This window comes from Prunus avium, chromosome 2 (genome assembly GCF_965620075.1).
Source record: "Prunus avium chromosome 2, drPruAviu1.hap1.1, whole genome shotgun sequence".
Lineage (NCBI taxonomy): Eukaryota > Viridiplantae > Streptophyta > Magnoliopsida > Rosales > Rosaceae > Prunus > Prunus avium.
The window spans coordinates 5,035,779-5,177,591 of record NC_142285.1 but is presented as its reverse complement, the minus strand read 5'-3'; the positions used below and the strand labels follow the sequence as shown (position 1 = coordinate 5,177,591).

Genomic DNA, 141,813 nt, shown 5'->3' with positions numbered 1-141,813 from the left:
ATTTTGAGGTTTTCTTGGTGAACTATTAGTACCTATTTGTTCCAAAGAATAAGATCTATAGTTGGTGTAATTTTGATGTTTTCTTGATAAACCAGTAATCTTCTTGTTAATTGGTTTCTATTAGGTATCAGGGCCATCTTCTAGCTAAAGAATTGGTTGCAAGAGGTTTGCAAACCACGCTGATCACTGATTCAGCAGTTTTTGCCATGATATCCAGAGTGAACATGGTAGGACGCGTTCTTAGTATTTTCTTTTTCCATATGGAAATCTGCATCCCTGTTCCAGCTTCATATTGAATTTTGTAATGTTATAGGTTATAGTTGGCGCTCATGCTGTCATGGCCAACGGTGGTGTTATAGCACCTGTTGGATTGAATATGGTTGCACTTGCAGCGCAGAGGCATGCCGTCCCTTTTGTTGTACTTGCCGGCAGTCATAAGGTAACTTAATACAATAACTGTTGTAGTTGCCTTGGTGATTATCATTCATAAATTGGTGGTTCTTTTTCTTTTACTTTGGGCTGGGGAATAAAAATATAACTTATATTCACAATGCACGTAAAGGGGCACAAGTCAAGTACACAATAGAAGGCTACTATAGAAAAAATAAGTGGAAACTATAAAAATGTATACTTGTATCACTAAAACTTCAAGACATGGAGCAGAAGAAGTGGGTTCCATCATTTAAAATTTTACGAATGGATAACATAAACATTTTATGTGAGGATGCTAGACAACTAAAACACATAAAAAGAGAGGAAAGGGAAGGTTACAAAGGCTTGAACTCCAGCTGCATTAGAAGGAATCATTTAACTGCAAGTAATCCACCTGTGGAAATGATCGAGTATTGCCTAAGAAGTGCCCTCAGAATTGTTGGAGGCAAAGCCAAGACACCCAAAACGGGGAATTTTTTCAAACCAAAGCTCCCGAGCTACCTGAGAATGAAGCAAAATACAAATTATTGACTTGTAAGTAGTGTTTAAATTGTTGACTAATGCACTGAGATGAAGGTTCACATTTCGGGTTTTGCGAGCCCACCAACACTGATACAGGGTTGGAAGGTATACCTGTCCACCCTGTCTCAATGTCTCTGAGATGTCAGTAAATTGTGGTATCAATGGAAATCTGAGGCTCCCCGATAAGCCACAAAAATTTCTAGTGATATATTGGTTGTATATTGCCGAATCCAAGAAAAGGATAAAATTGTGAATAAATTCTTGATAGGATTCAACTCATCTGAGCAAGATAGACTTAGTTAACCAAATGACTGTGTTAATGCAGTCTGGAACTATGGAATCTTGTAATTCCAGTGCAGAGTATCTTGAATAATTCACTTTTCCCTATATTCCTGGCATCCTCGCATGATTCAGCAAGGCATACTGATACATATGGTAGCATCAGAGAGTTATTTTTCTACGGTCAGCTATATTGAGGTTTAGTTATTAAATTTTCGAAGTCTTTTTTTTTTTTTGACTTGTTTAGACTAGTTTGGGGATCAGGTCCTATGGGATTCTGTAAGCAGAGTTGGTGTTAACTGGACTGAATCATTGAACTGGGCGTAATATTATCTGTAGCTTATTTATTGGATGTTGTCTTAAATGCTTTCTTTATTCAAAATCTTTTGGTGGTGGTTTACATGACAGTTGTGCCCTTTGTATCCTCACAATCATTGAACTGGGCGTAATATTATCTGTAGATTATTTATTGGATGTTGTCTTAAATGCTTTCTTTATTCAAAATCTTTCGGTGGTGGTTTACATGACAGTTGTGCCCTTTGTATCCCCACAATCCTGAAGTGTTGCTGAATGAGTTAAGATCCCCTTCTGAGCTGCTGGATTTTGGAGAATTCTCCGATTGCATGGATTTTGGAAGTGGCACTGCTTCCCCGCTCCTTCATGTTGTCAATCCTACATTTGATTATGTGCCACCAAAGCTTGTCAGTTTATTTATCACTGATACGTAAGTCAACTAATTTCGGACCAAATGGATTTGAATGAATGAAAGATTAAAGTTTTCACCTTTTGATTTCTTTTCTCAGTATTTTGCACTTATTTAGTTTTCTATTTCCCAATTTTCTAGCTAGTTTGTCAATTACAATTGTTATTCCTTCACAGAGGAGGGCATAATCCGTCATACATGTACCGGCTCATCGCAGATTATTATTCTGCTGATGATTTAGTGGTCCAACGAAGACCTGCTATAGGAAGTTGAATTCAGCTCCCGCATGTTTATCCTATTATTGGGGTAAGTTTTGAGATTAATTTTAGTCTAACGACCATTGCTTAGTACTTTGCACTGATATGTCTTGACTCCATCTTTGTCATGGTCTGCTTTGATTTTCATGGGCCAAGAATCAAGTAAAATACCATCATATTTTATCATTGAATTTTCGTTAAAAAATGATAATTCAATAAGGAGACTAACAGAGAATTTTTGCTACTGAACTGAACTTGTATAATAGATCATATACACAAAATTTCAGTTAAGGATGATCACTCTGAGGAATAGTTAACCCAAATTTAATGAATGATTTAAACCTTATAGGTAAATGCTAATGTAGACCAAGCGAAACTTTTTTTTTTCTAGATTTAAACTCCAACTAATATATGTGAAATGATAAGTCTTCAACTAATATATGTGAAATGATAAGTCTTCAACTAATATATGTGGAATGATAAGTCTTCAAATTTAAATGAAACACAGCTAACAAGCCTAATATGAGGAACCAGATCTAGTTTTGTTTTTGTATTTTTTTTGTCTCTTATGGGTTGAGAGGAAAATGATGTAATTAAATTTGGACAGTTTTCTCTTGATCCCAGGATTTAAGGTGGCGTTGGTGTGCTTCAAGAACTCTTTAGTACTGTTGTCCATGTAATTATTGTAATCCTGATCTGTAGTTTGAACCAACATTTTCGCTGTACTCAACTTTCAGGTAGTACAGAAAGCTATAATGGTAATGGATGGATGAAGAGAACATCAAAATAAACAGTAGTTTTATGGAACCATGAAGACCGTTATCGTGCTAGAAGAGTCCTTGGACAAAAATTGCAGTTCGGGGGAGTAGCAGTATGAATCCGGGACAGAACCATCTACAAAGATTAGACCCAATTTTGTGTATGCGGTCATTTAGGAAACTTAGAGCTGTATTCTACATAAGTGAATAGAAGGTGATTTTTGTGATTGTGGAAAGACAAATAGGCAGGCATTGTGTTGCATGACAAGATATTGTTGTATTCCATGTAGCTGATCTTGTTCCAAATTGTTTCTGCCGTACCTGCTTTTGGTTAATAGATGAGCTGAATTTTACTAGAGTTGCAGAAATCCTTTTTTTTTTTTTTTTTAATTTAAAAAAAGGGAAAAACTTGAGTAAGGGATTTTTCACCATCCATAATAAGGATGATTAAATAACAGATGAGTAAGATCTTTCACCATCTAATCTAACATCTATTTCAATGTTTTGAGTTACACATGCTTTTAGAACCTGTGCTATTCCAATATCCAGTCAACTGCATCAGTCATTCTTAGGTTTTCTATTAGTAATTTAGAATGGTTCAATATTATACGCAAAACTTAAGATCATTCTATTGCTACAAATTTCACCCACAATTCTCTTTTCGTTAATGCCATCTTGGCTATGACCACTTGAGGTAGGAAATAAAATTGAAAATTATTACAATACTTGAAATACATACAACATAGTCCATTTCATCTAAAGAATGTCTAAAGTACAATTTTACAAGTGCCCAGTGTGATGAACAAGACATCACTGGTGCTCTACATCAAACCAGAAAAAGATCGATGTCCGGGCATAAATTACTCGAACTCGCTGCAATGTCAAGTTTCCACTAGTCAGAACAGCCTTGGCACCTCCTTCAATTCGAGTTCGAAATACGGAAACACCGTCCTTAGAACATTTCACGGAGGAAGGTAATACCGTCTGGGCACTAGCAGTGCTCACAATAGGGCACGAAAGATGGTCCAGGGGATTTGACTCGCATTGAAGCACACACCCCTCTATTGTCAGCCTTCCATTTCTATGAAGCAAGCAACAACCAAGCTCTGCCTTCACAGTCAAGTTCGCCAATTTGCAGGTGGACAGCAACTCCAATGCACTGCTCAAACAAAATGAACAGTGCATACCAAACTTTTTGCCAATGATAATAATAAAAAAATAATAAAAATACTGGTCATACTTTCAGGAGCACTTCCATACTGCTACGGTAACAATAAAAAAGAACCACCCCCAATGATTCATTAATTTTTTTTTATAAATAAAAAAGATGATAAAAAATAAAAATAAAAAAGCCCTTTCAATTGGTTGGTTCATATGGAAGCTGATTCACCTTCAACGTTGAAACTAATAGTCAAGTAGGAAGACCAACATGAGGACCTCCCACAATGCGGAAGTGGCATGTATGTATAGTAAACTCAAGGCAAGATGATTTTGTACTCAGCTCCCTAGAGAGAATTGATAGTGCATCCAACCAATACGCTCCAACATCGTCCAACATAAAAATTACAGACTCCACATATTAACTACATCAGAACCCATGTGTATGGGACAAGACCTTAAGCTCAAATACACTCTTTGGCTGTTGTTTTGTGGAAATAAAGGATAGAAAATAAATAGAAGGAAAATCATATTTTTTACACATTTCTTTGATATTAAATATTAACCTCTTCAAAGTAAATTTGTATATTGTATAGAAAATATAGGAAATGGAACCAGATTTCAATTTAGAACACAGAGTCAACATTTTAAAACATTTGTGAATGGCAACCTCTAGGGCTATCAGTACTTTATGATAATTAAGAAAGCAAAAGTTTTGAAAAATAAACAGAAAAAACCATCATTTTTAATTAATATTCTTGCCTTATACAAAACCATCATAGAGAAGGCAATCTCAAACAAATTGAAAAACAGAACGAGTGAACAGATTACCAACAAATTTTTACAGGAAATAAAATTTCTATCCTCCAATATTTGTGTGTAAAAAGAACTCCGTCAAAACAACCACAATTTTAATTTTGTCCAGTAAAATCTAACAGCATGGAAGTGGCTCCTAGAAAGATTTGAGAGAGAAATCTCAGACAACCATCACACGAAAAGAAAAGTAAAACATAACCTAAAATGTACAAACCTGTCCGAAGCTCGAGAACAAAAGAGTGTTGTTTCATCAGGTAGCTCACCTCCACCAATCTGAACAAAGTAACTTGAGATAGAAAATGGAGAAAAAATTGGAAGAATACTACAAAGGTTTTATTTTTGGAATGAAACTATTAAAAAGAAAAGAAAAACAAAGTGATATTGGTAGGCAGACTACCAAAAGATCTACAACAAGAAAGTAGAGATATCTGTGCAATTCCAAAGAGTCTGTTGAAATGCAGTTGTAATTTTGGCAATGTTGATTCACTTAACCGAACTTAGTTAACAATCTAACTTGTTTGACAGTGGTCTGGCCATAAATTTCACTAAAACCATGTTGGAAATGTGATGAGCCCATCCTATTTCGTGGGACTTCTCACTTGACTTCTCCTAGATATTTTGGAGAGCAGATTTTACATTCATAAAAAATATCTAGGAGAAGTGAGAATATAAGTCTCACAAAATATCATCCGCCCATCACATTCCTAACATATAATTCCTTCCTTTATGGAAATTAGAATTTGAAAATCAAAATCCAACGGAGAAATGAGGCTTCACTTGATAAACAACCATACGTGCTATTAGAATTCCTTAAAAAAAAAAAAATAGTAGCAAGTAGGGCACACAACTAACACTTATTGGGAAAAGGTTTAACTCACTAGGGAGAGATAGAAATATACAATTAACAAGAAAGCTTCATTTCAAGCAGCTGGATTTGGCTTAAAGTTCAATTGCCTCCTTGAAACTAGATTACAAATGGATTCTTGTACAGGAAAAAACGTGTCACTCAAACTATGTTCAATTACCTTGGGCTAGCACATTTATATTTCATGCACAACTAGACTTCATTTTCAAAATACTTATTACCATGTCGGTTAAAGATATCCTTGTAAAACTGATTGTACCATATATATGATTATACCCAAGTGAACCTGATGTAGTACAGCCCGTAGGTATTAGATTAAGCACTTAAACAATAGAACATAGAAGAATATAAGAGACCGAGGAGAAGAAATATAGATCGAAAAGACAAGATAAAGGGCAGAAACAGTAGAACAAAGAAGAATATCGGGGATCGAGGAGAAGAAATATAGATCGAAGGGACGAAATCAGAGAGTTCTAGGAAAAGGTTTACTCAACATTCAAATCTGAATTTTAAACAACTACAAGGGGGTATTTATAGCAAACTAAAACCTAGACATAATAGGATAAAAATCCCTTGCTTAAAGGGAAATCCTAACCCAAATAAAATAGGAAACTTAAAACTAGAAATCTGGAAATCTGGAAAAGTAGAAATCCTACTAGAATTGGGAAAACTAGAGAATCTAGGAAACTAATAAATTTAGGTCATATGCGTCCTGCATCAGAACCAGAAAGTGTAAGCTATCGATGTCCTCCATCAAATAGTGAAATAATGGACTTAAAAGTACCATTCCCACTATGAAAAATAAAGACATATAAAGGTATAGTAATCCTTTGTCATACATAGGTACCTACAGTACTTAGACAAATTACCCTTCATCCAGTAGAATGGCTTCAAAAGCACAAACACATAATGCAAGCATGCCAAACTGTCTTAATTGGCATTTCTAAATGCAGAACTTCGAGACATACCAGGCAAAGTCGCTTTTTTATTTGAATATTAGAAGCAAGATGCCTTCCTCCTGCTGCAATTAGAATGGTGTCACCAGGCCTGTAAGGAAAAAAAATGAACAATTTATATAACAGCCCAACAAAGGAAAAAATTTATACAGACATATTAAACATTCCAAACCTTGCAGCAGCAACAGCGGTCTCAATGTCGGGGAAAACTCCAGGCTCCTCCAAACGATCTTTGACAGATCGTTCAACTCGTAGCCACAAGCGAGGGTGACATGCCAAGAAAAGCCATCTGTGGCAAACGAGGGCGGTGTTATACCGATCTGCAAACTCAATAGCAATTTGAGACAGAAATTGCAGAAATTTATTTACCTACATGCATTTGAACTATCAATATCTATTAGGAAAACTTGATACAACAGTAATGAGACGACTTTAGGCAGTCATAACACCCATTTTAGTGCCTACCAAAATATCTACAGGAAAAACAGACAAAAGTTTAGGACACATAACAATGCTCAGGCATTCCCTGGTCCCTTCTTCCCTGACCTTACTAAACTTGGCTCCCCTCTCACCCTGGTTAACCAAAAATCACATCTTTTCAACAATTATATTCCTTTTCTTATAAGACAAAGTATGTAGTCCTATTTTGCAGACTTATTATCTATGCTAAATACCCATTTTCACGTCCACAATTCACTATTTTAAATATGTAAAAAATATAATTAAGAATTTTGCTAGAAAAGTCAAAACACGGGGCCAACAGTATTACTATCAAAACTTCATCAACACCAACATTTCCAATCTTCCAAAGACTTACAAGTATAAAGTATGTAACTTGACAAGTATATCATTTCTTATGGATTTCAGGTACCCAAAAAAAAAAAACCCAATAAAAACAAAGCAATTAAGCAATGAAAATTAGCAAAATATGGACCCCAAAGCAAAACCCTAAAGCAAAAATCGACACAAAAATATTAATAAAACAAGCAATTGAACAAAACCCCAAGTACTGGAATGGTTCAAGGACTCATGGATACAATTAAATATTGGGCCTTTGCATAGAAATTTGTTTCTTTGTTAAAGAGAAAAGAAGAAAAGAGGTCAACCTGGGATGGGAGGGAGGAAGCTAAAGATGTGCATAAGACACCCATCATCAAGATTATTTATAAGACACGAAGATGACTTTGATGAGCTGCTGCTGCTGCTTCTTCTCTTCCACTTCGTCTGCTTTATTTTATCTTCCTCCACCTCCATAGCCTCTCCCTCACCCCTCTCCCTAGTGTACTGGTGGTGCCGAAGAGATCTGCTCGGAATTTTAAGATTGTGGCTACCAGCCTACGACTAACCGCCACACTTACACATATACCCTCACACGTGCCATTGTGTTTGGGTTTGGGTTGACTCTTGACAGGTGTATTCTTATTTTATGATTTTTCTTAGAAAGAAAATTACATAAATCATGAAAATGAAAAATCTTGAGCAAGAAGAGGGGTCAGCCAACTAGGCTCCTCTTCAATTCATCTTACATAATTTGTTTTGTGCAACTTAATGCATTGGCGGTGCATTCTTATTCCTATATATGTTGAAAGCATTTTTCTAGACTTACAAAATAAATAAATAAAATCTTTTTTTATATAGTGTCCGTCTTAAAATTTTAAAAGCCGAGACGAAAACAAAAACTTACTACATAATATATAAAGTCACACTTTAATCACAAAGAAAAAGGTTTATTATTTAGTAAATAAGTATTAAAATTGCAAATCACAAACATCAATCGGTGAAACTTTCTCTCTAACCTTCTCTCTAATCACAAACAAAAAAGGAAAAAAAAGATTAAAACATAACTCTATATAAATGCGTTCAAGTGATTTGTATGCTTAAGATAGTATTCACACTGCAACAAACTGAAGTAAAAGAAATGAAAAGTTATCTACATTTATTTCAACGAACACAAAAATGGAATCTACCACAAAATTCAACCATTGCATTACATATCAAAAGAAGTGAAAAGAAAAGTGCTCATAAATATATTAAATGAGGGAGAGAGCTTTGATTTGGGGGAGGAGAGTTTGACAAAGAATATGTTAAACTCTTTTTTTTTTGGTTTAAAAAAGCTTTAGTGCTTTGGTCCCATCCCATAAAATGAGGCCATTTGGAATTCAGGTAATTTGATAACCCTAACCTCTACACCCTAACCTTCACAAAGAAAGAAAGAAAACAATTCAAAGTGCAAGAACAATGAATTTGAAAACAATGTTCTCAAAAATGTTGGCCAAACAAAAAGTTCTCAAAATTGAAGAAGCCAAAAAGTCGGAGAGAGAAGGTTCATAAAAAAATAATTAAAAAAGAAAAGGGTCGTAGAGGGAAAAGGCCAAAAACCATAGCTCAGAAAAGGACGCGTGTCAACAAAATCAAGGGAGTAACGTACCACATTCCGTACATACGCACGCCTCTCTCCGCCCGTACGACGCTCTCATATTCCCTCCAAACGTCTCACACACACACTCTTTCGCGCGCAGAGAGAGAGAGAGAGAGAGAAAGAGAAATAGAAATAGAAACTGAATGGCTACCGTCAACGAGAACGCCGTCGTTTCGGGCTGCGATGGAGGACGACGACCGGGATGTATAACGAGCCATGTGGTGGAGGGGAGCATGGAGAGCTACAGATTCTACCTGTCTCGTCGTACGGCCATGGAGATGCTGAGTGACCGAGGCTGCGACGTCTCTGACTCGGACCTCTCTCTCTCACTCACTGAGTTCCACTCCCAGTTCGGCCCCAACCCGGACCTCCAGCAGCTCAGTATCTGCGTCTCTCTGCGCTCTACTCCCTCCAAGAAGGTATGTTTTATGTTTGGTTGCCGAGAAAAAAACAGAGGGGAAAGGAAAACAAAATGCAAAACAGAAAATGTTTTCCTGGGAAAAATGACACCTTTTCTTCAAAGTTCCAACCTTTTTTGTTCGCAGACAAAAGAAGTCCTACTTTTTGGATGTATTTTTCCTCCGTATCTGCGTCTCTCTCTCTCTCGGCTCCAGTCCCTCCAAGAAAGTACCTTTCTGAGTTTTGTGCTTGGTTGGTTGCCGAGTAAAACAGAGGAGGAGGAAAATAATGCCAAGCAGAAAATGTTTTCCTGGAAAAAATGACACCTTTTTTTCCTCAAAGTTCCTGCCTTTTTTGTTCACAAAGATAAAAGTTTCTACTTTTGATGTTATTGTCTATTTTCTGAAGTTTTAAGAGGATATAGTCTTAGTCTATATTTGAGCAATTGTGTATGTTGTTTAGTATTTAAACTCTGTGCATAAAAAACGGAAACTGTTATAATCGACAAGTAAGTTTACCAGATTATGTAAAACCTATATTTGAGCAATTGTGTATATTGCTTAGTATTTAAACTCTGTCGTGCGTGGGAAAGGGTCTAGTAAAATGCTCTTTAAAAATGTTAACTTTAGGAGCAGAGATGAAATGAATGAGGAAAATTTCTGAAACAAAAGAACAATGCTTCATGCAGTGAAAAGTTTTGATTTTTGATTGACTTTTTCTTTTTGTTTTGTTTTTTTGTTTTTATAAATAATGTTGGAAATTACAAACTGGCAAGGTCCAAATGAAAATGTTCTTCAAAACCAGAAGTGATATGGTTGAAATGACATGTAATTATTTGATGTTTTTCTCTGTTCCTGTGTAAACCTCCATGCTTTTTTTGGGTTCCAGCATTAGTGATGCAACTGAATGTTGAGTTTCTTTGCAGATTGTTGTCATCTTTTGTGGAACTGAGGAAATAAGGAAACAGACTATGTGTGGCATCTACGCTGGCCTCCCGAACAAAGCAAATATACACCGGCTGATTCTTGTCCTGCAAAGTAAAATGAACTCCTATGCTCGGAAAGAACTGGAGAAGTATCCCTTTAAAGTTGAGACTTTCCATGTAAGTTACCTGATAATTGTTCTACAATATTGTACTGTACCCCTTTTCCAATTGGCCTAAGGGCTACTCTTTGAGTTGTCAAGGCATTTTCTGTTTTTCTTATGCTGAATAACTGGAGAAAATCATCATCTGGATTTCCTCTGAAGCAGAAATATTAAGTTATCTGTTCAAATGTTTCTCTTTTTATTTTTTGATCGGTGTTCAAATGTTTTTTTTATGATATGCCAATTTAGATGAATATTAGTGTATAATTTATCACTTGTAAGGCAATGCAGCTGTCTACACTTTCGTAACTTTGTTGTAATCAGGCAATACGGCTGTTTGCCTTTCATGTTTGGACTTTGAGCATAAGTTCTATCCAACCTTTCCTTTCTTGTTTCTTTGTGCATTTTTCCCATAATATTTCTGGTTTTAGCGTAAGAGTTTCCATTTTACCCCAATACTTATGCTTTGGGTTTAGATTTGTGACTTGCTGGTCAATATTACAAAGCATGCTCTAAAGCCAAAGCTCGAGATACTCACTGCCGAAGAAAAGAACAAGCTGCTAAGGAAGTACAAATTGGAAGACAAGCAGGTAACTGTGTATGGATCTTGAATACAAATGTTGGTGACAATTAGGGTCAAATCTATTTGCTGATTTTTTTATGGCTTAAATTTTGTTGACACTGAGATAGCTAGCGATTGATTTTTACTGTTTAATGAGTGAAACACAAGGAAGCTAGTTAGTTTTCATTTGACATCAAGCTCTTGATAGTTGGTTTAAGAAGTGGTTTCCTCCATTGGTTGGGAGCAAGGTATCCATTGAAATAGTTTTAATCTGAATAGACTTATTTATGCAGCATAGAATTTCATTGTCATGCTAGCTGTCGATTGCAATTTACTAAGTTGAAATTTGGTTGATAAAATTATTGAATGCAATTTATTGTTTGTCTTCCACAGCTTCCTCAAATGCTGGAAACTGATGGAATTGCTCGATACTATGGATTGGAGAAAGGGAAGGTGGTAAAAGTTACTTACCGTGGTGGAGTAATTGGTTCCCTCAAAACTTACCGTTGCGTCGTCTGATCCTTCTACACGACTTACATGCCACTTTATGAAGTGATGACATACAAAATAAATAAGTCACATTAGACATGTTTTGACTAGATTCAAAAACAGGTTTTGGTTTAATGGGTTTGTATTTTCTGTGTTACTTACATAAAGTACTATTAATTAGAACTACTTTCTATAGTTCAAGGGATGGCAATTATGTCCTCAACATAATTCAATTAGTATCATAGGTTGTGATTTTAAGTTACACGATGTCGTGTTTTGACCTAAAGTGAAGATGAGTAACATGTTTAGTGTAGGGGCCAGTCCTGAGATTTTGGGGGCCCTGTGCCAAATTTAAACTGGAGCCCTCACATAATCTAATATGAAAATACTATAAAAAAAAATTGACATTACTTAATGTTATAAAACAATTTTTTATAACTAAAATTCAACATCAATTAGCATGTAATAACAATCACAAACCAAATTCATAATTTTTTTAAAATGTTTTCATTTGATAAAGTTAAATAATAGTATGTTTGGTATGCGTGTGATATATACTGCCTTAGTTTAGTTGGATCTTTCCCCTTTAATTTCACGTGCTTTTGGTTTTTTTAAACTATTTTAATTATAATGAAAAAAAGAATATAAATACGAATACAAGGACATCACTTAGACTTAAACCTAGGCCTTGTATCAAGGGATATGCACTATAAACCAGCTTTACCAAATACACTTTTGTGTCAATGTGTTGCACATTGGAGCATATCTAATTTTTATTATATTAATATATATAATACAAAGTAAAAATTTATGAGGCCCTCAAAAATTGGGAGTCCTGTGCAGTAGCACCCCTTGCACTAGGCCTGTAAATAAAGCCCGGGCCCGATGGGCTGGCCCGAACCCAGCCCTATTTTTTAATGCATGGGCTTACCCGGCCCGAAGTAATGGGCGGGCTTGGCCCGGCCCGAAGTCTAATGAGTAGGGCTTGGGCCTCATTTTTAAGCCCTTTCAAAGCCCGGCCCGGCCCGATTATAATTATTTAATTGAATTAATATAGTTATATTATATATAATATTAATAGTTTGTCGGCAACTTTCTTTCTTGAAAGTTGAAAGCATGCTTTGTCTCATCAAAAGCTTATGATGAAACTGAAAATGTAGAGAGCATGCACTTGCATCTGAAGATGCACCGAAACCAACGCCTCTTTTTCTTTCTTTTCTAATTTTTATTCCTTTTCTTCTTCCCATATCTCATCTCTCTCAACACCTTCATTTTTTATTTTTTCCCATCATCTTCTTCCTTCCGTTGCTTTCCATCTCTCCCTCTCTTTTAGGGCTCGTCAATGGGCCGGGCCGGGCTAGCCCGGCCCAAATTTCATGGGCTTGGGCCGGGCCGGATCGGGCTTTAAAGAGGAGAGAGAAAATATCGGGCCGGGCCGGGCCGGGCTTTTTTAGAAAATTCAAAGCCCAAGCCCATCTCATGAGTCGGGCTTGAAAAAGCCCATCGGGCCGGGCCGGGCTAAGCCCTACGGGCCGGGCCGAAATGGGCCTAAAAAATAATAAGAAACATATGATTTTTAAATTTATGTATGCATTTTCATGTTTTTGTATGTAATCACATTTTCACGTTGTCTTGAGCATATTTCCTTGATAGATTTACATAAAACAAAAGAAAATACTCTAATAGATTGGAAAAAACAACCACTCATTAAATATAAAAACAAGATTGGAAAAAACCAATATAAATACTCTAATAGATTTACATAAAACAAAAGAAAATACTAACAACTATAAATTTAAGGATAAAACTTGTATTAATTTTGTGCTCATCATTTGGTGATGTGTTAAAGAAAAGTATGATTATATTTGGTGGTATGATATGTTGTTTGTCTTATTATATATATATATATATATATATATATATATATATATATATATATATATATATATACAATTGTTGTATTAATAAATGACACAAATTAATGTGCTAATCATCCAATTATAAACTAGGAATGAGTAGAATTCAATGGAAACAAACACAATTTTTATAACAAGTAACACACAAAAAAAAAATTAAAGAGGGGGATTTGTCATTCAAGTGATGTAATCCTAATCCTAAACCCTTATTTATACATAATTATATATGTATGCGGGCCTAACGGGCCGGGCTTTTGTGGGCGGGCCGGGCCGGGCTTTCATGGGCTTAATCGGGCCGGGCCTATGGGCCGGGCCGGGCTTCAAACACCCAAGCCCAAGCTCGGCCCAAGCCCAAGCGGGCCGGGCCCTCTCAAAGCCCATAACGGGCCGGGCCGGGCTTTTTTTCAATGGGCCGGGCGGGCCCCCGTAAGCCCATGAGCCCGCGGGCCAAATGATGAGGCCTACTCTCTTTTATTTCTTTTTTCCTTCTTCTTCTCTCCCTCTCTCTTTCTATTTTTCCTCCTTCTTCCTCTGTTAGTCTCTGCAATTTTTTTTTCTCTTCTCCCTCTTTTGCGTCATCTTCCATATCTCTCTCTTTTTTCTATTTTTTTCCATCGCTCTCTCTTTTTTTCCATCGCTCTCTCTTCTCCCTCTTTTGCAAAACCTACTGTCACTGTCACCGTTCCTGAGCAGCAGGTGGTGCAGCAGGATTTTGTAGACATGTACATGAAAAGCATGCAGCAATTTACCGAGTCTTTGGCAAAAATGAAGCTTCCTTTGGACCTTGAATCACCAACCAGTTCAGGAAATTCAAGCTCTGATCAGAAACTGTAGACACCGAAGAACAGCGGTTCCCGTGTGTTTTATAGGGCTAAATAGGCCCGACTCATTGGCCCGATCATAAGCCCGAAAATGTTAGGCCCATGGGTAGGGCCTGGGCTTTGTATATTTGATATAGGGCTAGCCCGGCCCATGGGTAGGGCATGATTTTTTTAAGGAGAAAGCGTATGCGTGTGATCTATACGGCCTTAGTTTAGTTGGATCTTTCCCCTTTAATTTCAAGTGCTTCTGGTTTTTTAAAACTATTTTAATTATAATGAAAAAAAGAATAAAAATACGAATACAAGGACATCACTTAGACTTAAACCTAGGCCTTGTATCAAGGGATATGCACTAGAAACCAGCTTTACCAAATACGCTTTTGTGTCAATGTGTTGCATGCTAGAGTATATCTAAGTTTTTTAACATTAATATATATAATATAAAGTAAAAAAATTTCTGAGGCCCTCAAGAATTGGGGGTCCTGTTGTTGTTAATATTATCTTAACTCGCAATTGTACGGGGCAATTAGTAGTATAGCAAGACAAGTACGAGGTCGTACCCACGAAGACTGAGAAGTTAAAACTAGTTATGTACTTAGATTACCAAATTCAAGAAAGTAGGAGGTTATGTCTAAAACAGAATTTAAAGCAAGAGTGGTTGTGATTGTTGAACAAAAGAAGCAAAATGAAATTGAAAACAAAAACAAGTAAACATATGTAACAAAGAGTGGTTTTAAGAGTTGGAAAACAAATTTGGAGACTAGGGCATTCGAATCACCATAACAATTCAATTCTGGGTTATAAGGAGTCTAGTAACAAGTCTAATTCATATTCAAAGATTGATTCTAGCTAAAGTATGATTAGGCCATGGTGTCTGGTTCTAACCTTGTGTTCCTAATTCCCTAATTTGATCATTTGTTGTCTAACCTAAATTAAGCATTAGGAACCCATTAAGCATAGAAGAACAATTTAAACAACCAAGCATGTATCTAATCCCTGTTGTCGAATGTCCATACATACTCTTCCTATTCATAGTTCAATTTGAATCAAAGCATGGTGTCTACTCTTGATTCAAACCAAGATAGCTAACATACAAGTTCTAATGGTGATCAATCATTCAAACAAGTATATTAACTGATAAGCATAATGAATAAAAACATGAATCATGAATCAAACTTGAAACTCCAAACTCCAAACTTATAAACCCAGAATATTCATGTTAGGTTACATCGAAGCCCTAGTTATGAAATTAGCTGCTCATAATGAAAAATAAACTTAGATAGAAATGAGAAAACATAAGGAATGCAATAAGAGTAGAAAAACCCCTTTTCTGAAGTTCTTGTGGTGTCCAAGACTTCTTCAAGTGCTTCTCCACATCTAATGCTTCTCCAAGAGCTTTCCCACGTCTAGAATGATGTATGACAGCTAGTAGGTGATTTGGGATGAGTTTGGGTGAGTGGTGATGGTTGAGAAAGAGGAAATTTGTAGGGAAATGGAAGGGAGGTTTTCTGGAGCTGTTTTGGTGATTTTGGAGCAGTTTAGAGTATTGGGTTGATTGCTGGAGTGTTTGAGGTTGTGGGAATGTATGAGGATGATTTCTAGATGTGTTGATGAAATGATGGAAGTGTGGAGGATGGCTGAAGTGAATTTTGTAGCTTGAAGACTCCTCTATTTATAGGGCTAAGAGGGAGGAACATCATGATGAATTCCAACACCACCATTCCTCATTTAATACAATCCATAACTCCCACTTCATCTTGTCTATGTTAGTGTGATTGGAATCAATCACATCCCATACTTCTTTTGCTGCACCTCAAGCTTTCTTCACATGGGTTTTCAAAGGTGTTCCATTGTGGCTGCCTTTTGCTGCTAACCCATGTGGGTTTTCTTTTGGTTGCTGGAAATAAAAGATTCTTCTGAACCAGGCTTGGTGTAGGAAGGCCTGAGGTTTCAATATGTATCCAATATGGCTCAAATTTGGATATGTCATAATAGACACCCATTGGAACAACGTTTATGAAGAATGCATTCCCATCTGAGTAGTACAAGTGTACGTTTTGGGCTTTGCAAGTTGACTGCTGAAAATAGACTGGAATGTATGGTGTGCATTTTGATGGGCCCACGGATTGGGCTTGACTTCATCAATTGATACGTTTTAGCAATCCATCTTGCAGTTCAGAATCTCTTCTTTCCAACCACATATTAATTGGGCCAATACAAGTTGGGAGGAGGAAGATAAGGCCGAAACAAATTGCTAACTCAGTATGCTCGTTTTTGCACCATTTTGCATCTTTTCCTATCCAAAGCCACCATTGCTACCTAAGGCCCAATTGACTGAATGATAAACAGAAAAGGGATTAAAAGCACAAGTTTAACTCAATAACATAACCAAATCATAAGCTAGAGGGGCACAAAATGATATACAATTATGAACTGATCACCTGTGCGGTAGCGCCCCTGGTTTAGTGTTACTTAATCTTGTACTTTGTTTTTAATTAGGGTTGGCAGAAAACCGTTCAAACCATTCAATTTGTCTAATATTTATTTATTTATTTATTTATTAAGGGAGATAATCGAACAAAATTGGTCACTTAATGAATTGGTTTGATACAATTATGCTATTAATTTGAGGCATAAACCGAACTAAACCAAAAGTTAACATTGGTTCAGTTGTGATTTGGTACTTTGGAGGGATCGTTATGTTCAAGTCTCACAAGCTGTATTGTTACACCTTTCCATTAGAGATGGCAATGGGTCGAATCGGGGGTGGGTATGTCATTCCTATCCCCATCCCGTTAAGCTTTTTTCCCCCATCCTCGCCTTCATACCCGCAATATTCATATCGGGAATTCCTCATCCCCACCTTCGTTGGGAAATGGGTTCCCCTACCCACCCCATTATGAAAGAAAAAACCAATATATAACTACTTTGTTGAAGAAAAAAAAGTACTAAGGCAAGATAATGAATCTATATATATAAAGCAAAAGGCAGAGAATGGTGAAACATTCAAAATACCAGAAAATGCCCTTAGTTAATGCAAACATTAAGAATTGAAATTATTAATTAAATGAGGATAATATGGTAAATTCACACTTTTTCATATTTAAAAAAATTAAAATTAAAAGAAAAATTAGATAATGGATCCTATTTTTATGGAACACAACTACCCATTATCTTTTTTAATTCTAAAATAAATTTAAATTTTTTTCAAAAAAACCTCTCGCATGCGCGGAAGCACGTGCAGAGAGGCTAGTATATATAATATATACTTATAAGACTGTTAGATAAAAAATGTAATAACATAATTAAAAATTCACCCAACATAATCTCACTCTTATTTATCAATAAGAGTTCTTTTTGGTTTACCAACATAATCTCACTCTTATTTACCAACGTAATTAACAAAATTATTAAAGATGTTCTAGTAAATGTCGATATACGATCATATTTCATGCTGATTTTTTGGTTTTGAATATGGAAGAAGATTTAGAGACATAACTAATTTTTTCGCTAGTATTCTTCTTCCCTTGGCTTGGTGTGGTTTCTCTATCCATTTTTTGCTATATTTTTTTATTTTGGGGATTTCACCCATGTTGAACTCTTCTGGGTGTGCCATTGTTTGGAGGTTCAAATGATTTGAAGCGGACGGTGTGAAGGCCGCAATATACAAATTAGGGCTGCACACGGTTCGATAATCGTGGCTTGGAAGAGTTGCCGACCACCGAACCGGACGTCATCGGCGTAGCTATTTTGGAGACCGCCACCGCGCCGAGGAGAGGTAAGACCGACTACAATCGGCACACCGAGAAGTCGGTGCAGTGCGGTTTGGTTCAGCGAAGGATTGAACTGAGATTGAGGGAGAGGATTGAACTGAGATTGAGGGCTTGAAGACCACTTCGTGGGAGGAAGAAGAAGAAAAGAAGAAGGAGAAAAGAAGAAGAAGAAGAAGAAGAAGATGCAGCCCGTGGCGGGAGGAAGAAGAAAGAAGAAAAAATGGAGGAAGAAGAGAGGAAAAAGTGGAGAGAGAAAAGAAGAAAGTTACGGCTGGGAGAAAAGAAGAATAGGAAAAGGAGAGTTCGTGGGGCAGGAAACCTAACTTTTTTTTTAATGTTTTTTTAATTCTTTTATATTGTAATAAATATTACAATCATACATGCATTTTACAAGAAGACGCATCAGTCCAGTGGAATTTGGGCTTTGTGTCTCCACCTTTAATAGAGTTCAACTCCCCATTAGTGCACTTGCTATGAATTTTTAGACAATTTACATGGAAGCGGTCTGGTTCGGATTTCGACGGTTTGAATTTTCAAACCGGTTCACCATCGGGTCGGCAGGTTTTTCTGCCGATTTCAATAATTTTAATTAAAAAAATCGGACCAACCCACTAAAACCGGTCCAATTCGGCCGGTTCGATCGGGTTTTCGGTATAAATGTGCAGCCCTAATACAAATCCGTAACCAATCCACATAGTGGGACTCCGTAATAGTGAAGGCCGCAATATATATTTGTTTCAACAATAGGTCTTTTCTTTGTCAAGACAATTTTTTAATTTAATTAATCAATTTTCCAACGTAAAAAGAATTAGTTAATTAAATTAAAATCCATGTTGGAAGGATGTGATTGGTGAAAAGAAATCCACCACAGCAGGTTCTCCAGTTTTTTTAAGGTGGTTTTTCTTCAGAACTTATTATGGATGGTTGGATCAAAATCATTTAAATCCAGCCGTTGAAAAACCGGTTGATGTAGACTAGAATTTTCACTGGACTCCAGAAACCCTAGCTCTTGGTCTTGGGCATCAGATCGGAGCGCTCTCTCTCCTTCCTCCCTCCCTCTTTCTGCGTGTCTAGTAAAACCCCAACAGCTTCCCCCCTCTTTTGGCATCGAATCGATGGGCAGTATTGCGGGCGCGTTTCCGTTATAAAGGCGGTATGAGGCATTTGACGCCTTTCCCTGTCTTATTGGGCATTCCGTTGCCGATCGAATACGTTAGTGATATGGAGAGCAAAGCAAAGTACATATTATTGTGTGGGCATCAGAGTGGTTTCATTCAATTGGCCAAGGATAAGTTTGACGATACGTTTTCTTGTATCCTTGTGTACACAGAAGAGCCTGCCGCTAACTGGACGGTCGACTTTGTAAAGAAGATGAAGGAGGATTTGGGTCTCCCAGTGTTAGCTGTCGGGGACAGCAGTCCACTTGCGGTGAAGAGTTTCTCTCATTTCGTAGCAGGAGGATGCGATGTAAAGTGGTTGGGACTCCGACCTAGTGATATGGAGAGCATTGGTTTGTCTAAAGGGTGTATGCTGGTCATGAGGAAGGCTGATCTTGAGCTAGCGCAACATCTGTTGGAAGAAGATATCGTCAAGGAGAAGCCGGAATGGGTTAAGGAGCTAAAGATAATGGTCAACACCCAGCGCAAGGTAGAAATTGAGGCATTGTTCTCTATTGGGTGTTACTTCTTCCCAAGGGATTATCTTCCACGGAAGATGACACAGCAGGATTGGATATGAGTCTGACTGACTCATATCTGGCGAGCTAGAATGCGGATTATTACATACATATGTGTGTGTGTGTCATTAACTGATGGGACTCCTTCATGAAATGCAAGCATAAACTCATTAGGTTCTAGTGTTTTTCATTAGCTTCCATTCAAATAACTTCACGTATTTCTTCTCTGGATGATTATTACATACATATTGGTGCTTCCATGAATCATCAACTGGCTGATTCCTTAGGACAGAGCTAAGAAACTAATTAGTTTCAAACAACTGTGTAGTGTATGTCAATAAAATTATTAATTTCATGACTTCCCAAGTCCCAACTACGTAAACTGGATCTCTTTTGTTTTATTATGTTGACAATATAGTATCAATGACCACGATGCAAGCACACATTGGCAAACTTTTAATTGGATTCGACCCCATTTATATAGTCTTACTACATATATTTTTAGCCTTGGATGTTTGTTCTTGGGTTGAATATATTATGCTTAAATATAGGTTAAATTAAATTCGCCAGCTCTTTATCTCATGTAAAATCATGCCATTGCACCAATTGCTCGATTTATATCATTGGAACTCTTGTAAGCATGCATGGGCAGCTTAAAGGGGGAAGAATAAAGGTTCTATTATAATGTTCATTCATGGTTATTTTATTATATTTGGGTTGTCCCGTTGATGATCTTTCCTTCGGTGATGGTATTTTCTCCTGCTACTTGTGCTATGTTGTTCTGCATGGCACGACGCTTGCTTGGGCTTAGTGTCTTTGGTTTTTGTTTTTTGCTATATTGTGTTTTGGCTTGTCAAGTTTTACTGTTTGCTTGTGAGGTGGTTCTGTTTTATTAGTTTTTTTTTTTTTTGGCTCGTAGCCTCGTAGGGGGTCTTGTTTCCACCTCATGGTGGACCTGTTATTTGCTTATTCATTTCAAATACTCTGCTTCATCTGGGTTTATTATATGTTGGCTTACAATTGTTCATCTAGTTTTGTCTTTATCATAAGTGGTCCACAAACTTTTTTGGAGTTCTCATTTTAATCCTCCAAATCTCAAAATCAATTATGGCATGTTTATGAATGGGGAAAGTAAGGCATTAGGGTAAGGCTCTGGGGTTCAACTGGGTTTGCTCCCTAGTTCGAGTCCCATCAGTTGCAACACCTGGTAGCCAATAGCAGGCTCAGTTCCGCGAGTGGGGATTAGTTGAGGTGCACGCAAGCTGGCCCGGACACCTCATGGTAATTACCAAAAAAAAGTAAGGCATCAGGGAATTATGGCATGTTTACTTATCATAAATAGAAATTGTAAAGTTGTAAAGTGGTACTTAATCTTTTGGTCTATGCATCTCCTTGGTATGTGTGGCATTCCATAAAGGTTATTTTTCGTAAAAATATAGCTCATCCGCAAATAAGGTCACATGCTCTTTATTCAAAGCTCTGTTGAATTTGTTAGTATATTTTCACAGCTCAATGTTTCTGGCGTTCAATTCTTGAATGTGCACTCACTCAATTTTTTGTAAAAAATAAAGTCAAAAATCTTCAATTGTTCAATGAGCACTAACTTTAATAAAGACAAAAAATCACGCAATGGCCTCGTTTGTTAGGGAGAATTAGACTAGGCATTTGTTCCTACATTCTATTAGTATACTCCAACCTCAATGTACTGCTAGCGCGTTCAATTGTTCAATGGGCACTTAGACAAAAATCACACTATATCTATAAGACCCATATATAGACTCCAAAACATCAGACCAAAAAAATTTACTCCAAAACAAAAGCTACGACAAGATACTTGGAAAACAAACAAGGGCACAACACAAGAACAAAAGTAGTTGCAAGCAGAAGTAGAAAACCATCCACAAAAAAACTTGGTTACAAGCTTTGGGCTTGAAGTGGAGGGCTGCTAACTAGCTTGTCGTTTGTGTAGCTAGACAATGTAAATCAAGTATTCATATCTTATTTAACAATCTAAGATATTTACTTTATCTAAGGACAACTTACCTCTGGATTTATTTTTGCAAGTTGAACGCATAAATTTGTTGGGAGCTGAAATACTAGCTAAATATGCAGCTCCAACTCTTCATACATAGAAAATCTTACTCACACAGGTAGCAAGGTATGGCCTCGTTTATGTTTAAAGAGGCACTTTAGCCAATCTTATGACAGTTGACACATGCATAACTACTTATACTGAACATTGTCTTGAAACATGCAATCTTTTTATGAAGCGTATTCAATTATAGGATACTCCCCATCGATAGTGTTGCCGGAAGCTCCATGACCACACTTGATGAAGATCGTGGTTGGCTGACAATGAAAGAAAATCTCCACATTACCAGTGAATCCGTACAGCCATTTACTAGAAACCTATTAAATTATTAATTAGCATGGGAGAGATAAAGGAAGGAATTACCCTTATCAAATTATGTGACACATATTTGTTCACAGAGAGGCTTCAGCCTTCATAGCTCCACCATGTGTCGGACCACCCAATGGGCAATAATTTGTAGATCCTTCACAAGGAAAGCATTGTTTGTTCTTCATATTGTCTGGCAAGCATTCATTCGACACGTTCACTAAACCTGCTTTGTGTTCACATGTCAACTTAGAAGAAACAGGTGATTCAGGTGCGTCAGAATGTTTCTCTGATAAATCCAAATGCCTATGGAAGAGCAAATGGGCCACGATTCGATCTATGGGATTGGTCTCTGTTTCGACATCTAGCATCCTACCATGCCTGCAATACCATGGGATTAATAGGAAAGTGAGTGAAAAACAACTCCGACAAAATGGTTCTTACTCCAAACCCAAATATAAAATTGATCAGAGTTTATACACCACAAATATAAAGAGAAAAAAGAAGGGAAAATCATAACTTTCTACAACACATGGGCTGTTAAGTATAGTCAAGTGCATCATAAAAGGTGATAATAGGGTATTCATGAAGAACCCAAGTCGCTGTGAGTGTATATAAAAAGTTAATAAAGGAAAAGAGTTATAGAGCATGAAGTAGTTTCCAATTTACTCTAAAAAAGTGGGAAAGAAACGGTCTTTTTATCCAAAAAACTTGGGTTTTAGGAAACGTTTATAACATAAACAAATCAATATGCTAAAAGTTCTATCCCATTCAAATTCCTTTGAAAACTTAAATCCCACGAGAAGGTGAAATAGAAGCTATTCGGTAAAAGCCGGGATAACAACAATCGGAAAGACGACTTACCAACCCAAATATCTTACCAAAAAAATCCACTTATATTTCCAACATCAACAATGAATTTCAACAAATGAGAAAAGGAAGGATAACACAAAAATATCAATCTTAAAAGCTCAAAGGACATCGAAATGAACCTTTCAGTCATTCCAACCATTAGAATTAACTCCACTTATATTCCTAATATTTCAAAACCGTGGGGGAAATATTTGAGGTGAAATCTTCAGAACCATTTGCCTACTAAACCCCTAACTCTTTATCCAAGAACTAACCCACCTTTCCCCTTCGGCTTCTATACAAGAACCCAACTGATTAATTTATTCTTTTTACCCTCCCCACCTCCCAAATGAAGTCTCTCATTAATTCTTGAAAAGTTCTAGCATTAACCATTACTAGCAATCAAAGGAATTCACTACATGTGTAAACTAAAATTTCAACAAGTTCATGACAGTTTCACTGATTATTTTCAGGCATGGAAAGAAAAACCAAAAATAAGTTAACTATAAAGTCATGGATTTTATAGGATTCTATAACCTAGATGACTATTTCTCTTTTCTTTTCGGATTGTTTACAAGTAAATATTTTCTTTTCATGGGTGTAAATCCATGTAGGAAATCAGCATACAAGAGATAACCACTTGGGCTCAAATGAAATTGCAACAAAACTATGAGAACAAGGAAGCTTTTTAACCTGTTATGACTATTGGTGTCCTCCTTTGCAACGACTTCATCCTCATCCTTGCTAGTTTTGTTTGAACTGCTAGTATCAATAACATAATGCCTTTGCATTGCACTTTCAGCCAACCGGAACAAGCTATCCCGTATGCAAAGTCTTATTTTGATGTCCAACTGTAGTGAAACATTGCTTTGCCATTGTAACTAAGTCCAATTTACCTTACCAGGAAAAGAATCCACTTTGAAAGTGAGCATACCTTTGATATAATATATTGAAGCCTGTAAAGTATTGTATCCTCCGTTGAGTGATCATCAATTGCTGCAGAAACCATACTGGAATCATCTTGTTCTGCAGATGAGTTTCGGTCCAGAGAAGGAAGAGTGCTAAAGCCTTCAACTTCCAGATCAGCTTTCTCAAAATGCTGAATTTTGTTTTCTCGAGGACATTTTTGAGTGGTAGAATGATTGGTACTACAGATTTGATGACTAAATTGTTGCTGTTGTTTCTGAATGGCAAGCATTGCCTGTAGTTGCTGCCGCCTCCTTAACTTTTCAATTTTTTCTTGAGGAGTCATGGTCAGAGGCTTCACAGAAGTATCTGCTGACTTGTTTATAGCCTTTGCACTCCCAGGAGAAACTTCATAACTAGAAAAACAATGTTGATGCTTCAACTCCCCAGGCTGAATGTGAGACGGCACATATGTAGCATGGTTTGGATTAGTGAGGTTCCCATACATAGACTGGGCCACATATTGGTTTGAGATATGTTGGTATGGAAAAGACTCAGGTCCTTGAAGCTGTCTCTTCTGGGTGAGCTCTGACGAAGGAGAAGATTGTAGCATGAAGTGTGCCAATTGGTTCCCAGAATGTCCGGAAGGGGTTCTTGATGAAGGCCATGTGCCATAAAAATCTTGCAATGATTTCTCCTCGCTTTTCTCCTCCAACTTTCTGCGACCCTTCATAATTTTTCTGTGTCTAGAAACCTGCACATATGAAGGAAGAACCCCTATAACTCAATTTGAAACGAATAAGTACAAACTGACACATTGAATTTGATATTGTAATCAAAGAAGATTTTTCTGTACTCGAAAAAGTTATGGTGTAAAAGGAAAATATTCAAAATATTACATTCCCATGAACCCATATAACCATTAGAATGTGTCTTTTTAATAAGATCATTACAATGATTATGAAATTTCTAATTGCATGCACAAACATTTGAATGACAAACACAGTGATTTATCATTACGAGTAGAGTCGTGCAACTTTCTAATTGAAAATTTGTTATTGTGGTTACTTCTTTTAAAAAAAAAAAAGGAAACTGAATAAAATATATTGACAAAGAAAGAACAACTATAACAAAACAAGCGAATGGGTCAGCCCAATGGTTTCTTTTGAACCATCTTCTTCTCCCTCAAGAATTATAAGTTGACAACCATTTTAAAAAAATTAATTTGACTTACTTTTTGCCTTCCAAAAGATCTTATTTTCATCTTGTTTATCCTTTTCACACTATTTTGAATATGAAAATACCTGTTGGAGAATTTTCAAATATAAACGATGCAGAGAGGCGCATCATTTGGTGAAAGAGTGTACAATTGAAGTAGTGTTTATGAAAAAGTCACAACATTATTTTAAGAGGCACCATTCAGTGAACATGTGACTGATTAAAGTGGTATCTTTTCACAGGATACAACATTACCGGAATGAATGCTACAACTTCTATTATTATTATTTTTGGGTCATAATGCTACAACTTTTATAAGTACCCACATTTCACACATTTGTATGATCCCAGTATTGTTCACTCTCTCTTTTTCTAAAACTCATCAGTTTCTCTAGAAATTTCCAGAAACGTTTTCACTATTTTCTAAACATTGAGCCTTCTTGTACAGGTTGGTTTTTATAAGTGCAAAAGGCAGACCAACAACAGAAAGTGCTGGACTTCATTGTATTCTAGAGGCATCTTTGCAATTCCTTCATTACCACCTAACCCATGAATTTCTTCCAACAATACCTGGGCTAACGTCTCTTGGATGAAGTCCAGAAGAAAATGCATTTATCATGTTAAATGGCTACTACTTTGCATGGATGTCTTAACAATTTCCGTTTTTTGAATATTGTTTTATAGTTTGATGTCGCGGGGGTGGGGGGCCCAAATTCTATTCTCCCAAAATTGGATGAATATGGAATCCTAGCACCTTCGTTATTACAATGATCCCTGAGTATGAAATCCAATTGGAATAGTACAACATGAACCAAAATCCTCACTTTGACATACAAAACAAGTAGAAAACTTATGATACTTCAATCATGAATCTCTGAATCTCAGTTGATGTAAATAGAATGTATATACACAGTAAGTAAAAGATTAATGATACTTTAATCAAAGTCGGAGGTCTAAAGGAAAAACTGTGAAAAACCTGACATACTATGAAAATAACCAATACTTTGACTAAAGATAACATTCTTTTTCTGTCAAATGCGATACTCACAGGCTACTGATACTTACCCTCTCTAACTACTAGTTACTCTTCCTCCATGCTAAACAGACTTTTAATACAAAACGTTGACAACTCCATTTACATTTTGAAGTAATTTCTTAAGCATTTCCACAACCTGTATGTTATTATTCTAGAAGACATCAGACAGACTATTTAACTTTTTATTAAGAACCATAAATGATATGCCTCATCATGAGTCCTAGGCATGTCAGAACATGAGAGAGAGAGAGAGAGAGAGAGAGAGAGAGAGAGAGAGAGAGAGATGGTACCTTATTAGCTATTTCATTTGGGGTAGAAGAATTCTCAGCAATCAAGTAAGAATTTGTCAGAGTGCTTTTTCCCATGTCCAAATCTGTCTGTGAAAGTCAAATAAAATTATGAGATTGCTTTTCTTGATTAATTTAGTGAAAAAATATGAATGTGCTATGAACTGATCATGTTTTAGATTAAATCATAGTACCTTCTCCTCTGCCATGGGCTTACTTTTACCTCCAGCATATTCTACATGATCAAGTGCATTCCGCAGACCATGAGATGCAGAATAATTCGTCTTTCCATAGCCAGGGGTGATTGACTCGTCATCTTTCTGGGCATATTCTGTTTTAATTTCCAATTTCTCAGATGCATTGCTTAGTGCTCCTGATGTGAAACTTGGTGAGTCTGAAGATACAGGAAAGGCTTTGATTGGACTTGTAGTTGCATCTCTAGAAGAAGACCATAGCTCGTCAGTGTTACCAAGACTTGCATGGCCAAATATAGAGTCATCATTGCTGCAAAATAACCACTTATGTGAATATTGAGTCAGATGGATACAGCTGCATATTTTTATTATTTAATATGGAAGGTTAAATAAGCTATGTAAAACAATTGGAGTGAGGAGTATCAAAATCTATTACTAATTCATGGTCTGAAACTGTAAATATAATTTAGTACTTTGTATGTTTTTTTTTGTTTTTGAAATGAGACTTTTCTATTAATAATCAAGAGGATAAGTTATCCTCGATCAACAACAAAGATAGAACCTGCTCAGAAATAGCAGGGTTAAGATACGAAAGACATCTAACTTACTACGGACAAAGATAAGACACCCTTATGGACTACTTAATTCCCCTTATTTTAAAACAGCTAACATATCTCTCATGATTATAAAATAATGATAATCATTGAAATGCCCTGAAACAGAAGCCCAAAATTTAACTCTCTCCCACACTTCTTCGATGCTAGCATCTTTGTACTCCTGAAAAATTCTTCGGTTTCGCTCCAACCAAACATTTCAAAAGATAGCGTGAACAAGACATTTCCAGATAGTTTGAGCTCTCTTCCTTTTTCCTGACACCGCCCATTTGATACTAAGAAGATCAACACTGCCTCTAGGGGTCACCCAAGTAACTCCGATTTCACTCAAAAGTTTCCACCATAAGTTTAGTGAAAATGGGCAGTGCATGAGCATGTGATCGGTGTTTCTGCGCTCTTTCTGCATAGAACACACCAGGATGGGGATAAACACATCTTCGGGTGTCTTCTTTGAATCAATTCGCAGGTGTTGGTTTTTCCCATTGCGATCAGCCACACAAGGAACTTAACTTTCGGGGGAGTCTTTGCCTTCCAAACAGAGATAAAGGAGGTGAAGGCTTCCCTAGTGTCGTTATAGAGGAGGAAAGACCTAAAGACTAGCAAGAAAACGACCCGTGGTCCTCAATCTCCCATATTCTTTTGTCTGTTCTAGAACCTATAACTCGCACCTCCTCCAGAATATCCAAAAGTTTCACCACTTCAATAATCTTAGCCTCTGTCAAATTTCTTCTGAAGCTGAAATCCCAGTTATGAATATCGGCAGTGTTGACAAAATCTGAGCTATTATGGTTCTTTTTCCTAGATAGGGAAAACAATCTTGGGAATAAATCCTGTAGTATCCCTTCCTTCCTCCAATTGTCCTCCCAAAATCTAACATTTTCTCCGATTCCGACTGAAAATCTGCAGCATTGAAGGAAAGAGGTGTACCCCTTCAAAATGTCTCTCCAAGGGTTCCTGTAAGAGGTTGTGACTACTAGTTTGGGGTCCCAACCGTTGGAAGCGATTCCGTACTTGCTTTTAATTACCTTGTGCCATAAAGAATGGGTTTCTAAAGGAAATTTCCACATCCACTTAGCTCTCAGGGCTTCATTTTTTATTTTCATTGACCCGATACCAAGACCACCCTCTTCTTTAATTCTTGAAACCTGCTTCCAGTTCACAAGATGTACTTTCTTCTCTTCCTATCATTCCCACAAGAAGTTGCACATTTTTTGTTCCACCTTAGCTGCCACTCCTATAGGCATCTTAAAGAGAGACATGTAATAAGATGGGATGCGGCTCAACACAGCTTGAATTAGAGTGAGTCTTCCACCTTTAGATAAGCATGCCCTCTTCCATTTTTGGAGCCTTTTCTCCACCTTTTCCAGCACTGGGTTCCAGAAACAAACTATTTTTGGGTTTCCCCCAAGAGGAAGACCCAGATACACCATAGGCCATCTGCCCACCTTGCAGCCCCAGCTTCCGGCCTTAGCTTCTAGGAAAGTTAGGCTGGAATTAATGCCAAGGAGAGAGCTTTTCTCCTTATTTATCTTCATACCCCAAACTGTATAAAACAACTCCAACACCTCCAATAAATTTCTCCAGGATTCGTCCTTATCGCCCAGGAAAAAGATGGTATCGTCTGCAAATTGGAGGTGTGATACTTCCACACAATCTTGTCCAACCACTAACCCGTGTAGTAGGTTTACTTCTTGAGCCCTTTCTATCAGTCTGCTCAAAACGTCGCTGACTAGAGGAAAGCGGATGGCGGATCTCCTTGTCTTAGCCCTCTAGTAGCCTTAAACTTTCCTCTTGGTTTCCCATTAATCATCACAGAATAGTTGACAAATTCCAAGCACCCTTTGATCCAATATCTCCACTTTGTTCCAACACGTCTTCTACGAAGTTCCATTCGACATGATCATAAGCTTTTTCGAAATCGATTTTAAAAACCAGCCCTTTCTTTTTCTTTTTTCTAACTTCCTCTACGACTTCATTTGCGACTAAGACTGCATCTAGGATCTGCCTTTTCTGTACAAATGCTCCCTGTGCTTGGGAGATAGTTTGGTCCAGAACCTCTCTTAGTCTTGACGCCAACACTTTGGAAATCACTTTACAAGCTTGTGACAAGGCTGATCGGCCTATAGTCCGTTACCTTTAAGGAGTTCATCTTTTTAGGGATGAGGCATATAAAGGTTTCGTTTGTAATCCCGTTGACAACCCCACTAGGATAAAATTCTGCCATTACATTTCAGTTGCTCTAGTTTTTTATATAGAGAAAACTATTTGCAAATGATAGTTATAAAGGTTTTGTTTGTAATCCCGTTGACAACCCCACCAAGATAAAATTCTGACATTTCATTTCAGTTGCTCTAGTTTTTTATATAGAGAAAACTATTTACAAATGATAGTTATGAAACTACACAGAAGGTAAACTTAATTAGGTTTTCAGATCATGCCAGCTTGTCAATTCTAAAAAGAAAAAGAACGAGGAGCAAACTTCTGTGCGATAGCAAAAACTCATATATACCAGAATATTCTTGAGACGAATATGCCTCATTAACAAACCAAGAAAATGATGTCATCATGGTGAATTACCTGAAAATCCGATCAAGATCATCAAAACTTCCAATGTTAGCCCACCCAAAGTCAACAAGATCACCTTGTTCTTTAGCTTCATTGGAATTTTGAAAATTTTCACCATCTTTATCAAGTTGAATTGTCTCAGCTGTTAAAAGGGTAATTTTTAATAAGAACCACGAATTATGTTAAAACAAGCAGAAAATAAAAGGTAAGATAGACAAGAAATTGATCAGTCTCTAATTCACCAGTCCACCCACCCCACCCCCCCAAAAAAAAAAAAAACAAAGAAAGAAGAACTACATTAATAGGGCCTTTAAAATTCTTTGACAATGAAGATCATTGAGAAACTAAAAATATATCATATCCCAAAGTAACTCCGCATCCTCCTCTTTTCCCTTAAAGAGTGTGCTTTTCTCTTCCGGCCAAACATTCCACATAAGAGCAAAATCAGCACATCTCCAGAGTGAGCACCATTTTCCTAGCCCCTTTCTGCCCAATGACCCTCTGACGACAACGAAATCAGTTCCCTGGATACATGCACAAGTCACCCAAACACCATCAACATGCAAGCCCAAATCTGCCTAGTGAAATGAAGATGTATACAAATTTGGTCAGCATCCTCCGCCTCCTTTTTACACGACAGAGACCAAGGTGGTTACAAGCATACATAAGGCCTTCTTCTTGGAGCAAGTGACACACATTTATTTTCCCACGGATCACCAGCCCCATGTACAATTTCCACATTAGTTAGAACACCAACCTTCCAAATCAACTTAAAGGGCTCAAAGGGAAGATTTCATTGAGTGTTGGCTACATGAAGGGAAAATTACCAGAGGAAAGAACAGACCATTACATTTTATGGACATGATTTGGATGCAAGGAGATACTGGCAAGACAAAAAGACAATTCCAAATGTTCTTCAAACTCTTACTCACTCAAAATTACTCCAAACCTATCCCAAGAAATGATGCCAATCCAAGAAGAAACGTAAGAGATCACTGTGTTGCAGTTCAAAGAAAGCCAATATAAACTAGGAAACAAGTGGAAACACAGCTCGCCGGCCCAATTTGTAAAACAATTTATCATCCCACTCCCTTAGCCGTTTCACTTTAGTTTTTTGCCTCCGAGAAAAATGTTCCTTAACATCACCTCACCCAACTTATTTCTAAGATCACTCCTCTCCTTGATCAATTCTGCACTTAAGACTCACTCCTTGTCCAACAAATCAATCTCTTTATTTCTGCTCAAAATTTTTATTCAACTCTCAAATCCCAGAAAGCTCCTTATTCCACACTTTCAGCTTTTGTTAAACTCATTCCAGTTTCTTCAGAAACCTGAAAACTGCCTAGCCCTACACTGAACACTCCAGCCACCATCTTTCAAAACTACCCTTGAAAGACTTATGTTGCAGCCACTAATATCTAAAGGGTACCCAACCCCTTGTATCCAACAGAACAGGAAAATGGTTCAACAGTGACATAACTAAGGGTTCTTGTCTACCATCCAGGTAGGCCTCCTCCCAATCAAATGTCAAAAGGAATCTGTCCAACTTAGAAACCAACCTGTCCCTAAAATCAGACCAAGTAAATTGAGTTTTGTGTAAAATCTACAGCAAACAGCTCTCCCTCCCTAATACATCTGTCAAAACACTTAACACTTCTGCTCACTTCCCCCATAGAAATATAGAAATTCATGCATGTTTCATTGCATAGCCAACCACAAGTTATAGTGATTAGCTTATCACATCAAATTGGTGTTATTTACCTTCCTTGCCATTTATGTACTGACAAAAATTCCTCAAATTGTCATAATGTTTTTGCCTTCTGAAACTCCATCATCTTGAGCTTGCAAGTTGAAAGAAACTAATGGAAATGACAAACCTTAAAAAGCCTTACCCATATCTTCCTGTTTTTCCAACAATAGAGCACTCCATTATACAATTGATGACAATGAAATCACCATAATGATTGTTTAAAGCATATATGCTACCAACATCATGCCCCCATCTACTCATCAAAATCTCAGATTAAACAACTGTGCCACACAATCACTAATCCTGATATCTTCGGGTGGTTTGAGTATTTCAAATTTTCAGTTGATTTAACAAGTGAACCACACCTGAAGAAAAAGTCTAATTACTCTAACGAGCAAACAAAAAAAAAAGACAGTTTTGTGTTTTCTTTGTCCCAGGAAGGACCAAGAATTAACTCAAAGATAGACTACGCATATAACAAACGATACAGCTCAGGTCCCAGGAAAGAATAGAAGGATGGGTAAGGAAATGGAGCTGAGATGTAAAGAGTAAACTTTCAATTGGAGTAAATAAGACATAGCACAATTGATCTCCATTGTCAACAGGAAATGAAGTCAGGTTAACCGACACTGGGGTACCAATTCCTTTTGCATGTCACTGTGTGTAAGTGTGTGTCAATGCTTGGTTTATCCAATATCTTACCTAAAACAAAAATGCTTGTTTTATGCCCAAAAGAAACCATTGATTAACCACTGTTGATAATTTCAGTAAAATTGTCAGGTGCTTCAGTACCTATGCAATGCTGTTCAGTTTTGGCAACATCAGATAAAGATAAATCAGGCCACGAGTCCATTCCAAATTCAGAGGTTGAAATTCCTTCAATGATGTCAAAGTTGGAACTGCTATGCAAGTCAATTTTGGGCCCAGGGGTCTTCTGTTCAGTAGGCTTGATGGTATGAGATTCTTGACTCCATTCCTTCTTGTTGCAATAATCATCACTTGCCTCAGGATAAGGCACAATATGATCATCATTCTCACCTGCCTCACCCCATATTATGTTTGCAAGCTGAAAGAGCAAACTAAAATTAAACATTAGCACGAGACATGACAAGAACAATATTTAAATACTTTCATAGAGAAGTTGAAATAAACGGATTTAAAAGATCACTGAAAGTAATATCAGATGATTCTGTCAGCTTAGTTGCATATCACTACTTGAGATTGTGTACATATGAGAGATAGAGAGACAATCAGACATCGCATGATGATTAATGTACACTGGTCGGGAAATCATAATTCTCAAAGCTTCTGGCATTTTAACACATTGTACAAGAATTAGATTCCGTCTCAGTGACCCGTGTAAATAAGCATCCATCATTTGTCATCCCTCCAGTCACCTTTTGGAAACTTCTGATGCATTTTGATTATTTCATTAGTCTGAAGTCATTACTGTTCTTTCAACATCCTAGACTTTACCTTACAGCAACAAAATAATGAGATATGAGGTGAAAGTGTGTTATAATCTCATGTGGCTATACAAAAGCAACTTGGTAGAGGAACTTCCTTCTCTTGCTCTGCATACACTTACTGTTAAAGTTAGGAGTTAAGCTGAAACATTGCAAACATTGCCACAAGCTCAGGTGCATGGGAGAACCGATGAAAACCTTGAACTTAGCCATCAAAGTGGAGGTTGATTCCTGGGATCTCAACATTTAATAATCATACCATGAAGCCTTACTATCAACAGTGTGTTTGCTTCTTTTGCATCAGACAGAGTGACCCTTTTTGAAGAGAAACTTTAATTATGAAAGAAGACTGAATTGGAGGATCAGTGCAGGTAAAATATGGCTTTGAAACTCTTGAGTTGAAGAATCAGTTTGATGATGGTGCTTGCAATGTTAGAGGCGTATTCATGGATGTCTTAGAAGGTTGTTTATCTGATAATGATGATGCAGTTGCTTTGGTTGATGGTGCATACCTAGTGAATAGAAGTGAATTTTTCTGATATGGTGTGGAAGAGTCTACTGTGGGGGTAATAATCAGGAATCCCTAAATGTGGCCACCCCCCTGATAATTTCAGGGTGGATAACCACGTTGAAATTCATCCGATAATGGGTCTAACAGGGAAAAGGCGGGTTTTTTGTACTTAAACACACAAGGAAAGGGGGTTGCGTCTAGTAGTCTCCAGTTATCTGTCTTCCCTTTTGTTGTCTACCATCCAAGAGATTAAATAACAGAGCTAAGGGAAACAATCCGTGCTCTGCCAACTTGGGAATTATTATTCCTGTTGAGGAATTGAGGAGAGTGGTATGTCAAGACCATTTGTGGGGTATATAAATCATGATGAAGTGGAATTAAGGGTGGCGATTTTTGCTTAGTGAAGAAAAATGGGAGAGCATAAAAAGACTTTGAATGAAATGAACATAACGCTGATACTAATTAAAGAAAATCCCAATAAGGAAGACATTAGGATTGTTGAGAAGAGGAAGAAGGCTACGAGAGTGCTTATATTTAAGGTTTGAGTTGAATTATGATGGCACTAGAAAAGCTAAAAGTAGTAAGGTGTGTGCTGAGTCTGAATGAAAATCTCAAGTTGCAACAAGAGAAGAAGAAAGAGGGTTCAAATTCTTTTGTTCTGAAAGAAACAGAAAGAGTTTGTGGGGTGTTATAATTAAACATTGAATTGGTTGTGTTAAGAACTAAGGGCGTGCTCATCATTGGTGCAATATCACAATCTACCCTGCTTAAATTCTTGATGTCTGCAATCAAACACTAAGGGTCCATTTGGAAGAGTGACTTCGAATAGAAGGAAATAGCTAATACCATATGGTTAACATACTTGGCTGGACTACTAACAGCACATAAAAATTTATAAACGTATTAGGAAAGAAAAAAAATTTAAGAACGCATGGATTTCAAATGATGCATTGTATAGTTATTCTAAATCCATTCCATATACATTATATCTAGCTGTTTAAACACATTGTGTCTGGTGTTTTTCTAACTAATCTAGCTTTTTTGTCAAATTCAAATGCTTTCTATTATATCATTTCATCCAAATGATTCCAAATGTTCAGGGGTGAAAATTTTCAAAACAACATCATAGCACAACTCAAATCCAAAACTAACGTAGCAAGTTTGGAAACTTGACACAAATTCATGAAGAGCACAACCTTCTGACATAAATAATAAGCATTTTAGGCAAACACAAATAACCAAATTTTAACATGACAAACTAATTTAAATAGATTTTATGAAAAAAAAAATCCTTTCTTTTTTTGGCTTCTTCATATGTTATTGTTTGAATCCTTTTCTTAGTTTTTTAGCACTCAATGATTTGGATTTTTATTGCGTGAGGGGTGTATGAGTGGTATATTTGATTTAGAAATGAGGGATTCTAGTCTTAAGTTTCTAGTTCATGTGTGATACAAACAAGACATGATTAATGAATAAATCGGGTTAGTCTGAAGTCATCTAACAAATTAAACAAGTCGGTTAGGATTTACTAGTAACTAATAGAACTATAGTGCTTAAGTGCTTGTTGGTGTTTGAGGATTAGGTTGAAACTTCATTATTACAAATAATAGAGATGTACTCAGAAAATTAAAACACCAGTCGTTTGAACCAATATTAACAAAGCATGCTGCAGATTGAAATACTTGGTTCGAATATTAAAAAACAAAATAAATAAATAAAGTAAAGGTGCTGATAAGAATTCCACCTGCTAGATAGAATTACCAAAACACATCCTAAAGGTTGTAGTACAACCACAAGCACTCTACAACCCAAAAAACAGAACAAAAACCTAAAAACTCAACAAACTGCAGCTTCCCAATTTTTCGATTAACAAAAATATATAAGAACCTGAAAAACCTACACCTCTGTTAACAAAAATATGCCAATTCTACAGTTCCACATTACAGCTTTCATAATTGTCATTGTAGTTTCGCAATTGTGTAACTAGCACAGTGTGCCTAATTGAATTCGGGACAGTGTGATCTATAGCTTTCAAGACGAGATTCCACTACTACCTTTTTTGGGTTACACATACAGTATAACTTGTAACTTTCCTTATACCTTCTTCACTCTCATATTTCCTAGTTACAGTATAGAAACCATAAAGAACCACATTTTTTATTAGAACTCTAAGCTCAATGTCGCCTCTATAATTCCACTTAGTGCTACATATCCAAGTTGCAACATCATTTCAAAAAATGTTACTTCTCAGGTCTTCAGTTCATTATATAGAATCCTAGTTCAGCCCGATTCTTGTTTCTTCACCTTGCTTTCACTCCACCAAGGAACTCTTCCTGCATCATGTAAACTCACTTTATCCCCTACTGTTCATGACCATGTGCTATATACTCATACTGAAGAAAAAAAACAGTGATTCCTAGATTAATTCAAATTGTCAATCCTAACACAAACTGACATTCCGTATGTTCATCAAACAACCACCTCCAGAACTGTTCATCCTTGGACTCTCTCCATTTTTTTTCAATTGTCTTACATAAATATAAGTAATTACCTTTATGGCATTAGAAAATTCAAATTTGGAAAAATTTTCAGGATTCATAATTTACTGATAACTATTTTATATGTCCGTCTCTCATTTGCGAGATTGTCACAAAAATTCAAGAAATATAACATATTTGACTACCGAGGCATCAAATTCATCAACAAGAACACAGAAATTCATCCAAGAAGTGTATATTTCTAAAACAGAATAATCCATCCAAACATCAAGAACAAGACTTCATGTCTTCTCACTCCAAAAACCCAACAACAACTTTCATCATTTCACAATCAAACCAACAAATATAAATCCGATTGTTCAATATGGGAAGAAAAAAAAGATCAAGAAGAAGAAGAAACGGCATACCTCCTCGTCGTTCCAATCAAACATCTCTGAAGAAGCCACAATTAACCACAAAACCGAAACCGAAACCGCAATCAGAGACACGCACAGAGTTTCGTCCACACATCGCCAGAAGCTTCACAAAGTAAACATCAACCAAACTTCCAACATGCAGAGCCTTCCCTCCGAAGAGTGAGAGAGAGAGAGAGAGAGCTTTACAGAGTGAGGCAGAGAAGAGTTGGGCTTCTGGAAGGGAAAGGGGTGGGGCCCGCGTCACGTGACGTTACGGGGGGTAATTGGTGAAATTTGGCGACACGAGTGATGGGGAGAGCGTATCTAAATTCGTGGTGGAGAGAGGATCGATCTAATGCTGCGACGTGATTGGCTGGATTTGCATTTCGGATGAATTCCGTTTTCCATTTGGGTTGCGTTCCGGTTTTATTTTATTATTTATTTTGGTTGTTGTGGGCCCCACTGGATCTGGTTCGTGGACGACGTTGCGTTGGAGGTCGCTGTCGACGAGGGTTGGGCTGGGTTGAACCTAAGCCACCACTTTTGTCCGCGGCTTGCTTTCTGGATTTGGGTGGGTGGGTCTTTGCGGATTGTGATTAATTGGGTAATTGCGTGTGATCCAAAATTATGTAAATTTCTACTTTTAGAAACACTCATTCACGACTCTTTGTCATCAAACATTATAAAATAATATATTTGGAAGTTTAAAAGGAAAATATTTTTCTCCTTCCTCCGAATGTGGGAGCCCATGATATATATTTGTAGTTTTTATAAATTATTTTTTCATGTGTTAAATTATGATTTGTAGAAACGAGAAATATCTTCTTCTTGGAAAAGAGGGAAGTAGAGTCTTTTTGTTTTTTTTGTTTAATACAAGCGATTGGGGGAGGGGGGTTTACAAAAATATTTATTGGGTGCTTGGGGGTTTTGAACCTCTGCCCACATGGTGGAGGTGGAAGAGCTCAACCAACTAAGCTATACCACACTGACTCTAATTTAAATTTAATAAATTTGGCTTTACCCCTTCAAACTCATTTTTTCTTACCTACAACTCATCATGTTATTTTTCTTTGAATAAAACATAATTTGTATAAATTAAAACCCGATGACTAGGATCCAATTTAGCAAATTGGATTCGAATCCTCTGTGTGGATTTTCTCTGCTAAAATTTGCTTAACTTTTCCTCTCTACATGACACCTCATTTTTTAATTCAATCTAAGGATTTGAGAGAGTTGGACACGTCACGCTTAAAGAAAAAAAAAACCAACAATTTTCTTCATGATTGAAAAAATTAAAAAAAGAAGAAGTAAAAGACTAATACCCTAATGAAAGTAACGTTTCCTAACTATTTGCAGCCTCTCTACTTCCTTTCTTTAATGTTGTTTCTTGTTCGATTCTATTCAATGTCTCTATAGACTTCTTTCGATTATATATATCTTTCTCATATTGAACTAACAGGCTATACAACTATATTAGGATTTATTATATGAGTGAATGATGTTATTTTATGTTTTGTCCATAATCGAACTTAAAATTCTGAGATTTAGGTTTACAATTCGTGTTTATGATATAAGGTTTGTGATTTTAAACTACTAAACTAGTTGCCGAATTTGATTTTTGAGAATTGGCAAACTTGATTTTCATATGCAAGGACTTGAGAGAGTTGGACACGTCACGCTTAAAGAAAAAGAAAACAAGTTTCTTCGTGATTGAAAATTTTTTAAAAAAGAAGTAAAAGACTAATACCCTAATGAAAGTAACGTTTCCTAACTATTTGCAGCCTCTCTACTTCCTTTCTTTAATGTTTGTTTCTTGTTCGATTCTATTCAATGTCTCTATAGACTTCTTTCGATTATATATATCTTTCTCATATTGAACTAACAGGCTATACAACTATATTAGGATTTATTATATGAGTGAATGATGTTATTTTATGTTTTGTCCATAATCGAACTTAAAATTCTGAGATTTAGGTTTACAATTCGTGTTTATGATATAAGGTTTGTGATTTTAAACTACTAAACTAGTTGCCGAATTGGATTTTTGAGAATTGGCAAACTTGATTTTCATATGCAAGGACTTGAGAGGGTTGGACACGTCACGCTTAAAGAAAAAGAAAACAAGTTTCTTCGTGATTGAAAAAATTAAAAAAAAAGAAGTAAAAGACTAATACCTAAAGTAACGTTTCCTAACTATTTGCAGCCTCTTTTTTTTTTTTTTTTTTTTTTTGTCAATACTAGAATTCATTGCAAGGCACAAAAAGACAAACAAAGCTAAGGGATACAAGTAGAGAAGTTCAAGCAAACATGCTGAACGACAAAATAAAAGCATGCAAACAAAGCTTGAGGGGAGGAACAGAGACGATGCTGCAAATAGCAACAACGTCAGGGGCCTCGAAGCTTCCAAAATTAGTTACTTCCTGGAGGCAAGGGAGCCCATTAGCAAGCATAGCCAAGTAATCAGCCGCCTAGTTGGTTGTTCTAGGAACCCAAGACCACGAGCAAGACGGGAAATTGGCCCGAGTGTCGTGAATATTACTTAGGACAGGGTAGAAATAGAGCCATTGATGCTTGTAATGACTTCTCTACAATCAGCTTCACAAATAACATTCTGGAACTCGTTTTCAACAGCAAATATGCAACTCTAAACCCTATTTGCAACCTCTCTACTTCCTTTGTTTAATGTTGTGGGGGGCTTTTTCGTTCCGGCAACTACAAATGAGATGGGCTGCCGTAAGGAGCAAATAGGTTAAATTACTCCATGTGTCTGAGTTTAAGAATCAGACCCCAAGAATGCTTCGAAAGGTTAGTGGAGCCTTAGGAAACACACTGGTTATCTTCACCAACAAAAACAACAGTCGCTTACAAGTAAATTCTTAGCTTGGCATGAGAAGCTTGTGGCATGGGAGCAAAGCAATCATGAGTTTAGCATTAAAGAGAGAGAGGGCTGTGAATTCCTATGAGAAACAGGGGTTCTAAGGAAAGGAGGAAGGGATTCTAAGAAGGTTTGTTGAAGAGAGATGGGGGGTATAATGGGTGTGTTAAGCAGTTTCCGGCAGCATGACGAAAACTCTGTCAAGATCTAGAATAGCTTGCTAGAAGAGAAAATTGGAGGAGATGGAGGAATATGGCTCAAAATTGAAGGGTTCCAGGGGTGAGAGATGATGCTTGCTCTTTGGGTTTGGTTTGCTTGCCTTCAATTGAGTTGTTTTCAATAGGTAGGAGACACCCCCTTTTATAGCCGCTGGAAACTCCTCCTTCCCAAGAAACCCTAATGACTTTTCTCCAATTTTGCCAAGTCTCCTCCTTCATTTCTCTTCTCTCCCTTTGACTCATCCTATTTTGTGAAATCCTTTTCTGTCCAAACACACAAAGATAAGGTTTTTGGGAGCTCTAAGGCTTTTCCCGCAGCTGTTTCAGTGGTGATTTCCTATTTTTGACTACCATCTCTCCTTATTTCCTCCCTTATTTCATGTCTAGAGCTGGTAGGAGAAATGAGTGGGTAATGGCGCTGGTCTAAAAGGTGTTTTGCTCAAGTATCCTTTGGTTTTTTGGATGGCTTGTGTTGGGATTTGTCTTTGGCCATGTGCTGAAGATTCCCAGCAACCTGCATACATAGGCAGCTTTGGCTTTTGTCGAGGCTTTTGTCTCCACTCATGTGCTGGAGATTGCAGATATTTTCTTCTTGGTTGCTTGGGCTTTCTTAAGGTGATGGGTTAGCCCATTGAGGAAATGGGCTAATTTTCTAGGGTATTGGGCTAGTTTCCTAGGGTTTTTGGCTAGTTTTCTCTCCTTTATGCTTACCCACATATTTGGACTCAAGAAATGAGCTTGAGTTTTGGGGCTCCCAAGCAGCCCAAAACTTCTATTTCTCGGCTCATCAATGGGCCTCATGAAAACTCGTTATCATCCATACCACAACCCGCTCAGCAAGCCCCAGGAATTCGCGTGGCTTGGGCTCACTTAAGCTTGTAGCGTGGCGTGTTGCTTATTTGCTTTGGCACGTGTGCAAGTGTATATAACGAACTCTTGCGCACCCAAGTTGGGTTTCTTCCCAAGTTAGGTGTCTTATTGGGCTAGAAAGGAGAAAAGTAAGTTTAACAAGCCAAATAGTTAAAAATAAAATAAAATAAAATATTATAAAAAGTACCGCAGCGCGGCTATACTATGCTTAAAATTAAAAAAAATAAAAATATACCTTGCCCCTAGCAGAAAGTGATAAGCAATTGGTAAAGTTGGACAAAATATACCTTGTCCCTGGGATGCATTTGGATGTTGTGCTTCTTGGTGGACTTGAAAAGTGGAGCAATGGTGTTGACTTTGTTGAAACTATGGAATCTAAAATGAACAACATGGTCACATTGACAATGGTGCTTCCCTGGAAAGGTTATCTGAAAGCTATAATTGTTTGTATAGAGTTTCATGCCAAATGCTGGGAACCTATGTAAAATTCCTCTCTTTATATTTCAGACGGTTTCTGATATAATTATCTTTATACAAAATTCTTAATTTAATATATATTTATCCTACAATGACTCAAAAAATTGTTTTCAAACACGGTAGTCTGGTTGGGGATGGCCATCCTCTGCCTGCAGTAGCAGAAATTCCAGTGTCTCTTATATGTAGCATTCCTGCCTCAATTGTTCTGATAGTGGATGAACATGGCATAAATGATTTTCTTTCTTCAAAAATGCAAGGAGTTAAATTTTACTTTCAATATATTTTAATATATTCTTTTTCAAGTTAAATCAGTGACAACCATTGTGAGGTTTTTTTTTAAATATATATTTTTTTTTAATTTCAATCCATATTTTTTTATTGTGGTTCGCAAAAACATTTTTCATACCCTAATCAGCACGAATACTATAATTTACGCCCACTTCTTTGTGCCAGATCAGATGAGAGAGAAAAAAGAAATGGAAAAGTAAAGCTACAAGTCGGACCAGTAAGAGGAATCCAAAGAACTTTTACAGGGCATGTTATCGGCCCGTTTTCATGTTATAGGGCCAACTTCTGGGCTCATCTCTCTCGTCCCGTTTTCATGTTAAAGGGCCAACTTCTGAGCCCATCTCTCTCACTTTCTCGCTCTCTCTCTCTCTCTCTCTCTCTCTCTCTCTCTCTCTCTCTCTCTCTCTCTCTCTCTCTCTCTAAACCCTAAGGCTTAATACACTTTCAAGAAACGGGCCAATAAGTCGAACCAGTAAGAGGAATCTGAAGAACTTTTACAGGGCATGTTTCCAAATTACGGGCCGACTTGTTGGCCCGTTTTCACGCAATAGGAACAAACTCTGGACCCAAGTGGGCCCTTCTTGCGATATTGGGCCGATAGCTTCTAAATCAATGGACCAACAAAGAATATTTTGACAGACAATACATATATACCGGAAACATTGAAAAAGATGAAATCAACAAACAGTTTAATAGTCATAATTGAAGAGATGTTCCATAATTGAATAGTCATAAACGGAAACAACAAGTTAGAAAAGAGATTCCATAATTGAATAATCATTTTCATGTTCCTCAAAATACTCAACCTGCAAACAACAAATAGTGTTGTATTAGAGGCTGCACATTAACACAGATTATTCTAACAAAACAAAAACGTAAAATTAAAATTTACCACGTGAAAATTTAATCGGACCAATCTCGGGACCGTAGAGATTAACAAAATCTGCAGCACTAATTCCACAATGTGCATAGACGGATATGCAGGCATCCAGAAAATTCGTGAACTCGCAGAGTACAAGCAAATGACGCATATTTTAAAAAAAATATGAGGGCAGAATTCCCAATTGTCATTTTGGGGAAAGCCATTGCTTCCAATTTCAGCTTTGAGGCAGTGAAGCTATCACTATCATGCACTCTGCCTCGGGCAGAGGCAAAGTGCTGGTCAAGAATATCTTCAACGGAGGCAAGCCTAAAAAGAACCACCTCTCATGCTTCTCCTTTGGGATCTCCGTTGGTAACTTCTCATTCGATAACTCCTCATCCGGTAACTCCTCCTTCAATAACTCCTCCTCCTCCTCTGGTAACTCCTCCTTCGGTAACACCTCCTCTGGTAACTCCTCATTCGGTAACTCTTCCTCCTCCTCTAGTAACTCCTCATCTGGCAACTCCTTCTTCGGTAACTTCTCCTCCTCCTCTGGTAACAACTCATCCTCCTCCTCTAGTAACTCGTCCTCTAGTAACTCCTCATTCGGTAACTCCTCCTCCGGTATCTCCTTCTCCTCTTATGGTAACTACTCATCCTCCTCTGGTATCTCTTCCTCTGGGATCTCCGCCACTCCTATCTCCTACGCTGGGATCTTCGCCGTTGGGATCTCCACAGAGCTTACCTCTAGAGAGGCAGATCATATGAGAGAGAAAAAAGAAAAGGAAAAGTAACGCTACAAGTCGGACCAGAAAGAGGAATCCGAAGAACTTTTACAGGGCATGGTATCAGCCCGTTTTCATGTTACATGGCCAACTTCTGGGCCCAACTATTGACTTGTTGCAAATAGGCATGCTATCGGCCTGTTTTCATGTTATATGGCCAACTTCTAGGCTCATCTCTCTCACTCACTCTCTCTCTCTCTCTCTCTCTCTCTCTCTCTCTCTCTCTCTCTTTCTCTTTTTAGACTCTCTAAACCCTAAGGCTTAATACACTTTCAAAAAACGGATTAATAAGTTGAACCAGTAAGAGGAATCTGAAGAACTTTTACAGGGCATGTTTCCAAATTATTTGGCCGACTTGTTGGCCTGTTTTCACGCTATTGGACCAAACTCTTGACCCAAGTGGCCCCTTCGTCCAAATCAATGGGCAAACAGAGAATATTTTGACAGACAATACATACATACTAGAAACATTGAAAAATATGAAATTAACAAATAGTTGAATAGTCATAATTGAAGAGATGTTCCATTATTGGATAGTCATAAAAGGAAACCACAAGTAAGAAAAGAGGTTCCATAATTGAATAGTCATTTCCATATTCCTCAAAATACTCAACCTACAAACCACAAATAGTATTGTATTAGAGGCTGCACATTAACACAGCTAATGCTAACAAAACAAAACCGTAAAATTAAAATTTACCGCGAGAAAATTTAATCGGACCAATCTCGGGACCGTAGAGATTAACAAAATATGCAACACCGATTCCACAGTGTGCATAGACGGCTATGCAGGCATCCAAAAAATCTGTGAACTCGCAGAGTCTAGGCAAAGGACTCGAATTAAAAAAAATATGAGGGCAGAATTCCCAATGGTCATTTTCTGGGATCTCCCCCGCTGCTATCTCCTCCGTTGGGATCTCCACCGAGCTCAGCTCTAGAGAGACATATCAGATTAGAGAGAAAAAAGAAATGGAAAAGTAAAGCTACAAGTCGGACCAAAAAGAGGAATCCGAGGAACTTTTATAGGGTATGGTATCGGCCCGTTTTCATGTTATAGGGCCAACTTCTGTACTCAACTATTGACTTATTGTAAACAGGCATGCTATCGGCCCATTTTCATGTTATATGGCAAACTTCTAGGCTCATCTCTCTCTTTTTAGACTCTCTAATCTCTAAGGCTTAATACACTTTCAAGAAATGGGTCAATAAGTCGAACTAGTAAGACGAATCTGAAGAACTTTTATAGGGCATGTTTTTAAATTACTTGGCCGCCCGTTTTCATGCTATTGGACCAAACTCTGGACCCAAGTGGCCCCTTCGTGCGATATTGGGCCGATAACTTCCAAATCAATGGGCCAATAAAAAATATTTTGACAGACAATACATACATATCAGAAACATTGAAAAAGATGAAATCAATAAATAGTTGAATAGTCATAATTGAAGAGATGTTCCATAATTGAATAGTCATAAACGGAAACAACAAGTTAGAAAAGAGGTTTCGTAATTGAATAGTCATTTTCATGTTCATCAAAATACTCAACTTGCAAACCACAAATAGTGTTGTATTAGAGGCTGCATATTAACACAGATTATGCTAACAAAAAAAAAAACTGTCAAATTAAAATTTACCGCGAGAAAATTTAATCGGACCAGTCTCGGGACCGTAGAGATTAATAAAATCTGCAGCACCGATTCCACAGTGTGCATAGACGGCTATGCAAGCGTCCAAAAAATCCGTGAACTCGTAGAGTCCAGGCAAAGGACAAGGATTTTTAAAAAAAAACATGAGGGCAGAATTCCCAATGTTCATTTTGGGGAAACCCATTGCTTCCAATTTCGGCTTTGAGGCAGTAAAGCTATCACTATCATGCACTCTGCCCTGGGTAGAGCTAGAGTGCTGGTCAAGAATATCTTCAAGGGAGGCAAACCTAAAAACAACCACCTCTTATGCTTCTCCGATGTGATCTCCACTGGTAACTCCTCATTTGGTAATTCCTCCTCCAGTAACTCCTCCTCCTCCTCCTCTGGTAACTACTCCTTTCGTAACTTCTCCTCCTCCTCTGGTAACTACTCTTCCTCCTGTTTTAACAACTCCTCATCCTCCTTCGGTAACTCATCCTCCTCCTCTGGTAACTCCTAATTCGGTAACTCCTTCTTCTTCTTCTCTGATAACTCCTCCTTCGGTAACTCCTCTACTAGTAACTCCTCATTCGGTAAATCTTCCTCCTCCTCTGGTAACTACTCATCCTCTTCCAAGTGGGCCCATGCATACAAGAAACATTGAAAAAAAAACATTGAAAAATATGAAATCAACATATAATTGAAGTCATAAACAGAAAAGTTCTAGTCATTCAAAATATGAGAATTTCGTTAGTTTGCTAAAGTTAAGTTGAGTGTGATAAAGTGAGGAAAGCTGAGTGTTGGGGTCTTTTTCTTCCAGCAGCCAGACGAATGGGCTTGGGCTGCTGTAAACGATGAGTGGAGGAGGTTGCCCCTGTTTCTGAGTTCAAAGACCAGGCTCCAAGAGAGTTTTGAAAGGAGTAGTGACAATCTTAGAAAACACCTTGGATTCTTTCACCAATCAACCAAATAAACGTGACAAATTAGCAATGGAATGGCTTGGCATGAGGAGCTTGTGGCATGGGAGCTAAGCTTTCACAAGTTTAGCAATTTGAGAGAGAGAAAAGCATGAGTTTCTTACAGAGAACAGAAATTAAGACTGGGGCAGAGGAAAATTAGGAGGATTTCTTCCTAATGGGAAGATGAGAGAAATTAAAACTGGGTTCGCAGGTGAGAGAGGAAGCTTGCTCTCTGAAGAATGGGTTGGTTTTCTGGGTAGCTAAGGCCCTCTTTTATAGCCACAAAGAACCCTAATTTCGTCTTAACTTTTCCCCTTTTTCCTTGTTTCTTTCCACTATATCTTCTTTGGTGAATTTCTCCCATCCAAGGCGCATGGGTAAGGAACCCTTTATGGTTCCAAAGGTTTGATGCAGCTGGACCTCCCCCATAAGGGTGAGGCGCCACCTGCTTTCCTTATGGGTTTTTCAAGATGGAGCTTGCAGAGGAAAAGAGAGATAGAGGGAGTTCTTTGTTCGATGGGTATTTGTCTTTCACGCACGGATTTCTGTTGGTTCCTACCATGGCTTCCTATTTGACCATCTTGGAGTCCTAACAAGGGTGGAGCACGGTGACAGCTTTTCTACAAGTTGCTGGGCTGGGCTCGTATGTACAGTGTTGGGTCTTTAGCTTGTTACTTCTATCGTTTGACAGGTTTTCGTCAAGCTGCTGGAAGCAGTTTGCCTGTTGCGTTTTTAACAAAGTATTTTGGGCATTCTAATTAACACAGGGTTTTCTAAGCAGACCATTGTATTCTTCCTAAGGCTTTGGGTCATATTCTCTCCCCTCTCATGCTAACCCATGTGTTTGGGCTCAAGAAATGGGCTTGAGTTTTGGGGCTCCCAAGCAGCCCAAAACTTCCATTTCTTGGCTCATCAATGGGCCCCATGAAAGCTCGTTACCATCCATACCACAACCCACTCACGCAAGCCCCGGGCATTTGCGTGGCTTGGGCCCACTTAAGCTTGTAGCATGGCTATGTGTGAAATAATGATTTCCTGCTTGGCATGGCATGTCGCTTGGCGTGCTTGAATTTTGTCGTCTTTGAAAAGAGACATAATGCTTGACAAAATAATTAGCATGAGCTTGTAGAGCCAATGCCTTTTATAGGCTCATTTTAATTCCTAGCGTGATAAATTGCATATTTATTTGGCATGGCACGTGATCGTGGCTCGTGAAAGCGTGCATGACGAATTCCGCATGCTCCGAATCGGGTTTCTTCTTAATAAGGTGTCGCACTGGGCCGGAAATTTATTTGGGCCCAACCCTTGATTTTTTGGGCCTCAACACTGAGGAAAGAAGAAAATACTCAACCTGCAAAGACAATAGTGTGGTATTAGACACTACTCATTAACACACATTATGTTACCAAAATAAACTGTAAAATTACCACCTGAAAATTGAAGAGCACCAATTTGGGCACCAGATAGATTGACAAACTCTGCAGCACCCATTGCAGTGTGTGCGAAGACGGCCACACATGCATCCACAAATTCAGTGAACTCGAAGAGCCTGGGCAAGGGGTGCGAAATTATAAAAAAAAAAAAAAGAGTGCGGCATCACCAATTGTCCATTGTGGGGAAGCCATAGCTTGCAGTTTTAGCTTCAATGCACTGAAGCTAGCAGCATCATGCACTCTGCCCCTAGCAGAGGCAGAGTGCTTCTCAAGTAGATCCAAAGGGAGGCAAGCTTAAACACAAGTCAAATATTAGGACCTTAGAACTGAAAAGGAAACTTGCAGCAAACAGAGAAAATGAGAAAATGAGAAAAGGGAAATTCACTTCATTCATTCATGTCCTCTCCAGCAAAACCGAAGGAGAGTTAAAATAATATTTAAAAAAAACTATTGTCTATCATGCTCCAGCCCTGGTATCTCCGCTAGTACCTTCGGCTCCTCCTCTAACTCCTCTTACTCCGGCTCCTTCTCTGGCTCCTTCCACTCCGGCTCCTTCTCCTCTGGCTCTTCCTCCTCCTCCTCCTCCGGCGCCTTTTATCAACCCGTTTTCATATTATTGGATCCAAATGGCCCCTTCGTGCGATATTGGGCCGATAACTTCCACATCAATGGGCCAACAAAGAATATTTTGACAGACACCTATTCCACAGTGTGCATAGACAGCTATGCAGGCATCCAGAAAATCCGTGAAATCATAGAGTCCAGGCAAAGGATAAGGATTTAGAAAAAACATGAGGGCAGAATTCCCAATGGTCATTTTGGGGAAAGCCATTGCTTCCAATTTCAGCTTTGAGGCAGTGAAGCTATCACTATCATGCACTCTGCCCCGGGCAGAGGCAGAATGCTGGTCAAGAATATCTTCAAGGGAGTGTAAGGATTATATTTTGGCTCTTCTCTTATGACAAAACTAGTGTATTTTGCCGAGGTATATGTATTGGTTTAAGTCTGTTTGAATGCACATGCTAGATTAAAAAGTGTCATCTTTGCAATTCAAAAATCATTGCATACATTCACAGGGATTAATACACAGGATTGATAAAAGCCTTAAAATTCGTTTTCTGTTTCATTCTGTATCAATCCTTCCCAGTCTGTTTTAATCCATCTTTCATTTTGCATTCATACACATGGATTGATACACCTGGATTGATACATGCTTTAAAAACGTGTTTTGCTTTATTCTGTATCAATCCATGATATTCTGTTTCAATCCACTTTGAGCTGTATCAATTAATATTTTATTAAAATATCTTCAGCTCTTGATTTCATTCGATGAAGACTTCAAATATCTTCTGATCAGTTTAAACTTCTTGAAACTTGTTTTCAAAAGCAAGAGTCTTGGATGAAGTTACCTCATGTTGGTGTGAACACAACATATTATTATAATATATTCTTTCTTTCTTGAAACTAGTTTTCTCCAAAGAAAGCTTTATATTATCTTGCACATGGGCTACTTCTTTGTTGCTTGTGGAGTCAATGCTCCATGCTTCAACCGACTCCTTCTATTCTCTCTTTTAGTATTCTTGAATACAACATATTATTATATAATATGTTCTTTCTTGAAACTAGTTTTCTCAAAGGGAGTATTTATTTTCTCTTTTGTGCACATGCCTCTTTCTCCATTCTTGCACATGAGTTCTGACAAAGCATGGGTTCTTTCTCTTCAATGGTTGTAGCTCATGGCACAGCTATTTCCAATAGCATGTTATCCTCTTCATGAATGTATATGCAGATTGCATATTGATCGGTTCATAATTGTATATCATTTTGTACCCTTCTAGCTTATGATTTGGTTATGTTTTTGAGTTGAACTTGTGCTTTTAATCCTTTTTGTGTTTATCTTCCAGTTCATTGAGCTTTAGGTAATAATGATGGCTTTAGAGAGCATAATTCATGCAATTCAAGCATGTTAAGGCCTAATTTGGATGAATGGATGAAGAGCTTAAAGACAAACTCATTTTGGCTACAGCCCCCTGCCAGTACAGTTCCGTAGGTCATATTGCAAGCTTTGTTTCAACAACCTACATAGCTCTAATGAGGCCACATTCTTCATGAAAGTTGTTCCCATTGGTGTGTACTATAACATATCCAAATTTCAGCCCCATTGGATAAATCTGGAGTCCGTTACCTAGCAAACACAGAACCATGCTCAGGATGGATCTTATCAGCGCGGAAAATGAGTTAGCAATTTGTTTCGGCCTTAACTTCTTCCTCCGACCTTGGATTGGCCCCAATAACATATGGCTGGAAAGAAGACATTCTGAACTTCAATTTCGAGTGCTTAAAGTCCTAATTTGATTAAGAGAAGCCCAAGTTGTAAGCCCTTGAAGTTGCTGGTCATGCTGACCTTAGCATGTGCTGGTTGGATGCTTGGTCATGGTGAGCTAGGTATGAGCTATCATTTCTGGTTGGAAGCTTGGTCATGGTGACATGAAGATGAGCTAGGGCTGCTGGTGGGATCTATTGGTGAAGTGCATCAACCAATTCAAGATTTTCTAATACAAGTGCATCACCCAATTTAGATTTTCTAATACAAGTGCATCAACCATTTCAGATTTTATAAAACAAGTGTTGTATGCATTAGCCATATTGAATTCAAATTTTCACTTCCCCTAGGCCTATAAATAGGGAAGTTCTCTAAGCTTGTAAACACACCCCAAGGGGGGGAGCTCTCAAACACTTCTCTAGAGCTCCCTTCCCTTCTCTCCCTCAAATTCTCTTAGTTTTCCTTTCTAGTTCTCAATTCTAGCTTTCTTTAATGTTTTCTTAGTTGTAATTTATTTTTCTTGTAATGTAAATTCTTTTCTTAAGTTTTCAAGTTGAATTAGTTTCCAAGTTTCAATTATGATTTTTGTTCTTATTCATTATGCTTATAAGTTAATATGCTAGTTTGAATGATTGATCACCATTTAGGCTTGCATGTTAGCTATCTTGGTTTGAATTAAGAGTAGACACCATGCTTTAATTCGAATTGAACTATGAATAGGAAGAGTATGTATGGACATTCGACAACAGGGATTAGATACATGCTTGGTTGTTTAAATTGTTCTTCTATGCTTAATGGGTTCCTAATGCTTAATTTTAGGTTAGACAACAAATGATCAAATTAGGGAATTAGGAACACAAGGTTATGACCACACACCATGGCTTAATCATACTTTAGCTAGAATCAATCCATTAATCTAATTGAACTTGTGAACTTGTTTGCTTGAGTTATTTCTTTTTTTCTTGTTGTATTTATTTCCTTTCTTTTTCATTTCTGTTTTGTGTAGGGAAAATGAATGGGATCATTCAATCACCAATCCTCGTGGGATCGACCTCGCACTTACATACGCTATACTACCAACGGTTCGTGCACTTGCGAGTATCACAAGTTGAGGATGCAACTGAATCCATTTTGGTGCAGCTGTATCTACGCAACACATATACTTTATTATTTCTTCTACTTGATCAGAGCATCTTGATTGACTGTTGGTATTCCTATTTGGAACTTGTTTTCATCTTTAAAATACTCTCTTCATTCGAATCAAGAGTTTGTTGCTGTCTTGCCCTTTCAGATATTTTAGCCACCAAACAACATTCTTTATATTATATGTGGTTCAAAATATCCCCTCTTCATTCGAATCAAGTCTCTATATATACTAAGCCAGACCTAAGGAAGAGGTTGAGAAGTTCATTTGAACTTGCTTCATTTTTATTAGTTCTCTGAAGAAGAACCATTCATGCTAGACATGTAAAAACAGAAAATCTGCATCTTTGATGCAGACCCGGTTCTATGTTAATTACTTGAGCATTCAAAAACTATTTTATTGTTTCAGCCATTGTTAATTACTTGAGAGTATGAGTATGATTGCATACACATAAAATTCCTCCAAGTATATTCACATTGATTTCGGCTGAGTCTTTTGTTTCATTGTTGTTATGATTGACTTAAACTATATGCTTCAAGTTCATTACTTCTAGTTTAATCATCACAACACTTGGTTTCATTTGTCTAGCTTAATCATTCTTTGTGATTAAGAAAGATGAAAAATCTGAAACCACAACTCACTTCATATCATTATACCTTCTGCAACTTGGAGCTTGGTGCTGTTGCAAACCATGAGGATTTGTCTGTTGCAATTGGAGCTGAATGCTCATGCAAAGACTGGAAGAGAGGTTGCTGTTGAGAAGTAAAGATTGTGCTTTTCTGGAAGGTTAGATAGTTAGCTGCCTATTGTGTGTAGATGAGCTGATATTGTGCTTTGCTAGAAGGTTAGATAGTTAGCTGCCTACTGAGTGTAGATGGAGCTCAACTCCCTTTGTATCTTGTACTTCTCATTGATAGTGGATTCTCTTACTGGCTTGGTCCCCCAGTTTTCACCCTTGTTGGGTTTCTGGGTTAACAAATCTTTATGTATGTTTATATTCATGCTGTCATTAGTTGTACTTGCTGCATCGTGTTCAAATGACATCAGTACACTAACGTGGATCAAAGGGTTTTTGTTTGTATTAATACGTGGTGTCGTTTATATCAATCCAGTTTCATGCAGTCAGTTCCATTTACTCACTGCAGATGCTAAGTAATTAAACACCATGGTTGTGCATGTGTTTATGTTTCCGCTTATTAATTCGTAGTTGGGCTTAAATTTTAAAAAGATAGGTTATTACCATATAGCCTACTTCACCCACCCTATGTAAGCTTTTAAAGCCTAGGGCCTGTTTTACAAGGAGGCAAACCTAAAAACAACCACCTCTCAGGCTTCTCCTCTGGGATCTTCGATGGTAACTCCTCCTCCTCTTCTAGTAACTACTCCTCCTCCTCCTCTGGTAACAACTCCACCTCCTCCTCTGGTAACAACTCCTCCTCCTATGATAACTCCTCCTTCGGTAACTTCTCCTCCAATAACTCCTCATTCGGTAACTTCTCCTCCTCCTCTGGTAACTACTCTTCCTCCTCTGGTAACACCTCCTCCTCCTCCTTAGGTAACTCATCCTCCTCCTATGGTAAATCCTCCTTCGGTAACTTCCCCTCCTCCTCTGGTAACTACTCTTCCTCCTCTGGTAACAACTCCCCCTCCTCCTTCGGTAACTCATCCTCCTCCTCTAGTAACTCCTCATTCGGTAACTCTTCCTCCTCCTTTGGTAACTACTCATACTCTTCCAAGTGGGCCCATGCACACCGGAAACATTGAAAAAAAATATTGAAAAAGAGTAATTCAACAAATAATTGAAGTCATAAACGGAAAAACTCTAGTCATTCAAAATATCAGAATTTCGTTACTTTGCTAAAGTTAAGTTTCTTTTGCTCTCCGTTTCGTCGAGTGTGATTAAGTGACGAAAGCCGAGGAAAGAAGAAAATACTCAAACTGTAAAGACAATAGTGTGGTATTTGACACTGCTCATTAACACACATTACGCTACCAAAACAAACTGTAAAACTACCACTTGAAAATTGAAGAGCACCAATTTGGGCAACGGACAGATTGACAAACACTGCAGCACCCATTGTAGTGCGCACAAAGACGGCCACGCAGGCATCCACAAATTCAGTGAACTTGAAGAGCCAGAGCAAGGGGTGCGGATTTATAAAAGAACAGAGTGCGGCACCGCCAATTGTCCATTTGGGGGAAGCTATATTTTGCAGTTTTTGCTTCAATGCACTGAAGCTAGCAGCATCATGCACTCTGCCCCTGGTAGAGGCAGAATGCTTCTCAAGAAAATCCACAAGGGAGGAAAGCTTAAATATAAGTCAAATATTAGGACCTTAGACCGAAAAAGGAAACTTGCAGTAAACAGAGAAAATGAGAAAAAGGAGAAAAAGGAAATTCACTTCATTCATTCATGCCATCTCCAGCAAAACCGAAGGAGAGTTAAAGTAATATTAAAAAAAACCACTGCCTCTCATGCTCCGGCCTTGGTATCTCCACTAGTACCTTCAGCTCCTCCTCCTCTGGTAACTCCACCTTCGGTAACTCCTCCTCTGGTAACTCCTCCTTCGGTAACTCTTCCTTCGGAAACTTCCCCTCCTCCTCTGGTAACTACTCTTCCTCCTCTGGTAACAACTCCACCTCCTCCTTCAGTAACTCATCCTCCTCCTCTGGTAACTCCTCCTCCTCCTCTGGTAACTCCTCATTCGGTAACTCTTCCTACTCCTTTGGTAACTACTAATCCTCTTCCAAGTGGGCCCATGCATACAGGAAACATTGAAAAAGATTAATTCAACATATAATTGAAGTCATAAACGGAAAAACTCTAGTCATTCAAAATATGAGAATTTCGTTAGTTTGCTAAAGTAAAGTTTTTTTTGCTCTCCATTTCGTCGAGTGTGATAAAGTGATGAAAGCCGAGGAAAGAAGAAAATACTCAACATTCAAAGACAATAGTGTGGTATTAGACACTGCTCATTAACACACATTTCGCTACCAAAACAAACTGTAAAATTACCACTAGAAAATTGAAGAGCACCAATTTGGACAACAAACAGATTGACAAACTCTGCAGCACCCATTGCAGTGCGCGCAAAGACGGCCATGCAGGCATCCACAAATTCATTGAACTTGAAGAGCCCGAGCAAGGGGTGCGGATTTATAAAAGAACAAAGTGCGGCACCGCCAATTGTCCATTTGGGGGAAGCTATAGCTTGCAGTTTTTGCTTCAATGCGCTGAAGCTAGCAGCATCATGCACTCTGCCCCTGGTAGAGGCAGAATACTTCTCAAGAAAATCCACAAGGGAGGCAAGCTTAAACACAAGTAAAATATTAGGACCTTAGATCTAAAAAGGAAACATGCAGTAAACAGAGAAAATGAGAAAATGAGAAAAAGGAAATTCACTTCATTCATTCATGCCATCTCCAGTAAAACCGAAGGAGAGTTAAAGTAATATTAAAAAAAACCACTGCCTCTCATGCTCCGGCCTTGGTATCTCCACTAGTACCTTCAGCTCCTCCTCCTCTGGTAACTCCTACTTCGGTCACTCCTCCTCCTTCGGTAACTTTCCCTCCTCCTCTAGTAACTACTCTTACTCCTCTTGTAACAACTCCTCCTCCTCCTTCGGTAACTCATCCTCCTCCTCTAGTAACTCCTCATTCGGTAACTCTACATCCTCTTTTGGTAACTACTCATCCTCTTCCAAGTGGGCTCATGCACACAGGAAACATTGAAAAAGAGTAATTCAACATATAATTGAAGTCATAAACGGAAAAACTCTAGTCATTCAAAATATGAGAATTTCGTTAGTTTGCAAAAGTTAAGTTTCTTTTGCTCTCTGTTTCGTCGAGTGTGATAATGTGACGAAAGCCGAGGAATGAAGAAAATACTCAACCTGCAAAGACAATAGTGTGGTATTAGACACTGCTCATTAACACACATTTCGCTACCAAAACAAACTGTAAAATTACCACTAGAAAATTGAAGAGCACCAATTTGGACAACAAACAGATTGACAAACTCTACAGCACCCATTGCAGTGCGCGCAAAGACGGCCATGCAGGCATCCACAAATTCATTGAACTTGAAGAGCCCGAGCAAGGGGTGCGGATTTATAAAAGAACAAAGTGCGGCACCGCCAATTGTCCATTTGGGGGAAGCTATAGCTTGCAGTTTTTGCTTCAATGCGCTGAAGCTAGCAGCATCATGCACTCTGCCCCTGGTAGAGGCAGAATACTTCTCAAGAAAATCCACAAGGGAGGCAAGCTTAAACACAAGTAAAATATTAGGACCTTAGATCTAAAAAGGAAACATGCAGTAAACAGAGAAAATGAGAAAATGAGAAAAAGGAAATTCACTTCATTCATTCATGCCATCTCCAGTAAAACCGAAGGAGAGTTAAAGTAATATTAAAAAAAACCACTGCCTCTCATGCTCCGGCCTTGGTATCTCCACTAGTACCTTCAGCTCCTCCTCCTCTGGTAACTCCTACTTCGGTCACTCCTCCTCCTTCGGTAACTTTCCCTCCTCCTCTAGTAACTACTCTTACTCCTCTTGTAACAACTCCTCCTCCTCCTTCGGTAACTCATCCTCCTCCTCTAGTAACTCCTCATTCGGTAACTCTACATCCTCTTTTGGTAACTACTCATCCTCTTCCAAGTGGGCTCATGCACACAGGAAACATTGAAAAAGAGTAATTCAACATATAATTGAAGTCATAAACGGAAAAACTCTAGTCATTCAAAATATGAGAATTTCGTTAGTTTGCAAAAGTTAAGTTTCTTTTGCTCTCTGTTTCGTCGAGTGTGATAATGTGACGAAAGCCGAGGAATGAAGAAAATACTCAACCTGCAAAGACAATAGTGTGGTATTAGACACTGCTCATTAACACACATTTCGCTACCAAAACAAACTGTAAAATTACCACTAGAAAATTGAAGAGCACCAATTTGGACAACAAACAGATTGACAAACTCTACAGCACCCATTGCAGTGCGCGCAAAGACGGCCATGCAGGCATCCACAAATTCATTGAACTTGAAGAGCCCGAGCAAGGGGTGCGGATTTATAAAAGAACAAAGTGCGGCACCGCCAATTGTCCATTTGGGGGAAGCTATAGCTTGCAGTTTTTGCTTCAATGCGCTGAAGCTAGCAGCATCATGCACTCTGCCCCTGGTAGAGGCAGAATACTTCTCAAGAAAATCCACAAGGGAGGCAAGCTTAAACACAAGTAAAATATTAGGACCTTAGATCTAAAAAGGAAACATGCAGTAAACAGAGAAAATGAGAAAATGAGAAAAAGGAAATTCACTTCATTCATTCATGCCATCTCCAGTAAAACCGAAGGAGAGTTAAAGTAATATTAAAAAAAACCACTGCCTCTCATGCTCCGGCCTTGGTATCTCCACTAGTACCTTCAGCTCCTCCTCCTCTGGTAACTCCTACTTCGGTCACTCCTCCTCCTTCGGTAACTTTCCCTCCTCCTCTAGTAACTACTCTTACTCCTCTTGTAACAACTCCTCCTCCTCCTTCGGTAACTCATCCTCCTCCTCTAGTAACTCCTCATTCGGTAACTCTACATCCTCTTTTGGTAACTACTCATCCTCTTCCAAGTGGGCTCATGCACACAGGAAACATTGAAAAAGAGTAATTCAACATATAATTGAAGTCATAAACGGAAAAACTCTAGTCATTCAAAATATGAGAATTTCGTTAGTTTGCAAAAGTTAAGTTTCTTTTGCTCTCTGTTTCGTCGAGTGTGATAATGTGACGAAAGCCGAGGAATGAAGAAAATACTCAACCTGCAAAGACAATAGTGTGGTATTAGACACTGCTCATTAACACACATTTCGCTACCAAAACAAACTGTAAAATTACCACTAGAAAATTGAAGAGCACCAATTTGGACAACAAACAGATTGACAAACTCTACAGCACCCATTGCAGTGCGCGCAAAGACGGCCATGCAGGCATCCACAAATTCATTGAACTTGAAGAGCCCGAGCAAGGGGTGCGGATTTATAAAAGAACAAAGTGCGGCACCGCCAATTGTCCATTTGGGGGAAGCTATAGCTTGCAGTTTTTGCTTCAATGCGCTGAAGCTAGCAGCATCATGCACTCTGCCCCTGGTAGAGGCAGAATACTTCTCAAGAAAATCCACAAGGGAGGCAAGCTTAAACACAAGTAAAATATTAGGACCTTAGATCTAAAAAGGAAACATGCAGTAAACAGAGAAAATGAGAAAATGAGAAAAAGGAAATTCACTTCATTCATTCATGCCATCTCCAGTAAAACCGAAGGAGAGTTAAAGTAATATTAAAAAAAACCACTGCCTCTCATGCTCCGGCCTTGGTATCTCCACTAGTACCTTCAGCTCCTCCTCCTCTGGTAACTCCTACTTCGGTCACTCCTCCTCCTTCGGTAACTTTCCCTCCTCCTCTAGTAACTACTCTTACTCCTCTTGTAACAACTCCTCCTCCTCCTTCGGTAACTCATCCTCCTCCTCTAGTAACTCCTCATTCGGTAACTCTACATCCTCTTTTGGTAACTACTCATCCTCTTCCAAGTGGGCTCATGCACACAGGAAACATTGAAAAAGAGTAATTCAACATATAATTGAAGTCATAAACGGAAAAACTCTAGTCATTCAAAATATGAGAATTTCGTTAGTTTGCAAAAGTTAAGTTTCTTTTGCTCTCTGTTTCGTCGAGTGTGATAATGTGACGAAAGCCGAGGAATGAAGAAAATACTCAACCTGCAAAGACAATAGTGTGGTATTAGACACTGCTCATTAACACACATTTCGCTACCAAAACAAACTGTAAAATTACCACTAGAAAATTGAAGAGCACCAATTTGGACAACAAACAGATTGACAAACTCTACAGCACCCATTGCAGTGCGCGCAAAGACGGCCATGCAGGCATCCACAAATTCATTGAACTTGAAGAGCCCGAGCAAGGGGTGCGGATTTATAAAAGAACAAAGTGCGGCACCGCCAATTGTCCATTTGGGGGAAGCTATAGCTTGCAGTTTTTGCTTCAATGCGCTGAAGCTAGCAGCATCATGCACTCTGCCCCTGGTAGAGGCAGAATACTTCTCAAGAAAATCCACAAGGGAGGCAAGCTTAAACACAAGTAAAATATTAGGACCTTAGATCTAAAAAGGAAACATGCAGTAAACAGAGAAAATGAGAAAATGAGAAAAAGGAAATTCACTTCATTCATTCATGCCATCTCCAGTAAAACCGAAGGAGAGTTAAAGTAATATTAAAAAAAACCACTGCCTCTCATGCTCCGGCCTTGGTATCTCCACTAGTACCTTCAGCTCCTCCTCCTCTGGTAACTCCTACTTCGGTCACTCCTCCTCCTTCGGTAACTTTCCCTCCTCCTCTAGTAACTACTCTTACTCCTCTTGTAACAACTCCTCCTCCTCCTTCGGTAACTCATCCTCCTCCTCTAGTAACTCCTCATTCGGTAACTCTACATCCTCTTTTGGTAACTACTCATCCTCTTCCAAGTGGGCTCATGCACACAGGAAACATTGAAAAAGAGTAATTCAACATATAATTGAAGTCATAAACGGAAAAACTCTAGTCATTCAAAATATGAGAATTTCGTTAGTTTGCAAAAGTTAAGTTTCTTTTGCTCTCTGTTTCGTCGAGTGTGATAATGTGATGAAAGCCGAGGAATGAAGAAAATACTCAACCTGCAAAGACAATAGTGTGGTATTAGACACTGCTCATTAACACACATTTCGCTACCAAAACAAACTGTAAAATTACCACTAGAAAATTGAAGAGAACCAATTTGGACAACAAACAGATTGACAAACTCTACAGCACCCATTGCAATGCGCGCAAAGACGGCCATGCAGGCATCCACAAATTCATTGAACTTGAAGAGCCCGAGCAAGGGGTGCAGATTTATAAAAGAACAAAGTGCGGCACCGCCAATTGTCCATTTGGGGGAAGCTATAGCTTGCAGTTTTTGCTTCAATGCACTGAAGCTAGCAGCATCATGCACTCTGCTCCTGGTAGAGGCAGAATGCTTCTCAAGAAAATCCAAAAGGGAGGCAAGGTTAAACACAAGTCAAATATTAGGACCTTAGATCTAAAAAGGAAACTTGCAGTAAACAGAGAAAATGAGAAAAGGAGAAAAGGGAAATTCATTTCATTCATTCATGCCATCTCCAGCAAAACCGAAGGAGAGTTAAAGTAATATTAAAAAAAACCACTGAATCTCATGCTCCGGCCTTGGTATCTCCACTAGTACCTTCAGCTCCTCCTCCTCTAGTAACTCCTCCTCCGGCAACTCCTCCTCATTCGGTAACTCCTCATTCGGTAACTTCCCCTCCTCCTCTAGTAAGTACTCTTACTCATCTGGTAACAACTCCTCCTCCTCCTTCGGTAACTCATCCTCCTCCTCTAGTAACTCCTCATTCGGTAACTCGTCATCTTCCTTTGGTAACTACTCATCCTCTTCCAAGTGAGCCCATGCACACAGGAAACATTGAAAAAAAACATTGAAAAAGAGTAATTCAACATATAATTGAAGTCATAAACGGAAAAACTCTAGTCATTCAAAATATGAGAATTTCGTTAGTTTGCTAAAGTTAAGTTTCTTTTGCTCTCCGTTTCGTCTAGTGTGATAAAGTGACGAAAGCCGAGGAAAGAAGAAAATACTCAACCTGCAAAGACAATAGTGTGGTATTTTTTTTTTTTTTTATCAAACGGAAACTTCCATAGAAAGCCCCAAAAAGAGGCCAAATAGAACCCAACAAAGAAAAAACCAACCTCAAAAAGCAGAGAGGCAAAGGGACAGCAAAAGTAAAACCAACTAAAAAGGGGAAGCCAAGCAAAGGCAAAGCCAGGTAAAAGAACAGTAAAAGTAGAAAAGACTAAAAAGGAGAGCACGGGACTGTCCTCAACCAAAGGGAGGGGCTGGCAAGCCATCACTCGTTAGGACAGACACCAAGGAGGGTGGGGGAGTATTAACCCAACTGCAAAGGCGCAACCTCCGTTTGGCTAGCTTGGCGGCAGCATCAGCGGCTCTATTAGCTTCACGACGAATCCAGTTCCAATCGCAGTGGCTGAAAGAAGCTTCCAACCGACGAAACTCAGCAAGGAAAGTACAGAACCTCCAGTTACTAGTTGCAGAATCATTCTTAACACATGAAATGAGCTCAAAGCAATCAGTTTCCACCACAATGTGTTGGAGCTGCAGGGAAGAAGCAAAGGAAAGACCCACGATCGCGGCCTGGGCTTCGCATTCCGCCGCAGAAGAGAGATTACAGGGCTGAATAGTGGCACCAACAAAAGATCCATTGTGATCCCGAATGACCACGCCGACCCCACCAAAACCAGATCTGGCATCCCATGTACCGTCAATATTCACTTTGATGAAAGGAGACAGTGGAGGGGACCAGTGCATTCTAAGGGGAACACCACTGTTAAGGAGACAATAGTGTGGTATTAGACACTGCTCATTAACACATATTTCGCTACCAAAACAAACTGTAAAATTACCACTTGAAAATTGAAGAGCACCAATTTGGGCAACAGACAGATTGACAAACTCTACAGCACCCATTGCAGTGCGCGCAAAGACGGCCACGCAGGCATCCACAAATTCAGTGAACTTGAAGAGCCCGAGCAAGTGGTGCGGATTTATAAAAGAACAGAGTGCGGCACCGCCAATTGTCCATTCGGAGGAAGCTATAGCTTGCAGTTTTCGTTTCAATGCACTGAAGCTAGAAGCATCATGCACTCTGCCCCTGGTAGAGGCATAATGCTTCTCAAGAAAATCCACAAGGAAGGCAAGCTTAAACACAAGTCAAATATTAGGACCTTAGATCTAAAAAGGAAACTTGCAATAAACAGAGAAAATGAGAAAAGAAGAAAAGGGAAATTCACTTCATTCATTTATGCCATCTCCAGCAAAACCGAAGGAGAGTTAAAGTAATATTAAAAAAAACCACTGCCTCTCATGCTCCGGCCTTGGTATCTTCGCTAGTACCTTCAGCTCCTCCTCCTCTGGTAACTCCTCCTCATTCGGTAACTCCTCATTCGGTAACTTTCCCTCCTCCTCTAGTAACTACTCTTACTCCTCTGGTAACAACTCCTCCTCCTCCTTCGGTAACTCATCCTCCTCCTCTAGTAACTCCTCATTCGGTAACTCTTCCTCCTCATTTGGTAAATACTCATCCTCTTCCAAGTGGGCCTATGCACACAGGAAACATTGAAACAAAACATTGAAAAAGAGTAATTCAACATATAATTGAAGCCATAAATGGAAAAACTCTAGTAATTCAAAATATGAGAATTTCATTAGTTTGCTAAAGTTAAGTTTCTTTTGCTCTCCGTTTCGTCGAGTGTGATAAAGTGACGAAAGCCGAGGAAAGAAGAAAATACTCAACCGGCAAAGACAATAGTGTGGTATTTGAAACTGCTCATTAACACACATTACGCTACCAAAACAAACTGTAAAATTACAACTTGAAAATTTAATAGCACCAATTTGGGCAACGGACAGATTGACAAACTCTGTAGCACCCATTGCAGTGCGAGCAAAGACGGCCACGCAGGCATCCACAAATTCAGTGAACTTGAAGAGCCCGAGCAAGGGGTGCGGATTTATAAAAGAACAGAGTGCGGCACCGCCAATTGTCCATTTGGGGGAAGCTATAGCTTGCAGTTTTTGCTTCAATGCACTGAAGCTAGCAGCATCATACACTTTGCCCCTGGTAGAGGCAGAATGCTTCTCAAGCAAATCCACAAGGGAGGCAAGCTTAAACATAAGTCAAATATTAGGACCTTAGACCTAAAAAGGAAACTTGCCGTAAACAGAGAAAATGAGAAAAGGGAAATTCACTTCATTCATTCATGCATCTCCAGCAAAAACGAAGGAGAGTTAAAGTAATATTAAAAAAAACCACTGCCTTTCATGCTCCGGCCCTGGTATCTCCGCTAGTACCTTCAGCTCCTCCTCTAACTCCTCCCACTCCGACTCCCCCTCCTCCTCCGACGCCTTTTATCGGCCCGTTTTCATATTATTCGACCAAACTATGGACCCAAGTGGCCCCTTCGTGCGTTAGTGGGCCGATAACTTCCACATCAATGGGCCAACAAAGAATATTTTGACAGACATCGATTCCACAGTGTGCACAGATGACTATGCAAGCATCCCAAAAATTCGTGAGCTCACCGAGTCCAAATAAAGGACAAGGATTTTTAAAAAAAATGAGGGAAGAATTCCCAATGGTCATTTTGGGGAAAACAGTTGCTTCCAATTTCAGCTTTGAGGTAGTGAAGCTATCACCATCATGCACTCTGCCCCGGGCAAAGGCAGAGTGCTGGTCAAAAATATCTTCAAGGGAGGCAAACCTAAAACAACCACCTCTCATACTTCTCTTCTGGGATCTCTGATGTGATCTCTGCTGGTAACTCCTCCTTCAGTAACTCCTCCTCCTCCTCTGGTAACTCCTCATCCGGTAAGTCCTCATTCGGTAACTTCTCCTCTAGTAACTCTTCATCCTCTTCTGGTAACTACTCTTCCTCCTCTGATAACTCCTCCTTCGGTAACTCCAATTGTCTATTGGGGGGAAGCCATATCTTGCAGTTTTAGCTTCAATGCAATGAAGCTAGCAGCATTATGCACTCTGCCCCTACCAGAGGCAGCGCGCTTCTCAAGCAAATCCACAAGGGAGGCAAGCTTAAACACAAGTCAAATATTATAACCTTAGATCTGAAAAGGAAACTTACAGCAAACAAAGAAAAAGAGAAAATGAGAAAAGGGAAATTCACTTCATTCATTCATGCCCTCTCCAGCAAAACCGAAGGAGAGTTAAAGTAACATTTTAAAAAAACCACTACCTCTCATGCTCCGGCGCTGGTACCTCCGCTAGTACCTCTGGCTCTTCCTCCGACTCCTCCTACTCTTTCGGCTCCTCCTCCAGCTCCTCCTTAAGGGAGGGGAACCTAAAAGAACCACAAGTCAAGAAGTCACCTCTTAATTTTTAGTTTACTAAAATAAAACAACTATAAAAAAACATCAATGGAAGCTGAAAACAGTAAAAGCTTTACTTTAGACAATAATACTCAAAGTAGGATACTTGAATTTTAAAACAATTACGATGAGACAAAATCTTTTAAGTTTTTAAAACTAGTTTTTGTCAAGCTTCTTCTGTCAAACTAACGAAATCAAGGGAACCTTGGCCGACAATTCAAAGTCAATATTGAAATCAAATAGTATTAAAGAAATATACATCACTTGTTTCCAGCAAAACTCAAAACCAAAAAGGGACAGCATAGTTTAGATAAAATTCAAAACCAAAAAGGGTATTAAACAATAGAAAGAATAAACACATGTGATCAGTGTAGATCACAGAAACACAACGCATGCATTATGTCTGAAACTGAAAGGAATCCAAGAAACATTGTTTCTATATAAATGACATAAATCTTGGCCCTCTAGTTAGATATGCCAAGACAAGATAACTATCATTCCATACAAAACCAAACCAACAATAACCCACAGAAATTAAAAAATTTCATTATTAACAAAATCATGTAGTTATCATATCATTGAACTTATCATGCAACAAAAACAAGGACGATCATAATAAATTAGCCATTATGACTCAACCACCAAAGCATCTTGATAATATTTGGGCACATCCTTGGATTTTTTGGGCCTCAACAAATGTTTGTTTCTTGTTCAATTCTATTAAATGTCTCTATAGACTTCTATAGGGGTCTTTTTTGGTTACGACAGCTCAATGCGAACTTGGGCTGTCATAAAGAGCTAATTGTGATGCCCCTTTGCCTGAGTTCATAACCAGGCCCAAAACACTCCGAGAAAATGTAGATTTTCAGGGAATGCTTTGTTTCTTCCCACCAAGAAGGTGATTACTGTGGTAAAAGAACTAGAAAGTTATGCTTGGCTTGAAAGGCTTGTGATGTGGGAGCTAAGTTTCCACAAGTTTAGCGAGAGAGAGAGAGAGAGAGAGAGAGAGAGAGAGAGAGTGTGTGTGTGTGTGTGTGTGTGTGTGTGTGCGTGTGTGTGTGTGTGACAGATTGCAGCTTGGGTTGGTACCAAATACCTTGTTGGAAAATATGGGTAATGGGGGTGATATCTGAGGTTTGGAAGGATATGGTCACAGGAAAAATGTTAAGTTTGGTATAGATTTCTGGGTGTTTTTCATCGTGTTTTCCTTTGTTTCTCTTGCCCTTTTATATACCTTGCGAGCTCACTTCTCCACACGCGTGCACTCCGGTATCAAGGTGATCCGGTCTGCTCTCTAGCTTCGAGGTGGTCGTTTCCTTTTAGTTGTTTTGCCTCCCAGCTGAGATGACATTGACAGGACTCGCCCCGAATTCCTCGGAATTCAGGAATAATCCCGTGATATTTCCGACATCATCCCGATGCCGGGCTCACATACTAAAGAACGAGACTTTCTGCCGAAATTGTGGCAGAGTCTCCCCTGTAAAATAGACAAAATCCCAAATTTCTCAACCTGTTAAAAACACAAATTATCCACAACTAGCAGCATGCACAAGTTAACCTTCAAGCGGTTTACAAACTAGGCCTCTAGCCTTTCAAATCAAACCCTAGAACGGGCGATAACAGAGCAATCTAAGAATATCGATTTACAAACGATAAAAAGTTTAATAGAATAGAAACCAAACCAAACTTATCCTACAGAAGCTCGAGGTTCGAAAACTTAGGGCTCGGCTTTGCCGCTCAGCTCAGTCAACTACTGTCTGGGGGGCGCAAAATAGAAAACGTGTGAGTGGACAAAAACAAAGTTTGATTGATCTTGCAAAACAACATTCTAACCCCACCGTTTACAAAATAATGCCAACACATGCACTTGGTACCATAAATACGTAATCATTGTGGACTTAACATGTTCTCACCTTCCCGAGAACATATGACCATAACCAAAACAAATCTTTTTGACCCCAACTCAAAATTCCCGAATAATATCCTTATTAACATCATAGGTAAGAATAATTTTCAAATATTCTCTTTATGCATTTATATATATATATATATATACTTCGATAACATGTATTATATAAGTAAAATCCCCAATTCCATAAATACACGAAAAATACACCCATATACATATAGTATATGATATATATGTATATATATATATATATATATATATATATATATATATAGGATAGTGTAACACAAACTTGAGTACCGGGGAAACAATCCAACGGGGGATTGTTTGACTAGCCCGCAGGGTTCAACTTCATACCCTGCGTCTAGGGATGAGCTGTCCAATTAGGGGACAAACACTCTATAGCTCACACGCCGGAAGTTCCAATGCCACGTGTGGCCAAAACCAATCACTAAGTTCTACGCGCGCGGACAACTTCATCACATGCCGGATCATCCAACACCACGTGTGATAAGCTCACAACATAACCATGTATGCCCACAAGCCGGAATCATCCAACGCTACGTGTGGGTACAACAACCAAGGGATGGTCTTAGCATAGTGTAATCACATATTCACATAACCAATCAATAAAGTACCCCAAACTCATATTTACTTCTTGCCCAAACATACAATCACAAGTAAGTAGCAATATCTCCACTTATATAATCCATATTTCAAAAATCATAACTTCAAATATCAACATAGTGGAAACATTCTAAATTCAACGATACATATATATATATATATATATATATATATATATATATATATATCCTTTCCAAAATCATGAAACTTCATAAGAGATGTTTGGTAATTTAATCAATAAAAATAATGCTATTTCAAACAATGTCTACTCACAAGTAGTCCTATGCTGCTTGACCTTGAGAGGGTCCCGCCTATTGCGTACGCGTGGTTGGAGTACCTATTTCAAAATACAAGCACGAGATTAACAAAAAGCGCTTCGAATGAGACTTTAAATAAAACCCTAGTTTTCTCGGTATTCAAAGTGTGTGTACGACGAATGGGAAGTTCCTAGTCGAACAATATAAACACATGTTACTATAACATCCCTATATAGTAACAAAGTTTCCACAATTTGTCCTTTAATTTCCTTTTATCATTTCTTAGACCTTGAGACTTTTGTAAAATCACTTAGGTCCTTAATTAAACCATAATTACACTTATGTCCCATTAACTTTTGAATTGCAAAGTTTACCCCAAATGTTTGGGTAATTACATTTTGGCCCCCAAACTTTCAATAAAATTACAAATCTACCAAACATTATAACTTCCTTTACAAATTGATCCCTGGTGCCAAAACAGTAAATGCTTAGGCTAAAATCCAGAATTTCCTTTTCAAAGCCAAGTTAAACATTCAAACTCAAATAGTCCTTTCTAGTTTTTTCAAATTGCACTTAACTTAGCTTTAAACTCAAGAATTCATTCAATTCCATGAATACAACTTTAGAACATATTTTTTTCCAACAATTCAATCAACTTAAACTTTACCTCAATCCTCTGAATCTTTCTGTAATGCACCAAGAAGGCCCCCAAGGAGTAAAACCACCAAACAACACTTGATAACAAGAGATGAGCTTGTTTCAGTTATGCTACGTCCGAATGGCCTAAACTTATTGTATGGCCACCATCTTTGGATATGTTGTAGAGAACAGAAAACTGAACAACATTCAAGAAGAAACCTTGGTCATTTGAGCAAGGGAAATCGACATGCAAGAGTGAGTAAAGTGCTGTAGAGTTAAAACAGCATAACAGAGGACTTACTGACCATGAACAAGATTTCAGATGGCTAGAGAACTCCAATTTATGTGAATTTTAGATATGTAATAGTTCTCTAAGGAAGGAACAGCTCGTATGAAGAAACTGTTGTTGAATGATCAATATAAATTGACATACAAGAAAGAATTCGAGCCTACATCAATACAACAGACAAGAATGAGCAGGTGACACTTCAACATGCTTTGAGATGACTACACTTCTTGGATTAAGATCCCATTTTGATAGATTATAGCCAAGACATAGATGAACAACTTTGATGAAAGGAATGTAGCCATTAGATCAGAGGAAGGCCACATGCAAGAGTGAATAATGGCACACTAGAGTGAAACCAGCAAACAGAACGAAAGTGAAGACTAGTCTCACCTTGTTTGTGCCTAATAAATCTCGGTCGTAAATTGATCGAAAGAACTTCCTCTCGGCCCTCGCACCAGCCCATAAACTGAAACGTGGCGGTTCGTTAGGCATTTGCCTTCCTAAAAACAAAAGAAAAGTTGCGACCGCGCGACCGCGACCGTGGCGGTTCGTTAGGAATCTTCTCGGCCTCGCGACTGCGGTATTATAGGCCGAGGCCGAAGGGCGTAAGAGACACGACTGAAGATATTAAAGTTAAATCGTCACATGGCAACAGGGTCCCACACTTCATTTAATGAAGTAACGCCTCTGACTATTGCAGCAAACCCACTAGCCGCAAAAAAGCATTTAATGCACAAGGGAAGATGGGAAGTGACTGAAGTCAGGGTTTGGTGATGGAAATCAGAGTGGTTAGGTGCAAACATTCTCACAAATATTCTTACAACTTGAGAGGTCAGGTCACCAACCACCAGACCAGGGCATTAAATGCGTTCCCACGGCCAAAGGCGCAGAACCCACGATCAGGGCGGTGGCCGAGATTTACTGGGATTTATGGGGGTCACACCGCCATGCTTCACGATCCCAAATGCCGATTTGACTACCCACTTGCTCTGATCAGGCTCCACCACGCAGATCTTTCAGCCTCGATTTTTCCTCCAGGACCTCTCCTATAAATACCAAGTTCAAGCTACATTCAAAGGGTTCAAACACCAAACCAAAAGCCTCCCACGGAGCAAATTATATTTTCTTGTCTTTCATTTCTTGTAATGCACTTTCAATACCTTTACTTGCTTTCCTAGGAGTAGTGATAGATTGTAAGGAAAATCCGTTCATCAATATATCATATGACCCTTGATCTTCAAGGCGCCGGAGCACCATCTCTGTTACTCTCTCATCCACCCCATATATCATACGACCGTCGCTCTCTGAGCAACGCGCCGGAGCACCGCCTAAAACCCACCATCAACATCACCACTAAACGGCCTTGTAGCTCAGGCCGTGAACCTGACGACCGAGATCAGTTCCTCTCTCGGCCACAATCGTTTGATTAGAAGTCGAACTCAAATAGGCGCACCACTTAACCATTTACCCAAACACATCACTCTCTCAACGCATGGTAGACAGTGCTAGCACGCCCGCGCACAACCGCACCGCATCCAAAAGAAGGACGTCGCGTGTCGACGCATATCCCCTCGGCCCGGAGCACCAGGCCGTGAGATTTGCGATCGCCAACACACCTTGAACACGATTTGAGGTAGATAGAAATCTTCGATTGCCTTGAAGTTTGGATATGTTGTAGTTCTTGAACAGAGGAACAAGTTAGATGAATACTACTTCACCAAAAGAACAGTGGAAATAGACATGCAAGGACAAACCCGAGCCTTATGCAGAGAATCAGGCTGTGACGAACAGCTTGTACTCAAACTGCGTTTTAGGTAACTAAACTTCTTAGATTGGGCTCAATTTTTGATATGTTCTAGTAGACAAGCATATAAACAAGTCTGTAGAAGGAAATATTTCATTTTGAGCAGAGGAGATATGGGTTTCGAAGCAGTCAACATGACTGACGTGAAGAAGGAGAGCTTGACCTTTCAGCTTTGAAGAGAATGATATGTGAAAACTTGTGTTGTGTGAGAGTTATCAATGGTCAGACTTGGGAAGAGGAGGGAATAAGTGTGGGAGTTATAAAACGATCAGATGTGAGAAGGTCCAGGCGTGGAAAATCCGACTTGGGGTGTTTTAAATTTTAACTTCTCCAAAATTACGATCGTGCCACTTCATTTCCGTAGATCACAACTTCCTTGTTAAAACTCCGATTTGAGCCCACTACGTGTTTACGGACTCAACTCGACACGATCTACGTCAAAGTACTATTCGTTTCTCCAAAGTCCTTCAGGATTAAAAAGTGACCAAAATTACCCTATCCCCAGGGGCAAAATTGTAATTTCAAAATTTAAATAAATTAAATAATTGAATGGATAATTAAATTAGAGTCAGGGTGTTACAGACATGACCTCTTCATTCTATGTAGGTGTCGGGTAAGGATCTACAAGAAAAAATAGGCAACTTGTTTTGCTGTCGTATAGTTGGTTTTGCTGCCATATGCTTGCTTTGCTACCATATGCTTGTTTTGTTGTCGTATGCTTGTTTGTTTTTGCTGCCGTTTTGTTTTGCCGCTGGGTACTTCACGCGGGATATGGGTAGGTGTTAGCTCCGGGATAGATGTGACAACTCTTCTCTCTGCTTACCCATTTAATGAATTAAGAAAATGGGCCTGGTTTTGGTGCCTAGCCCAAAACCTCCATATTGTGAGCCTTTAATGGGCCTTGTGGAACTCATAACCATCCACACCACAAACCGATCAGCAAGCCCCAGGCGTGTAATTAAGTGGCTTGGGCCCACTTAAGCTTGTTGTGAGATTTGACACAACAGGGAGTTGCTTGGCATTGCATGTTATCGTGTGTTTATGCTTGGGCTATGTTGTATTGCAGTGGCTTGGGCTTTGTATTAGATAATGCTTGATAGTGCAATGGGCTAGGTAGGCTTGGGCTTGTGAAACCTTGTAATTCTTACAAGTTTGCATGTGAAAGTGGTAAACTCGTACCACCACCCCCACGTGTCAAATTGTAGCCTTGCTTGGCATGGCATGTATGTATCGGCTAGGCTATTTTTATAGCATGATAGTGCATTGGGCATTAAAATATGCATGGGCCTTTCTTATGATTTTTTGGGCTTTAACATTAGCCCATTGATTATTGGGGCTATGAAGTAGCAGCGAGATGGGCCAAATAATCAATTTCAGCCCCAAAAACAAAAAGCCATGGTAGACGACCGCTTCTTTTCATTCTGTAGTGTTTTGAAATAATAGCTTACACAAAGCCTTTAAAACTGGGGATGGTTCAAATAACCTATGTGACTTATCATTTGATGGTATGCATGAGACAGTAATGCATGTTGAGTAACGATACAAAATTTGAAGTGATTGTTGTGAAAATTGGTTACCTAATAGGCAAAGGAAAGAATGCAATTGACAAACAGATAGTTGGAAATTGCACAACCGAATGCAATTGACAAACAGAAATTTGGAAATTGCAAAATGGAATGCAATTGACAAGCAGATAGTAAGAAATTGCATAACCGAATGCAATTGATAAACAGAAAGTCGGAAATTGCAAAATGGAATGCAATTGAAAAACATATTTGGAAATTGACAGGGCGTGATGACAAGTATAATCAAAGCAACGCGAAAATGATAATCAAAACTCAATGGCTCTAAAAGGAAGTGCCGAGGGAAAAACTATACTCAACTTCTCAGTGGAGTGCATTTTATTTGTTTACTTAAAAGTCAATAAATTTCTCCATAGCAATAAAACGCTAGAAACGATAATAGAAAGACTTACAATATTAAAAGGTTGGGTTAGGAGCTTACTTCTTTCAGCAATTTGAGAGCTTTCTTTGCTTTTTATTATCTTAGCATGTGCTGCCGTGACCTTTCATTTCCCTTCTTCTCCTTCAACTCTTTCTTCTCTTCTCAAGACCCAAACCCGTGGCTACTGTTCATCAAAACAGAAGTCATATTTCTGAAGCTCATATCGAAAAACTTCCTTGATGAAAGTTGTTCATCTGCTCGACTACTATAGCTTGTAAATATTTGGGAATTTTTGGAATTTTTCTGACGCCTCAAAGTTGGTCTGCAATTTCTGTGTTCATTCATTGCTGGTGAGTGTTTGCAGATTCTGTTTCCTTACTTATTTTCTAACTTCTGATGCTCGGATGTTTGTGTTTTCTTCATGAAATTTGCTCAGAATTGTGTTGTTTGCAACATATATGAAATTGAGGATAATCCAACCACTGTAGCGTTCCATGCCTTCATTTTTCTGGAGTATGTTCATCAATTGATGTTGATTCCTTTGTTGCATGCTTATTTTCTATGCTTGAATGCTTGAGTTCCTTTGTATTTCCCATAGTTCGTGAATTAGGCATTGAATCCTGAGTTTGAGCTTACGATGGAGGGTTTTAACTTGGTGATAAACAAACCCCACACAAGCTTTCTTAATTAATGCATGCTAAGTGTTTGTGAAAAAGTCTCAAGGTACCTTGTGGATGTCCTCAGACCTTTCGAAACTTTTTCCTTTGAATTTGAATTGGAGCTTTTGACACATGAAAGTAGGTTTCTCAATGGTTATGTTGGAATTGCTCCACTCATTGCCCTAATCACGTATGTGTAGGTATTGATGGGTGTTTCGAGAATTTTCCGGTCGCCAGAATTTCTCAAGACACCCACGCGTTGCCTGTTAGAAATATGCCCTTAAAGCCAACTAATTATGTAAAGTTAGAGTTAAGGACATCTTTGATAAAAGACATATTATGTCATTAATGGGCAAGAAAGGTTGTTTTATATATTAAATCATCTTATATTATCTTTCAATATGTAGAATAACCATAGTCCAAGGAATACACAAGTGGATATGAGAGCTATGTAATGAGATTGCATACATGGAGACTTCTCATCATCCCTAAATCCTGAATATGTTCCTGGTCAATATTCTACAAAGACCAGTACATACAGTATCGTCTCTATATGTAGGGAATGGCAAGGTCTCAAGTCATTAAGTGTGGAAACACATCAATATGTGTGTAGGTACTTGTAGAAGAACAAGTACACTGAACGTGATCCAACACATGAATTATAGCATGGAAGTCTTTACTCACATGTCAAGCTGGAACTCATAAATTGCAATGATGCAAACTAATCCTTAGACCTGAGGCATCATAGATGTTTTGTGGCTATGTCGTTAATCTTTGAGGGCTCTATACGGTCATGCTGAATTAGGCATAGCTTAAAGGTGCTCATCCGGATTCTCAATAGAGTCATGGAAGCAAATGACTGTACAACAAGGAATCTCTCCTCTCAGTAAAGGAGAAAGAATACTCCAAGATATGATTGGTCAAATCTCTGCGCAGAGTAGTGGATAAGACTTGAAAGAAGAAGTCTTCAAATCTTACCAGGATAATCATATAAAAGGAATTATTCACATTAGGATATTGACAATAGGATTTCATGATCTAATAATGTGAATAAGGAGTATTGACATAAGAGAATGATTCAACTGCACGGTCATTCCAATTTGAATAGGTTCTTTCACAACGTCTCATTTAGCTCGGATAACCACGACTTGCTGCTAGGCGACAACCATGGTTTGTGGATGTCCTAAAAGGTTTCAATTAACCTTTATTAACAGGAAGAATTAAATTGTGGAATTTAATTCGAATATCATCTCTGAGGAGTTGAGTCAACTCACTACCTTGCTAAAGGGAACCTATGGATCTGCACACCCAAAGAATGTGATTAGAGGTACAAATGAGGAGAAATGAAATGAGGAGACACAAGTCAATTGTTGATTATCAAATGTCAAAGTCAACAGTTAAAAGTCAACATGTTGACCAGAGCAATTGACCAAAGTCAAATAGTTCGACCGAGTCAATTACATAAGACTATAATTATAATTAAATATTGGATTGGACTTTTAAATATGATTTAAAAGGAAAGGGACAAAATAGCCCAAAAGGCTATTGCGCCCAAGGGATAAAGTGGCATAAGATGACATGACCCATGGACCAAATGGAGCCCCAATACCCACCCAAATTTGTGTCATCTTATATAAGCTAAGTGTTGGAGAAAACCTAGCTAGGGTTTTTTGGTTTCCTACTTTGGTTGATGAGTGATCATCTTTGTATCTCATCTTCGATAAACCAAAAATTGGTCGAATCTAGAAGTAGACTAGCATCCACACTTCTTGATTGCCTTCTCTTCATCTCTAGGAGCATTTGGTGTGGTGAGGTAGAGGACTCCAATCTTGGAGCCTTAAGGTGAAGGAGTCAAAATCAAGAGAAAGAAAAGGTCTTTCTAACAAAGGTGTTCATTCTTGAGAAATCAAGAAAAGGTCATCAATGATAAAGATCTATTCCCTTTTTACTTTTTCTATTTGTGTTCAAAGAGACTAGGCTAAGATACTTGGTTTAAAATGAAAGAGGTTTAGCTCAACTAGTAAAAACAAAATGAATATGTCATTTAAAATGTTGTTGTTGTATAGGTTGTGGCTAAAGTTCATTTCCCAAGCATTAGATGCATGTTTCCTTCATTGCCGGTGCATGTGGCGGCATGTGGTCCTTGTTTGGGTGACCCATTTGGTCCTAAAATGATCCTCATGTCGTCCTGAGCACGACGGTATGCTCGGATTTGAATTTGATTATCATTTTACTATCAATCGGATTTACACATATTAGGCGTTATCCGGGTTCGATATGTTCGAAACCGTTGGATCGACTCCATTTCCAAATATGTTGATCTAGGTATATCTAGAATCGTGTAGGAATTCGCAGATCGTGAATCGAAGTCCCGAATGCTCCGATTCAATGACTTAAAGTTTGCGTAAAACGATAACCGTCCGATCGTGTGATCGCGAGCGATCCGACCTTTTGATTAGGACCAAACTTGCAGGACATGAATAATAAACGTTGTTGAACCCATAGGAACTTTCGGATCGAAAATCGGAGGTCGTGAGCCCCGCGGACCCGGTTGACCAAATTTGGGAAGTTTAACCACTGGATTGACCGAGCGTCTTCCGAGTCTATTACACCATTCAAAACACGTAGTTGAACCTTAGAAACTCCTCGTTCGTCATTCACACACTTTGAATCCTGGGAAAACTAGGAATTGATTTTAAAGTCTTGTTTTATTTTAATATAGCCCTTGTGTTTTTAAATAGGTACTCCGACCCAACGTACGCAACAGGCGGGACCCTCTCAGGGTTAAGCAGCGTGGGACTATCTCTAAGTGGACTTTGTTTTTAAACTATAATCAGTATTTTCAATGATGGAAAAAATATGCATAATGACTTCTTGATTATTAAGTTATTATTTATTTAAAATGTTGAATATAATATTTTTATGAAAGTAAATGAAGTATATTTGAATATTTGCGGATTGTGATTATTTTGAATGGATATGCGCGATTTTTTTGAGAATGATTATTCATACTTGGATATGTGTTGGGAATATGGGGCTGTTGGAAAGAGTTTATGAAATGTGGATTGGGTTGTGGTTTAAGCCAGTTTTGAGTGCTATTAACACTACCCTATGTACCTCCCCGGATTTGGAATACTTGGATTGGAGATTTGGAACTATGGCATACTTGGATATGTCGAAACACGGGCACCCTTGACGGGGTGTTTCGTAGACCCTTATCGGGGTTAGTCTGCGCATGTAAAACTCGTCACAAGCATACGAGTATTGAAGATTCTGCTGTACGTGCTGGTGAGCCCAATCCCCCGGTTGGATGGCTCGTTCCCTAGCCACATGGTCAATTGAGGATTCTTCCATGTGGACTAGTCAAACAATCCCCCAGTTGGATTGTTTCCTCGGTACAAACTTGGTAGTGGTCATACTTACGCATATATATACATACATACATACATATACATTCATTCTTATTTGTCGATGAGGATCCTTCCTCGCTCGTCGTGCCAATAGGCACGCGTTTCGAGAGAGTAGTTGGGGAAAGTGGGAAAGGTTTGAATGGAATGGGTATTGGTATATCTTTATGAGAAATGGATTTCACTTTGGTTTTGACTCAGCTATGTATATATCTATATTGGTTTTGAATGCATGATTTCTGCATTGTTTTCCAAACGGTGGGGTTATTATATGTTGTTTTCAATTATAACGAAACTTTGTTTTTGTCCACTCACATGTTTTCTGTTTTGCGCCCCCAGGCAGTAGATAGACTCCAACCGAACGGCCGTACCCAGTTGTGAACTTCCGAGCCCGAGCTTGTGTAGGACAAACTTTTACTTATTGCTATTCCGTTGAACTTCATTTTTGTTTGTAACAGAATTTCGTAGATATGCTCTGTTATCGACCATATTAAGGTTGATTGTAAGGCCGGATACCTATTATGTAAATTACATGTCATTATCTTGTGCATGCTGCCGAATGAGATTTCTAAATGTGTTTCGACAGGTTTAAAATTTTGGGAATTCCCATTTTTCAAGGGAGACTACCGAAATTTCGGCAGAAAGTCTCGTCCCTTTTTAGTAAGTGGGCCCGACATCAATTTGATGTCGAAAATACCATAGAATTCGTCCTGAATTTCGAGGAATTAGGAATGGGTCCTATCATATAAGCAGTAGAGACTCATATTATTGCTCTCATACACATTCGATGTAGTGTATCAAGAGTTCTATATTAATATTACTTATGTAACAAGGGCAACTTCACATAGAAAGTAGGGTTAGAACAAAAGGTCTGTAGAATATTTCATAATCTTTTATTGTTATTTATTTTCTATACAAGTATGCACGAACTCAGGATTTAAAAATTATTGGGGTTAACTTGTAGGCCAATTTTCTTAATAAGAAAACTTGGATTGAAATTTCGATAAAATTTACTTTGTATTAATGACATTCGTAAATTGTATATAACATGTTAAACACTCTTATTATTTACTTATGCATATTCAAGTACATTATCAAGAACAACATACTTTTTAAATTTTACATAAAAGAAAACTTGACAGTAAAATCTATAGAGTAACACCCATAAATCCAAGTAGTAACAACCATAGATCCCTAAATTAGACATCAATTAGAAGAGAAAAAAACCCTAATTTATATATCCTTAAATCAAAATTCAGAAGCTATTTTACAAATTAAATGATTTTAAAAAAGAGTACAAGAAGAAGAAAGAAAAAAAGGAAAAAGGAATAACAGCTCACGTGGGCAGCTAGCTGCTTTTAAATATTTTGGATAAAGCTGATTGGGTAAAAGTTTATATGAGTTGGGCTATTGGGTAGAAGAATATTATGGGCTGGGCTGCTTTTCAAGCCTTTGTAGAGGCTGGGCTAGCTAGATATTACAATTCTTAAAATTTTAAAAAGGGCTTTAACCCTATCTAGACAGCAGTAGTCTGTACCGATATACAAGTAATATTGAGGAGAGTGAATTTGAATTCATGAAGCCAGTGTGATTAAGCACATTAGCTATTTGGGGTAGTATGTATTTTTGCTCACCATTTTAACTCAAGGTGTACTCTCACCACCCTTTTTAACACTTGACACTTGTTCATGAACATAACCATGGTTCCACAAATACAAAGCAAATAGTTAACTATGGTTATGCCCATGGACATATGTCAAGTGTTGAGAATGGTGGTAGGGGTACACATTGGGTTAAAGTGGTGAGCAAAAATATTTCTGTTTGGCGTATTAGAATTGTAGTTTTGCATTTAATTTTGTGTATCTCTTTGTTTGCGGTATGGCTAAGCTATACTAATTTAAGAGCTTCTTGTTGTTAACCAAAAAGTATTAAACCCCAATTATGCCAGTTTTAAGTTGAATAAAAAAGTTTATGAAATTCTCATATTAGTTTTGATTTGAATTGGGATTCCAGTTACTACCAACACTTCAAGTAGGAGTATAAATCCATTTATGAGAAAGTTAACATGTTTATACTCTTTCTTAGCTGTGATTTAAAATAAAGTTGTCTTGATTGTATATAACAAAACTCATTAGCTGGATACAATCTGGAAAGCAAATTCTTGCAAAATAAAGAAAAGGTGAGATGGGGGGAGGAACCAAAATAAGCAAAAATGTCAAGATTAACATTTAATATGTTGAAAAATAAAACAAGAAGGTACGTAATTGAATAAATAAAGGTGGAAAGGGGGAAAAGAGAAATGTTCATGGCCAATGGCTAGTCCAGTGAAAAAGAGTCTTGATTTAGAGACCCGTGATCTCAATGTTCAAACTCCCATGACACCTGGCAGTGTGTGTATGACACTAACGGAACCACTGCAAAGGCTGTAATGGGCTGTAGCCTAATGAGATTTTGGGAAAAAAAAAAAATCAAACTTATATATTTTCCTTCTTTTTAAATACAACCCAATACGTATTAACCTATTAGAGTTCAAAAAAGTTATTTCTTTCTAAATTTAGTTGCATAGCAGCAATAAAAATACACATTAAAATATGTACTTTTTCAATTATGTTGTTGAACATATTTTGATAATATGTGGTTTCCGGTTGCATTAATTAATATGTATTTGTTTTATGCTAAAGCTTATTGGAAATTGCAAGGGATTTGTAGCTCAAATAGTTATGTTAAGACCATTTATCCCTGTCCTAGGTTCTCCCCTTCCCCAATATCCCTTGTATCCAGAGAAAAAAAATATTTTAGAAGAGCTATAAACTAGCATGGTTCATATGATTTAATGTATACTTTTATTTCTAAAAGGACTAGAGAAACTGTAAGTACATACAAAAAATGATCATAGATTTTTAGCTAATAGTTTTAGTTAGCCCACCCGTCGAAAAATTCATGATTCTGCCCTTGGTGTATGAGAAACTCCCTCTTTATAGTTTAGACTAGTACTTGTATTTAAAAATATGTTTATCAATCTTTCTCTTTTTTCTACACTTTGATCTTAGCTAAAAGGCCGAGAAACGTATCTCTTTTTTCTAAGTAAAGAGCGGCAGCAGGAAAGACATTGCAGAGAGCATATCCCACGTGTCCCACCATGGAAAGGTGCAAACAGAACAGACCAAAACTTAATTCATGAATTAAAATATTCCCCGTACCAAAAGACAAATTAAAAAAAACATAATTAGGCTTTATCAAAAATAAAAAATATAAATGCATAGTCATGACTCATGAGATGTGAACTCAAAATTCTTTTATTATATTATAAATAATTGGTGGGAATAAAGGGTTATTATTAAGATATACAGTGTTCACATGTAACGTCGTATAGGGAAGCTCTCGGGAGAGAACATGGCTTTTGTGAATTGTGAGCAGGCGTTATTTTCAATGGTGGATACTACAAGAAACCTAGGCATTATATAAAGGCTGCTCACGTACCTGCACCAGTCTCATAGCAATTTACAATGGCAACTCTCATTGCTCCATACCACTTCTCTCCCAACGAGGATGCAGAAGCTCTTCACAAGGCCTGCAAAGGTACTCTCTCTAACTTTTCTCTTTTCTTTTTCTTTTTCTCAGTTAGCAAAAATGGAATTAAAGTATGCAAAAATGGAGTAATTTTTGGGTGTTCCGGGTACATCATGTGGATGGTGTACCATCCAATAGATGAAGGACATATAGAATATTTCCAATGCAGCCCGCCACATGTTATAAAAAGAAATGCAGTAAGTTGGACAATAATTCAACATGTCCTATGTTTATTGGATGATACACCAGCCACGTGGTGTACCGTAATATATAAAAATTTCTCGTAAAAATAGAAGGAAAAATAAAAAGGAAAGTAAATTAATGTCTTCTGAATCCAGCAGAAGTCATATCCAACACACCCTATAAGAGATTGCCATTTTGCTACCATCTACTAATGACACACCAAAGCCAACCAAAACACACCTAATCACCATCTCACTCTGCTATAAATATTAAGCATTGCAATAGCACATAGCACCATAGGTATTATATCTTCAACAACAATCATCAATGGCTACCCTTATTGCCTCTGAAAACTTCTCCCCCACTGAAGATGCTGAAGTTCTTAGAAGATCTGTGGAAGGTTTAATTTTTTTTTTTTTTTTCTTTCAAATTTTTTTCTTTTATGTTCTATATTTTTTTTTCTTTTTTGGTAGGATGGGGGACTGATGAGAAGGCTGTAATCTCTATACTGGGTCATAGAAATGCAGCTCAGAGATATGAAATCAGGCTTGCTTATGAGGAGCTTTATCATGAAGATCTTATCAAGCGCCTTGAATCGGAGCTCTCTGGGGATTTTGAGGTTTTCTATAATATTTCATCACCCTACTTATAATATTGTTGTTTCTTTTTTTCTCTGTCATTAAATATTTATTTATAATAAATTCATGAAAAATATATATGATTGTTCTGCTTTTTGTTGTTGTGTATCACAAAACATAGAAATCTCCGAAAGCTTTTGTCCTTTTCCTACAAAGATATTGAAAAAGGGGTGGAAAAAAGAATATTCTCATCTAAAAGAGCAATTGAACAAATCAATATGCCGTCAATAAATTATTAATTTCAAGTACTTTTTTTGTTTAAATATAACCTTGAACAATTTATCTAATAACAATAAATTATTGGAAAGTTAAGATCTGGCTCTAATCGATCTCTCGATTATTTGTTACAAGAAAGTGGGCGCATATTTCAATAATATTAAGAGCATCTCCAATAGCCTTTTCAATATATATTTTTTAATCTCTACATGCCGTGGTTTTTTTTTTTTTTTTGAAAACCAAGATTAACCACGTAATGTTTAGTACTTATATATGAGTTTAATATTTGTTTTCTACAAAATTCAAACATTTTTGGTTAATTATAGCTTATTTATGTGATACTAACAAAAATAATTTCATTTGGGGATGGCATGTATAGAAAGCGATGTACCGTTGGATATTGGATCCTACAGATCGCTATGCAGTCTTGGCTCATGTGGCAATCAAGAAATCTGAGACTGACTACAATGTCATCGTTGAAATTTCAAGCACTCTATCTCCTGAAGAGCTCCTGGCAGTAAGAAGGGCTTACCAACTTCGCTACAAGCACTCTTTGGAGGAAGACTTGGCTGCACATACCACCGGTGATATCCGCAAGGTACCATTCTTTTGCCCAATAGTCTGACACGTTATGTTGTGAAACTGTGAGTCAATATAACACGAGAATCGACTTGACCTGTCGAAAACATATAACATCCCAAATTGGAGAATTTAGGCCAACTTTGAGGATCGTTAGACTTAAAAAATTGCTAATGGTGTTGTTGATATATGGTTTATGGTCAATGTTACAGCTTCTGGTTGCTTTGGTGACTACTTATCGGTATGATGGTAGTGAGATCAATGCGAAACTGGCAAATTCGGAAGCTGATATTCTTCATGATGCCATCAAAGACAAGGCTTTCAATCATGAGGAAGTTATTAGGATCCTCAGCACAAGGAGCAAGACGCAGCTCATGGCAACCTTCAACCGCTACAGAGATGACCATGGCATTTCCATCAGCAAGGTAAGCACTTCTGTTATAAGTACGTTGAAATTTTTATTAAAAATCCAAGTGCTTTATGGAAAAAACATTTAGAAGTGAGTGCTTTTAGGATCCATATGCACGTTAAGTTTTTGTGCGAAACACTATTGAAAGTGCATTTTGGTTGTTAGAAAGCATTTTTAGCCCATCCAGAGAAACAGTTCCAAACATGCTTCATTGAATAGAGTGAGTGGTGTTATGACTTAATGTTTGTTCTTTTGTCTCTTAGAATTTGTTGGATGCTGGTGCTGATGATTTCCAGAAGGCACTTCACGTCGTCATTCGATGCCTCAATGACCCAAAGAAGTACTTTGAAAAGGTGATAAACGTATAAATTAAAGCTGGATGTGATCTCAATTCTCTTTTTTTTTTTTTTTTCTTTTCTTCCAGCAATTCCCTTTCTGACTCAAATAGTCCCTGTGATTTGGTGTGTAAAGGTACTTCGCCACGCAATCAAAAGGACTGGGACAGATGAGGATGCCCTCACTCGCGTGATCGTTACGAGGGCAGAGAGGGACTTGAAGGACATCAAGGAGTTTTACTACAAGAAGAACAGTGTTCATCTTGAGCATGCTGTGGCCAAAGAAACTTCAGGAGATTACAAGGCATTCCTCGTTACCCTGCTAGGGCAGGAAGCTTGAAACCGTTCTCTGAGCAAGTTATTAGTATAATAATCCAGTTGGTTGTGTTTTATGTTGGACTTTGATGGCAGTCTTTGTTTTCTTATGTTTGTGTCTTAAGTTACCATGTTGGATTGGCTATCTGTCTTCGTCTATGTTTGTTGGAGTTTTAGTTTTTATAAAGAGTTGTCTGTCAGACTTTCAAATTTGATGGATGAATTAAGCAGAAGTTATATTTATAGCTAGTCTTGCAATGTGTTTGGATTGATAATTTGATAGCAATGGAGAAAAAGAAACAGAAAAAAGAATAAAATTTTAAAATCTCTTGTTGTATGGACTTCTTTTCTAGAGCCGGCTTTGAGAATTTGAGGACCCTGCGCAAAACTTAAATTGAGATCCTCACATCATCTAACACAAAAATACTACAGAAAAAGTATCGTGAATAGATGCCATAAACCAATAAAAGTAAGGAACAACTATTCATGAAGACATATATACTTAGTCTAGTGGTATTGTCTGGTAAAGTTGTTTGATTGGCAAGGGTTCAATGCTCCTTAGTGCCATTTAATCGGGGGCTCTATGTGTGACACTTGCACACCCTCAAGACCGCCCCTGGTTCTCTTCACTCGGGGAAAAAAAACATTTCAGGTTTCCTTTATTACTAAGATTTGGATAGATAGAAATGGCAGCAGAAATTGCAGACATATCCAGCTTTGTCTTTTTTTCTTTAAACCAATTCCCATTGGATTTCTCTATCTGCCCCTTTGCTTCTCTCTCTTTAGACTCTACTCTTCAGCCTTGCTTCAGTCCCATAGACAACTTACTTCTGTTTCTGCGACACTACATTAAACACTTCTGCAATTCTTTACCTCCTCCTTCCTCGTATTCCTTGTATGTGTTTTTCCATTCTTACTTTTCTTTCTTTTATAGGTCATTTGGGATTTGCTAAAAAATTGGTCGGGAAATATCTATCGGGGTTTCAAAACACGGAAATCTTGATGGGAATATCGATGAAAAATTGATCGGGTAAAAAGTCAAGAAAAATTATGGAAATTAGGTGAAAAACATGAAAATTTTGAATGTGAACTTAAGAGATGTTTATCCAATCAATTACCTACTTATTTGACTAAACAAGACTTGTTATATGCACGCCTATATGCTTGTCCAGACCACAACATTTTGTACACTAGAGACCAGATGTAACATTGTTATGCCACAAACAAAATGTTGAACATACAAAATCAGCTTATTTAATGCTCAAATGGCTCATTGATTGATTTTATTTCAGTTTTTCTTAATGGTAACACAATACTCATACAGAACAACACTAGCTCTAGCAAGAAAGCAACCATGAAAGACAGCAACAATTGAAGAGGGCAACACAGAAACCCTTCAAATAATCCCAACAAGCCCCAAACTTTGACTCCCAACCAGTTTTAGCCTCCTCTTGCAGCCAAAGTGAGTAAGAAATCCTTATAATTCCCATTAGCTGTTGCTTCAATTTTCTCGGTTAAAGAAACTCCATACCGGTTCCGGTATTCCTCTTTGATCTCCTTCATGTCTGCGTCGGCTCGGGTGACGATTACCCTAGTCAATCCCTTTTTGATGCTCTTATCCACACCATTTCTCAATGAAATTTCCAAGACCTGATAAGACACAAGAATTTGAAAATGTCATGCCTAATATTGGCTGCATGCGAAACAGAAAAAATCTATGTGACTCTGCCTTACCTGGCTGAAATATGTGTGAGGAGTACATAGGCATTGCACTGTCTCTTTTAACCTCAAAGCATCATCAAGATCCTAAACAAAAAAGCAAGATAATAGATTTCTATAAGCTCAATAATATGAATTGGAGTTCTGGTTTCAAATTTCTGGACAATAATCCAACCCTTTGTTTTTCTCGAAAAATGCTAGGGAGACCACATATTTGAATACCACATGACGTAGCAAGTGAGGTTTAAATGCCGTGTTACTTGCCACATCATGTGTTATTCAAACATGTACAAAAATGTAGTCTCTCTAGCATTATTACTCTCTTTTTCTCCGACCTAAGTGACATTATCACATTGGAGTATGCAAAGTTGTATCTCATATGCATACCTCATCGATGTTGTGGCCAGAAATCTCCTGGTAGTGTTTATATATTTCCTTGAGATGGGGCTTGCTCCTTGTTGATAGTATCCTAATGACCTCATCATCTTCAATGGGGTTCCTCTTATCTGCATTCTTAATGGCATGAGCAAGTGTTTTGGCCTCGGATTTTGCAGTGTCATCTTTAACCTTTGGTCCTTCATACCTGTAGGCACTCACAAGCGCAACCAAGAGCTGTACAAACCAAATGCCATACAGGAAGAACCAAAGAAAAAAAACAGTTAAATACTTTCACATTTCATGCCATTTATTACACTACAAAAGATTAAAACAGTTTTTGAAACTGATGAGATGAAAAATTCAATGTGGAAGACTGTGATTTACCTTGCCTTCAGGGCCATCAATGTGGTAGGCAACGTCTTCCTCAATGGAGTGATCAAAGAGGGAATGGTAGGCCTTCCTAGCTCCTAAAAGCTCCTCAGCCGATCTAGTACATGCAATCTCCACAAGCACACTGTATGTTTGTGGGCCTTTCTTCAAGGCCTCCTTCACCAAACGAGCATCCCTTTCCCATGAATGCATAGTCCATAGCACCACAGCATTCTGACAGAAATCAAAAAGGGACTCATCACTCTTTATTCATTGATCATGTATACATGTACAAATTTGAAGATCAATGTTCTCTTATTAGATTGTGAACTGTCCGGAAAGTCAAGTGTTATCGGATTGTGAGTCAACACCAAACATACATGTTATCTTATTAGACTATAAATTGTCCGGCAAGTCAAATTGTCAAACTGTCAATCATAACCACACAATCCGACATGAATTTCCCTAATCAATGATTTTGATTCATGTATGACAACATAGTATACCCACCAGTTTGGTAAGAAATAAAATTACCATTATATGTGTATGTTACCATTTATGAGATACATTGTATGAGTAATTATAGTGAAGAAAGCCCAAAAAAAAAACACATCGATGAAATTAAAGTTTGAATAATTGACTGGAACAGAGTGAGATTTAGTAAAAATGTCTCAGTAAAAAAGAAGATAAATAAAAACTGTGGTGAAAAAAAGAAAGAAATAACCACAATGAATTTGTAACTTTTTTTTACCTTAAAACGCATGAATTCATGCTTGAGATGTTTGACATGGTGATCATCCCAGCGCTCAAAGTGGCGTTCATCTTGCTTGAAAAAATGGGGAGTTCCTTTCCTGAAGGATTTCCTCTCCTCAGGATGCCATTTCCCCAGTATTGATATTAACGAATTTTCGTCAATTCCAACTCCTGCTTCAAATTAAATAAACTTTTTACCAAGAAATTAAAATGGGTTGATAAAAAAAAAAATAAAAAAAAAACATTTTTTTAAAGAGAACCTGAGAAAGCCTTGTTGAGAGCTTGAAACTCATCAGTGAGAGCCATTCTCTTCTCTGTGTCGATTTTTCTGTTGATGAGAAGTCAGGCAACGTGTAGAGATCTTCTCCGCCATGCTGCTGCATATATATGAGCTCGAAAGGTTATTTTTGTCATTTTGAGATAAGGGTAATTTCGTAACTTTATTTATGTTTATAAATAATCATAATGAAACAGAAGAGGAGTTCAATGTCGTATTTTTATAAATGACCAAAGTAAATGTGTCATTATAATTTAGCGTTTTCTTGCATATCCTTCTCCGCATATTATGGTGTATTTACTATAAACTCCCAGAACTTTCTACAATTGTAGTTTTATCACCACAAAAGTTTTGATGAATGACCCTTTAATCAAACAGCTTAAATATAATTAAGAGGAGATTCGAACTTGAGATTTCATTCAACGTTTAGAAAGAAAGTAATACTAAACTAAATTAATCCATTTAGTTTCACATATCATAACCAAAGAAAAGATTGATGCATCATATCATCAAAAGGATTTTTTATTTTCCCTTTTATTTTCTCTCCATTGTAACAAAAAATAGAGTTTTTTCATTTTGCAAAATCATCAAAAGAAGTCACAAGGTGTGATACGGTTGGCAAACTGCCCACTTCAATTAGTGAGCTACCTAGTGCATTAATGGCAAGGGTTCGAAATCCGTTGGAAGCACTTTGTGGTCAGGGGGCAAGCCGAACCCTAAGCGGGGATTAATCCTACCATTCGGGTGTGGGGACACCTTGTGGTATTTACAAAAAAAAAAAAAAAAAAATCATCAAAAGAAGATTAGTAAGACATTTTATTTTTGGAAATTGAAAAGTTTCTTCAACATTCTTTTTGGGTTTGGTTAACAAGAACATTTTCGACATGTCACTTCTTCATAGTAGATACGTATTCACAAGGTAAACACTAGATACATACAACTATCACAAATTTTAAAAAAATAATTAGCTGTGATTTGCCAAGGTATTTTAGGTGGCCTTACAAATAATTCTGTTTTAAAAAGTATAGAACGAAAATTATTTGTATTAAAAAAGTATAGAAAGAAAGATAGTGTGATAAATGTGAGTCTACAAGTTCAATAATATATTGGTTGGAGAATATAATCCATTGTCAACAACTCAAAGCTCTCCTCTCTAACTCTTTCACACATGACACGTACTGCCTTTTATATAAGGCAAATCCATCTAGCTAAGATATGCATAGAGGTGTCAAACGGGACGGGCCGGCCCAGCACGGCACGAGCCTAGCCCGTTTAAATGAGGCACGGCACGGCACGAGCACGAATACTAATGGGCCGTGCTCGGCACGGCACGAAAACTTGGGCCGGGCCGGGATCAAAAAATAGGTCCAATGGACCGGGCCGGCCCATGGCCCGACATGGGCCAGGCTTGGCCCGAGCCCGCTTCAAGCACGGCACGAGCCCAGGCACGAGCCCAAGCACGGCCCATTTAGCATTTTTTTTCTTCTCAAAAAGTCAAAATGCAATAATTTGACATCTAATGTCATTTTTTATATGTTTTTTTTTTTATAAAAAAATCATAACCATATATTTGATGTCTTTCATTTTAGGGAAATTACTTGGGTCCTTAGTTAATTAAACATATCAACTACAAATTAATTAAACAACATTGGACTTGATATCTAATCAATACATATGACATATACGCTTCTCTTATAATCAAAGCAAAACATTTCTTCACATATAAAATAATAAGTTGTTTAAAGATGAAAAGTTCAAGTGGACTTTGTGGAGTTGGACACTTTTTGCCCTTCGCCCTTCATATTGTTTGGATGTTTGATTGATTAATGTTTTCAAATAGTTTATAATTTCTTGCCTCTAATTATATTTTTAATGTTTATAATTTGAATTATCTAGTGGAAAAAAAAAATCAAGCGAAAAAAATTCAAATTAAATGGGTTGGTTCTTGGGCCCGAGTATGGCACGAGCACGAGCACGAGCACGGGCACGGCACGAGCCCGGCCCGGCCCGTTTAAATATGGACATGAGCTTTGGGCCGGGCCGGGATCAATGATTTTATTAAATGGGCCGGCACGGCACGGCCAGATAAATTAAATGGGCCGGCCCGGCACGGCACGAAAATGTTAAAAGCACGAGTTTAAATGGGACGGGCCGGCCCGGCACGGCCCGTTTGACACCTCTAGATATGCACCTCGTGAGATGAGATCCTCAATGCGAAACGCATGTGATGTGAATATGTGAGGAAGTGTACCTGAATTCTTGATTTTTTTTTCTTATGTCAATAGGTTCTAACTTAATTATAAATTAGTGGTTTCAGATTCAAACTTCCATGGCACATTATAGTAGTAAGTGTGTGAGAAACCCTCCACTAATTCCCCCTCTTGTAGTTCTTTTTTTTAATTTTTTTTTGTTGTTGAGAAATTCTAGGATTGTATTCATAATTTAGCCAAAAAAAGCACTAGTCACAATGGGCCAATACAAACTAACCACAAAGGCCATTACAATAACAGAGCGGTCTAACATTAAAATTAAGACAATCTAGTGCGCCTCACCTAACGATCACGTATGATCGAAGAAACTCTAGCATAAGCATCCCAACTAAAATTGCAAGCTTAGGATAATAAAAAAGAGATGAAGCTTGAAAAAACCAAGCGATAACAATACAAATAAAAAACTCACAAAGAAAATGTCATTATTGAGATCTCAATATTATTACGCACATCAAAACGAATTTTGGTTGCCACACTTAAAAACACAAGGTTGTAAACAAATATGTCCTACATATATTTCTTAAAAAGATTCGCAATCATGTTAGATTATTGAATTCTTAATTCAAATATATGTGATTTCTATCCTTTGTAGAATCTCTAGACAGATAACATAAAATATCCCACATCTTCATGGAAAGAAGATTTGGTTGTAAAATATTGAACAAATCTAATCAAATAATTTGAACTCAGTCATCTCATCTTTCAACACAAGAAGTTGGCTGGCTTTTGAGCTATTCCAGTTGTATCAGAATCATATATAACACAAGAAGTTGATTAGAAAAGTATTCAACATATATATCCAAATAAAACCATCTTTCAGCTATCAAATCAAGAACATTGCTCTCTACAAATCATGAAGGGGGAAAAGCTACAAATCATGGCATGGCCCAAAAGATGTGTTAATTAAGAGTAAAAAAGCAAAGACATTGCTCTTTGTGATCTCACTATTTTCAGCAGCTGTGTGGATCATGTGGATAAATATTAGGGTTTAGGGTAAAGATATGTATAAATATTTTAGTTGAGATCATTCTATTTTTCTTTGTGTTAAGTAGTGTGTGTAAAGTCCCACATCGGAAATTTGACTAAATAAACTACAACTTATAATAAGTGGTTACACTCCTAATAACATCGATGCTTTTTGTGATAAAACCCTACACCTATTGGACTTTGTAAGTGATTAAGTTGGGAACAATATCGATGTTGCTAGTGATGAGCCACATACTCGTTTCTCTAAAATTTAACAGTGTGCCACTTGAAACACATGGGGCAACTAATTAAAACAATTATATCAATTGTGGGGCTGGTGCTATCTTTTTCTAGCAGCTGGTTGTTGAAATGGAAACCATGCATATCATATGCATGGATTTAAAATGATAAATAATTATGCATGACATGAGAGATCACATGTGAGGGTGCAGGTACAGCTAGGTTTGTCCAAACGTTCTTTATCATAATTACTCATCAAGAAGCTCAACACACGCATTCTGATGGTGATTGATGCTTTGGACCACGGTGCCTTTATCTCTTTGTCGGTCCTTTTTGGTAGGTTGGTTTTCAATTATTGTTTGTTCTATCTTTCTGGTGTTTTTTGAGATCATATCAAACGCCAGGTGAACTCTCTCTCTCTCTCTCTCTCTCTCTCTCTCTCTCTCTCTCTCTCTCTTTTAATGGTCACATTGATATATTCCTAAGCCCTACAGCTTCCTCTAACTTGGCTAATGTAAGAGGCCATTGACAATATTATAAGCTTGGTTAACCATGTTTCTTGGGTGATTAGTCACTCTTCAATTATTTTAATTGAAAGAAAAAGGGGTAGAAAAGGTCGAGTAAATCAAGAGTACTTCGGTCTCTAAAAATTGTCTAAGAGTTTAAAATTGAAGTTTTCTCACCTCGACTCAAAATAGTTGAAGGATGGCCAAACTAGGCCATGTTGTGTTTAAAGTACTCTTCATAACTAGTAACGGTCATGAATTACAAAATTATAGATGGCATTTGCCAAACATAAACTACCAATTAGGTATCAAAATGTCATTAACTTCAAAGAAGTAAAAGCTAATGTGACTAGGCCAAATTGGTTATTCACCTCTCTCTTATATTTTGAAGGAAATGCCGGGGTTTCTCTATACTGGTTCGAGGAATCTCTTGATTTTATTTCTGATATACTGTATAAGGATTGTAATTCGTGATCAAAGAATTTCCTTTACCCTTGATACGAGTTCAGACTTCTTGTATTAACTTTTTCATATCAATAATATTCTATCGCTTATCATCAACTAAAAAAACCAAATTTTGCCTATCTCTCGGAGTTATTGAAACATCTTGGAGTTATTGAAACATTGTTTACTTATTTGGTACATTATGGCATTCATGTTGCTTGCTTTTGCTGATAAATTATGACAACATTTGTTTTTTTTGCCTGTTAATTAGTAGTTAATGCACTCACTCAAACTGATGTGTTTTATGGCCTACGTTCTTTATATCCCCATCAAAACAGCTGTTAACAATTGACCAGAAAAAGACCTATTCATGGATATATAATTATGGTGATGAAATTGATGCTAAACGCTCCAAAAGGGACGAGTGATAAGTTGGTTACCGATGGAATGTGCATTTGTACATGAGGTGGTTCCAACTTGAGAATAGAAAGTCTTCATGGTCACCAAAAAGGATATACACAAAGTTTGTGGTCTAGTCTCAAAAATCACAAATAACGGGGTGCACTCGATAATTTCGACAAAATTCAAGGGCTTTTTCTTTGCTAAGGTTGGTTGCCCTATTTATTTCATTTCATTTCTTTTGGTAACCAATAAAGCTACTTGTAGCTCTAAGAGCATCCGCAATGATGCTCTCTATTTCTTAGCTAAAATTTAGCTAAAAATATAAGAAAGCTATTTTAGGAGCTCTCTAAAAAATTTCAACTCCAACCATACTCCATAATTTGGAGAGTCATAAATGCTATAACTCTTTTTTGATTGGTCCATCTCTATTAAAAAATAAAATAAAAAATAGTTAGCATTAAATAAAGGTTTGAAATACTTATTAAATAAGGCAGCATTAAATTATATGGAGCCACTAGGAGTACTTTCTCTCTCCTCAGATTTAGGAGGAGGTGGATAGAGAGCATGGTTGGAGTTGCATTTTTACAATTCCTCCCTAAAATTTGTCTAAGGAGGTGGTTTAGAGAACCCATTGCGGATGCTCTATGTCTTGAGAGAAGTTTACCTTTACACTCTTTTTTGTTTGTTCAATATCTATGGTCCATGAGATAAAGATTAGTTATATGCTAAAAACAAAAGAAAATGATTACTAGTAATTTTTCATAAGCATATGGTTTTATGATAAATTGCAATTACTACAAATCGCCTTAATTATCTGATGACCATATATCCATTTGGTGTAGAGATACTCCCCTATTCCTCTAAGACATTGCCTAGTTCTTGTGCTTCTTTCTTTCATCCTCATCAATAAAATACTATCGCTTTTTGTGGAAAAAAGAATCGCCTTAATTATTAAGAGGGTTAAACACTTTTTGTCCTTGTGTGTTAATTTGTTAATAATATTAGTGGCTTTGTGTGTTTTTTTTTTTTGGTTGAATAGTGAGTTTTGTTTTCAAAGCTCACTCATATGAGCATATTAAAGTGCAATTACATGGGAATAACCTTAAAAAAAGGGTTTAGGAAGTTTCTCTTTGACCAAACAAATGGGAATAACCTAAATTGCTAACAAATTAAATAAGGACCATGACTCAACAAATTAAAAAATATAGGGACCAAAATGAAAATCGGAGCAAAACGCAATAACCAAAAATGTATTGTTCCCTAAAAAAAAGGATTTTATTGTAAACAGGGGTAGTGTGGTAAATTCTAAATATAAAAATGAGTGGTAAATTTGTCAATTTGAAAAGATGATCATACACACAACAAATCTATGCTTCCAGCGAAGGACGAGGCAAACAAAGAGGGAAAAACAACGGAAGGAGGAGAAAGAAACGGCTAAAAATGCAGAGTTTCTTTGGTAGACTGCGTAGCACTAGCTCAGTGCACAAAAAAAATTCTTCATCTGCAATCTCATTTTCAGAGGAAGATTTCAAGCTGAGCGGATCAATGGGTACTGTCAAAGTACCAGAACCTGTTCCATCTCCAGACAACGACTGTCAGAGGCTCAAAAAAGCCTTCGAAGGTTTTCTTTTTCTTCTTCTTCTTCTCTCACTCTCAGACGTGATATAATTATATGTTGGTTTCATTGAAAAGTTTGTGTCTTTGAATGTTTTATTCAATGTTGGTTCATGGGTCAATGGTGAATTTGTGAATATATCTGTGAAGATTTCTGATTCTCTCTCTGAATTTTGGTGGATTAATTTGATTTCTTCATGGGTTCATTTGTGGATTAGCTGAAAACACATGTGTATTTATGTATATCAACCATCTTGTTTCTCTGATTTTCTTGTTGCAAAAATATGGGTGGCAGAAGCCTGAAACTGATTATGAAGATCTTCTGTTATTTGTCATTATAATTTGATATTTGTTTCCTGTCATTGGATGAATGAAATAAATTTGGCTACTTTTTATTTGAAAGTTGGTCTTTTTGAAAATCATTATAATTGATTTGGCTGCTGCTGATATTCATTCATGAATATATTTATCAAGTGTTTGTACAAATGGATTTAGGATTGGGAACGGATGAGGAGGCTGTGATATGGATATTAGGACATAGGAATCAAAGCCAAAGAAGGAAAATCAAAGACACTTATCAACAGCTTTACAATAAATCTCTCCTTGATGATCTCCACTCTGAGCTTTCTGGAGATTTCAGAGTAATTTTCTCCAACCCTTTATGCTTGTCATTTCTTTCTCATAATTCATAGAGGAGAAATACTCCTAACTTTTCATTTCAAACAACATTTCCATGCTATCCATCAAAAGGTCATAATAAACTTCTTACATAAGTATGAAAAACACATGTATGTATGTTGTTATTACTATTTCATAATTATTCAAGTTGATAAAAAAAAATATTTTACTCAACTAACAAAAGTTCTGTATGTTTACAAATATAAATCGTAAATGAATTCATTGAATTGCAAATTTGAATTTCATAAGCATGTTATGTTGTTATTGTTTTCATTCATGTTATTCCATGGGTTTAATTATAACAATTCAAGTAATGATGTGTAACAGAAAGCAATCATTTTGTGGGCATATGATCCTCCTGAAAGGGATGCTAAATTGACAAGAGATGCGCTGAAGGCAAAGAAGCAAGGCATAAAACACCTAAAAGTGGTAGTCGAGATAGCATGTGCATCATCTCCTCACCACTTGATGGCAGTGAGGCAGGTCTACGCTTCAATTTTTGATTGTTCACTTGAGGAGGATATTGCATCTACTGTTTCCCTCCCCCTCAGAAAGGTGAAAACATATTGACTAGCTCAAGAACATCAGACTCAAATACTGGGTAAATTATTGTTATTATAATGCTATGCTACTAACATCTTCATCCGGAAAAGCCCTCTAAAAAGTATGGAGATTCTCAAAGTAATTAAACAGTAATTGACTGAATTAATATTACAGAAAAAACTATTAAAAAAAGGAAAAATGTCTCATACTATAAGTTAAGGCCATGTTTGGTGACTGAGTTGGAAAATGAGGTAGAATTGCATTCTGTTGACTAATAGTACTGGTTGCCGGTTGCCATAGATTCTGGTCGGTTTGGTGAGCTCCTACAGGTATGACAGACAGCTGGTGGACTCAGGCATTGCCGGTTCGGAGGCTTCTAGGCTACATGAAGCCATCGAAACAAAGCAACTAGATGATGATCATGTTGTTCGGATACTCAGCACAAGGAATTTATTTCAGCTCAGAGCGACCTTTGAGTGTTACAAGCAAAAGTATGGAAATTCCTTTGACCAGGTATTGCCTCTACTTTTCTACCGTTTACTAATCATCATACTTGTGTTCTTTTTAATGTCCTCCTTTTTCCTCTTTCAATTGGCACTTCTGTTGACAGGACATTAAGGCTTGTGGCAATGGTGATTTGGAATCTCTCTTGATAGCGGTATTTTGGTGCATAGAATCACCTGAGAAGTATTTTGCAGAGGTAGATCCATTCCTTGTGCACCAACTTATTTTATACTTATCGTTTCTTTTTCATGCTCGTTTGAATTGAACCCTTGTTTTGAACATAATATTTCTCTCCGACTCCATTTCCTGGTCCAGCAAGACCAATCAGATCAGCTGGATCTTGTCGATGTAGAGAGAATTGATGCTCCTTGGTAGAAATTGATCTCATCTGACTTTTCATTGTTGCTTGAACCACATGCAGGTCATCAAAAATTCCATTGTTGGACTCGGGACAGATGAAGATTCTCTGAATAGAGCCATACTAAGCCGAGCTGAGATCGACATGATCAAAATCAAAGAGGAGTATTTCAATGTGTACAAAAGAAGCCTCGTCGACGACATTATAGGTGACACATCAGGAGACTACAAAAAATTCTTGTTAACCTTGCTTGGAGAAAGACCCTGATTCATTCTACTGAGTAGCACTACCCATTACATTTCAGTTAAGACCTCAGATTGCTTTTATAATAAAAGTTGTACGATTATGCTAAGAGTGCTGAAATTTGTGATCTATTTTTGGCACTATTGACCCGTTTGTAAATAATTCAAAGATTGCTTATTTTTCATCAGCAAAGAAAAACTGTTTTACAGTTTGTTCATTGTTTCTAGCAAGTGCTGATTCTGGAAACCAATGCATCTCTTCACTCTAGAGACTCGTTCTTTTAGGGCTCGTTTGAGAGTGATTTTGGAAAGACCAATAATCACTTTTATGGAGAATCACTTTAAGTGATTTTTTGGAGAAGCACGTGGGAGATGCTTCGTCCCTGACTCCCAAACGAGCCCTATTTATTTATTTATTCAGAGGAGAGGGAGGCAAGGATCAAAATCTTGCTAGGTGTAGGATTAGCGATTTGTTTGGATCCATTAGTTTTTAATTCAATTGGGTCATGGCTCTGGCATTGGTCATTTCAAACACTAGAGGATGAGAGAATTCAGAAATACAGAAATGCAATAAGGATGAATCCATTGAATGATATTCCCAATTACATGTGCCTTGGCTCTTTGGACCCTTTGCATATGAAATTCACTTCGGATTTAGATCACATACGTGCAGGTGAGAATGTGCAATTCATGACTCGTTCTTTGTTTTTTATCCTGGTTGACTTGGCTGAGTTTTTTTTTTTCAGTTCTAGGTTTTCTTTTCGTTTCTTCAAGTGTTTCTTGTGTTTTACTTAGGATTTTGATTATGTTGAGTATTGTTTTCTGTTCTTATTTTCTTTTGGAATTTCTATGTATTAGAACTTGTGTGCTTATGGTTGGAATAATGTCAACGTGAAATTGGAAAAGCAATTTTCAGGTAATAAGTTTCTTTATCTTACCCTATCTAATTTCTAGCATTTGTCATGCTTTAAATGTTGAAATATTTAGGAAAATGTTTGATTTAGGTTTGTGGTAGGATTTAGGAATTGTAGATGTTTTAGGATTTAATTTTGAAACATTATTTGAGAGTCGTTGGCCTAAAACTCATTACACGGGTTCATTAGAACGCTTTTTTTTTTGTGGACGAAACTAAATATTGCATGGTCACCAAGTTATTAAAAAAAAAAAGAAAAAAAAAGCCTTGGTTTGTTATTTGCAATGAAATTTGACAACACTTGAAATAATGAGGTTAGTGTGATTGGAATTGATTTTTGCCCTGCAGGTGTGTTGGTCCACATTACACCAAAGGAAACAAATGAAAATATTACTAAATGGTTATAAGTGTCTTCGACTCTAAGTTGGGATTGATTCTGAAAATGTGTTTGCTCTTTTAAAAATTGCCCATGAGTTGAAAATTCAGATTTTCCTTGCTTTGTTGTTCTTTTTGAAGATGGTTGGGCATTTGAAATAATTTTAAGTTTGATCATTTAACTTCGCATTTCGAACAAGACGCCCGTTCGGTAATGTTTTAAGAGGTTGTTTTCGTTTTCAGAGAACAAAATTGAGGCAAAAACATGTTCGATGGCCCAAAAACAGAAAACACTGAGAATGTTTTCATAAAATGAAAACAAGTTCATGTGTACTTGTAGAAAACAGAAAAAAGTTGTTTTCATTCTCGTGGAAAACGTTTTCATAAAAATAACTCACATATTATTATTTCAAATTGTACTACCAGACAAGTTTTCATTGTTTTTGTTTTCTGAAGATGTTTTCTAATTAATCTACCAGACGCATTTTCATTTCCTGAAAATGCAAATTTGTTTTCTTGTTTTCATTCTCTGAAAATAATTTCAGAAAACACTCTCCGAAAACGTTACTAGACGAGCCCTAACTCGTCCACTAGGACAACCTAGGGGTTTAAAGGCTTGTTGCATACGCTAAATGCAATTGAGATCCCTATGAAATTGGCTTAATTAATTTTCATTTATCATATGTTTCTAATTTTTGTTTTGCTCGAGGACTAGCTGTTGAGGGAAACAAAGGTTTTTATTAATTTAGTTCGACCCATTTAAGATAGTGATATCTCTTAATTATAATCCTTTATGATGAACATCATAAAAGTTACAAGGTCATGGAAGATTATTGACGAGGAAAAGTCGCTTTATACATGTTCCACCGAGGTGAAGTGGGCAGTCGTTTCTTACGCTATCTATTCCATCAAATTGAGCGATTTGTTTTCATCATCATGCTCCTGTCCCAACCCAATCCTCATGAACACAAATGCCCCGAGTGCTTCACACCCAGTCCATGCCCGAGATGCCGGAGTTGCTCCAAGGGCAATAGTGAATTAATCCGTCTAACTTCTATGACCGGCGAGTATCTTCCAGCCTATATGGGGATCCCAAATCGTTTTCGCAGGCGACACGAAACTCCACTTCTCACCACTCAACGACCGTTGCGGTTGGCCTTTCGGACCAAAAACAAGTAGAGATATATATGTGTTTGAGACCGATCCAACTGTGGATCCGAATCCCAAGATAAAAAAGGATGGGCCATTTAAGAAATTCCTTGGAAGTGGGAGCAGTGAACCCCTGCTGGTGGAGCTGGAGGGTCAACTCTATGCTCTCTTCAAAAATGTTGTTGGCGCTGTTTCTAACCCTCCACTTTTCCAGGTGTTCGACCCGATAGTACAGGAATGGTCGCCACTTCCCAATCCTCCAGACGAATACCGTTTGCCAATGACGGATGTGCTATTTGGGGCACACCATCCTTGTTTCGAATCCAAATTCCGATGATCCCGTGGATGATCCCATGTATGGCATTGACGTTGCCAAAAAGGACCCAGAATGGACAATAGTCGAAGCACCTATTATCTTCTCCTCGTCCAGCCATGCCGACTTCTTTCATGGAACAGGAGCTTTGTTCGTGGAGGACGATGATGACTGTTTCATGTTTACCTTGTTGACAATGACTTGAGACAAAGCTGGAAACATGGAAAAGCTTGTCTACCACCTAGAAACTTATTTTCATGTTTTAGGGGAACACAACAAACTGGAAACATGGAGACATAATTCATGCTTTGGATATTGTAATTTATTGTAAATTGTGAATTGGGGTTGTAACCAACGGATGGCTATCTAGCTATGCCTATACTTGTAGATATATATTCAATATGTGCAATGAGAAAAATTAGATTTGCATTCTCTGCAAAACTTATCTTATTTCACCTTCCCTACTTCATCAATTACACTATCTTTGGCATGGTATCAAAGCAATCAATTTTGGTTGCCTCTGCATAACCTTGTTCTTGCCTAATCTCTACCTATCCTTACCCATAATTTGCTGTTATATCATTCTCATCTCATACTTTGCCTTGCCTCAAAATTGGTCTTGATCCCAAGTCCTATTTGTGCTCTTGTTTGCTGAAATTCTAAGCTATTTCTTTCTCTTAATCTATTTACATCATGGGTGACACCAACGACACAATCAACTCCACGGCCGACTCCTCTAAGATCGACTCCACCAAGATTGACTCCACAACTCCACCACTCTGGTCCTCTCATGACTTCTCTCAAATTACTCCTGATAAGTTGGATGGGTCCAACTACCCTGCATGGTCTCGTAGTGTTCGCTTGGCCATCACTGCTCGTCGTATGGCTGGTTTCATTAATGGTAAAAAGATTGCCCCTGCCATTGATGATCCTAGCTATGAAGCTTGGGATGAAGACAACTGTTTGGTGCAATCATGGCTCCTCAACTCCATGACCAAAAATGTACGTGCCTTATTTAATCATTGCTCAACGGATTATGCGGTATGGGATGCAACTCAGAAGACATACACTGTTACTCAGAATAGCTCCAAGTTGTACCAACTCCGTCGTCAGTCCGTCACCACCTCTCAAAATGGTGAACCTGTGAATGTCTTCTATGAAAAATTACACATAATATGGCAGGAAATTGACAGCCTCCGTCCCTGCAAACATACCAATCCCGATGATGTGGCCCCTCACCAACAAGCACTTGAAGTTGAACGTGTGTACGATTTTTTGGGAGGACTCGATCCCAACTTTGATTCCGTTCGTAGTCGGATTCTTGCTATGAACCTGCTTCCAGCAGTCATTGAAGCTTATGCACTTGTTGTAGAAGAAGATAATCGCCAATCTTCCATGCTTGGCGGTGGAAGTGCAATGGCGGTCAAGCCATATCGGCCACCACACCATACGTCCTCCGGACTTCCCCCCCGGGGTCCCAAAACTGACGATGCAAAGGGAACTCAGAAGTGCACTCATTGTGGTGGTAATCATCTTGTTGAAAAGTGCTTTAAGCTTCATGGTTATTCTGAGTGGTGGGATGCTCTCAAGTCCCGCAACAAAACTCCCAAGGCAGCATGTGTTATAACTACCGATGCTTCTCCATCTTCCACCCTACTCTCCGACTCCGAATCAGGTACACTACCCACTACATGGATAATTGACACAGGTGCCATTGATCATATGACTTTTGGCTCTACTATGTTTTCCACATTATCTTCTAAGTCTCGTCATCCTTACATCACTAGTGCCAATGGAGTTCCTTCTAATGTTGCTGGTGAAGGAACTATATCACTTTCCCCTTCCTTATCTTTATCTCATACACTACTTGTTCCCTCCATCAATTGCAATTTGCTATCTGTTGGAAAATTACTTGACTCACATAATTGTTATGCCACATTCTATCCTTCCCATTGTATTTTTCAGGACCTCACGACTCACGCGACGATTGGGCATGGTAAACGAAGAGGGGGGTTGTATTCCTTGACAAGCTCGCAATCAACACAAGATTTGGCTTTGGCATCGTCGCCTAGGACATCCATCCTTTGGCTATCTTCAACGTTTGTTTCCGTCTTTGTTTCGTGGCTTAGATAATCATCAGTTTCAGTGTGAAACCTGTGTATTGGCCAAAAGTCATCAAACTGTTTTTCCCTTAAGTGATAATAAAACGGAATTCCCTTTTGATTTGGTTCACTCTGATGTTTGGGGTCCTGCTAAAGTTTCTTCCAATGGCAAAAGATGGTTTGTTACCTTTATTGATGATTGCACATGCATGACTTGGGTATATTTACTAGCTCATAAAAGTGACATTTCCGCTGCAATCCGTGAATTTCATTTTATGATTACCACACAGTTCCAAGCCTCCATCAAAGTATTCCGGTCTGATAATGGTGGGGAATATGTGAACAATGTCTTGGCACAATTCTTCCGAGACCACAGCATCATTCATCAAACCTCCACATCTTTTACTCCGCAACAAAATGGTGTCGCAGAGCGAAAGAATCGACAATTACTTGAGGTTACTCGTGCATACATGCTGGATAAATCGGTCCCTCACTACTTATGGGGACATGCCCTTCTTTCTGCAGTCTATGTAATTAATCGAGTGCCTAGTAGTGTTTTGAAGTTTGAAACTCCACTGAACACCTTGGCTCGTCACGTCTCTCTTCCTACAGTCCTCAAGTTGCCTTCTCGCATATTTGGTTGTGTTGTATATGCTCATGTTCCATCTCATCAAAGAAGTAAACTGGACCCTTGTGCCATTCGTTGTGTGTTCGTTGGGTATTGATCAAATCAAAAAGGATACAAATGTTACCATCCTCCTACTCGTAAGCTCTTTGTCACCATGGATGCCACATTCCATGAAGATTTATCATACTTTGAAGCTTCTACACCCCCTTCTCTTCAGGGGGAGAGGAGGAATGAAGAGAAGGAAAAAAAAGTTCAAGAAAAAGTTCAAGGGGAAATTCAAGTCTGTCCAAATACAACCAGTCGCAGCCCAGAAATGACCGGTTGCTTTTGCACAGATTCAGAAACGACTGGTCGCACGGACCTCAGCGACCGGTCGCATAGCTCCAGCAATTCTGAAAATTGAATCTGTCCAAATACGACCGGTCGCAGCCCAGAAACGACCGGTCGCTTTTGCACAGATTCAGAAACGACCGGTCGCACGGACCTCAGTGACCGGTCGCATTGCTCCAGCGATGAAATACCAATCTGTCCGAAAGCGACCGGTCGCTCAGAACCGTGCGACCGGTCGCAGATCCCCTGTGAACTTGAAGATTGCTATTTGGACAGCGATGAAGGTACTGAAAAATTGTCGTTCTTATTTGGTGACGATCCCGGAGGAGACAATTCAAATGTTTGCTGTGATCAACTACAAAATACAACCCCTCCTTCTCAACCATCGGACCAATCGTCTCGTGAGGAAGAAACACTCGAGGTAATTCCCGAACCACCTAATGCTACACCATACACTCTCCCACCTAGGACCACTAGAGGAAAACCCAAACCTCAATATTGTCCCGACCTTACTGCCAAATCTAAATATCCTATTAATAACCATGTTTCAACTCATAGATTGTCAAAGTCATATGCATCATTTATCAATCAATTATCTACTGTATGTGTTCCAAATAAGTGTCAGGATGCTATAACAGATTCCAGATGGGCTGAAGCAATGGCAATGGAAATGGAAGCTCTAGAAAAGAATTCTACATGGGAAATGGTTCAGTTACCACAAGGGAAGAAACCAGTTGGATGTCGGTGGATATACACCATTAAATACAAAGCTGATGGATCCATAGACCGATACAAAGCTCGATTAGTGGCCAAATGGTATACACAAACATATGGAATTGACTACCAGGAGACATTTGCACCTGTTGCCAAGATCAACACCGTACGTGTTCTCATGTCATTGGCTGCAAATCTTGATTGGCCACTACTGCAGTATGATGTAAAGAATGCATTTCTTCACGGGGACTTGCAAGAAGAAGTGTATATGGAACCACCACCAGGGACCTCTATGACATTCGATCCCAACACCGTTTGCAAGCTGAGAAAATCATTAAATGGGCTAAAGCAGTCACCACGAGCCTGGTTTGGAAAATTCACCGATTCCATGAAGCGCTTTGGGTACACTCAGAGCAACTCGGATCACACTTTATTCTTAAAGCGTCGTGGTGACAAACTTACTGCCCTTATCATCTGTGTTGATGATATGGTGGTTACCGGTAATGACAATGGAGAAATGAAGAATCTGTAGAAGCTCCTTGCTAGTAAATTTGAGATGAAGGAATTAGGTGAGTTACAATATTTTCTTGGCATAGAAGTTGCTAGATCAAAACATGGCATATTTCTATCCCAACGAAAATATGTGTTAGATTTGTTGACAGAAACTGGAATGCTTGATTGTAAGCCAGCTGACACACCTATTGAGCAGAACCACAAGTTAGGGATGTATCCAGATCAAGTACCCACTGACAAAGAAAGGTATCAAAGATTGGTTGGGCGACTGATTTATCTATCACACACACGCCCCGACATAGCTTATGTTGTGAGTATGGTTAGTCAGTTTATGCATCAACCAAGTGAGGCACACATGAATGCAGTAACACGGATTATGAGGTACTTGAAGGCTGCCCCTGCAAAAAGGTTGATGTTCTCCAAACATACACCTATGGACCTAGAAGGATACACAGATGCGGATTGGGCAGGATCCATCACAGAGAGACATTCTACTTCTGGATATTTTACATTTGTGGGGGGCAACTTAGTCACTTGGAGGAGTAAGAAGCAAAGAGTTGTGGCTAGATCAAGTGCTGAAGCAGAATTTAGGGGAATGGCTCAAGGAGTGTGTGAATTGCTTTGGTTACGGAAATTACTGAAGGACCTTGGAGTTAAATCATTAAAGGCAACAAACTTGTACTGTGACAACAAAGCTGCTATCGAGATAGCACATAACCCAGTACAACATGACCGTACCAAACATGTGGAAGTTGACCGACACTTCATCAAAGAGAAACTAGAAAGGGGTATAATTAGGTTTCCGTTTGTAAACTCGGAAAACCAACTTGCTGATATTCTGACGAAGGCCGTATCAAGCAAAGTCTTTTATGACTCACTTGACAAGTTGGGCATGCGTGATATCTTTGCACCAACTTGAGGGGGAGTGTTGACAATGACTTGAGACAAAGCTGGAAACATGGAAAAGCTTGTCTACCACCTAGAAACTCATTTCCATGTTTTAGGGGAACACAAGGGAAACACAACAAGCTGGAAACATGGAGACATAATTCATGCTTTGGAGATTGTAATTTATTGTAAATTGTGAATTGGGGTTGTAACCAACGGATGGCTATCTAGCTATTTCTATACTTGTAGATATATATTCAATATGTGCAACGAGAAAAATCATATTTGCATTCTCTGCAAAACTTATCTTATTTCACCTTCCCTACTTCATCAATTACACTATCTTTGGCATACCTATCATGAGAGCTTGAATTACAGTGAGATTGAGGTCCACCTCGCTCCCAGTGGGACTAATTCCTGCTGGGAAACTATCGAAATTCTGAACCTGGCAGATATTAATCGGTTGCCTTGTGACTTTCGTGCTCCAAACAACTACAATTTTGTCTACGCTGGAGATCGAAAAGTCTTAATTATTATGGCCAATTTCAACTTCAGACCTCCGACTGAGAAGCTGCGCTTTGTTGTCATGACGCTTGAACTCACACGGAGAACGGAACGGGAAGGGGTCAAGCGGGGAGTCAAAGTCATAGCTACTCGCTTCTTTGAATGCAATAACCTACTGTCTTACAAATCTGAGACCCACATTTCGTATCTGATTGGCTCATCTGTGCTGTAAGTTGTTTAATTTGCTCATTTAATTAATTAATTAATTTATTAAGCCTGCACAGCATTGCACTGCACGTAGGACGCCTAAATATTGTCTTCCAAATGTTTCCATGTGATTCCTTGCTACTATAGGCTTGTTAATGTTGTTGCAGCAAAACATTCTTGAGCATGTTTAACCTTTTTTTCTTTTCTTTCAGATGAGAGTTGCCAGCGAATCGTGTATTAGTCCTGTAGAAGCCCATGTACTCCCTCGTTATACCATAGCATTAAAAAGTGAATTCAACCACACTCACGTCTCAATCAATGGCCATTCCTTCTTTTATATCCTAATCCTAATGAGAAGAAGAGATTATCACTTTCTTTTTTGTTGAGGTTTCGTACGCATGAAGTAATGTACTATACGGACACACATGCTTGTGAATCTTTATGTTTGTTCTCTTTTTTTTTCAGTTGAAAAATCTTTATGTTTGTTCATTTGCTCAGAAAATGTTAGTTTTTGAAGTCCTAAACAGTGTTTCTGCAATTTTTGGCCTTGACATTGATCTTGTTTTTGCTGTCGAATGTTTTGCTGTTGTAGGAATAGTTAGTAGTATGAATGAAGTTTTTGAACACCAGTAGAAACTCAGCTGCAATTTTTTTCTTTGATATGGAGTGGCAGGGATGTTTGGGATTGTGCCTTTATATTTATTGTGCAGACATGTATTTATATATTGTTGAGGTTTTAGTCGCAGGAACAATTTGATTGTAAATGATTTCTCTATTGTGTTTTTTGTTTTGTTACATATGTTTTTGTTTTTTTTTAATGCTTTGGTCCTTATGATGGAGGGTTTGTTTAAACTTGGTCATTATTTTTGAACTTTTGGGACAGGTAAACTGTCAAGTGAAACTCCAAGCTCGTTAGAACCTTGCAACTTGCAAGAGAGAAGAATGGGCTGTTACTATGCTGTTTTTGTAAGGCAGTTAGGACTTCTTTTTTTATCGCTGGTTATTTAGATATATTTTGTAGGGTTAGATTAAATCTAATAATACCTAATAGGTTTATGTTAGATTAAATCTAAACAATTGAATGTGCTTTTAATCTAATGATTCATATTGTGTGTCATAATGTGTGTCAAAAACGTGTGTCCCTAGATCCCGACCCTATTTTGTATTTGTATGGTTCACCGTGTCACTCGAGGAGGTATTAGTTTCCTTGTCCCTGTTTGTTGCAAAGCACTGTATGACTATATGCTATGCACCAAAAAGAATCATACTTTACAGTCGAAACTAGCTAGCTGGTTGGTCCAGCTTATTCGAATATTTGTCTGTATGGTTCATCCTACTTTGTCTAAAGGGAACAAGTGAAGTATTCCCGTTATATAAGAAACTTGATCAACAATTTACCACAAGTAACTAACTATTCAACTTGAAGCTTAGTTTGCCAGAAGCTGGGCAGTGGTTCTTAATATAAGAAATATAAGAAATTTGTTAAGAGATGAAGGAAAAAGGAGTAAAGGTGCCAATGGGTTCCCACCACAGTGGTGGTGGATTCCCCCTTCCCCTCATGGCACCTAGGTTTGAACCTCCAAGAGGTTTCTTTCCTCCAATGTAACCAAAAAAAAAGAAAAGAGTAAAGTTAAGCCAAGAAACCATTTACAACTGTTCAGTTTTTAGTTTAAAAAACCATGTGTTATTTATACATTACATGTTTCATCTCTTTCTTTAATTTAATAGAATAAATCTGACCCATTAACACGATACAAATTCGCACGAAAAATCATTACTTGGGTCGGACTTAATTGGTCATGTTGAAAACAGGTGGACTCTTTAGCCACCTATTAAGCTAACGTTTGCGTATTTGTTATTCACACTTTAAGAGGGTTATTTTTATCATTTTAATACAACTAAATCAATAAAAAACTTAAAATAAAATATGTTAAAAATAAAACCATCTCCAGCTCCTTCCCCAAATCCAACACTCATCTTCGTCTCCATCAATGCTACCTAGCCCCACAAACATTGCGAGCACAAAGAATGTCCTTCCTACCATAACAAAGTTGAAAATTGGAAATTGGGTATTTTTTTAGAGGGTATACTAGTGATTTGCCCCATGAATTTGTACCTTAGTTTCAATTAGTGCCCTATCCTTTTTTTTTTAGAAAATTAAGGACCCGATCAATTTTTTTTCGCCAATGTACCCCTCAACGTCAGAATCTGGCACTTTCCATCCATTCTACCTTCAAGATGGAGGTTAGTTTTTTCATTTTTCATGTCCACGCAAGTCAACCCAATGTAATTCAAAAATTCAAAGGAGGCTAGGTTAGTTTCGACCAAAAAAAAAAAAAAATGCAAAGTCAGATCAGACTTGTAGTTGTAGGGTTCGAGAGTTTGGGGGAATTGGGGATTTCACGAAATCGAGCTGCATAGTGGTTGATGTTGACAAATCGGAGAGGTCGTCATAGGATTCTCGAAGCAACACACCTGTATTGACCAAGAAAAATGCCTGTCGAAGTCCGGAGCAGTGGGCAGGCTCCCAAGTATAGTAAGTCTTCAACTTTCCCTTTCTTTTTATTGTTTAAGTGGTTGTGGTCCATAGATTGTCAGTAGAGTTGGATTCTTCTATCTTATTGCCTTTTCTGTAAGATTCCTTTTTGAATAGAAAAGTGTGGTCCCAAAGTAAAGCATGTGCGTTGCTTTGTCTGTGTGTGGCTGGTAGGTTTGTTGTAGTAGTAAATTGAAGTTGCTGGGTTAATTAAATTAAATCTTGTTGTTTGTAGGTGATCCAAAGTTATTTACGATATCATAGGGGGTATTTTAAAAAGGGGAAGTATGTGGGAGGTACTGTCCAATGGGCAGACAACTGTAATACAGATCAGTTGTCAATGCTAGACTTATATGATGATGCTGAATCACTAGGATACAACCACATAAAAGTCGATTATCGCTATAGGTCCATAGCATTGGGTTATGTGGCAATTCGAGGAGACTTGGATGTGCTTGACTTTGTGCGTGAGATACCTGCATCAAGGGTTTACGGTTTGTACATCACAGGAAAGCCAGAACCCACCTTGTTAGATAATGAAGCCTCTGCAGCTGTATCTAACTTTCAGAATTTTCTTCAACCACAATTGATACATGTAGATGTACAAAATGATGTGAACATTGTTGATGATGCCGATGATGAAGCTAAAGAGGAAGATGAGGAGCTGCAGGTAGATGAGGAAGAAGATGTAAATGTTGATGGAGAGGATGATGACGAAGAGCGCCTGCAGTTCATATATAGTGACTACGAGCAAATAGATGAAGAACAAGAGAAATAAAAGGGAGCAGAAGATGACAGGTGGTTTGATAGGCATGTGGTGGATGAAGATGTTCAAGAACCATAAAGAGAACCTGGTGATGTTCCAAGTGATTATTATGATTTAGAGGACCTTGTAAGTGTTTCAGAAGAGGAAGATGAAGTTGATGGTGTGAAAAAGGTTAGTCGCATAAGAAAAGCTCCTAGGTTCAAGGAATTCAAAAGGGATACTGATTTATTTAATCCAGTATTTCATATTGGAATGGAGTTTGCTAACATGAAACAATGTAGGGAGGCCATAAGATTCTATGAAGTTTCAAGTGCTAGGCCACTGAGATGGGTCAAGAATGACCCTCACAGGGTTAGGGTGGTGTGTGGAAGTGGAGGAAAGGCTGATAAAAGAGGTTTTAGGGAAAAAAAAAAAAAAAGGAGAAAAAAATATAGAAAAACTTGTACAAAATGCTGGAGAGGATGGTGGAGAAGAAAATGGAGAAAATGGTGGAGAAAAGGGGAAAGAAAAAGGTAAAGAAAAGAGGGATGTCAAGTGTGAGTGGTTGCTATATGCATCTTATGTGGGCAAAGGGCCTACTGCTAGGATCAAGACATATCAACCTTAGTATGTATGTGGAAGGATGCAGAAGACCAAGTTTGCCACTTCTTCTTGGCTTGCTCAAAGGTTTGATGGGAACTTGAGAGATAATCCTAATATGTCTGTGTCGGATTTCATGAAGATTGTGAGGAAGAATTATGGCATAGATATCACTGCAAACTAGTTTTACAAAGCCAGGAGCATAGCTAAAGAGAGAATACATGGAATTATTGAAGAACAGTACGCAAAATTGTGGGATTATTGTGAAGAGTCAAAGGCAAACAATCCAGGCAGCATTGTATTAATCAAGACTGATCTGCGAGGGGACAACCCAGTATTTAAAAGAATATATATCTGTTTTGGTGCATTGAAGAAGGGCTTTATTGCAGGATGCATGCTAGTTGTGGGTTTCAATGGTTGTCATGTGAAGGGAACTCATCCAGGACAGATTTTATCTGCAGTTGGTATTGATGCGAATAATGGGATGTACCCTGTCGCATTTGATGTGGTTGAAGTAGAAAATACCGAGACTTGGACATGGTTTATGGAGATTTTCTTTGCTGATGTTGGGTGTGAAAATGATAACGGTTGGGTTTTCATGTCAGATAAGCAAAAGGGTTTGGGGCAAGCCATTAGGGATTTGATGCCCACTGCTGAACACAAGCATTGTGTTAGGCAACTCCACAATAATTTCAAGATTGCGGGTCATAGTGGACTAGCATTGAAGCAAAGATTGTGGGTAGCAGCTAGATCAACTACAAGTATGCCAAGTGTTCCTGTCAAACAACTAGATCAAGGCAGGGGAAGGGGAACAAGTATGCCAAGTGTTCATGTCAGACAACCAGATAAAGCTGAGACTTCAATCCAAGCTAGACCTTTTAGAAGAACAAAGCTTGGGGTAATACCATATGTACTGATTTCCTTTAACTGCTTCAATTAAATGTTTAAACCAAATGTTAGCTGATTTGCTAATTTTGGTCATTCAAATAGGCGAGAAGAGAGGGGCAAGTGTCTGAACTAACAAGGCAGCTTGCTCAAACTAGTGTTACCTTACATGGAAATCAAATTGGGCATGCTTCTCAACCAAACTCAGAAAATGTACCTCTACCAAAAAGAGCAAGGCCATGGAGAGTGTAGTTGAGATTTGCTGATTTTGGTCATATGTGGTCATCGGGCTGATTTTGGTTTTTTGGAACACCAAAACATTAGGACCGCTTATTGTATTGTAATGGATATGTTTTGGAACATTTGATTTTGATGAATTTGTAGCTTATATGGTCCAAGGATTCTCAGACTGATTCCAATAGATTACTATTGGAACACAAATGTTTTGGTTGGATTACTGCTAGAACACATATGTTTTGCTGGGATTAGTGTTGGAACAGATGTTTTGTAATGGATATCTTTGCCTGGAATGGATATGTTTTGGTTGGATACTGTTGCAACACATATGTTCACATTCAACAAAATTGTCAATTGGAAACAAAATTGTCAAAACACAACTGATACATGCCAATATTACTTCAACAAAAAGACCAAAAGTCCATCTATTACACCTCTGCCACACAACTAATACACGACATTTCATTCATTGTCTTTGCCTTTTCTACTCCCCTTTATTTCTACTTCATATTACATAGGCAACTTCAAATATCCTTCATTGTCTTTGCCTTTCCCATACATCAACCACAAAACTATCACAAACAATAAACAAGACACCCAAAACCAAGGGTTTTTTTTTTTTCAGCTTCTCTAGCCGAGACTTTTTTGCATCTTCCATCATATTTATTTTCCGTAGCAGCCCAGGTATAATTTACTTTGACCTCTCACACATTTGTGGGTCACCCTATTCCCAAAATCTACATCTATTCTGCATATTTGTCACAACAAATTGATACATAAAAAACAGAAAGAAAAAAACAAGTTGTGCATCAGTCCAAATTTCAAATGTGCAAACCAAATTTCAATTACAAACTTACCCTCCCACATATGTAAAACCTCCTCCCTGGATGTGCAGCAGTCCAAGATATTTGGATTTTCGCAGTCTTCCCACAGTAGCAAATGACTGAAGGCACCATCCATGAACTACCCTCTTCACTTTATGAATTCCACCTCTGTGACCCATGACCTCCATGACCTCTGCTAGGTAAGGACCTCCTCATCTCGTAATATTGGGTTTTCTCCTAAACCCTAGATCCCCTTTTGGTTTAGGGTACGAAAATGGAGCTTGGAAAAAATGGAGGGTAATTCATTTGGTGAAAAAACGAGCCAAAACAAAGGAACTAATAGCTGAAGCATGGGTTTAGTTCAGTGGAGACGCGAAATGACAAAACTAACCTCCATCTTAAAGGCACAATGGATGGGAAGTGCCAGATTCTGACGTCGAGGGGTACATTGGCCAAAAAAAATAGATCGGGTCCTTAATTTTCTATAAAAAAAAAAAGGATAAGGGGCTAATTGAAAGTTAGGTACAAGTTCAGGGGGCAAATCACTAGTATACCCTTTTTCAGAAGTTTGGGGTAGGCAATTGGCATGTAGGTATTTTTTTTTTAAGTTGAGAGAGGTTGCATGCGCTTGTGCGAGTGTGTGTGCTTTTTTTCGTGTCGTGTGATTCTCAATATTGTAATGGGTTGTGTTCGTGTTGGTTATTTTTCACCCGTTAACTTAAAGGGTTGTATCGCATCAACCCATTAAAAAAAGCATGTTGACACGAACGGCAAATATGACTCGTTTACCAAGTCTAACAAAATGATGAAGATTGGAGCAATGCTCTTATTTTTGTCAACTTTCTAAAGGTCTATTACGAAGCCACATTGAAGATGAGTCTTTCTTTACATTCGGCTTCCCACACCATCTTTCATGACTTGATTGCAATGGAAGGTAAAATTGAGGATTTGGTCATGGGAGATTATATGATGGAAATTGAAACCCACACTTCCAAGCCAAGGTATTGAATGATATGACACAAAGCATGAAGAAAAAATTTGAAAAGTATTGGGGTAACATAGATAAAGTGAATCAACTTTTGTTGGTAGCACTTGTGCTTGATCCTTGATTCAAGTTGAGCAACTTAGAATTTGTATTGAAGAGTCGATATGAAAGATCGGAAGATTCTATTAAGAAGAAGAATGAGGTGAAATTATAATAAAACTCTATGAAGAGTATGATATCCCACAACCAACACCCACTCATGAATCTAGCGCTACTAGTGCCGATATTAATACTAGTACCACTAGCATGGACCAAGGGGAAAGGAAAAGAAAGCAATTGGTGGAAAATTGGGTAAAAGAATCTCAATCAAATGATGTTGAACCAATCTTATTGAAAAAATAGTTCTCGACTTTGATATTTTGAAGTGGTGGAAATTGAATGGGGTTAAATATCCGGAATTGTCACTTTTGCAAAGAATGTAATTGTCATCCCGGTATCAACAGTAGCTTCGGAATTATGCTTTAGCAAGAGTGGTTGAGAAGTCAATTCCTTTCACCCTTCATTGACTCCTACGATTGTGGAAGCCTTAATTTGTGCTCAAAATTGGTTAAAATCCAATGAAATCTCCTCTTTAGAGTATAAGCCAACTATTCAAGAGATGTAGTTTTATGAATCGATTAAATCAATTACTAGTTTCTGTTTTAATGTGATTTAATGATGCATGTATAATTGCCTAATGTTTTAGTATGTTTATATTTATATTTTGTAGATCTTAGAAGCTCATTGGCACCAAACAATTCAACCCATGCTACTTTCCAGTGAGACCGAATTAGAGGTATGGATATGAGAATTGGATTGTCATTAAGTCACGTCTTCATGATTGAATTATGTAAATTCACAACCGATGGTGTTACTTGGTTTATCAACTCACAAGGCTTGAATCGAATATCAAATTGAGCTTTCACAGAGAACATTGAGGTTTCATTCCAGCAAGTTGAATTTCTGTCTAAGCAATCCAACTTACAACCCAACAACAAAATCTTGCTGGAATTGCTTAGACAGAAATTGACTAATAGTCAATATTCTTTTGACCAAAAGATAAAGCACAACTTTTCTAAGATCTTCCTCATTGACCATCTTGAATAAATTACAAACCTTTAGGTCCCAATCAACATTACTCTGCTGAGAGACATCAAGGAGATGGAATAAAGGAAAAAGGACTCAAATATGAGTCCAGGAAGAGATAAGCTCACTGTTACCAACGGTTCATTACCATTACAAAGTAGATCTCTAGCCTCCGAAATTTCTTTCCAGGTTGCAGAATGTCCAGATTTAATAGGAGCAGCGAAAGAGTGATGAAACAAATAAATTTTTCATACAAGTTGAACTCACCATTTTTGAGGCAATTAAGAACATTCCAACCCAATTTTGTAAGAGCTGCAAGGTTAACGGATTTCCTTCCAAGCAATAGGAGGGGCCCTATGTCCATCCTTTCTCCAGAAAAATTACCGAGACAAATTATCAGCAATATTAGAGGAAATCTGGGGAAAGGATGGAAATAGGGGCCCTATTTGCAATAGGAGCTGCAGTAAGTTAACTTGCCAAGAAGAGAATTTCCTCTGAGCAGTCCAGGAAATTCGAGGTATTAAAGGAGTCCTTCCGCTTCAGGATATTATTTATTCCAAGATGCCTTTCCAAAGTAACTTTATGTTGTATTTGCAAAAATTGGACCAATTGTTGTCGGCAAGCATTAGAAACATTTTTGGAAAAAAGGAAAGTCGACTTATGGAAACTAATCCTTTGTCCAGTTGCTGAAGCAAAGAGAGGTAGTAAGGTAGAAATCCTTCTGGCAGCCTTCACTGTCGCCTTTGCAAAGAAAAGTAGCAATATATCATCGTACATACAGTAAACTATGCATGTTGCCAGTCCAATCCTAGTCACCAAACATGGCCGATAAGAATTGCATGAAACAAGTGAAATTCCTTTCATCTAAACGCCATCTAGAACACTACCTATAGCTTCAAAAATAATGGAGGCCAAACTTTCATCAGCAGTACTAATAACAGTGCTTGTTGTTCTGACTTCTATAAGAGCTTGGTTGGGATCATGGACATGTACTAGAGAAGCACTTTCTGATTCAGAACCAAATGCATCGCTAAGCGTTGCCTTGATGCCCCTGTTTGATAACACAACCAAAAGCTTCTCCAAATCAGGTGAACCCCAGTGTACCAGCGGTCTACTCTCTGAGGACTCTTGATTGCCAGTGGACAACCGTTGTCTGCCCTGATCTACGCAGAGCTCTCCCTTTAACCTTGTCATATTAATATTTTCCTGTTTCAAGTTCCTCCAATTAAACTGGGAAGCTAAGTCTGTTGCAATCTCTAGTTCTGAATTGTCCTTCAAGCTTGGTATACGTAACGTTTCATTAACGCAGTAGTGAAAGGTCGAGCATGAATTTGATTTCAAAGAGCTAATCTGCTTCAAATCTTTAGGTAGCTATTTTGAGCAGAAAATAACAGGGGACTTATTAAAGAGATGAAATCTAATATATAAACAAGGAAAAAAAATCTTGATTATACAAATAGAACAAAATGGAACTACCAGAACAACTTTTGGTTGCAATATCTTCAGCAACGGTTCAACATTCTGCAACCTACAAAAAGCAGATATCCCGATAGAAGTAGTTAAGTTGAATTCAGAAGTTGCTTAACGTTTCAAAGGAGTTGTTCAACGGAGTGATAAGGGGAATTAACATATTAAGAACCTAAATAGAAAATTACATGCTAAATCTTGTTTTTTGGTTGAAATTTGTGTTCTTTTTTGGGTAGAAAGTTGCCTGCTAAGTGTCAAGACAAGCTAGTAGTTACAAAGCAGATAACTTGTACACAAAAGCCCTTCTAAAATGAAAACAGAACAATATAACTGATATGCCTTCTGACTAGAAAAAAAATACTAATTTTCAAACATGCAAACAGCTGTCAGTGCCACAACTTCACACGTTACTCACATTTGGAGCCCAAAGGCCGCCGATACATTTATGATATTAGCATGTCAGAGAACTCTATACGCCCAGCAAACCTTCATCTGGTACCATTGCCCCGTCACTCTGCCCACTAAAACCAGTGGTTTCCACTCCAATCATCCATCATTTCACAATTTCATGAGGTTGATCCCTATGGTTTGCATTTATACTTTCAAACGTTCTGTGGAGTGTAATCCACATGGGTTGGTGCTTATAATGGTATTTTGTTGTTGTTAAGATTGCCACATTACAATAATATGAATATATCAAAATGTTGTGTCAGTTTCAAGAAAAGAAGACAAACCCTACCTTATGCCAGAGAGAAATGAGCATTCAAGAACCTTCATTTCCATTGGCTTGAAAGGCAAGAGAGCCAGATCAACATCCGGTCCACTCTGCAAATCAAGCAGTAACAATTTAAGCATATATAGTTTCCATCCAGACACAAGGTAAAGATGCTTTCTTAAACTTTTTTTTTTTTTTTTTCTGAGAACTTCCTTGAACTATTTATGCACACATGTGAAGTTCAACAGCCAGTGAAAGTATGTAGTAGCACCTCAAGAATGAGTAGAGAGTTTTGATCCCCAGACCAGCGCTGGAGCAAATGGACAGCAGGACCGAGCCGTAGACTCCAGTGAGGAGAGAAAACTATGCATGGTTCCTGCCAATTCATTCTGTCACAAATGTCAATTGTTTGGGAAGGGCTTAGATAAGATAATTACCATACAAGTTGCTATTAAAACCCAAGATGACTGCTAAGTGTTGTGTAATTGTGCATCTTTATCACAACTCACAAGTATTCTTACTTTTCTTTTATTTTTTCTTTTTTCTTTTGGTATACATTGATTTCTGATTAATATCCCCAGAAGGACAGAAAATACACTGCTTCCTGTCTTTTCCCCTTCCACTTTTAATCATGACAAATCTCATAATAGGTGAGCAACAACATTTGGGCTATATGAAGCAGATAGTTTCCCCATGTTTGGCTTAGGAATGAAGAAAGGAAAAGATAATAATATAATCAAGGTCCCCAACTTTCCATTTTTTGGTTATTAATGAAAACGAAAAAAAATAACTGAGTTTCATCCCAAACTTTGTCCACAAAAGAGGTGAGATTGAAGTGATAGTTGGCTGATAGACACAAAACTTGATAAAATCAGCCAAATCGAAAGCCATTAATCTATGCAAATCTCATTTAAGCTAAGGTATATAAGTTCTGAATATTGACTCCACAACAGTGACCATGAAGAAATATTCTAAAATAAGAAAGACAAATGTGGAACTCACAATAATTTAGGTGAATGAACTGCCGGAAACACATGAAGCTTCTTCTCATGTACAAGCTTGGCATGTGCAAACAATGGCTCACCAGAAAAAAGCTGCAAGACCAATTAAAAAAGAGTGACTGCAATGTCTTAAGTTGGCAATTCTAACAATTAAATGAAATCTCCAAGCACAATGTGATGAATAATAAGCTCAATATTTTTACCTTTTCTTGCCGCTGTTTGCATAGCCATTCAGGTATGATGTTGGAGAAAGCCAAGAATTCTTCAGCTAGAGAAGAAATAATATACATAGGAACCTGAAACAAGACAAGAATTCCACATATGCTCCATTATATGCCATAAAAGTAACACTTTGCCACATTTCTGTATAAAAGATTATTATGTCTCAGCAGGTAACTAATAACCTCTAAAATTTTATAGAACTCCTGTTAAGCATTCATCTTCAAGAGAAATACAATTAGTTAATTTCGATACTTCCGGTAGGACTTAAAGCACTGAAGCAAGTAAGCAAAAGACAAAAAATTTAGAGATACCTTCAAAGTTGAAACATCTAGTGAAGTTGATATCTGTTCTAACAGCAGCAGAACAATTCCCAGTCGACTAATGGGAATAAGGACTGAACCTCCAGCTTTCACGGAATCAATGACACAGGAGCATATAAAAGTTAGCTTGTCCCTTTCCTCCAAACCCTCATCAACATTAAGTAAGGACTTGGCCAGCTCTTGACAATCATTTTCATAATTTCTGCGCACATCAATTCCAATAGTTTAAAGATTTGATTTTCACATTTTGAGGATATTGACTTAGAAAAGTTAAAACCTTTATACCAATAAAGAACAAATCTGGCAAATTTATCAAACCTCATAAAATAAAATATAAAAAAAGATGGTAAATGCTATGTAAGCGTAATACCTGAGAGATGACCGATTGCAAGTAGTTGGAATGGAGTTATCATAGCCACTCTCAACATCTTCCGTAGCATCCGAGAATGAGAAATCTGAATATATTATTATATCATTCCCTCGAAGAGCATTGTAATCAAAATTCATTGCATGAGCAGAATCAAAGATGGAACTTGAAATAAAGCCAACGCCTCCCTTGGGACCATTTATTGTCCAATTACAAGAGCCTATTTCTAAACCCGAACTGAATGCCTTTATGATCAATGTGCTGTTGTAGCAGATTTCCTCCGCATATTTAAGTCTCAGAACCTTCTGCATGCAATCCTTCACATCAGCTGCACTGAGAAGTAGAAGCAATCTCTATTACATTCTCATATAGAGAAACTTGCTATATAGATATTTCAGACAATATGAGGGGTAAAAAACAACCAAGTATATTAGTCAGACAGTGTTACATCCAGATATGTCAATTTGAACCACATCCTACTAACCACCTGAAAAATAGCTCAGACTGAAGTCTAGTAACATAACATGTCAGACTGTCTGGCAAGAGAACATTTCCTTGATCTACACCCTAAGGAAATTTCATAGATTCAAAGTTAGGAAAATGTCAAAGAAATTTAGCTCCTTCTCCATCACCTGCCAATGGAGAAGCTGACGATGACAGCAATTCCAGATCACAAATTTATAAAGAGGTTATCTATCTAGAGGAAACATGTCCAAGTGCAACAGTACGCGTAACAAGACTCTTTAATTAGATACAACTTTCTGGCAGTTGGCATGTTCCACCAGGAAAATCTAATCATGAAACAAACAACATTAACTATTTGGGTGGAATATTAATTTACCTGTACAAGGAAAGCCAACCACCCAGTTCTCCCCCATCTTTGCCTAAAGCTACCTCTTTCAATGAAGACGGAAGAAGCGTAAGGTCTTCCCACTTCATCCACTGGGGAAAAGACGACTCCTCAGGTCCAAAAAACTGTCTGATTTCCAGATGCATTGAAACAAGATCCTCCATCATAAGCTGTCCAAGTCTTGCTGTTGCTTCAGTCACATATATCTGACACATTTTAAGCACCAAAAAAAAAAACTACTAAAACCAGATTCAATTTGGCGGAAACGTCAGAAATCAAAGTTAACAACTAATTCCTAGATGTATTTACCTTAGCAGAAAAACCCTTCATTCGAGTAAGAAATGGTAATCCTAGCATACCCGTTGGACTTGATATCAATACCACATCAATAAACGAGACATTCCACAGGTGCAAGTTCTTGACAGTTTTGTACCAAGGCTCTGCATAAATTAAATCATCGGCATCCAGGGGCTTTTCGACTTTTTGTCTCTTCCAAACCATAGGCTCCTCCAAATCTGAAGAATCACTACGGTTTGGGCAACTGGGATTCTCTTTATCTAAGGAACTAGCTTTTGAACTAGTAGGAATAGGGGAGAAGATTGTAAGAGCTGAAAGGTCTAATGGGCAATCCATTAAAATGCTAAAACCACATATGTTGAGTATGTGACATGGTGGGAAATGGTAACCACCACCTTTGCTCAAGCAGGACTGCAAAAACAAAATAAAAAACAGAATCATAAAAATAACGTATAAAAAATAATCCCCACAATTTTTTTTTTAATATTTATATATGAATAATCCATATGTACGTAAATATTGACAAAGAAACTTACAAACTTCATTGGCAACACACGAACACCAGAGCTTTACCCTGCAACAATAACTTCTAATCATTCATGAAGAGAAAAGAGATTTAACTCTTGGGTGCTGAGGCTGTATATTAAACTAGGATCCTCCATTCACATTCACTTGAAAACCTTTTTTTTCTTCTTTTGGGAAATAGTCTCAAACTATAAACCTAAACAAAGCAATGAGGGTAAATTATGAAGTTCATCAACCAATGAACTAAGTAGTAAATAGGAAATCCCAGTGAGCCCTATAATGCAACGACAATCAATGTTCAACATAACCAGGAATTAATACTATAATCTTATTCAAAGCTAACCCTGAACATACCAAAAATTGATTTGGGTATTAATGATTCAATAGCTGAAGCAAAGTAGAGGAAAAAGAAACAAAAGAATAAGGAGGAATGAGGGCAAAGTTAAATTACTTTTGAATCAGAACCCCCAATTCTGCTCTGCTCTGCCTTAGGATATTTCGGCAATAAGCAGTCAGCCAAGTCGGCCAAGCAAGGGTGGTCAAGTGACCCCCCAACGCCATAAACCGCCGCCTGAGCCAAATTTCTTGAGCCCCGGACTGCTGGAAGTCTAGGCAAGCATTGCCCCCCAATTATTCGACGTTTTGCCCCAATGAGCCAACAGGCACTTGTCAAAAAAAAAGAGTCTTTGGAAACATCAACATCAAAAGGTGGGGCAGGTTGGGTGGTCAGAAACCATGCTGGTTTGCTGTTGAAGGCAGGGAGGGCTTTAGTCAATCGGCTCTCATGGCGGAAGCATAAGCAATACAACAGAATAGAGGTGGAATCTGAATGTTCGTGCTATTGGAAGGGAATCAGATTTTTAGGTTTAGGGAGCCTGGATTTCTGCTGGATTTCTGCTGGAATTTAAATTGTCCAATAACAAGTTAGAGAGCGGGAGAGAGAGTGGAAGTTTTAATTGTAACGATGTTGATTTGTTTTGAAGAGATTAGGGTTGGAGCAAAATAGCCTCTTGACACTCTCACATGCGCGCCAATCAGTTTTTTTTCAAAATTAATATATATATATATATATATATATATATATATATATATTATATTATTATTTTTTTCTTTCTGTTTTAGCTTTAATTATTAAAACAAAAGTATAAACAGAGCAAAAGAGTAGGGTTTTTTTTGTAATAAAAAAATACAATAGATAGTCTAAAATATAGATGAGGGAAATTTCTCACACACACGCGTGAGGGTTCGAACTATACGAGTCTAGGCTCTTTTCCATTGTTTTAAATTTCTTATTTAAATGATTAGTTAATTACCTTTTTATCTTCAGGAAATTAAATTGTGGTCTTTTAACACTTTAATTAATCAAGGGTATTTTAGGAGTTTTAGAAAGTTTCACCAAAAGAGGAACCCTTCTCCCCTTTAGATGTAGATAAAGCTTGCATTGTGAAGTGGCTGCAGCAAAATGAAATTTTGCTTTGCTCACTGTGAACTTTTCCATAAAGAAAGTGATTAGCTAATGCATAACAGGGTCTATTTTGTTAATTTGTTTTTCACCTAGATGAAATCCAACAGAGGGCCAATCTTGAAATGCCCTTCTATGAAGATGCTGTAGTTAGTCTAAATCTGGCATGTATAATGTATGAAATGAATAACTTTATCAATGTCATTTACAATGGTGCCAATCAAGCTAAGGAAATCTGTACCTCAATGTGCCTCAAATGAAGAATTAATAGTCCTAACCAAAAACAGAAAATAAAAATTTGGCAAAAAATAAAAACAGAAAATAAAAAAAGACCAAATCTGCTCCACAGTGAGCAGCTACAAACAAACTGCCAGACTGCTGTAAAACTGCTTGTATGATCTTGCTGAACTCATGAGAAACTCCAGAATAGCGCGCAAAGTATTGTCAAACAAAGAATGGTAAGAGACCTATTGCACAATATGTGCAATGAGCTAATCTCATCCCTGAGAAACAATCCTGTCACGTAGGCCAAACGCCTATAGGTGCTACAAGAATGGGAAAATGTAAATGACTGATATGTGAACAAGGAAAGCCACCATGCTTATCGGTACGAGTTTGAAAGGCTCGCTGCATGCTGAACTGGTAACGTTTATGGACCCTGCATTAACAGATGCAGTTCCTCTGCTAGTATTTGTAGAGACATTGACTGACGTTGAACCTGAGAGAAACATTCATACACATACAATCAGAATGCAGGATAGAAACTCCATTGTTTTTCTCCTGTTTTTGTTTTCTACTTTTTTTGTAGTTTTCGAATATGATTTTCGCGGTCGGAGAATTGTGTGACGAACTTGGAATAAGAAATAACTAATATCCCTACTTACAATCATATTGAGTCCAACCAATCCGTTGATTGGCCAAATCATAGACAATGATTTTGTCTTTCAGGATGAGGTCTGCGAAAGAGGACGACAATTGATGTAAGTGTTCTTTTAGTGAAAAGATAACTCAATAACAAAACACAAAACTAAACAAGCAGATAAGAAAATGTACTACATTTGGAAAGGTTGAAAGTTCTGAACTACTAAAGTAAGGCATTAAAAAGAATTTGATAAGAGAAATGATGACTGATCATCAAAATTTTAGCCTGTTAGAGAATGGTGTTTGAACAAACTTAGCTAAATAAATTTGAATTTATTTATCATACCGCCCAATACAGTTACATCTTGACCGTCACTTTTCTGGATGCCAATGCACCATACTTCATCACCATTCTGGAACAAAGAGAAGAAAAAAAATTCCCTATTTCAGTTCAAGATGCAGGATTTAAATAAAAAAAACAGTTACACAGTTATAGGATAAAACTTGATTTCATTAGGGAAGGGTAAAGCTTTGTTCGAATGATGTGCAGTTTGAAAAACTTTGAAACAGAAACCGCAGCCAAGGACAGAAGCAGAGAAAGAAAGCGCCAAGGAAGAGATATCTAAGAACATACTGTAATTGGAAAATGTACCATATTTCTGTAGATGGAACATTCTTAGAGATTCCTATAGCCTAATGCAAGTTAGTCCTGCTTAAAATGATTTAGACGTCAAAGTCTGTCTATTTTGAAGGAAACCAAACAAAAGTTGACAGAATCAGGAACATATTGTTTCTTCCACACTAATATGGTGAAGCTGAAATGTTTAGTCCATGCTTTAATCTTATCATACAGTCTACAGAAAGCCAAACTAGCTTAAAGAGTAGACAGAAGCAAATTGTACAGCAAAAGAAGTTGTTCATCACAATTTCAGACTAAATGAAAACATCTGCACAAGCTTTTAACACTTGAAAATCAGGGGAAGAAATAAATAAGAAGTACGGAAAAATAAACTCACTACAGTATTCTGCTGCAAAAGGTAGTCCTCCGGTCTTAGAATCATGGATGCATTACTAGCAAAGTTCAAGTTAACTTGAGGAAATATACCAGTGGTGCTGAATGGAGAAAAACACACTTTAAGAATTACAATTGAGCTGAAATATTAGCAGCCCTCAAACGTTGAATCAACTGAGATAAAATATTCAAAATGTGAACCTGGATGTGACTATGTAGCATTGTTCTCCCTGGGAGGTAACAGGGGTCACGGATTGTGAGACAGCGCTTGTTATCTGCAAAGAAACCAATAACATGTTATTCACCTTTTGTTTCACTTCCTCAGCCATCTATTAAAATCAAACAACAATCCAGCTTTAATTTTCCCAAAAGACTTAATTCAGGTTGAAAGTATAAAAACTAAAAGTAGAGATCAAGAATCACCAGAAGTTAAATAGATCAGTTAAACAGTGAAGTTTTTTTTAAACAGAAAATTACAGCATTGACAAAAGGATCATATGCATCTTGTGCAAGGTATGCCAAAGTTGTCCCAGAATCAACTATTGTTCCTTGGTTGCTTGATGTTGAAAAAACTGATGAATCAATGGCTAGCGTCTGGCCGTTAACACTAATGCTCTCCAGATTTAAGTTATAATGAGGCCTGAAATTCCGAGCATCCCAGTAGATTTAGTTAAAGTTACAGCAGCCAAGCTTTATATGATTAAAAAATCATATGCGTTACAAAATGAATAGGGAAAAGGTAGCATAACATCCAACATTTCAAAATAGAATTGAGAGAGGGCCAAGCTTTTGCTGCAATTAAGTGCTAGTTCACATGTTAAGGTCTGCAATTATTTTCACCCTCCACTGAAATGTATTCATTTAAACTGTACTGTTCTGGCAACATGAGTAGTTCAGGTTACTAGTTTGTGTTAACAAGTCTTAAAATTCAAACTAGAAAATAGCTATAGGTTACAACCTAAAAAAGATACGTCTGCAATGATGCATGTGAATATAAGTTTTAGTCATGTTGTAGAGCTCACAATAGTTCCATTTAGTTTCACAAAATATAAAATGATACTTGTACTGCTCTACACATACTGATTTTGGACAAGCGGGCTATAAACGATGTTAGGATCCACGATCTCACCAAGAACCAATATCCCCCCACCAGTGTCATCTCCTTTCAAGCAGTGGGAAAATACTTTTGGTGCTACTCCCTGTGAAGACAGCTGTGAGATGACAGAAATTTCCTGCTGTCCAAATCCAAAAATCCCATCAACTGCTCTATCTGTTTTCTGCAAGACCCCGGAAGCTAAGGTGCTACACCTGTTTCAAAATTCACCATTTGAGGCTTTGTTCAAATCAAAAAACAATCACGCACGGAAATAAGACTGTTGTTCTTAACTATAGGGAAGAATACATCATATATTACCCAAAAACAATGTTAGCTGAAGAGTTTGAGGTGCCAGACTGATCACCGCCAGCTGTGTCAAAATGCAACAAGTCTGATACATAATAGCCCGATGTTTTACTGCCATCTCCGTACTCGAAAGCATAAGTACACTGCTTATCGTTTGCATCACAGCTAGAATCTTGTGTCTGAATTCCAAGGGAGCATATTTTATCAGAACAAGAGACCAATGAGGCAGTTGGTGAGCTTTTAGGGTCAAAAGATTTCAGCTGAATCTGCATGAAAACCAGAGGATCATATCACTCATTCAGAAACTTCAGCAGTATGTTTTCCCTCCTGATTATGTTTTAAAACTTGACAAGATTTAAATTAGGATAAAGGAAGAGGTGAGTTTACTTTAAGTCCAGTTGATTGGGGGCAACCATTGCAGGAATTGCAACCAACCCACAAAATATCACTTCCAGTATCAATCTGCACATAAAACTCTGTTGCAGGTGTACCCAAGTTCACACTTGTGAAATAAAGCCTAAATCCAAAAAAAAAATTAAAAATGATCTCTGAGTAATGATATGATTATGTCCCTTTATGATTACTCCAGAACCAAATCATCTACCAGTCTGATAACTTAAACAAAAATACAAGTAAAAGAGAAGAAAACCCAAAAGGGTAAAAAGAAATCATCTCTATGAAGAAATTGACCTATTCAATGATTGGCTTTGAGTCAATGATGATATAATATGTTTGTTTAATTACTACAACTCTTCAACTAACATTGTTAAGACGTGGACATCAAATGAATTGTATTGTTTAATCATGACTTATTCAAAACCAAGACGTGGACTAACTAACATTATTTACATAATTCTAACAAAACATGTTATGTGACATTTGCAAGGAAAAGCATTAATCATACAATAAAAAAATTAAGAATTTGGCAGAAAACTGTACCCAACTATGTATGGATCGAAGGTCCCTCCAACGGGGAAATTGATGACGCCGCCGCCGCCACTAGAGGACTGCTGCAACATCCTTCCATGCCGGACACGGTCTCTAGCTCTGAGTTGACTCAGTTCCACTCTGTGGTTTGTTGGAAAAGCTCTCTCCAGAGTCAGAGTGGCGGGGAAACTGCACAGAACCACCGCAGAAGGCAGCAGTACTGCGGCAGTGATCAAAAGCTTTGCCAGAAAAGTTGCCGCCATTTATATATGTATATCTCTCTCCCTCTCTCCCTCCCGTTTATATAGAGAGAGAGGGGATGTCCAAGTCTCTCCCAGATACAACCGATAACTGAATTTCAAAATAGGAATGACGTTAGCTTTTATTATTTCATATCTTGAATAAATATTTTAATATTTTAATTAATTTGGTAATCAGCTTACTTCGTTTTTCTTTTTGGACGGCTTTTCAGCTACGATGCTTTTGCTCGGTGTTCACGTAATCATGTTTGACGACCACACTCCACACGCATTCTAATTTCTGTTCAGGTGCCATGTAGGGACAATATTTTGAGGTTCCTTCTCAGGTAGTGTAAATACCACACTAATCCAGAACTCTCACAAGAAAATAGTAGAAGAGAAAAAGGACTCAAAATAATCGGATTCAGTAGGTTTAGAGCATCTACAATCATGCTCTTTATTTTTTAATTAAAATTTAGCTAAAAACATACGCAAGCTATTTTAGGAGCTCTCTATAAAAATTTAACTTCAATCATACTCTCTGGTTTAGAGACTCATAAATGTTATAACTCTTTTTTAATTGGTCAATCTCTATAAAAAAAAAATAAAAAAATAATTAGCATTAATTAAAGGTTATAAAATAAAGCATCATTAAATTATAGGAGTCACTAGGAATCCTTTCTTTCTTCTCAGATTTAGTAGCTCCTAGATGTCTTTTTATTTTAAGCTATCTCCAGCCATGGGCCATATGTCAAATACAGCCTTCAAATAATCCAAAACTCATCTCCAACCATGAGCTAAAAAAAATTTGGCCACATTTGGCCCTTTAGCCCTCTAAGGCCATCTCCAGCCATGGGCCATAGTCCAAATATAGCTCTAAAATAATGCAAAACTCATCTCCAGCCATGGGCCAAAAAAAAATATATGGCCAAATTTGGAGGGTCACATTTGATCATTTAGCCCTCCAACCAGGCCAATTGTAGACCAACTTTGGCCTAGGCCAAAGTTTTTTTGGGGGCCCCATGCATGTATTTTTCAAAAAGAGAAATTATTAAGTGTGTGCAAGAGCACGAAACATCTTGTGCAAATGCATATCCAACAGCCAATATTAAAGGCGCACTGACATCATCAATGACGTCAGCTAGCCATTAGGATAATTATTATTTTTAAATAGCCTTTTTAAATGTTATCAACGTATACGTGTCATATATGGAATATTATCTCTAAATAGTAGTTTAATTAAATCAAACAATTGTGGAATGTATAAGTGTTGTACCATAGTTTTTCTCAAAATAATAAAATATGAATGACCCTAAAATATAGCCCTGCATGGCTGGAGATGGAAAAATTTAGCCCTACACTATTCTTTACAAAAATTAATATTTTGGAGGGCTAAATTTATAGATCTGGACTACATTTAGCCATATGACTGGAGATAGCCTAAGCCATGGGCTATATCCCAAATATAGCCTTATAATAATGCAAAACTCATCTCCAGCCATGGGCTAAACAAAAATTTGGCCAAATTTGGAGGGCCACATTTGGCCCTTTAGCCCTCCAATTAGGCCACATGTAGCCCAGCATTGGCCTAGGCCAAATTTTTTGTGGGCCCCATGTATGTGCTTTTGAAGAAGATAAATTATCAAGTGTGGGCAAGAGCACGAATCATCTCGTGCAAATTCATATGTGTTGACGTCATCAATGATGTCAACTGGATATTATATATATTTAAAAGCCTTTTTAAATGTTTCCAATTCGTGTTGTTTAAGAAAAATTTATAAAAAATTATTGGTCATGACTGTTGGAGGTCAGACCATTGAAACCCATCCTTTTTTTTCTTTTTCTTTTTTATAATAAATGTGGTCACTTTTTTAAATGTTTTCAAGTGTTGTTTAAAAAAAATTATAAAAAATTCTTGGTCATGGAATATTGTCTCTAAATAGTAGTTTAATTAAATTAAATAATACATAGTTATGGAATGTATGAGTGTTGTACCATAGTTTTTCTCAAAATAATAAAATATGAAGGACCCTAAAATATAGCCCTACATGGTTGGAGATGGAAAAATTTAGCCATGCACTATTCTTTAAAAAATTAATATTTTGGAGGGCTAAATTTTTAGCCCTAGACTACATTTAGCCCTATGACTGGAGATGATCTAACTAGGCTACTTGTAGCCCAATGTTGGCCTAGGCCAAATTGTTTTGTGGGCCCAACACATGTGCTTTCCAAGAAGAAAAAGTATTACACGTGGGCAAGAGCGCGAAACATTTTGTGCAACTGCATATCCAATAGCCAATATTAAGGGCACAGCTAGCCGTTAAGTGCTTTTTTTATAAATATTTTCAAATTCGTTTTGTTTTCGAAATATATATATATATATATATATATATATATATATAATTGGTTTCTAACCGTTGGTGGTAAGAACCATTGATTGAAAGTTACTTTTTTTTAATATTTAAAACCTTTTATATATATATATAATGTACACGTGTTATATATGGAATATTGTCTCTAAATAATAATTTAATTAAATTAAACAATACATACTTGTTGAATGTATGAGTATTGTACCATAGTTTTTCTCAAAATAATAAAATATAAAGAACCCTAAAATATAGCCGTGCATAGCTGGAGATGGAAAAATTTAACCCTACACTATTCTTTAAAAATTTGATATTTTGGAGGACTAAATTTATAGCACTGGACTACATTTAGCTTTATGATTGGAGATGGCCATAGGAGGTGTGGATAAGAAGCATAGTTGGAATTGTATTTTTTCAAATCCTCCTTAAAAGTTGTCTTAGGAGGTGGTTTAGGGAGCCCATTGTAAATGCTCTTACAAAGGTGTTAGAGTCTGAAACAAAGAGGCACAACACATGCAATTAAATTTTGAAGGTTTATTTTATTTTATTTGAATTTTAGTGCACTTTGACTACTTTTCCCTTAAAGTGGTGAATAGTGACATTTTGGTTGACTGTTTTTTTTGGGCAAAAGAAATTTTAAAGGGAGATTGGCTACTTTCACAACCACCAGCGATAGGGCAGACCTTTGACCCCGACGAGTTTTAGTAGAGCTCGCTCTCACGACTTTGTAGGCATGTATTATGTGCAAATCAGAGTTAAAACGAAAAGGGTTAATCACAGTTTAGTACATTGTAGCTATACTTTTAAAACATGTTAGTTCCTATTTTTTCTATTTTTACAATTAGATACCCTAATTTTTTTAATTTGTTAGAGCATCCACAGTTAGGGGGTGTAAATTCGGGGGTGTAAAGCCACCTTTACATTCCCTTTACACCTCCGGGGGGTGTAAATATGTTTTTTGCTCTAGTGGGGGGTGTAAATTCGGGGGTGTAGCCGTGGGTCCCAGCCTTTTATGTTGACTTTTCTTCATTTTTCTTCTCTTTTCTCGGGTGAGTCCCGCCTGCAAGGGATGTAAAAATGGATGTAAATATACATTTTATTTTACATCCCCATGATGATGATGTATATTTACATCCATTTACATCTCACCATTGGAGACGATTCCGGTGACTCGGGGTGTATATTTAACATACACCCCCCACTGTGGATGCTCTTATAATGTGGTTTCACCGTGAGGATTTCCGTTTGTTGCCTACATGGCACTACATGTCCCACATTTTTAGTTTTTAAAAAAAATTTAATTGATTAAATATTATTTTTGGAAAAATTGAAGAAACAAAGACCAAAAAAAAACCAAAAAAAAAAAATTCCCCAAACCAGCGCCCCCCCACCTCCAACCCCTAAATCCATCCCCCCCAACCCCCCACAGCCACCCTCCACCCCAAACCCATCCCCCTTACCCCCACAAGCAACCACCCAAACCCCCTCCCCCTGATTTCTTATCCCCCTGCCCGACCCCAAAATCCGGTCCCCCACCCACTGGTGGCGCCCTCCTCACTCAGTAGAGAATCTGCAGACCTCCTTCTCTATCTTCTCTCTCTCCGTTTGTGTGGAAGCAGAGCAGAAACCACAACAGCAATCCAATCTTCTCAACTCTCAATTCAAACTCAGGTATGTACTTCTAATAACTGCTTTAACTTGTTATGTTCTAATTGAATCGAAAAACCAAAATATATATTGTAGCAACTTTCCGACGTGATTCCGGCTTTGTCTGCCCTCCTATCGCCGTGATTCTTAAACCAAAGCGTTCGTTCCTTCTACCTATCCCGACCAAGACCCAGCCCCAGCCCAGACAGTCGCTGTGCTGTGCAAGGCGAATACTTGATCGAAAGTCAATACTTTGCCACAGTTCTCGTTACTGTTTGAGCAGCTTTCCGGCCGTTTACGGCCACCGTTTGTTGGGTTTTGTTCCTCTTCTTGCAAGGAACATTTTTCATGCTGACGCCGTCTCCATTGTTCCACCGTGGAAGCCGGATCGACACCGTGAAGATCGGCCCTCGAGCCGCGACTTTCCGACGGCGTTTCCGGTCGCTTCCAGTAATTTTTTAGGTAAAGTCCCTTTACAAAAGTTGTTATACTGGTTGTGATCCTCAATTTGATATGAGGCTTGACAGCCGTTGTTGAGATTTTCCGGTATACCAGATATGGAACCTGAACCTATTGTTCCAACTATTACGGGACATGCCGACTCATCCAGAATTGTTGAGTTGGTCAGGGAACTGAGAGAACTGGGTGCAGAACCTTTTTATGGAACTAGGAGCTACATGAAAGCTGATGAGTGGTTTGGTAATATAGAGAACTTGTTCGAAATGATGGAGTGCTCTGAGGTTGAAAAGAAAGAGTTGACTGTTTTTCTCTTGCAAGGTAAAGCTCGATCTTGGTGGGATGAAGTTAAGAAAGCTGAAGACGTATCACTGATGGACTGGGAAGGGTTCAAGACGGTTTTCTATGCCAAGTATTTTCCTGCGAAAGATAGGCTGGAGGCTTCTTTCTTGAGTCTTGAGCAGGGCTCTATGTCTGTGGGTGACTACGAGGCTAAATTTTCGAAGTTGCTTCGTTTCGCACAACCAATGACTGAGGTGCAGAAAGCACGAAAGTTTGAGTTGGGATTGGTTGATGACATTAGAAGTTCAGTGGTTAACTTGAGACTCCAAACCTTAACTGAAGTGGTAGACTGCGCCATCGCAGTTGAGAAGACTATTGAGCTGTACATACAACACCAAAACAGACAAAGAGATTACAGAGGAAAAGGGAAGGCGTCAGCTCAATGTATGTGTGCCTCAGGTGAACATGGTGGAACTGGAAAGAGGCAGAGAGGCCGAGCAGCTATACATGCTCAACAGACAAGAACAAGTGAGTGTTACAACTGTAGTGAGGTCGGACATTTGCGTAGGGATTGTCCAAAATCGAAGGCCCAGTGTTGTTTCAATTGCAAGCAGCCGGGGCATTTGGCTAAGGATTGCACTCAGGGGTAGACTTGAGTGTTCGTTGGATGGCAGAGGACAGACTGAAGTGGAAGTTATGTAAATCTTTTTCTCAGTTTAATGTGCGAGTGTTTGAATCAACTCTATGGTGTTTTTGTGCTTGTAAAAGTGTACTTGTAAATCTTTTAGTAAATTCACTCTTGGAAAGAGTTTCATGGCTCGAGGGAAACCAAGAGACACCTCCATCCGCATTGGGTTTCAATTTTCATTCTCATGGGAAACCAAGGCAACATTGCATTAAATCATCTGAAAGTATGAAACCCATGTCAAGTATAAGTAAAATTGAGGAAAACCCAAAATCCAAAAAATAAAATAATAAAAAATGAAAAAATGTTAGAAAGTAATTATACGATTATGTCCCTTTAAGATTACTCGCTAAAATAGTCAACGGGTCTAGCTCAGTGAAAAATGGCCTTAACTTGCAGGCTAGAGGTCTCAAGTTCAAATCCCCATGATATCTTGGTTGCGTGTGTGTATAAAAATATATCTCTAAGAAGAAATTGACCTATTATAAGTTCAAATCCCCTTGATATCTTGGTTGCGTGTGTGTATAAAAATATATTTCTAAGAAGAAATTGACCTATTATATGTCTGGTTTTGAGTCAATGAATTAGAAGGTTCTTTGTCACCGCCATATCATATCATAAATAAATATTATATTGTTTAATCATGGCTCATTCAAAACCAAGACGTGGGCTACCTAACAATTTTTATATATTTTAGCAAAACATGTTATGTGACATTTGCAAGCAAATTTTTTTAAAGAAATTGATTGATTAATTACTGAATTTGGCAGAAATTATACCCAACTACGTATGGATCGAAGGTCCTTCCAACGGGGAATTTGACGACACCGCCATCACTAGAGGACTGCTGCAACATCCTTCCATTCCGGACTCGGTCTCGAGCTCTGAGTTGACTCAGTTCCACTCTGTGGTTTGTTGGAAAAGCTCTCTCCAGAGTAAAGAGTGGTGGAAAAACTGCAGAGAACCACCGACGGCAGCAGTACCGCCGCGGCAATAAGAAGCTTTGCCAGAAAATTTGCCGCCATTTCTCTCTCCCTCTCCCTCTCCCTATCTCTCTCGTTTATTTGGAGAGAGAAGGGATGTCCAAGTCTGTCCCAGATAAGAACTGATAACAGAATTTCAAAATAGTAATGACGTTAGCTTTATTATTTCATATCTTAAATTAATATTTTAATTAATTTGGTAATCAGCTTCCTTATTTTTGTTTTCTTTTTGGACGGCTTTTCAGCTACGATGCTTTCACTCGGTATCACGTAACCATGTTTGACCACACACACACATTCTAACTTCTCTCGAAGCTTTACACCAGATGGATCAAAAGAAAATTGAGTTGTGGCAGTTAGGAGGTGATTGGTTTGAAGAAAAAGGGGCATGGGTTACTTGTCAATGTTAGTAAATGGAAAAGGTTATCGTAGCTCATGGGAAACAAAGACACCTCCATCTACTTTGAATTTCATTTTTCCCTTTACGAGAAACCAACTTCATTACACTTTTTTTTAATGACTAATTTCCAACTCCTCATCAATTCAATTCCTCCTAATTTAATTATGGATTTGTAAACATGCCGAAAGTATTTTTAAGGTTTCTATATCCCTAAGCCTAACCTAGAAGAGAGTTGGGTAGAACTACTTACTTAAATGCCTAGTGTTTTCTAAGAGAGTTGGATAGTTGAACAAAATAACCCAATGCTTTTTAGGAAGCACTTACGTATTCAATTTACTAGATACGAATTGAGGCACAGTAGCAACTCCTTCTTTTCCTCGAACACATTGCATTGACCAATTAGCCAAACTCGCATTAGCACATAGTGATGATTTTTAATTGTTCATTGCATATGTGATGATTTTTAATTGTTCATTGCATATGTGATGATTTTTAATAGTCCAAGTCAACATTCTTCTAAATTTTTTATTTTATACAAGTGGAAAGTTACCCACAAGTTCATAGGCAATTTCAGAAGCAGTTTCATACACCATTAAAAACAATCTTGGACTCGGTAAAGAAAAGACTGCTCGCGGAAAAAATGGAAGACGACCGCGCGCCACCACCTGCAGCAGCCCCAGCCAAGGAGTCTTCCTCCTCAAGCGCATGTAAAGACGTTCCCAATCTCCTCTCCTCCTTCGTCGATACCTTTATCGACTTTTCCGTCAGTGGCGGCCTCTTCCTCTTGCCTCAAAATGACCAAAATGCCCTCCCTTACCACCGTAACCTCGGCGGCGATCTTCTTCCCTCGCCCCCACCGTTGCAGACCTATTATCCCCCGCAGGACCGCTTGATTGCCATCGGCGATCTCCACGGCGACTTGGAGAAGACCAAGGAATCGCTGAGACTCGCTAAATTGATCGACCCGGAGTCGGGTAAATGGGTCGGAGGGTCGTCCACCTTGGTCCAGATCGGCGACGTGCTTGACCGTGGCGGCGACGAGCTCAAAATCCTTTATTATCTCGAGAAATTGAGACGAGAAGCTGCGAGATGCGGCGGCACGGTGATTACAATGCACGGGAACCACGAGATCATGAACGTCGAAGGAGATTTCAGGTATGTGACTCACAAGGGTTTGGATGAGTTTAGGGATTGGGCCGATTGGTATTGCATTGGGAACCGAATGAAATCGCTTTGTAAAGGCTTGGAAGAGCCCAAAGATCCCTTTGATGGGGTCCCTCTAGGGTTTAAGAAAATCAAGGAAGAGTTTGTAGATGGGTTTAGGGCTAGAATTGCAGCATTGAGGCCAAATGGTCCCATTTCGTCCCGGTTCTTGTCCAAGAACTTGACTGTATTGGTTGTTGGAGATTCGGTTTTCGTCCATGGCGGGCTTTTGGCCGCACACGTTTCTTATGGCCTGGAGAGGATCAATGCGGAGGTGAGGGATTGGGTTCATGGATTGAAGGGCAGATCTGCACCCGAGTATTGTCATGGGAGGAATGCCGTGGTTTGGTTGAGGAATTTTTCGCATGAATTTGCGGAGAAGTGTGATTGTTCAGCTCTTGAACATGTTTTATCTACAATTCCTGGCGCTAAGAGGATGATCATGGGTCATACCATTCAAGAGTTTGGGATTAATGGCGTTTGCGAAGAGAGAGCAATTCGGATTGATGTTGGTATGTCGAAGGGGTGTATTAATGGGTTGCCTGAAGTTTTGGAGATCAATGGGAATTCAGGTATGAGGATCTTGACCTCAAATCCATTATACGAGAAGAAGAAGTATGGATCTTCTGTGGAAAGTGAGAGGAGGCCAGGGCCTGGATTTTTGCCTCAAGAGCATGGACCAAAACAAGTGGAAGTGAAGGCTTAACTATTTGGGTATTTTATGCTAAACCTTACTAGTCATACTTAAATGGAGCTCCTTCCGAACATATATGACTTTTTACTTTTTATTTTCTAAACTATTATTCAGCTGGCCCCAGAAGTGTAAATATTTAATCATCAATAGTCAAGCTGGAAATTGGATCAATACTAACATGTTGGTATTGTGTTTCTGTAGCTGTTTTTGTTTTTCAACGTGAAACATTAGTGCTTTCACTGACATTGGAAAATGTTTTGTGCAAGCAGGGGATATATGCATACAAGTTTTGTTTTGTCATGTTATACATGTTTCGACTGTTTACTCTTTAGTGTGTTTCTACTTTTATTGATGCATTGTTGATCACTCATATCCTGAATCTAGTATAATGTGCTGGATGGTAAGGCATTGTATCATTAGAAGTAGCTACCATAAGAATTCGGATGGCTATTTATTTTGGATTATAAATTGGTAATGACCAACCATCAAGAGTAATTCTCATTAAAAAAAGAAAAGAAAAAAAGAACTATCAACGTAATGTTTTGTTCCTGACAAGGAAGATTTTACTTGAATGCTCTTACTATTTTCAGTTGATTTTGTCCACAATTGTGTTCTGATCGTTGATGTTGGTAAAAGTGAGGGATGTTATTATGATCTGATGGCCACGAGTGGAATACACAATGACTTATGAGTGTGATGCCAAGTAGGCATATATAAAGGTTTGGGCATCAAGAATTTGGAATCTTAAGAAAGACCCATAATTTTCTGCTTTGAAAGTGTTTTTCCATTACAATTGTAATGATATTTTTAGGTTTTTGGAAGTCTTTAGTTGTGGGGCGTGATGTGGATCGATTGTTGGACAAGTAATATATTCTCTGGATTTTGTCCAATAGTTTGAAGGAATAATTTTGGTCGCACATGTATTAAAAGCAATGGATTTAGACACAATTTTGTGTTTGATTTTAATTTTATAAGTAGTTTCCAGAGACATGGTCTTGAAATAGCAGGAATTTTTAAGAGTTTGCCTTATTGCAGCTTTTGCTTTTCTTGAACCAGAATCTGGAAATTGCAATGGAGAACATCATTTCTCTGCGATTCATTTTAAAAATGATCTCTATTGAAAGTTGGATTCAGCAGAACTGATTTTCTAACAATGCAAGTACGGGGATTTGGGTTTCTATGCAGTTCTTCCAGCTATCAATATCACTCTTAGCCTCCTTTGTTTCGAAAACTGCCTCAAGTTCAAGCTCGCCAGCAAACTCCTGCTCACCAGGTATTAGAAAATAAAAAGAAAAGAGTATAGAACTAATGAATGCCATAGTACATTGAGTTGAGTTTATGCCAATTCATGCTATGCCCTTTTAAGTTGAAATTTGAACGCAAATAGTCCTCACTGCAGTCAAATACATTAATTCTTCCCTGAAGTCAAATCTCTGTTTCCTTCATTTTCCTGCAGTAGTACTTTTTATTTCAATTTGGGTGACTTTTAAATATTTTAATAATTCAAAGCTTTCAATATTGTTATTGACTTGTTTTGTTGCATAGTTTGGGATATCTTTAGATTAGGGACCCCTGTAAGCACCAAATCTATAAAAGTATCCTATAGTTCAGCTACTTGAACTGCACGGATGCTAAAGTTGAAAGTAAAAATAGACCGACAACGAGATCTGAAATTAGAGCGAAGGGCGAATAAAGAGTGCCAACTAAGCAACATAACATCTGAAAGTAAATACTAATTTTTTCTTTCTTTTCAAAACGGATTTCCTGTCTGTCTGTTGCATGGTACAATATAACTTAAATAACTGCTGTTCCATATCCTTAAGATTTATAAATTATTTGATAATTGTTATGGAGGGGTTATATAATTTGAGTTTTGGTATGATGGAGCTCGACTGAGCTCAAGAATTCCTCCGATAGTTATTGTAGCCTAACAAAGGTGTGGTTGAAATTACAGTTCCTTTGGAAAAAGCCTGCCTTTGATTTGGTTTAGTTATAAATATACAGTGCCATTTTTTTTTTTGGAATAAATACACAACCACAGTTGAAGGAAGCAGTGCTACTTGGAGCTCAGTGTACAACTGAAGGAAATAGGTGGATCAAATAGGAGCATTTTTATGAATTACTCAAATAGGTGGATCAATAGGAGAACATAATTTCTCACCTCAACATATTCTTTCTTTTGGCCTTCTCTGTTGGATCAATGTTGTCCATCCTAGAGGCTTTAGTTATAAGTGCTGGGAGAAGTTCAAATACATGGTCGAAACTTCCTTGCTAATGGATAGAAGGGGCTAATTAAATCCTGTTGAGATGACTATCGGAACTTGCTTTTTTCTCTGTTATAGTTGAAATGCATTCTCTGCTTTTAATATCGATTAATAATGTCAGATTGTCAACTTTGTAGACTGTTTTTTGTTAGTAAAATTTGTCTTAAGTTGACTGAACCTTTACCATTTGTACTCGCGGCATGACTGTTACTAGATTCATACTCGACATGCATTTTGCTGACAGTCGTATGCATGTCCATACATCCACTTGTCTCTTTTATTTTCCTTCTATATTGTAGGAACCATCATAACCATTTCCCATTTTCCACTTTCTTTATCAGATGGCTGACAAGCATACTTGGTCAAACAAAGAAGAGAAATCATTGCCGGCTGACATCGAGGAGAAGTCGTTGCAAATGGCCAACGTGATGGAGTAGCTACTTTTAAGAATAGATGAATGCAGGAAGGTGTTGTAACTTGTTCATCTTCTTCAATTCCTCCCAAGGACATATGGTGACTCTGCGATTATGGACTTGCTTTATAAGATATATCCAAGTATGCACTACGTTCTAATCGTAGAAGTTATCTTTTCTCTTTTCTGGTTTATGTATCCAACTATATTCTAAGATGCATTTGAGGAATATAATAATCATTGAGATTTCAATTTTGAGTACAGGAATGTGAGATGGTATAAATAGGGATAAGCATCAATGGGTACTGAATTTGCATAAGCTTTGTTATTGAATTATGGACTTATTAGCACAGCTGTTAACCCGAACTTTTCTTGCCTTATCTCAAGTCCTGCAAGAGATATTCATGCATCTGGAAGGAAAATACTAATGGAAGTAATTGTTTTTGACTGTGTATTGTAATTTTTTTTGTTTATTCATAATTGAGCAAATACAATTTGGGAATGATTTTGGTGACTGAATATTGTTGGGAAGCTTTAGGCCCCGTTTGGGATTTGCTTTTTTTCACCAAAAACTTGCTTCACTTTAAAGTTAAGCAGTTTAAGGTGTTTGGTAAAAAGAAAATATCCCGATTATTTTAAAAGCAATGGCCTTTTTGACAGCAGCTTTTAAAAGCAGGCTTTGTGTTGCTTTTCAAAGCTGCTTTCAAAAGAAGCAGAGATGAACATTTAATGAATTTTTTTAATTCCCAAAATACCGTCATTCATTTTAAAAAATGACACCACCTCCACTTCCACATCCAACTCCACCACTTGCATCACCACATATTCACTACCTCCACAACCACCGTCGCCACCACCACCACCACCACATCCTCCTCCTCATCCTCCACTACCACCACCACAAACACAACCTACTCCACCTCCTCCACCACCTCCACCACTACCTCCTCCACCTCCACCTCCACCTCCACAACCACCACCTCCTCCAAAACCTCCAAATCCACCACCACCTCCACAACCAACATCACCACCACCACCACATCCTCATCCTCCTCATCCTCTGCCACCACCACCTCATCCACCACCTCCTCCACCACTACCACCATCACCACCACCACCACCACAACCACCACCACCACCTCCTCCTCCAAACCCTCCAAATCCACCACCACCTCCACAACCACCATCCCCACCACCACCAACTCCACCTTCATCACCACCATCACCTCCACTCCATCACTACAACTACCACCACATGATTAGTGCATAACACTTTTAACATCATGTCTATTTTAGTCATTATTTACAGTTACAACAATTTTATATTAAAATTTACCAAACGTTTTTTATATTGCTTTTTGTACTAACAGCACTTTAAAAATATTGTTTACCAAACATGGAGCTGATTTACTTTACAGCTAATTATTTTCAAAGCACAGCTGAAGCAACTTTTTTTAAAAGTGACAGCAATCCCAAACTAGGCCTTAGAATCCAACCACTTTTTCCTCAATTTGTCTCCCAACTTTCTCACGCTAGGATATTATGGGGCCCAGTTGGATAGATATTGAAGAAATAATTCGATTTTAAAGTATCACTAACTATGCTACTTCCCCAAAAGCATCACCAATTAAGATTTATTATGTAATCTTCTACATCTAACTACACGTATTATAACAAGAGTATGTGTCATAATTGATAAGTCGCGAATATGGTATAGTATTAATCATAAAAGAGGGTATAATACTAATAATAGAGGCATGTGTTATAATATAAATAGATTGGTTACATGCAAGGACTTGTAGCTTAAGTGATAACCGTCACACCTAAGATTTTCTAAAAAATATGACCTCGTAGCTAGTACCCTAGTAGCATATATAAGAAATTTTTCTCAATGTGCCCCTCATGTCACACCTCATTGTGTTATTAAATTTTTTTTTTGGTGGTTGAAACATTGTGTTACTAGTTCACATGATATAATTGGTGGACGACATGATTAATGTATTAGGGACCTGAAAATTCAATTTGGTCACTGAGAAAAAAATTTAGCCAAATTAGTCATTGTGTTTCCCAAAGTTTACAATTTATAGACATTCCGTTGTCTTCCGTTAAGTGCAGTTTTTATTTTTATTTTTATTTATGAAGCACCTTCAATCTTCTTCCTCTAACTCAACGAGTTAGGGTATATTGTGCTATTAGGGTTTAACAAATTGGGAGAAATCTTCGGTTGAAATTGAAATTGTTGAGGTATGAGAAAAATAAAAATGAACCAAATTAAAATGAAATCAACAACTTACCAATATATTTTGGTGCTCTATCACCTTGATTACGTCTCCTTGCCATCCAAATTCGCAATATGGTTCTCACTCAATCGATTCAGGCTTCAATATAGCATCTAATTTGTGACCTTATACATCACAATTCCAATTTCAACCCAAAATTTCCCCCAATTTATTAAACCCTAATAGCACAATATACCCTAACCTGTTGAGTTAGAGGAAGAAGATTGAAGGTGCTTCATAAAAAAGTTAAAAATATAAAAATTGCACTTAACAAAATGTCTATAAATTGTGAATTTTGGGAAACACAGTGACTAATTTGGCTAAATTTTGTTCTTAGTAACCAAAATGAATTTTTGTGCAAAATCCAGTGACTAAAAAGGTATTAACCCTAGTATTAAATAAGAATGCTTCCATTCACACCTCGTCATATTTTCCCACACACTATTTGATGAAAATTTTAATGAGCAATTTGAGAGAACCTGGACGCTTAGACGTCTAGATTATATTTGGTGGCTCAAGAAATCCAACATACATTATTAATATTGCTTAAGAGTTGAAAGAGGTACAGAATCATTGGTTTTATCTGAAGTCCTGCAATATAATTATAACGAAACAAGTAATGGTAGTAACTTTTGTTTTTACTGAGTATATATGCTACGGACATCAAAATAAGTTATAAATTTTTGTTTGTATATTTAAGCATATTTTTAATTTCTTTTATTTCTTAAGAGAAAAAAAATAAAATAATTGTATTTCCAACAAGGTACTAGCGTGTCCCTGTCATATATCAACTAGGTGAATAAACAGTGGAAGAAAATCATCGTGGGAATGATTGATTCCGACTCTTAGTCCTTTCGGTTCGTTCTTATTGTTTTGATTACAAGTTAGTAAACATGTCATTACTATCTAAAGGATCACTAAATATTATTCCCCCAACATGACATGACAAAATAAGCTTTGGATTAGTACCCAAATGCCAAAATGTGACTTCATAGTTAGTAGCATATCCTTTGATACTCAGAAGGCTCACTTAGTCTTACTCAACATTAATGGCATTTGACAAACTTGAACAAGCAGGAAAGCAAAATGCTGGTAGAAGTTAGGGAAGTGGAAAGTCAGTGAATGAAAATAAATACCATTTGAACTGCAAAAGCCGGTGAGCATGTTGCCTTTTTGTACTAAGATCCTTTTCAATCTTAATGAAGTTGACATCAATCCCTCAATTAATAATTAAGTGCAAGCACATGAGCCTCCTAAACAGTTCACCTAACTTACTATAAATAACAAGGTTGCTGGAACTGATAAAAAGCACCAAAGCCAGCATAACCAACTTGTAAAAGTTAGATTTACTAATTTTATACCATTTTAGTGTTGCAGGGTTTTGGCTCAAAAATCTGTAATACATTATTAGCATAAAAAATCTGTGCCATAGAATTAATTTTGGCTCTGTGATCGGCAATCTTATGAAAATATGAAGTGTTACCGTCACCAGAACGTTGGCGCCAATATAGTTCATTGAGTTCCAGTAACCTGTCGAGCTCATTTGCAACCAATTTTTCTGGAGAATGGCTTCAGAGGGGGCAGAGATTGAATTTTGGAATTCATATGACTGAATTTTTAACTTTTCCACTTTGATAGGCACTTAGCATAGATGACAAGATTAGTCGTAGAAGATTCCTGACAATGCCACCCTTCTTGAATTATTCTTTAACAATCTTCATTAGTTGTCCATTGTTCCTCAAATTGAAAACGACGTGTACTCCGATGACACCAAACATCAACACTAGGCCGTACGTCGGGGAGGAGAAAAATTGGGTGATGATAAGAAGAATATGCTGAAAGATGGTAGATGGTGAAATTGCCTTACTGCTGGAACAAGGCTAAATTACTAAAGCATCTGTCTAATCGCGCTTGAACATTGGCGTTATCTTTGTGCTTGTTTGTCCAGGTAAAAGGATGACCCAAAAAATCAAATGATAACAGATTACAGGCGTCAATTACCCGTTGAAAATCTTCGATTTAACCGACGAAGCAGAGACAAGGGCCATTTATTTTGTCCACAGACAGAATCTCATTGAAGTCACCGCAACACATCCATGGACCAATATCCACCTAACTCAAACGACAAAGAAGCTCCCAAGAATGAATCTGTCGAGTAGGGTCAGGATGACCATAGAACCCAGTCATAATTCGTGTAACAAAGGAATTAGGAAAGGTAACCCGAGCATCAATATGTCCCAAAGAGGATGAAAGCAACACAACTTGTAAACCAAACTTCCAAAGAATACAGAGACCACCAGAGAACCCTTCACGGGAAACACAGAGGACTCCACCCACACCAAGTCTTCGGACCAACCCTTCACGTAATTTGGACAGCAGTTGTACGAGTCTCAGTAAGAAAAATAATATCTAGTGTTTTGTCTTGTAAGAGGTTTCTGAGATCACGGAACGTACGATGGTTAATACATTCATAGCAGAGACTAGAATTTCCAATCAAACCACCGAGCCAAGATGAATATAAAAACCACAACATGCGAAGGAGAAAGATAGAGACAGGAGAGCAAAAATCCAAAGAATTACCATAACACTAGCAAGCTTAGGAAAACACCAGTAGGAACCCAGAGTCACAGAGAGTGAAACTAGTTGGTGGGTGGCGCGAGGGTGGGTCTAGTGCAGAGAGCCCTAATTCCGACTGTGCTCACAATCGATACCAAACCAAACCAATAAAATCTCAAGGGACCAGTCGATTAGCACCTGTGATGAGCCGGAGTGGAGAAGGGAGAGATAAACCTAGTCGCTCGTGGCAAGTCGTAAGGCGAGAAGGAGAGATGATGACGACACCTATCGCGGGCAAAGGAGGAATGACAGCGACTGGACGCATGGGCGGTGGCTAACCTTGAGGGGGAACCCTATATATGACGTGCGGCTCTCCTTGCTTAGCAAGAGAGCGACCCTGGGAGCTAATTTTCTGTCTTTATTTGTATTGTTATGGCTTGGTTTTTTCAAGCTTGATCTATTTTTGGTTATTCTGAGTTTGCACTCTTAGTTAGGATGCTTATTGTAAAAAAATAGTCATGAATATAGTATTAATCGTAAAAAAAGGGTATAGTATTAATTAATAGATACAGATGTTATAATATAAATAGATTGGTAACATGCAAGGACTTCTAGCTCAAGTGATAATCGTCACACCAAAGAATTTCTAAAAAATATAACCTCGTAGCTAGTACCCAGTAGCATATATAAGAAATTTTTCTCAATGTGTCCCTCACCTCACACCTCCTTGTGTTACTAGTTCTTTTCTTTTTTTGTCGAAATTGTGTTACTAGAACCACATGATTAATTAATTAGGGACCTAGGGTATAGTATTAAATAAGAATGCTTCCATTCACACCTCCTTGTCATATTTTCCCACACACTATTTGATGAAAATTTTAATGAGCAATTTGAGAGAACCTGGACGCTTAGACGTCTAGATTATATTTGGTAGCTCAAGAAATCCAACATACATTATTAATATTGCTTAAGAGTTGAAAGAGGTACAGAATCATTGGCTTTATCTGAAGTCCTGCAATATAAGGAAACAAGTAATGGTAGTAACTTTTGTTTTTACTGAGTATATATGCTACGGACATCAAAATAAGTTATAAAATTTTGTTTGTATATTTAAGCATATTTTTAATTTCTTTTATTTCTTAAGAGAAAAAAAAAAATTTGTATTTCCAACAAGGTACTAGCGTGTCCCTGTAATATATCAACTAGGTGAATAAATATTGGAAGAAAATCATCGTGAGAATGATTGATTCAGACTCTTAGTCCTTTCGGTTCATTCTTATTGTTTTGATTACAAGTTAGTAAACATGTCATTATTATCTAAAGGATCACTAAATATTATTCCCCCAACATGACATGACAAATTAAGCTTTGGATTAGTACCCAAATGTGACTTCATAGTTAGTAGCATATCCTTTGATACTCAGAAGGCTCAATTAGTCTTACTCAACATTAATGCCATTTAACAAACTTGAACAAGCAGGAAAGCAGAATGCTGGTAGAAGTTAGGGAAGTGGAAAGTCGGTGAACGAAAATAAATACCATTTGAACTGCAAAGCCGGTGAGCATGTTGCCTCTTGGTACTAAGATCCTTTTCAATCTTAATGAAGTTGACATCAATCCCTCAATTAATAATTAAGTGCAAGCACATGAGCCTCCTAAAACAGTTCATCTAACTTACTATAAATAAGAAGGTTGCTGGAACTGATAAAAAGCACCAAAGCCAGCTTAACCAACTTGTAAAAGTTGGATTTACTACTTCTATACCATTTTAGTGTTGCAGGGTTTTTCAATGCAGACCCGTCTTGCTTTCCAAAGGGCCCTTCTGGGTCTCTGGTTGTGCTTGTTTGCTGTAAGCTTCTGCTACAGCAATGCAGAGACTATTGAGGAAGCTGGAGAACAAGCACTAGACAAAGCTTATTCAGGTGAGATATATAATATATATAGAGTTCTTTCATCAGACCTCCGCACATTATTACCTTGCGGATGCCATTGTAAACATGGAGGAGAACAAAGAGGGGTAGTAGAAAATACATGGCGTCCGCACGGTTAAAACGTCCAGAGGTCCACATAGGAGAAAATCTGTGTGTATATATATATATATTTATATGTGTGTGTATGTAATTATATATTAGTTTTAGGCTACTTGATTACACTACAAATTTTCTTTTAGAAGGAAGCTACTTACGCTACTTGACAGCTCTCGCAATGTAGCACAATACAGTAACAAAAGTTACAAAACAGGCCCCTTCATTGCTCCTCATTATTTTGAATTACTTACTGAAATCTCTAGGTTTTGTTTTGTTTTGTTTTTTTGTTAATTGTTTTTCTGATAAGTAACATTCTTCTGCATCTCTTTGTGCACATGTCCAAATTGAAGAGCTGCAAACAGAGGCTGCAGAGCTCAATGAAGAAGGGAAGTTTGTCTTTAAGAAACACCCTCTACCTAAGATTCCAATTGTAAAGAAGCCATTTCCACCAAAGCCCTTCTTCAAGAAGCCACTTCCACCACCAGTTCCAATCTTCAAGAAGCCACTCCCTCCACCCTTCAAGAAGCCAATCCCTCCTTCAGTTCCAATCTTCAAGAAGCCACTCCCTCCACCTGTTCCAGTCTTCAAGATTCCACCCTTCAAGAAGCCGGGTCATCCGCCGGTACCAGTTGTGGAAGGAAAACCATTTGTAAAGAAGCCATTTTTTCATCCCCTTCCAAAATTCAAGAAGCCATCTCTACCTCCTGTTCCAATCTATAAGAAGCCACTGCCTCCACCAATTCCCGTATACAAGAAACCATTTCCCCATCCTATTTTCAAGAAGCCACTTCCTCCACCCATTCCAACATTTCCTCCACATCCTTTCCTTGGGAAGCCACTCCCTCCTCTGGTTCCCTAAAGCTAGCCTAGTGTTCTTTCACCTAAGCCCATATTGTTAAGGGATGAAAGTATAGAAGTTATGCATTGGTTAGAATAAATTACTACATGGAGAGAGACAGAGAGAGAAGAAAGATGACAACGGAAGAGGAGACTGTTCTTAGAAGTTGGAACTTTACTATCAACTTTTGCGTTGTAATATTTCTACATGTATTGTAATATTTCTGCTTGTTCTTGCTGTTATATGGCTACTGTGTAATACCAAATTTGCATTTTATCAGTTCAAGGAAATAATTTTCATTAATTCCAAAGAATCAACCTCACGCCCTCAGCACATAAGACTTTTTCTGGATTAATTAGTACTCAAATGGTGAATTGTCAAGCCAATGGGTCCATAGCTCAATGGTAAGAGCATTTGTTTGTAGATTAGTGACCTCAGGTTCGAACCCTAAACACAATGACACCTCCCCTTCCAAACTTTGACAACAAAAAAACGGTGAATTGTCAAAGGGAAAGAATCACACTAAACCTACTTGATTAAGGACCAGTTTAATCATTACCGTAATTCTAAGTCCTTAGTGAAACTGTTCTCTCAATCTTGGCATCTCAGAGCATTCACAATGGGCTCCCTAAATCATCTTCTTAGACAAATTTTAGGGTGGAATTGGAAAAATACAACTACTCCCTATCCACCTCCTAAAATAGGGAGACCCTAGAAAGGACTCCTAATGGCTCCCTTTAATTTAATAAGTATTTCAAACCTTTAATTAATGGTAACTTTTTTTATTATATTATTTTTTAATAGAGATGGACCAATTAAAAAAGAGTTGTAGCATTTATGACTCCCTAAACTAGAGAGCATGATTGGAGTTTAAATTTTATAGAGAGCTCCTAAAATAACTTTTATATATTTTTAACTAAAATTTAACTAAAAATAGAGAGCATGATTGTACTTTGCCCTTCATTATGGCAAAATTCTAAGATGCATTTGAGGAATATAATTATCATTGAGATTTCAATTTTCAGTACAGGAATGTGAGCAATTACTCTCTCTACGTAGAGCTTGTATAAATAGGGAAAAGCATCAATGGGTACTGAATTTGCATAAGCTTTGTTATGATAGCGAACCAAACTACCATGCAGAGTTGAATTATATATGGACTTATTAGCACAGCTGTTAACCTGGACTTTTCTTGCCTTATCTCAAGTCCTGCAAGAGCTATCTCTATTAATGCATCTGGAAAGTAAAATACAAATGGAAGTAATTGTTTTTGACTGTGTATAGTAATTGTTTGTGTTCATTCATAACTGAGTAAATACACTTTGGGAAAGATTTTGGTGACTCGGAATATTGTTGGGAAGCTTTAGCATCCAACCTCTTTTTCCTCAATTTGTCTCCCAACTTTCTCACGCTAGGATATTATGGGCCCAGTTGGATAGATATTGAAGAAATAATTCGATTTAAGTATCACCAACTGTTCTACTTCTCCCTTCATACCTTCTCCTCTTTTCCCCAATTTTTGGAGACAGAAGGTTTCCTCTATTTGTCTTCATTTTGTAATGATTTTCCTACACTCATCACAGGCGGATGCGTTTTGGCCTCAAATTTCCACCTGCGTTTCAGTGTTGGATCTCTACCACAATCATTTTTGCGGTTTATTTATGTTTGGAAAAAGTCGCAGAGACTCTTTAGGTTTTCTGTGTAGTTTTCATCTCTCCTTTTGTGAGAGTTTTTCACATCTCCTTTGTGAAAACTTTCCACCTCTATCCTTCGTGAGGGTGTTTTTTTTTTTTTTTTTTTTTGGAGAAGATGATGGATTTCATTAGATAATCAAAGTATTGCAAGGATAAAGCATGTATAGAGTGGCCTCGTTAAAACCTCTATGAGGAAAACCCAATGGGACAAAGCCTCAGAACAGGAAAGTGTACCACACACGCCGAGACGACAAGAGAGTCAAGCAACAGTACACTCAGGAGAATCCTCATTTAGACAATCCTGT

General features: G+C 37.9%; 13 protein-coding genes across 26 annotated transcripts in view; 8 read left to right on the top strand and 5 right to left on the bottom strand.

Moving 5' to 3' along the window:
* Window positions 1-3,309, top strand: part of LOC110774333 (NagB/RpiA/CoA transferase-like superfamily protein) — an 8,436-nt gene extending 5,127 nt beyond the window's left edge. The window contains exons 7-11 of one of the 2 annotated variants that reach the window (XM_021978865.2): window positions 125-227; window positions 314-439; window positions 1,764-1,957; window positions 2,113-2,242; window positions 2,931-3,309. In XM_021978865.2, the coding sequence (XP_021834557.2) occupies window positions 125-227; window positions 314-439; window positions 1,764-1,957; window positions 2,113-2,209 (520 nt within the window). In that variant the 3' untranslated portion in view covers window positions 2,210-2,242; window positions 2,931-3,309. Of the gene's footprint in view, window positions 1-124; window positions 228-313; window positions 440-1,763; window positions 1,958-2,077; window positions 2,243-2,930 lie in introns of those variants that run through there. The other variant, XM_021978866.2, reaches the window with a different exon arrangement.
* A 335-nt stretch (window positions 3,310-3,644) lies between these two features.
* Window positions 3,645-8,094, bottom strand: SKIP5 (SKP1/ASK-interacting protein 5). The gene is made up of 5 exons (XM_088248138.1): window positions 7,853-8,094; window positions 6,919-7,066; window positions 6,759-6,837; window positions 5,140-5,198; window positions 3,645-4,110 (listed from the first exon to the last, which is right to left on the bottom strand). The coding sequence occupies exons 1-5, from the start codon at window positions 7,998-8,000 to the stop codon at window positions 3,762-3,764; spliced, it is 783 nt and encodes a 260-aa protein (XP_088104264.1). The 5' UTR covers window positions 8,001-8,094; the 3' UTR covers window positions 3,645-3,761.
* Window positions 8,095-9,267: 1,173 nt separating this feature from the next.
* RPB5E (RNA polymerase II fifth largest subunit, E) lies at window positions 9,268-11,997 on the top strand. Its single transcript, XM_021978867.2, has 4 exons — window positions 9,268-9,584; window positions 10,490-10,666; window positions 11,127-11,240; window positions 11,606-11,997. The coding sequence occupies exons 1-4, from the start codon at window positions 9,309-9,311 to the stop codon at window positions 11,729-11,731; spliced, it is 693 nt and encodes a 230-aa protein (XP_021834559.1). The 5' UTR covers window positions 9,268-9,308; the 3' UTR covers window positions 11,732-11,997.
* A 7,369-nt stretch (window positions 11,998-19,366) lies between these two features.
* On the top strand, window positions 19,367-19,948 carry LOC110774339 (DNA topoisomerase 6 subunit A-like). The gene has a single exon (XM_088248481.1). The coding sequence runs from the start codon at window positions 19,367-19,369 to the stop codon at window positions 19,946-19,948; it is 582 nt and encodes a 193-aa protein (XP_088104607.1).
* A 2,015-nt stretch (window positions 19,949-21,963) lies between these two features.
* LOC110766699 (agglutinin-like protein) lies at window positions 21,964-36,936 on the bottom strand. 3 transcript variants are annotated; one of them, XM_088248243.1, is made up of 10 exons: window positions 36,589-36,936; window positions 35,988-36,016; window positions 32,499-32,785; window positions 29,969-30,098; window positions 26,778-27,087; window positions 26,587-26,673; window positions 24,071-24,796; window positions 23,830-23,987; window positions 22,342-22,665; window positions 21,964-22,235 (listed from the first exon to the last, which is right to left on the bottom strand). In XM_088248243.1, the coding sequence occupies exons 1-9, from the start codon at window positions 36,610-36,612 to the stop codon at window positions 22,371-22,373; spliced, it is 2,046 nt and encodes a 681-aa protein (XP_088104369.1). In that variant the 5' UTR covers window positions 36,613-36,936; the 3' UTR covers window positions 21,964-22,235; window positions 22,342-22,370. The 3 variants fall into 3 exon arrangements, with proteins under 3 accessions (XP_088104369.1, XP_088104371.1, XP_088104370.1); XM_088248245.1 differs by lacking the exon at window positions 35,988-36,016 and having other exon boundaries at window positions 36,589-36,933; XM_088248244.1 differs by lacking the exon at window positions 35,988-36,016 and having other exon boundaries at window positions 32,499-32,772; window positions 36,589-36,932.
* Window positions 36,937-77,468: 40,532 nt separating this feature from the next.
* Window positions 77,469-80,459, top strand: ANNAT8 (annexin 8). 2 transcript variants are annotated; one of them, XM_088247745.1, is made up of 6 exons: window positions 77,469-77,550; window positions 78,198-78,343; window positions 78,958-79,176; window positions 79,370-79,582; window positions 79,830-79,919; window positions 80,038-80,459. In XM_088247745.1, the coding sequence occupies exons 1-6, from the start codon at window positions 77,478-77,480 to the stop codon at window positions 80,239-80,241; spliced, it is 945 nt and encodes a 314-aa protein (XP_088103871.1). In that variant the 5' UTR covers window positions 77,469-77,477; the 3' UTR covers window positions 80,242-80,459. The 2 variants fall into 2 exon arrangements, with proteins under 2 accessions (XP_088103871.1, XP_021825752.2); XM_021970060.2 differs by lacking the exon at window positions 77,469-77,550 and adding an exon at window positions 77,930-78,124.
* A 1,007-nt stretch (window positions 80,460-81,466) lies between these two features.
* Window positions 81,467-83,818, bottom strand: ANNAT4 (annexin 4). Its single transcript, XM_088247998.1, has 6 exons — window positions 83,696-83,818; window positions 83,434-83,606; window positions 82,698-82,916; window positions 82,323-82,547; window positions 81,951-82,022; window positions 81,467-81,866 (listed from the first exon to the last, which is right to left on the bottom strand). Exons 1-6 carry the CDS (start codon window positions 83,739-83,741, stop codon window positions 81,657-81,659), a joined length of 945 nt encoding a protein of 314 aa, XP_088104124.1. The 5' UTR covers window positions 83,742-83,818; the 3' UTR covers window positions 81,467-81,656.
* Window positions 83,819-89,893: 6,075 nt separating this feature from the next.
* On the top strand, window positions 89,894-92,697 carry ANNAT3 (annexin 3). Its single transcript, XM_021973607.2, has 6 exons — window positions 89,894-90,161; window positions 90,650-90,795; window positions 91,160-91,387; window positions 91,676-91,888; window positions 91,986-92,075; window positions 92,301-92,697. The coding sequence occupies exons 1-6, from the start codon at window positions 89,981-89,983 to the stop codon at window positions 92,502-92,504; spliced, it is 1,062 nt and encodes a 353-aa protein (XP_021829299.2). The 5' UTR covers window positions 89,894-89,980; the 3' UTR covers window positions 92,505-92,697.
* A 16,197-nt stretch (window positions 92,698-108,894) lies between these two features.
* LOC110769590 (integrator complex subunit) lies at window positions 108,895-115,840 on the bottom strand. 3 transcript variants are annotated; one of them, XM_088249640.1, is made up of 12 exons: window positions 115,268-115,840; window positions 114,828-115,012; window positions 114,304-114,702; window positions 113,986-114,200; window positions 113,148-113,477; window positions 112,769-112,979; window positions 112,439-112,531; window positions 112,237-112,328; window positions 111,506-111,623; window positions 111,259-111,344; window positions 110,529-110,580; window positions 108,895-110,423 (listed from the first exon to the last, which is right to left on the bottom strand). In XM_088249640.1, the coding sequence occupies exons 2-12, from the start codon at window positions 114,834-114,836 to the stop codon at window positions 109,917-109,919; spliced, it is 2,112 nt and encodes a 703-aa protein (XP_088105766.1). In that variant the 5' UTR covers window positions 114,837-115,012; window positions 115,268-115,840; the 3' UTR covers window positions 108,895-109,916. The 3 variants fall into 3 exon arrangements, with proteins under 3 accessions (XP_088105766.1, XP_088105768.1, XP_088105767.1); XM_088249642.1 differs by having other exon boundaries at window positions 108,895-110,258; XM_088249641.1 differs by having other exon boundaries at window positions 114,828-114,865.
* Window positions 115,841-116,428: 588 nt separating this feature from the next.
* Window positions 116,429-120,819, bottom strand: LOC110769585 (aspartic proteinase 36-like). The gene is made up of 10 exons (XM_021973594.2): window positions 120,493-120,819; window positions 119,941-120,070; window positions 119,566-119,819; window positions 119,232-119,459; window positions 118,629-118,791; window positions 118,353-118,426; window positions 118,156-118,252; window positions 117,486-117,552; window positions 117,163-117,234; window positions 116,429-116,996 (listed from the first exon to the last, which is right to left on the bottom strand). Exons 1-10 carry the CDS (start codon window positions 120,741-120,743, stop codon window positions 116,824-116,826), a joined length of 1,509 nt encoding a protein of 502 aa, XP_021829286.2. The 5' UTR covers window positions 120,744-120,819; the 3' UTR covers window positions 116,429-116,823.
* Window positions 120,820-124,457: 3,638 nt separating this feature from the next.
* On the top strand, window positions 124,458-126,292 carry LOC110769588 (uncharacterized). Of its 5 annotated transcripts, none has more exons than XR_015833678.1 (3): window positions 124,514-125,197; window positions 125,364-125,434; window positions 125,513-125,651. XR_015833678.1 is itself a non-coding variant. In XM_088248399.1 (3 exons), exon 3 carries the CDS (start codon window positions 125,293-125,295, stop codon window positions 126,121-126,123), a length of 831 nt encoding a protein of 276 aa, XP_088104525.1. In that variant the 5' UTR covers window positions 124,524-124,759; window positions 124,894-125,197; window positions 125,291-125,292; the 3' UTR covers window positions 126,124-126,292. The 5 variants fall into 5 exon arrangements, 3 of the variants coding, with proteins under 3 accessions (XP_021829290.2, XP_088104525.1, XP_021829289.2); XM_088248399.1 differs by having other exon boundaries at window positions 124,524-124,759; window positions 124,894-125,197; window positions 125,291-126,292; XR_015833677.1 differs by lacking the exon at window positions 125,513-125,651 and having other exon boundaries at window positions 124,458-125,197; window positions 125,364-125,501.
* A 1,708-nt stretch (window positions 126,293-128,000) lies between these two features.
* On the top strand, window positions 128,001-132,433 carry LOC110769589 (Calcineurin-like metallo-phosphoesterase superfamily protein). Of its 4 annotated transcripts, none has more exons than XR_002528600.2 (3): window positions 128,001-129,458; window positions 130,495-130,711; window positions 132,044-132,433. XR_002528600.2 is itself a non-coding variant. In XM_021973605.2 (2 exons), exon 1 carries the CDS (start codon window positions 128,182-128,184, stop codon window positions 129,448-129,450), a length of 1,269 nt encoding a protein of 422 aa, XP_021829297.1. In that variant the 5' UTR covers window positions 128,003-128,181; the 3' UTR covers window positions 129,451-129,458; window positions 132,044-132,433. The 4 variants fall into 4 exon arrangements, 1 of the variants encoding a protein (XP_021829297.1); XR_002528599.2 differs by having other exon boundaries at window positions 130,474-130,711; XR_002528598.2 differs by having other exon boundaries at window positions 128,003-129,458; window positions 130,624-130,711.
* Window positions 132,434-138,663: 6,230 nt separating this feature from the next.
* Window positions 138,664-140,117, top strand: LOC110768777 (uncharacterized). Its single transcript, XM_088248054.1, has 2 exons — window positions 138,664-138,871; window positions 139,327-140,117. Exons 1-2 carry the CDS (start codon window positions 138,739-138,741, stop codon window positions 139,833-139,835), a joined length of 642 nt encoding a protein of 213 aa, XP_088104180.1. The 5' UTR covers window positions 138,664-138,738; the 3' UTR covers window positions 139,836-140,117.
* Window positions 140,118-141,813: the final 1,696 nt, after the last annotated feature.

Coding starts and splice junctions, on each gene's coding strand:
- SKIP5 (XM_088248138.1), bottom strand. CDS start 8,000: ATGGAGGTGGAGGAAGATAAAATAAAGCAGACGAAGTGGAAGAGAAGA. Junction 6,838..6,918: donor ACCGCTGTTGCTGCTGCAAG/GTTTGGAATGTT, acceptor TTTTCCTTACAG/GCCTGGTGACACCATTCTAA. Junction 5,199..6,758: donor TAAAAAAGCGACTTTGCCTG/GTATGTCTCGAA, acceptor TACTTTGTTCAG/ATTGGTGGAGGTGAGCTACC.
- RPB5E (XM_021978867.2), top strand. CDS start 9,309: ATGGCTACCGTCAACGAGAACGCCGTCGTTTCGGGCTGCGATGGAGGA. Junction 10,667..11,126: donor TTAAAGTTGAGACTTTCCAT/GTAAGTTACCTG, acceptor CTTTGGGTTTAG/ATTTGTGACTTGCTGGTCAA. Junction 11,241..11,605: donor ACAAATTGGAAGACAAGCAG/GTAACTGTGTAT, acceptor TGTCTTCCACAG/CTTCCTCAAATGCTGGAAAC.
- LOC110774339 (XM_088248481.1), top strand. CDS start 19,367: ATGAGGCATTTGACGCCTTTCCCTGTCTTATTGGGCATTCCGTTGCCG.
- LOC110766699 (XM_088248243.1), bottom strand. CDS start 36,612: ATGTTTGATTGGAACGACGAGGAG. Junction 32,786..35,987: donor CTTGGTGGAGTGAAAGCAAG/GTGAAGAAACAA, acceptor GTTTAATTTTAG/TTTGCTCTTTCAGCTTGCAA. Junction 23,988..24,070: donor TTCAATATATTATATCAAAG/GTATGCTCACTT, acceptor GTTTCACTACAG/TTGGACATCAAAATAAGACT.
- ANNAT8 (XM_088247745.1), top strand. CDS start 77,478: ATGGCAACTCTCATTGCTCCATACCACTTCTCTCCCAACGAGGATGCA. Junction 79,177..79,369: donor CCACCGGTGATATCCGCAAG/GTACCATTCTTT, acceptor TCAATGTTACAG/CTTCTGGTTGCTTTGGTGAC. Junction 79,583..79,829: donor ATGGCATTTCCATCAGCAAG/GTAAGCACTTCT, acceptor TTTGTCTCTTAG/AATTTGTTGGATGCTGGTGC.
- ANNAT4 (XM_088247998.1), bottom strand. CDS start 83,741: ATGGCTCTCACTGATGAGTTTCAAGCTCTCAACAAGGCTTTCTCAG. Junction 83,607..83,695: donor TCTCAACAAGGCTTTCTCAG/GTTCTCTTTAAA, acceptor AATTTGAAGCAG/GAGTTGGAATTGACGAAAAT. Junction 81,867..81,950: donor CTCACACATATTTCAGCCAG/GTAAGGCAGAGT, acceptor GTGTCTTATCAG/GTCTTGGAAATTTCATTGAG.
- ANNAT3 (XM_021973607.2), top strand. CDS start 89,981: ATGCAGAGTTTCTTTGGTAGACTGCGTAGCACTAGCTCAGTGCACAAA. Junction 91,388..91,675: donor TTTCCCTCCCCCTCAGAAAG/GTGAAAACATAT, acceptor CGGTTGCCATAG/ATTCTGGTCGGTTTGGTGAG. Junction 91,889..91,985: donor ATGGAAATTCCTTTGACCAG/GTATTGCCTCTA, acceptor TTCTGTTGACAG/GACATTAAGGCTTGTGGCAA.
- LOC110769590 (XM_088249640.1), bottom strand. Junction 112,329..112,438: donor GCAAACAGCGGCAAGAAAAG/GTAAAAATATTG, acceptor TTGGTCTTGCAG/CTTTTTTCTGGTGAGCCATT. Junction 111,624..112,236: donor GTTCATTCACCTAAATTATT/GTGAGTTCCACA, acceptor CATTTGTGACAG/AATGAATTGGCAGGAACCAT.
- LOC110769585 (XM_021973594.2), bottom strand. CDS start 120,743: ATGGCGGCAACTTTTCTGGCAAAGCTTTTGATCACTGCCGCAGTACTG. Junction 119,820..119,940: donor CCCAATCAACTGGACTTAAA/GTAAACTCACCT, acceptor GTTTTCATGCAG/ATTCAGCTGAAATCTTTTGA. Junction 116,997..117,162: donor TGGTTGGACTCAATATGATT/GTAAGTAGGGAT, acceptor TGTTTCTCTCAG/GTTCAACGTCAGTCAATGTC.
- LOC110769588 (XM_088248399.1), top strand. CDS start 125,293: ATGGAACCTGAACCTATTGTTCCAACTATTACGGGACATGCCGACTCA.
- LOC110769589 (XM_021973605.2), top strand. CDS start 128,182: ATGGAAGACGACCGCGCGCCACCACCTGCAGCAGCCCCAGCCAAGGAG.
- LOC110768777 (XM_088248054.1), top strand. CDS start 138,739: ATGCAGACCCGTCTTGCTTTCCAAAGGGCCCTTCTGGGTCTCTGGTTG. Junction 138,872..139,326: donor ACTAGACAAAGCTTATTCAG/GTGAGATATATA, acceptor TCCAAATTGAAG/AGCTGCAAACAGAGGCTGCA.